This window comes from Panthera pardus, unplaced genomic scaffold, assembly GCF_024362965.1.
Source record: "Panthera pardus isolate Hobbes unplaced genomic scaffold, ASM2436296v1 HiC_scaffold_3, whole genome shotgun sequence".
NCBI classification, from domain to species: domain Eukaryota; kingdom Metazoa; phylum Chordata; class Mammalia; order Carnivora; family Felidae; genus Panthera; species Panthera pardus.
In genome coordinates, this window is record NW_026526876.1 from 2,515,407 (window position 1) to 2,637,302 (window position 121,896).

Consider the following 121,896-nt stretch of genomic DNA (forward strand, 5'->3'; position numbering starts at 1 on the left):
GGCGACTTGGGGGCAGCAAGGCGAAGGGGTTGAGAATTTGGAGGTGTCTGATTTCGCTCAGGGTGAGGGATGGACGGGGAGGGAGGGCCCTCTGGGACGCCAAGCTGGGATGCTCTCTGGTTAGGGGAACCCAGGTGGCCCTGCGTGGGGCTGAGGGCTGGGAGAATGAGGAGACCCGACGTTCGGGGTGTCGTGTCCCCAGGACAGGGCTACAAAGGGGGGGGTCTCACGCTCTGGCGCACCCTGTGGAGGTCCGCTGTCAGCGCGCCCGCGATGTCCTTCTCGTGCTCCTTGATCATGCGCCGCAGCGCCTCCAGCTGCTGGATCCGGAACTGCAGCGGGCGCGTCTTGCCCAAGTTGAAGGCGGCCCTGGCCCGCTGCACGACTTCGCCGATTTTGCTCATGGTGCCTGGGGACAGAGAGCATCTTGGAGCCGGGGAGGAGGACGGCCGCCTCCCTCATCACCAGGACCTGGGGGCTGCAGAGGCAGCATCCTCATTGCCCCTCCGCCGCGTTTCTTTTGTAAGAAGAGAACGATCCCCCAGGAGAGCTGGGGAAACGGCATTCTTTTGCCTTCTCAGCTCCCTAGCCCAGCCGTCTGGGCCCCCTGGCCCCTGAACTGATCACAAAGCATCTGCACGGAGGGCCAGGAAGCAATGGCATGCGGCCCTAACTGCTCACGGTGAGATCCTGGCAGTGTGCGGAGGGAGGCGAGTGCAGAGGTGGGGGAGGCCCTTCCTAGCATCTCTCAAGCCCCGCCCCCACCGCTACCCGCTTGCAGAGCCGGAGACACTCCCCCCCCCTCCCCCCCCCGCCCCGCACACTCCAAGAGGTCCGCACACCCAGCCAGGCCACACTCCGGATTAGATTGGCTGGCCCTGGTTGGGATTCCACGCCCGAGCTGATTAAAGAAAGCCCAGCATCAGCATACCAGCACCACCTTTCTGTTCGCAAAAGCATTAGCTGCTTTGCGGGTGGAACCAGCCTTGGCCTTTAAACCAGTGCGTGCCCGCAACACCTGTGAGACACAGGGCACACGCCAGCAGAAGTCTCCCGTCTCCCAGGGCCTCCGAGTTGCACACGGACGTGTGGAGGGGATCCCTGCTACCAGGGCGAGAAACCGTCCTGGCACACTGGGCTGGTTCTTCTGGGGGCCGTTCGGCTGCATCTAAGCAAAAGCCTTTAAAACGTTATTTCCCTTTGAGAGTGTAGGTCCACATTCAGGAGCCTATGGAAATGACAGCGTTCCTAAGCATGAATGAGAAAGGTCATCAAGTCTTTATATAACGGAGAAATACTGGAAACATCCGAAACGTCCATCAGCGACTGAAACGAGACATACAGCACCTGGGTGATGGCCCCTTGTGCAGGATTTAGGAGGGAGGCAAAATGGATGTTTCTGCACCTTCATAAGGGCACTGGCTGCCTGTGCCGGATGTATCCCAGGCACGAGGCATGACAAAGAAAACCGGGAGCAGGGCAGCAGGAACACTAGGTATGCACGTGTGCGTGTGTGTGCGTGTGTGTGCGTGCTCTTGAACACGCAAGAAAAGACTAGAAGGGTGGCTCCCAACATGGCCACCACAGACGGGGGTGACATCAGCGGTGACCTTCGCTTCCATCTTCCGTGGTGTTTGACTTCTTTGGCAATGAGCTTGCATTTTTTAAAAATGCTTTGTAACTTTTTGACTAGGTAACACATGCTCGTGGTGGAAGAAGTAAAAGATACAAAAAGGGCACAGAGAAAAGCCTCCCTTCTCCCTTCTCCCTCAGCAATTTCTTTCCGTCTTCCCGGAGACACCCCACCTCTTTCAGACACCGCATAACTGCTAATAACAGGAAGAAAACCACGATAAGACTATTTCTACTTTGCAAAAAAAAAAAGTATATATATATGCCGTATATATTATATATGCATATGTTTGACATATATACATATATGCATGTAAATATATGCATATATGGTATATATAATTTTTTTTTTTGGCAAAGTGGAAATAGCTCTGTGTGTGTGCGTGTAATCCTGCTTGAATTCCAGCAGGTGGTTTCTGGGATCTCCCACTGCCTCCCCTCTCCACGGTGCTGAGCCCCACCCCAGGCCTTCTGCACAGAGAGGAGGGGCCCCTGCTGGCATCCAGGGCGCTCCTGCTGACCACGACCCCAGCCACACAGCCTCGCAGGAAGGTCCTGCTTCCCTCCCCAGCCTCAGGTAGTCAAACCAGAGCATCAGCCTCTGGCCAGCGGCCCCCAAGGCCGGGCGGTCCAGGGCGGAGTGGGTGAGTGAGACGGGGTGGGCACTTGGTCCAGCACTCAGAACCATGTGGTCTCTGGGAAGGAGCCCCCTCTGCACAGCGTTAATAATGACGCTGCCTCTCAGTTATTAGCGATTCACGGAGCTGGAGGGCGTCTAACATTGCACCTGGCACAGCCGGAAGCAGCTGGAGCTCCTTTCCCGGGACCAGCTGCCTTCCCACATCTCCGCTTGCCACCGTCTCACCTGTGCCGCCTTTGCCCCCAGACGTCCCCGAGGATGGCTCCCCCTCAGTCCTCCCTTTCGATCCTCACAAAAACTCCACAGCAGCGCCCCGGGGAAGAAGGAACTGTTAGGAGTCCATTTAACAGCCGAGCAAAGTGAGGCCGAAAGACACTAGGTGTTCTCACCTAGGGGGGAAAAAAAAAAAAAAAGCACGGGGTGGGAGGAAGGGAGGGGAGAAGATTACCTTTGACACAGCCTTTCCCAGCGCCTTGAGCTTCTGGAATGAGCAGCCTAGAGGGGACACTTTTAAGGACCCTTCTTCCAGCCCACGTGGTCTGGGAGTCCCTGCCCAGGAAGTTTGTGTAACAAGAACAAAACAGTATTCAAATAGGGGTTGTAGCTAACGGACCTCTCCTTCCTATGAGCCCCAGCTTTGGGGATTAGGCCTTGGGTTGTTTATTTTTTTTCTGTTCTGAAATGCAAGAATGCGTCTGTGAAGGCTTGGGTGGGGCGCACATCCAAGCTTCAAAAGGAGCCTCTGTGTTTGCCCTGGGCAAGGGGGCCCTGATTGATTCAGCCTGGCATGTACCTCTTCCAGATTTCCGAAATTCACTTGCCAGAGGCTATTGTCCCAATTGCCCTGTTATGTAAGGTCAGCAGAGGGTGAGCTACGAGTCATGGTGAGTGTGCGTGCACGCAGCCACCCCCACACGCACCAGTGCATGGGCACGTTCTTGTCCCCCTCACCTCTCCGCCCATGCGCACAGGTGTCAGGGCCCCTTCGAGGTAGAGGTGTCCCACCCGAGGAACCGCAGGCTGGGGACTTTCTCCGTGAGGCCCCACTGATGCGCGCATCTGCCCTCCTGTTGAAGAGCAGAGTTTATGCCAAGAACCCATCATGACCATGTGGTCGCCCAGGAAACCAGAGACGCTTGCGAAGGAAGGAATCTAGAAGCCCCTCCCTCGGCCATTTGCCAGACGTTTGCTGGGCATGTCCTCTGTGCCACCTAAAGGGGCACCTTTATCAGGTGGATGTCACCTACTGTCGCGTCTCTTACCTCTCCCGCTGCTGCAGACTCTTGGTCTCTCCCTACCACACTTCCTGCCAAACTTCCCCACCTGCAGGCCCCTTTCCAGCCAGCATTCGGGTGCCCCGGCTTCCCCTTTCGCTCAGAGGAAAACACGAGGTCTCCACGGTGGCCTGAGGGTGTCCTGCTCCTCTCCCGTCCCTCTCTAGGAGGCCCTTCCCTTGACATCCACACACAGCTCCGCTCAAGTGTCATGGAAAACGGTAACCAGCCCAGCCTATCACTTTCTGTCTTCTTCCTCCATTTCATTTTTCTCCCGGGCGTTTATTGCCCACGGACATGCTACTCATTTGTCGCTTATTTCGTTTGCTACCTGCCGCCCTCCGGCTGGAATTTGGTTTGCTCCCTGCCGTCATCCTCGCACCTTAGAATGATGTCTGGCACCCAGTAGGTGGTCAAGAGATACCTGCCGAATGATGGGGCAAAACAGGAAATTTCAAAACCGTATGGCAACTGTAGCAACTGGATGCACAAGACATTGACCGTGACTCGGACGAAGCTGCCGCAGGAGGGAAATGGCATCTGTGCTGAATGAGGGCTATTCAAGCAAGGAACAGCAAAAGGGCGTGGAACAGCCAAAGCGAAGGCACAGAGGCAGTCAACAAGGTCATGCATCCCCTGCAGCTAATAATAAGCAGTGGTGATGTGTATGGTGCTGCCCCAGGAGGTGAGGGGATGGACGGGGCTCCAGGGGCAGGGGACTCGTGGAGGCCTGTGGGCTGTGGGAAGGCTGTGGGTTCGGTGGGCACGAAGGAGCTCATCACAGCTTATCAAAATCAGACCTTGTTTTCCGAGAATCCGTCTGGATAGGGCACAGTCTCGATGAGGTCCGGACCGAAGGCCGCAGTGTGCGGGAGGGACACAGGCAAGGAATTCCAAGACCCCGAACTAGACTGACAGAATGGGAAACCTTCCAGAATGGCAGGAGGAAACACCAGTCGGATCAGGTGCCTGGGGAGCCTGCATTGGGTGGTGGGCAGAAGTTGGGCGTGCTCCGAGATGGGGAGGGCCGGGGGGGGCACATCAGGCCTCTTGTGCCGACCCGGAACCCTCCCCTTGCTTTTCCAGCGGTGATGCCAGATCATCTTTACAGGTGACACCTTCTCCCTCTGCTGCAGCCTCGCCAGGGGGAGCGTGGGTCCCCCCAGCCTCTCCCGGGAACTGGATACTGAGTGGAGGGCAGGCTTCGAGGCCCAAGACTGCTGGAGGTGATTCATCATGACAGCAGCTCCCCGGAGGGACAGCCCGCTTGTCCACTCGCCAGTTCCCTGACCGCCCTGGCCCCCACCCTGGCGAGCTCTGCTTTTCAGCTCCACTGTTCACCGGATTGCTGACCACCAGCGGCATGTCCTTAGACAAGTGATTCAATGTCTCTGGGCCTCAGTTTCCTCATCTGCAAACGGGTGCGGGGAAAAGAAACAGAGACACCAGTACCCTCCCACCCCCGGGTCGCCCCCTTCCTGGTCCTTGGCTCCACCCGCCTTCCGTGAGGCTCTTCTGCGGCTTTCGTTGCCCCTAAGCCGCCTTCATCCATCTCATTTCCTCCTTCATCTCTTAGCATGAAATTGACCTCCCTGAGGAGAGTCATGGAAGCGACTGGAAAAAGCGAGTGCAGACAACCATGACTGTGTGGCACGACGGGAACGGGGCCTGGCACACGGAAAGTTTCGTGTAAATGCTGGAAGCTGTTGCTTTTGTCGGAAGTAGCAGCTCTTGGGGCGCCTGGGTGGCTCAGACTCTCGATTTCGGCTCAGGTCCTGATCTCATGGTTCATGAGTTCCAGCCCTGCGTCCGGCTCTGTGCTGACAGTGTGGAGCCTGCTTGGGATTCTCTCTCCCTCTCTCTCTGCCCCTCCCCTGCTCGTGCTCTCTCTCTAAATAAATAAATAAATAAGTTATAGATAGATAGATAGATAGATAGATAGATATAAAGCAGCCCTCGTCCTGGAGCCTTGAAACTTGTTTAAATCCATGGAAGACAAAATCTCTAGATTTTTGTTAGTGAAGAGTTTCAGTTCCGGCATAAGCTTGGGTTGTCACAATGTTGCAGATGCATGGTTTTTAGTTTTTAAGGGTTAAAGGTTTTAATCTTTGCCCTGATGGTCCATCCCAATGCCTCATACTTGCCCAGATTGTCACACACACACACACACACACACACACACACTCTCTCTCTCTCTCTCTCTCTCTGTCTCTCTCTCTCAATCTCTCTCTCTCTCTCTCTGGAGCTACTGCCACCTGTTTGTTTTACTGAGTCCCTGATCACCTCTCTGTGGTCCCTTCTCCAAATATCGACAAAAGGGCCCTTGGGCAATGAAGACTTGAGCATATTTTCCCCCCATTGACATCCTTCAATGGCTTTCTACTACTCTTAGGGAAAAAAAAAACCTTCCCTGGCCTTTGAGACCTGCACAGTCTGACTCCTGGATGCCTCACCAGCCTCATTTTGTACCGGTTTCCAACATTTTCACTGAATTCCAGTCCATGGGCAGTTCCTGAATGGGCCACGCAATTTGCTGCCTCAGGGCCTTTGCACATGATAGTCTCTCTCCCTGGAACACTCCCCCTTCCACTCTGCACCAGGGTAACTCTTGTTCCTGTTCAGACCTCAGCTTCTCTGACCCACCCCTACCCCCCAATAATACCTTCCTTACTCCCAGGAACCTGCCACAACTTGCAATCATATATTTGTTCCTGTGATTATTTGCAGATTATTTTTCTTTGTTCCTTGTCCCCCTACAGACTCAAATTTCCATGAAAGCAGTGGTTTCAACTATTTTTCAATATCATATCCACAGTGAATGGCATATAGGAAGACCTAGAAAATAATGGAAACAGGTCAATATACCAAACCATCCCAAATCAGCAGGTGGGGCTGGGCAGGATCTAAGCAAAGATTGAGAGAAATTATCACTCCTTTACAAGGTGATTTTCAACAAACCCTCCTAAAGCTGGCAAAACATTTTTGGATGAATGAGAAAACCAGCTTAAAAGTTACATTGCTTAACTTTCAAGGAGCAATTAGGTTAGAATAGCTTCTGGGAGGGAAAACCCACTTTCTTTTTAAGAACAGGTGGGAAGGGGCGCCTGGGTGGCTCATTCGGTTACGCATCTGACTTTGACTCAGGTCATGACCCCGCTGTTCCCAAGTTCAAGCCCTGTGTCAGGGTCTGTGCTGACAGCTCAGAGCCTGAAGCCTGCTTCGGATTCTGTGTCTCCCTCTCTCTCTGCCCCTCCCCCTCCTCTTTCTCTCTCACAATAAATAAACTAAAAAAAAGGGAAATTGTTCTAAGGGGCAAATAAACTGTTTCAGTGGTAAACATGAAATTATTAGACAATGGCCAGTGTCATGTCAGCCCTGAGGCTGCTTATGATCACCATGGCCACCATTTATTGAGCACTTAGTGTATGCCATGGACTGAGCTCATGATACCTTTAATCATAATTCGACAAGAAAGGTGTTATTATCCCCATTTTATAGAAGGGGGAACAAAGGCTCATAAGAACTCTCCTCCGGGGACACCTGGGTGGCTCAGTGGGTTGAGCATCCAACTTCAGTTCAGGTCATGATCTCACATTCGTGGGTTTGAGCCCGGTGTCGGACTCTGTGCTGACAGCTCAGAGCCCGGAGCCTGCTTTGGATTCTGTGTCTCCCTCTCTCTCTGGCCCTCCCCTGCTCATACTCTGTCTCTCAAAAAATAAAATAAAGTGTTAGAAAAAAAAAGCCAAAAACCTTGTCCAGGCTGTCACAGCTCATAGGGGGCAGAACCAGGGCTTGAACTCATGCTTGGCAGGTACCAAAGTGCATAGACATATAGATCTATGCAATAGAACCAGGAGTCCAGAAATAAACCCTTACAGTTATGGTCAGTTGCTTTTTGACGCAGGTGCCAAGACAATTTGATGAGAAAGAAGGGTCTTTCTAACAAATGGGGCTGGGATGACTGGACATCCCCATGCAAAAGAATGAAATTGAACCCTTACCTCACATCATATACAAAAATGAACTCCGAATGGTTCATTGACCTAAACATGAGGCATAAAAATAGAAAACTTCTACAAGAAAATATAGGAGCAAAGCTTCACGTTCTTGGGTTAGGCCATGATTTCTTAGATACATCACCAAAAGCACAAATGATCAAAGAAAAAATAGATAACCGGATCACATCAAAATTAAAAACTTCTGTGTTATAAGGTATACCATCAAAAAAACTGAAGAGAAAACCCACAGAATAAGAGAATATAATTGAAAATCATATATCTGGTAAAGGGATTTATGTCAGAATATATAAAGAACTATTATAACTCAATAATAAAAAGACAAACCAATTTAAAAAAAAATTTTTTTTCTTAATGTTTTTATTTATTTTGTGACAGAGAGAGACAGAGCATGAGCAGGGAAGGGGCAGAGAGAGAGAGAGAGACACAGAATCGGAAGCAGGCTCCAGGCTCTGAGCCATCAGCACAGAGCCCGATGCAGGGCTTGAACTCACAGACTGTGAAATCATGACCTGAGCCGAAGTCGGACGCTCAACCGACTGAGCCACCCAGGAGCCCCAAACCAATTTTAAAATGGGCAAAGGAGGGGCACCTGGGTGGCTCATTTGGTTAAGCATCCGACTCTTGGTTTTGGCTCAGGTCGTGATTTCGCGGTTTCGTAAGTTTGAGCCCCGCATCGGGCTCTGTGCTGACAGTGTGGAGCCTGCTGGGGATTCTCTCCCTCCCTCTCTCTCTCTGCCCCTCTCCTACTTACGCTGTCTCTCTCAAAATAAACAAATAAACTCAAAAAAATATGGGCAAAAGATTTGAACAAACATTTCTCCAAAAACAGTATACGAAGAACGAGTTAATCCATGAAAAGATGCTTGTCATTATTAGTCATTAAGGAAATACAAATAAAACTACAATGAAATACCACTTTAAACCTGCTAGGATGGCTATCTTTCTTTCTCAAAGACAGAAAATAACAAAGTGATGCAGGGCCACTTGGGAAAACAGTATGGAAATTCCTCAAAAAGTTAAAACTCGAACTACCCTACAACCCAGCACTTCCACTACTAGGTATTTACCCAAAGGATACAAAAATACTATTTCAAAGGGATACGTGCACCCTGATATCTATAGCAGCATTATCCACAGCTGCCAAACTATGGATGTAGCCCAGGTGTCCATCGGCTGATGAATGGATACAGATGTGGTGTATATACAGGATGGAGTATTACCCAACCATCAAAAAGAAGATGGAGTATTACCCAACCATCAAAAAGAATACAATCTTGCCATTTGCAACAACGTGGATGGAGCTAGAGTGCATTAGGCTAAGTGAAGTAAGTCAGTCAGAGAAAGACCAACACCGTGATTTCACTTATATGTGGAATTTAAGAAACAACACAAGTGAGCAAAGGGAGGAAAAAGAGAGAGAGAGAGGTAAACCAAGAAACAGACTCTTAACTATAAAAAACCGATGGTCACCAGAGGGGAGCTGAGCGGGGTGGGGGGCAGGGATGGGTGAAATAGAAGATGGGGGTTAAGGCGCGCACTTGGGATGAGCACTGGGTGTTGTATGGAAGTGTTGACTCACTACAGTCTACACCCTCAACAAAGACAGTAACAAATGTCGATGGGAATACGGAGAAACAGGAACGCTCCTACCTTGCTGGTGGGACTGGAAGGGAGCGTAGCCGCTTGGAAAACGGTCTGGAAGTTGCTCAAAGAGGAAAGCATAGAATTTCCATAGGATCCTGCAATTCTACTCCCAGGTGTATACCCAAGAGAAATGAAAACATACATCCACAGGGGAACTTCTACGAGAATGTTTACAGCGGCATTATTCATAAGAGCGAAAAAAGAGAAACAACCCAAATGCCCATCAGTGATCAGTGATAAACAGACGTGGTCTATCTGTACAATGGAATAATGTTCAGCCATAAGAAGCAATGAAGTTCTGATGCATCTTACGATTGTGGATGTGTCTTGTAAACGATATGCTAATCGTGGATGTGTCTTGTAAACGATATGCTAAGTGAAAAAAGCCAGTCCCACGAGACTACATACTGTAAGATTCCATTCATATGACACATCCAGGAAAGACAAATTTATAGCCAAAAAAGTAGACCAAGGGGCAGCCTAGGGCTGAGGAAGGGGATTGGAGAAGGGGGCGGCAGATGAGAATTTTTTTCAAGGGAACCAAAAATGTTTATGATTAGATAATGATGATGGGTGCACAAAAAAACTGAAAAACATTGAATGGTACAGTTAAATGGGTGAAAAATATGATGTTGAATTATGTCTCAATAAAGCTATTCAAGTATTTGTATTACATTCATTATCTTCACTCTAAGAAATAGGAAGATGAATTGAAAATCCACTCTGGAAAACAGTGTGGAGGTTCCTCAAAAAATTAAAAATAGATCTACCCTATGACCCAGCAACAGCACTGCTAGGAATTTACCCAAGGGATACAGGAATGCTGATGCAAAGGGGCACTTGTACCCCAATGTTTACAGCAGCACTCTCAACAATAGCCAAATTATGGAAAGAGCCTAAATGTCCATCAACTGATGAATGGATAAAGAAATTGTGGTTTATATACACAATGGAGTACTATGTGGCAATGAGAAAGAATGAAATATGGCCCTTTGTAGCAACGTGGATGGAACTGGAGAGTGTGATGCTAAGTGAAATAAGCCATACAGAGAAAGACAGATACCGTATGTTTTCACTCTTATATGGATCCTGAGAAGCTTAACAGAAGACCATGGGGGAGGGGAAGGAAAAAAAAAAGTTAGAGGGGGAGGGAGCCAAACCATAAGAGACTCTTAAAAACTGAGAACAAACTGAGGGTTGATGGGGGGTGGGAGGGAGGGGAGGGTGGATGATGGGTATTGAGGAGGGCACCTGTTGGGATGAGCACTGGGTGTTGTATGGAAACCAATTTGACAATAAATTTCATATTAAAATAAATAAATAAATAAATAAATAAATAAACTAACAAACATAAAAATAAATAAATAAAATAAAGGGCAAAAAAAGAAAAAAGAAAGAAAACCCTTTTGGAATCTCCTTTATAGAAGTATTCAAAATAATGTATATAGGTAATGCCCTCTGAAGCAGGTGGTACATAATCCCCTTTCCCTAAGTGTAGGACGTGTAGTGACTTCCTTCCAAAGAGGACAATGTGGACAGGTCAGGAGAGTTGGCTCTACATGGAGAAACCCAGTGAACACCACCTCACCAGGGGGTCAAGGTCAACATCATCAGCGATGAGTCATGATGGCAGCATGTTGCCTGGATATGGCGTGATGAAAAAGAGCACTTCTTGGGGCGCCTGGATGGCTCAGCCAGTTGAGCATCTGACTTCGGTCAGGTCATGATCTTGCAGTTTGTGAGTTTGAGCCCCACATCAGGCTCTCGGCTGTCAGCCTGTCAGCGCAGGGCCCACTTCGGGTCCTCTGTCCCCGTCTCTCTGCCTCTCCCATGCTTGTGCTCTCCCCAAAATAAATAAATATTAAAAAGAAAGAAAGAATGAATGAAAGAAAGAAAGAAAGAAAGAAGGAAAGAAAGAAAGAAAGAAAGAAAGAAAGAAGGAAGAAGGAAGGAAGGAAGGAAGGAAGAAAGAAAGAGGAAGGAAGGAAGGAAGAAGGAAGGAAGGAAGGAAGGAAGGAGGGAAGGAAGAAATAAAGGAGGAAGGAAGGAAGGAAGGTGAAAGAAAGAAAGAAAGAAAGAAAGAAAGAAAGAAAGAAGAAGAAGAAGGAAGGAAGGAAGGAAGGAAGGAAGAAGGAAGGAAGGAAGGAAGGAGGAAGAAAGAAAGAAAGAAAGAAAGAAAGAAAGAAAGAAAGAAAGAAAAAGAGAGAGAGAAAGAAAGAAAATGGCCCCTTCACCTCTGTGGTCTTCCCCGAAGAAATCCAAATCAAGCATGGAGTTCAGTTAATAGGAATGCACCAACATTGGTTCATTACTTGTGACAATAGAATCCACTAGTGAAACATTAACAACAGGGGGTCCGAGTGCAGACTATACGGGAACTCTCTAGAACTAACATCTTCTGTAAATTGAAAACTCGCGGGGCACCTGTGTGGCTCCGTCGGTTAAGCGTCTCTTAATTTCAGCTCAGGTCATGATCTCACAGTTCCTGAGGTCAAGCCCCACATCGGGCTCTGTGCTGAGTACAGAGCCTACTCGGGATTGTCCCTCTCTCTCTCTGCCCCTTCCCTGCTCGCATAACCTCTCAAAAATAAATAAATAAACATTAAAAAAATTACAGTACTGTGAATGATTTTTTCTCCCTTATGATTTTCTTAATACATTTTCTTTTCTCTGGCTTACTTTATCATAAGAATACAATATGTACTATATATAACATACAATATACGTATTAACTGATCGTTTAGGTTATCGGTAAGGCTTCCGGGCAACAGCAGGCTGTTAGTTAGGTTATTTGTGGAGTCATAAGTTATACAGGGATTTTCCACTGCAGGGGTTGGGGGTGGATGGTGCCCCTCACCACCAACCACCCACGCCTTCCACCACCGATGTCCAAGGATCAACTGTATATCGCTAGGTCTTTGCCTCTGGGCACCTTGGTATAGACCCTTCAGCCTCAGGGCGGGCTCCGTTCCTCTGCCTTGCCACCCATACACAAGCCTTCCCTCTCAATTCCTGCAGTGAGCTCTCCCCACTGCCCTGTGGATACCCTCCTGGTGTCCATGAAGGTCACCCCCCCACCCCCCCGCACTGAGATCCAGCTGTAGCACCCCTCCAGCTGGCAGGGCAGGAGGGTAAACTTGAGGATGAGGCACCAAGAGCGACACTTGCTGACCTAGAGGGCTGACTGCCGGGGCTTGGCTGGAGCCAGGATGATGAGGGATGGGGTGGGCCAGGCTTCCCCCCAGCTGCACATCATTTCTGACCCAGGGGTCCCCTTTCCTGGCTCCCCTCCAATCCCTGCACTCGCCAGGCCCCCTGTTTCTGGCCAACCAGTCTTAAATGCCCGATGGTGAGCCACAAGAGGACACTGGTTTTTCTCAGGCAGCTACTGTTTACAGACTCTCCCCGTTGGGGGGAATGAGAGAAGTGCCCAGCCCAGTGCTCCCCACAGCTGCAGGTGCACCTCCTGGGAATATGTAGGGAAGGTCTCCGGGTCCCTCTTCATGTCTCTATCTGCCGCTCATCCCCGTGCCTTGGGTGGGAGAAGCTGCCGGTTTGCAGGGAGTCGGTGGGAGCAAGAAGGAACCCACGAGGGCACCGTAGGGCCCCCCTCCTGTCACCCTGATCCTCGCCTTCCGGCTGTGAGGGCTCTCAGGGAGCACCCAGGGAGCACCCAGGAAGCCTGGCCGAGCCAGGGCCGCAGAGCAGCCCTGGTGGCGCAGCAGGCAGGGGGCGCGCTGCTGGAGGGGGCGGCTCCCACGGGACCCCCAAGTGCAAAAGTGCCAAGTCATGGAGACCTGGGCACAGCCCGCCTCGGAGCCACCGCCCTCCTCCTGGAAGGGAGACACCTGCACACGCGGGGTGGGGGTGGGGGGCTCTCCAGGGCGCTGGGGCCTCAGAGCTCCTGCCCCTCCGGGCTGGGGAGCCACACCCCGTAATTAGCAAACAGACCGAGTGCATCCCCATCACACACGAAGTGCAATGTTCCCTGGAAAACTGTCAAGAAACTTTCCCTTTTATTTCTGCCCAGGAATCGCACACAGTAATTCCACAAACACGCATAAAGGAGATGAGACTATATTTTTTAGGGTAGTCTTTTTCTTTCACACCTCCTGGGCTTGCGTCCCCCTCGATATCAGCACCCCGTGACCAGCCCTGTGCTTTTCTCAACGCTTATGTAACACAGGATGTCCATGTAAATGGGCATGACTCACGGGGAGTCGCTATTGCTTCAAAAAAAAAAAGGGGGGGTTCTGATCAAACACACATTTCCGCATCTTCCGTTGCCACTCAGTGGTTTGTGGACACATCCCTCCATGGCAGCTGGGACCTCGGGACCCCATTCTGTCCATTCCTGTGGCTGGTTGATAGTCATTTTCATAATGCTTAATATGCATGTGGCCACAATGTTCCCTGTGGATGGGAAACCACTTTGCTTCCAGTTTGTGGACACTGGTGTTTTCGTTTCTTTGTAATAGATGCCCAGGAATATTTGCATTTTTCAAGTCCATAGGTGTTGCCAGATGGCCTCTCACAAAGGCAGCCCCGTTCTGGGCCAGCAAAGCTGTCAGAGCGGGTCAGCCTGATGGGTGCAAAGTGCTTTCTCTATGCTCCCCGGGTCCGTGTTTCCTGCCTGCAGGTGAGCTGGGGCGGTTCCCACACATGCACTGGCAATCCGTGCTCACGCCCCGGGTCCTGCCCTCCCTTGGCCCATTTCTTCTGCCCTGTTTTGTGTTTTCCCTGTCAGTGTTTAAGCGCTCTGCGTATCATAGCCATCTGAGTTACAAGTATTTCCCTCAATCTGTCATTTGTCTGTGGACTGCAGTCAGGGTACCTTTTGCTATCCAAAAGTTTTTATATGGCCAACTAGAACATTTCCATATTAGCCTGGGTGAGGAGGCTCCTCTCCAATCCTAGGTTGTTCATCTAACTCCCTAGATGTTCTTGTAAGAGTTTGATTATTTTATTCTCTACTCCGAGCCCATCAAGGATTTATTCTACATTTGAAGATGGAAATCCGCGTTTATTTTCTTTCAACTGGAGAGCCTGTGTGCCGTCACCATTTAACAAAAACACCACCAGCGGTAACAACAGCACTTACGGAGTCCTTACCAGATGCACTTTCCATGTATTAGCCCATTAATCCTCCCAGCCACCTAGGAAGTAGGAACTATTATAAGGTCCCACAGCTAGTAAGTGACAGATCTAGGTGTCACCCAGGGCATCTGACTTCAGTGCCCCGCCCCCACCAAGGTTCATACCCTTCTTTTTTTTTTTTAATGTTTTATTTATTTTTGAGAGCAAGCAGGGGAGCTGCAGAGAGGGAGGGGACAGAGTGTTCGAGAGAGCGGGGATCGAACTCACAAACTGTGAGATCATGACCCGAGCTGAAGTCTGACGCTCAACCGACTGAGCCACCCAGGCACCCCAAGGGGTTCATACCTTTCTGCACCATCCACTTCCTCCAGGTTTTCAAACCTGTTGCCATCGTGTTGAATATGTTTCCTTAAAATTCTTTTACTCTCTCCTGAATCTGTGCTTATGTCTCCTTTCTCATGCTTAACCTTGTACATTTCTATTTCATTTTTCCTTCACCAAGGAAAATGCAAGTCATGGTGAGCTTGGCTTTTTCTGTGCATTGGGGCTTGCAAAAACCAATTAACACACGCTTACTCTCCCTAATAGAAATATGAATGTCAGTACAGATCTGCTGTTCTAATTCACTAATTTGTCTTTGTGTCTTTACCAATTCCAACTTCCTGATTTCTTTTGGTACTTAGACTGAGCAAGTAGGTCCTTATTTTTGTCTTCCTGTTTTAAGACTAAAGACATTTAAGTTTGATTTTCCACTGAATGTGGTTTTGCTGTGTCCCAGAGGTTTGGGAATGAAGCATCCTTATTTCCAATGCTTTCCAGTAGTTTTTAATTCAATTTCCTTCTTGATGTCCTCTTTAAGTATTATCTAGAAGTGTGTCCTCTTTAAGTATTATCTAGAAGTGTGTTTCCTCATATCAAAGTAGTTAATAGTGTAGTCATCACCTCTTTATTATTTACTGATCTGACTTCACCAGATTAGGATAAAAATGTGGCCTTTTTCTTGGCTTTTCTGCACTGGTTCAGGTTTTCTTTGTGGTCAAATAGATCATTTCTGCAGCAGTTACAGGGACACATGAATAGGAAGTATGTTTTCTCTTCATAGAGGTAAGAATCCTCACCTATTAAATCAGATTTATTGACCACTCCTGCATATCATTCCTTTTTTATTTACTGAGCCTAATTCTGAGAGATGTGTATTGAAATCTCTCACTGTAAACGCACTGCTGTTCAAGGACTGGTACTTTGGCTTTGTGTGTTTAAACACATGTTGCTTAGTTCCTATGGGTTTGTGACACTTTGGTCTTTATAACTTTTGCTTTTCATCTTCATAGGTCTTCACCTTAGTGTCCACCTTATCTGATGTTTATATTACTGGTCCGGCCTTACTTTTATTTGTGTCTCTCTGCACCTCATTATTTCCAGCCTTTATTTATCCTGCTGTTTTGCGTGCATTTCTTATAAATAACGTCTAGCTAGGGTTTGTTTTAGGTACCATTCTGACGTAGTGTAATGACCGAAATCCTTGATATTATTCTTTCCACTTCCTTTACGTTTACTATTTACATTGTTCTCTCCTCTCAGATGGTTACTATTCCTTCCCTTTCTCCTTGTTAATTTATAAGCTTCCCACAGCACTGACGGTCCCCTTCCTTCTTCCCTGCTCTCCTAACAGATGCATATTTTTCTACAATTATTTGAAAGCAAAATTCCAACTGTTCTCCCCTCTAAGCCGCTCTGTCCTTCTCCTGTCCCAAGACAGAATCTCTAGATCCTTTCCCTTCCTACCCCCTCTCCCTGGACCCCCAGGCCTTGGTTGTGACATTTAGGTTGATCTTACTTTCTGCCTCCCCAACATCTGTACCCTTTGGAGAGTTTTGTACTTTTAATTTTAGACTAGTGTTGGGACCAAGTGAGACAGGAATACAAAATGGTTTTTTGAATTTGTTTTCAGTCAGTGCCTCTGACTGTGCTCTGTCAGATCTTTATTATACATCCCTTCAAACATTCCAAGCAGCTCCCTTCGCTTCCTGGTTAATTTCCGGTAGCAGAAGCTCAGTCCAGACTAATTTAACACTTTGATCCCCGTGAATACTCTCCCTCCTGGCTCAGGTCTGGCCCCGAGGAAGGAGTGGGGGTCTCGCTCTCCCTCCCAACCCATGTCTCCTGAGTCCCTTTGCCCCTGGGAGCTGGGGCTGGCAGGGGAAAAATGGACTCGGAGCGAAGTCTTTCTACTCAGCTGGTGTTCCTGACGCCCTCCCTCCGTGGGCAGATAATCCACACTGACTCGCGAGAGCCCCTGTGGCACTTGCCCACTGCATAGTTCCCAGGAAAGGGAGAGATTTTTCCTGCCCCTCATAGCTCCTGCCCCTCCCCACCCTCCACATCGCTTCCCACAGGGGTCCCCTCACCCAGCTAGCAGCTCCCCTGGCACCCGCAAGATGGTTAACCCGGCAAGCAGTTAGCTCAGAGGAAACACACACGTGTTCACGCCACCCCACCTTTGCCCTGACTTCGCTCTGGTCCTTTTTTTCTCGCTCAGCCAGCTCGGATGACACAGAGGGGAGCTCAGCAAGTCTCCTGCATGAGGATATGTCCCAAGGGGCGAGGATTTGCCGGCCCCCTTCTTTCCAGGCACCCCGGTCTCTATCAATGACTCTCTTGAAGCCCCGCTTGGTTGGCCTGGGGATGCGGGGATGGTGGGGAGGAAGGAAAAAGGCCACAGTCCCTTCCCTTTAGGCTCACGACTCCCCGACTCTTACAGATGCTCCAATTTCCAGTTTTCTGTATTACGTGGCAGAGAGATGCTGGAGGAGACATTGGAGCCAGTTCTGCCCCCTCACCCCGGCCGCGAGGTCTCCGTGGGGACACAGGGTCAGAACCCACGGGAATGGGACACTGCAGCCCTGGGGTCTTTGGTGGGGCTTGGAGGGCTGGTGAGTCCCACAGATGACTCCCACCCTGGAGCTCACACCATTTCCACCTGCACCGGGGAGGGCAGGCAGCTGCTCTCGGGACCACGAGACACCTACCCAGCGCGCGGTCCTCGTCGAACCATCTGCACGATGCACAAACAATGGAGTGTTCTCAAGCCTTAAAAAGGAAGGAAATCTGCCACACGCGTGGATACGCACGGACAACGCGGATGAACCTTGAGCACATTGTGCTGGGTGAGATCAGCCAGCCGCGGGACACATACTATGATTCGGCTTCCATGAGGGACCTACAGTGGTCAGATTCACGGAGACAGGGGGTAGCATGGTGTTGCCGGGGGCAGGGGTGGAAGGGGGAGAGTGTTCAATGGGGACAGTTTCCATCTGGGAAGCTAGAAGGGGTGTTGTGGGTAGATGCCGGGTTGGTTACATAACAATGTGAATGCACTTAATACTGTTGAAGTGTATGCTTAAAAATGGTGAGGATGAGGGCCCCTGGGTGGCTCAGTCGGTTAAGCATCCGACTCTTGATTTCGGCTCAGGCCATGATCTCACGGTTCGTGAGTTCGAGCCCCACATTGGGCTCCACGTTGGTGGTGTGGAACCTGCCTGGGATTCTCGTTCTCCCTCTCTCTCTCTGCCCCTCCGCTGCTCTCTCTTTCTCTCCAAAAATAAAATAAAATAAAATAAAATAAAATAAAATAAAATGTTTTTTAACGGTGAAGATGGCAACCTTTGTGTCATGTATATTTAACCGCAATAAAAAAAAATGTTTTTAAACCCACTCATAGGGACCCAGTCATGCAACAAACCACCCACACCATTTAGTGGGCTCCCCCGGGGTGCCAGGTCCAGGAGCCATAGTGGTAAAAAAAATAGTAAGAGGCAGAGAGGGCCCTTGCCGTCACAGAGCTCCCACCCAGCAGGGAAGGCAGACCAAAGTAGCTGGGGTGACAAGGGCGGAGGTTCCCGGGGGCTGAATGGACAACCAGAGCCACAAGAAAACACAGAAAACCCAAGACGGAGAGATGTGCCAAGGTCAGATGAAGTGGTCCCAGCACACATCCGGTGCAAACCAGCCCCAGCCTTGCGTGGCTAACGCTGCACTTGCCCAAAGGCGTGTGTGGAGGATGATAAAGCCAAATCAGGACAGTGAAGACATCTGGGGGGGGGGGAGGGGGAGGGGGAGAAGCATACATAAAGGGCACAGCTGGCTTTCAATGTATTTAATTTCTTTAAAATTTTTTCTTTTCCTACATTTTTTTTTTTTAACGTTTATTCATTTTGGAGAGACAGAGACAGAGACAGAGAGACAGAGCACGAGCAGGGGAGGGGCAAAGAGAGAGAGAGAGAGGGAGAGGGAGAGAGAGGATCTTAAGCAGGCTCCCCACCCAGGGCAGAGCCCAGCCCAGGGCTCGATCTCAAGACCGCGAGATCACCACCTGAGCCAGAATCAAGAGTCGGATGTTCAACCGACTGAGCCACGCAGGTGGCTTACGTTTCATTTGTAAAATTAAGACCGGTTTTTAGAGCCATTTTAGACACAGCAAAATTGAAGGGAAGGTACAGAAGTTTCCCATTTACTCCCAACCCCCACCCCCACGCATAGCCTCCCCAACTATCAATGTCCCCCAGCAGCGTGGGACATTTGCTACAACTGATGAGCCTACATGGGCACATCACCATCACCCAAGGCCCATAGTTTATATTACAGCTCACTCTTGGTGTTGTACATTCTACGGGTTTGGACAAATTACGACAGGGATTCACTACTGTCGTATCATACAGAGTATTTTCACTGCCGTAAAGAAGACAAACGTAGGGGCGCCTGGGTGACTCGGTTAAGCGTGTGACTTCAGCTTAGGTCATGATCTCACAGTCCGTGGGTTCGAGACCCACGTCGGGCTCTGTGCTGACAGCTTGGAGCCTGGAGCCTGCTTTGGACTCTCTGTCTCCCTCTCTCTCTGCCTCTCCCCCACTCATTCTCTCCCTCCCTCTCTCTCCCCCCCCCCCTCTTTCTCAAAAATAAATAAACATTAAAAAATTTTTTTTAAAAGGGTAGATGTTCAGGGGCGCCTGGGTGGCTCAGTCGGTTGAGCATCTGACTTCAGCTCAGGTCATGATCCCACGGTTCGTGAGTTCGAGCCCCACGTCAGGCTCTGTGCTGACAACTCAGAGCCTGGAGCCTGCTTCGGATTCTGTGTCTCCCCCTTTCTCTGCCCCTTCCCCACTCATACTTGGTGTCTCTCTCTCTCCAAAAAAAATTTAAAAAAAATTTTAGAGGGTAGATGTTCATCATGTAGTCATATAGGAGAGAAGCAAATCTTAAAATTGTACATTTTCTGTCATCCCATTTTTGTTAAAGATTTTGGGTACAGGCAGGAAAAATAAACTGGGCAAGACAAACTGAGATGTTACTGTAATCTCTGGGTTTATGGGAGGTTTGTTCTCTCTTCTGCTTATTTGTATTTTAAGAGGTTTTTGCAATGAACACAAAGTACTTATAAAATAAAAAGGGGGAGGGGGTCTTCCTCTGTCCGTTCCTAGGATGTTGAGAGAGAGAAGTGGCCAAGAGCAGAAGGGGGCTGTGCACGTCCATCAAGGCAGCAAGCACTTCCCAGCCTCCCACTGCGGGCCAGGACCTTGGGGATAAACTCGGTTCTCAACAAGCTCTCACAGTAGAGGCAGGAACTGGGGGCCCCAGTCAAGAATCCGAGGCAACCTGGAGAGGAGTCACTGGGGGAGGGCAAGGTGAGGCGCCCCGGGGCAGCGCTGGGGGTGGCAGGAGGGACTCTGTCGGGCAGGAGGCGAGAAGCCTAGCCTCGGTGTGGAGTGGGGTGTCAGGGAAGGGGCTCCGGACAGTGAGGGCACCTCAAGGGACAAAGCTGGGGGCGGGGCACTACAGGCCACATCTTTTCAGGGAGCCCAGAGCGGTTTGGTGAGCTCTGCAGGGCCGGGAGCAATAGGGAGCCATAGAATGTTTAGAAGGACACGTGTTGACCAGGCTGTGCTGCAAAGTACAACCCAAGGCAAACCACCTTCATCCAGGGAGTGGGGGCGGGGGGAGATATAGGGACCAGCTTCAAGCCTGCATCAGGGACCCCGTTCCTCCCTCTCCATCTACCTCTCTCTGTTCTGCTTGTCTACACACTGCCCTCGTCTCTCCTCCTGAAAACCGGAGGAGGAGGAAGAGGAGGGAAGGAAGAGAGAAAATATCCACCAGCCTCCATCACGGCCAGTATCCGCGCCCCTGGCCTGGCCCCTCCACCACCCTGCACCTGCCCAGCCCCCTGCCCCCCATCTGTCCAGACCCCTCCCCGGGACCTTCTGGAAAGCACAGCTCCGCTCCTCCCTGGCTGAACTGGAAATCCGGTTTGCCCCTAAGGACAAGGAATGTGGCCTCTGGGGTCCTCCCCGGGGGCAGTTTTTCCTCCTGAGTCCCTGACCTCAGGCTCCAGGAGTGGGCAGGGCTCCTCTGGACCCCTCATGGGGGGTTCCAGACCACATCAGTCTTCTCTCCCTCACAAATCCACTCCCCCGCTCCTGTGCAGTCCCATTTCCAAAACCCTGGGCCACTGCATGGGGATCTGGCTCCGTCCCCCTCACTGTGGTCACTTACCGCTCAGCCCCAGGGCCTCTCTGTTCTTGGATCTCACTGCACTGGCCTCCCTTCCGCTCCGATGTTGCCTCCCACTATCACGCGCCTCCTTCAGACTTTTACCTATTTACTTTTACTGTGAAAACTAGGACAATAGGAAAAGGTAAGTTTTGTTCTCACAACTGCTGGTGCCTGTCTGGGACCAGCTCAGACAAACAAACACCCTAGTTCTCCAGGTACACGCACCCCCGGCGGGGCGGTGGGGGGGGGGGGTGCAACCGGTAAATACGCCGGACATAAAATTTATCATCTTAACCATTTCAAGGGTACATTCTGTGGCTCTGTTGTGTCACCGTCACCCCCCTCCATCTCCAGAACTCTGCGTCCCGCAGATCTGACACTCCGTCCCCGGTGGAATAATGTAGTATCTGTCCTTTCGTGACTGGGTGATTCCAGCCGGCATGTTGTGCTCAAGGTTTAGCCATGTCTCAGCAGGTGTCAGTTTCCTTCCCCTTTAAGACTGAACACACTCCAACGTACCACTGTACCCATTCATCCGTCGCTGGACGCGTGGGGCACTTCCATGCTTTAGCCATTGTGATTAATGCTGCTGTGAACACCGGCCTAGAAATCATCTTTTCATGTCTCTGCTTTTAATTCGTTGGGGTGCGTACCCAGAAGTGGAATTCCTGGACCGTCCAGCGAGTCTATGTTTCATTTTTTGAGCAGCTGCCATATTGTGTTTCACAGTGGCTGCACCAGTTCACGTCGCCACTGGCAGGGCGCGAGGGGTCCGGGATCCCACATTCCCACCACGTTTCTTCCAGCAGATGGGAGGCCACCCAGCAGGTGGTCCACACAGTGGACCGGGGCGGCGGGGGGGGGGGGGGGGGGCGGTCTCATGCTGTGCTGCTGAAAACCCACTCTTCCTCTTTCCCCACCCATCTGTGGGGCTAGGTCTTTCCGGGGCGAGTTCCACCACATTCCCGTGCCCTCTGATCTTGCCTAACTATCCAAGTCCAGCCGGTCAGGAAAATGTCAGGCCGGAGCGATCCTCACGTCCTCTTCGTTGTTTGTGGTCGATGGTCATTCTGAGCTGGGCACGCCCGCCGCCCCTCAACTACAGACGCCCTGGGGGGAAACGGGTCACTTCTCAGCTGTCCCACCTCGCTCATCCCCTTTCTCCTCCATGTCTTGGTGACCTCCGGCCTCACCAGGGTTGAGGAGTGAAGATGGGGAAGCGGTCAGGGAAAGCTTTCTTGTCTGCACAGTCGGAGGGAGGGTTCCTCTGGCTGTGGCAGATGTCGAAAACTTTCTCTTTCAAGTGGTAGATTTTGGAGAGCCTTCCTGTACTCTATCTACCCCAGGGTCTGCTGTCCTGGCTTCGCCTGACACAGGAGACTCCATCTGTCCAGTGACTAGCTGTACTCTTCCCCCTGGTCTGAGCCTGTGATGGAAAACCTCCAGTTTTTCCACCAGGGTCCCCTTCACATCAACCCACGCAGGCCCCCAGCTCTTCCTATCAGGCCCCCGGCCGACACAGCTCCTTCGAGACACTCCCACACATCCTTGGGCCCTACAAAGTGTTTGACAGCTGATGGCCAGTTATGAACTCTTGGCCATGTGACTTTTCAGGTATCAGACACCCTTCTAGAATGTTCCCCCGGCTTCAGGAGGTATGTATAAACGTTCTCCCACAGGTCGTGCTGGAGGGACTGCTGAGTAGCCCTTGGCCCTCTATCTTTGGGGGACGTTCCAAGCACAGTGTTGGCCTGGGTATTCCAAAAAGCAGAGTCGGAGATAAAGGCTCGTCGTGCATCCAGGGACTTCGCTGGGGTGTGTGGTTCCAGAGGAGCCTGAGTGAGACAGGGAAGGAAGAGAGTCAGTGCAAGGATGTGCTGCTGAGTATGGGACCCCTAGACCCTGGCTGCTGGCTTCTGCAGGACCATCTGAGGACCAGCCTTTATGGAATGTATCGGGACCAGTCTGGCTGGTCTCACGAGAGAGCGGTAGCACAGTGAGGTCGGCATTGGCCTCTGCTGCTGGTAGGTTGCACATTAGCAAATATAGCCTTTGAGGCCGGTGTATGGCCTCCAACTCTGTCACCATGGCCTACTTGTTGTGGGCCATGGACAGGCTGGTAGACCTTCCCAGGACAAGACATCCTGTCTACCTGGTTTGCCTAGTGCCCCCTCTGGTGGCCGTTGGTATGAAATACAACACTGTGTGCCCACTTCCCAGGTCATCCACATGCCTGGTCCCCAGATCTCAACTCCAGTTTCTCAATCTTGCTTCTTCTTGACCCTGACCACTCAGCAAAGCCATTCACCACCACCCACGTGTTCACGTATACCCTTAGCTCAGACCCCTCTTCTCCAGCCATTCAAAGATGGCCAGGCATGTTGCTTAAGGCTCTGTCCACCCCGCAAACAGGGTCTTGCACGGGATAGAGCTCCACCAATGCGACAGAACCACACAAGATCTTAAAGGAGGAGCAAAGTGGGGGCCTCCGGGGTCTTCCTCTCTGACACCAGCAGCAGCGGCTGTCACAAGATCAAACTCCCAGAGCAGCAGTGGATGCAGGATTAAGGCAATGCAATGATGTCCTTCCTATACCAGTTCTGCATGACCTGATTTCTGATTTTGTTCCCGGTTCTGCAGGCCTTCCCCAAATTCTTTTCCCAGTCACTTTTTTTTTTTTTTCCAAATTCCTTTTTGCTTAAATCAGCCAGAGTCGTTTCTGCTTGTGGTAGCTTACAAAAATGGCCACAGGAATTCTTCCCATAGCCGTGTTCACGTGGTTTTGCGATATGTCATTGCAAAGTCTATTTCTCCGCCCTTGAATCTGGACTTGACCAATGCGACATTAACAAATATGGTTCAGGGGCGCCCGGGTGGCTCATTCGGTTAAGGATCCCAGTTCGGCTCAGGTCATGATCTCACGGTTTGTGAGTTCGAGCCCCGCATCGGGCTCTGTGCTGACAGCTCAGAGCCTGGAGCCTGCTTCGGATTCTGTGTCTCCCTCTCTCTCTGTCCCTCCCCACTTGTGCTCTGTCTCTCAAAAATAAATAAATGTAAAACATTTTTTTTAAATAAACAAAAAAACCCCAAATATGGCTGAGTAGGGGCTTGAAGAGTGCAAGAACCCTGCAGCTTGGTGTCTCAGGTCCATGGGATACTGTGACATAAACGGGGCTGAGCTAGCCTTCCAGATGATGACCGACAGATGGCCAAATCATCCTTGCTACCCCAGCTAAAGATCAAGCAAACCTACAAACACAAGTGAGGCCATCCTGAACCACAGAGCAACAGCCATGCTGAACCAGATCAGAAGAACTACCCAACTGGACTGAAGAATTTTGAGAAGTCGTACATGTTCATTGTTTTAAGCCATTAAGTTTTAGGGTGATTTGTGACACAGCAAAAACTAACGCACACACTATTTCTAGCGAAGGAGAACCCTACCTGACACACGCCTCCGTCGTATTCGTCTCTACGTCATGTTGATTTCAATTCTCATTTGAATAAGTTTCAGTTGGTGTCCCTGTATCCATTGGTGCCCCCTCCGATCTTTTTTCCAACCTGCCAATTTAATCAGCCACACCCTCTACTTAAAACCCTTTATAGGCTGGGGGCGCCTGGGTGGCGCAGTCGGTTAAGCGTCCGACTTCAGCCAGGTCACGATCTCGCGGTCTGTGAGTTCGAGCCCCGCGTCAGGCTCTGGGCTGATGGCTCGGAGCCTGGAGCCTGTTTCCGATTCTGTGTCTCCCTCTCTCTCTGGCCCTCCCCCGTTCATGCTCTGTCTCTCTCTGTCCCAAAAATAAATAAAAAACGTTGAAAAAAAATTAAAAAAAAAAAACAAAAAAAACCAAAAAAAAAACCCTTTATAGGCTGTAAGATGACCCACCTCAACATACCGCCCCCCTTCATTTTCCACACATGCTCTGACCTGAGGTCACACAGTGATGGTGCCTGTGAGCCTACGTTCCATCATGGGATGGAGTCCCCTCCTTGCTCACATGTGCACAGACGTGCGTAAAACGGTATGCACACATAAGCAGACTCATCAGGCTCTCTTTGCATTTGGGGACGGGGTGCAAGGGAGGAAGCCTGCCTGAGATAGGTCCTGACTCAGGCACTTACCGACTGGGAGAAATCAGCAAGTTGAGTAACGTCTCTGTAGTGCAGTTTGATCACGGTGCCGGCTCTGAGGTTGACATCAGTTCATGTACGTAAGATTCTTACGACTGTGGCTGGCACATGGAATGCATATAGATCGGCCAGCAGCACGATTATCATCACAAATACTCGCTGGGTGTCTGCTATTGGCCGGGCACTGTCCTAGGGACACAATTAACAAGACAGGAAGATTCCTGGCTTTCGAAAGCTGACATTTTAGAGAGGTGAGTAGAAGAATAAATAAGTAAGAATATAAATACAATAATTTCAGGGGCGCCTGGGTAGCTCAGTCGATTAAGCATCTGACTCTTGGTTTATGCTTAGGTCCTGATCTCTTGTGGAATGCAGCCCCACGTCTGGCTCTGTGCCAACAGCATGGAATCTGCTTGGGATTCTCTCTCTCCCTCTCAAAATAGTTCCTTGAAATGTATCCGTCAGCTTCTGACATAGGAAACATCTCACAGCAGAGGGAACTCCTTCCCTAGACCCTCCATGCCTTACGTCAGACCCTTGTTCCCTAAATTCTAGGCCTTTACCCCTAAATCCGATGATAGAACAATTTGGGCCTTTGTCTTCTATATCCTGGTTGGCTGGGGGCCTGGTCTTTCGTACCTACAAAGGCCCATCCGGGGCTGATCTCACACACGAGCCTCCACTGCCTGGCTGAGATAGAGGTGAGGGGCAGAAGTCAGAGGGAGGAGGGGCACCTGTGTGGTTGTCGGTTGAGCGTCCGACTTTGGCTCAGGTCAGGATCTCACGGTTTGTGGGTTTAAGCCCCGCATCGGGCTCTGTGCTGACAGCTCGGAGCCTGGAGCCTGCTTCAGATTCTCTGTCTCCCTCACTGTTTCTCTCTCTCTCTCAAAAATAAATAAACATGCAAAAAAAAAATTGTTTTAAAGAAAAAAGAAGTCAGAGGGAAAAGTAAGGGCAGCCCCCCACCCCCACACCCCAGGACTCTCTGTCTCTCTTTTGGGGCCAGAACCAGGAAGAGATTGAGAGACTCTTTGGGGCAAGAGTTTCCTGGTCGGGGGAGGGGCAAATATGCTGAGGACTCACCTCACTGCCTCCCCTAGCAAGGGAGCTGGGCTTCTGGAAAGTACCAAGGGAGTTCTCTGAGCTTTGTCCTTGCGAGCTTGTGTACCTTCTCTGAGGTTTTCCTGGGGCTCTCAAAGGGGTCCATGACCCTTGGCAAGGTGTTACCTTACTGTCCACTCTACCAGGACTCCCTTGTCTCTCTCCCTCTCTCTCTCTCTCTCTCTCTAGGTGAAGTGGGGAACCCAGACCCATCCCAGGGCCCCCGTAGGCACCCAGGAAGCCTCATTCCTGTGCATGGGCACCCTCTGTCTGCTGGGGTCGGGACACATGGTGGAGATGGGGGGAACCTCAGCCTGGGCTGAGGGAAGGAGACAGCCATGGAAGGCCTCATGGGGGACCAGTGGGAGAGGGGGAATCTGACTCTGTCACAAGTTCCTTCTCCAAGGCCAGAGAAGGCCTGAGGTGGCCCTGCTGAGCTGTGGGCCATGGAGATTCATAGACTCACGATTTCATATGGAATTATTTGTTTTAATTTACGTGCACACATTTATTTCACATTTTAAACACATCAAGAAAATAGAGCTGAAACCTTTCAGGATCAGCCCTACAACAAGAAACTGGGGCTTGGTTTTGTGAAGTCGGCGTGCCCATGCTCCATGCTGAGAGCTGAGGCCCACAGAGAGGCTCCCTGGCATGGGTCCGGGAATGGATGCTAACTTTAGCATTTAGAACAACTCCAGACAGCTGTTTCTAGGAACAGGACCTCCAGCCCCGCCCAAGAGAGCATAGCATTGCATATTTTTAGTAGTAAAAGCAAAACTACCACCATTTATTAAATGCACACTAAGTGCCATTGCGCAAAGGGCACCTTCCCCACAAAAACTGTTTTAGCAGGTTTCTTTTTTTAATCTTTTTTTGGTAAGGTTTTATTTTTTGAGAGACAGCATGATCAGGGGAGGAGCAGAGAGAGAGGGAGACACAGAATCTGAAGCAGGCTCCAGGCCCTGAGCCGACAGCACAGAGCCTGACGTGGGGCTCGAACTCATGAACTGTGAGATCATGACCTGGGCTGAAGTTGGATGCTTAACTGACTGAGCACCCAGGCGCCCCAAGGGTTTTACATTTTTAAATGGATAGAAAAAGTAAAAAAAAAAAAAAAAAAAAAGGAGTAGGACTTGACACTCAAAAATTGCATATAAAATTTTTACTGGAACATAGCCATGTTCGCCCGTGCGCGGTCTACGGCTGCTTTTCGGCGTCCAATGGCAGGGGGCCGCTAGCTGCAAGAGACTGCTTAGCCCCCGAAGCCAGAAATACCCTTTAGTCCTGTACAGAAAGTGCGTGAACACCTGGTATCTCGGGCCGCCCTGTCCCAGATTTCCTCAGTTAGCATGTTATGGAGGAACGTATGATGTTTCTATGACCACGTGAAAGGAAACGGTGGTCTTTACAATAAGCTGCTTATGTAACAAGCATCCTGTTTCCCTGACATACACCGGTTTTCCTATCCTTTCTGAACCGACATGACTTGGTCAGCTGCCGACTTGTTAGCGAGCTAACGTCGATGTGCGCGCTCCGATCGGCTTGCCTAAGCGATGTGGTTTTTTGTTTTGTTTTTTAAGTTTATTTATGTATTTTGAGAGAGAGAGAGAGAGAGAGTCGGGAGGGGCAGCGAGAGACAGAGGAGAGAGAGAATCCCCAGCAGGCTCCGTGCTGCCAGCACAGAGCCCAACGGGGTGGGGGTGGGGGAAGGCTTGAACTAACCAACCGTGAGATCATGACCTGAGCTGAAAGCAAGAGTTGGATGCTTAACCGACCGAGCCACCCAGGAGCCCCTGTCTAAGCAATGTTGTTCCGGTGCATTCTCCGTGGAAAGAAGAGCTCGGGTCTCCAAAAAAAAAAAACAAAACCCAGATGAGAGAAAGAGTACAGCACACAAGTGGTGGGGGGGGAGGACAGAAGTGAGTCCTGCCCCGTGTCCCAGTGGTCAGTGGGGAAGATACAGCCAGGCCCTCGGGCCTCGGCCCTGGCTCTAATCCTGCTGTGACTGCCACTGATCCCGCCACCTGGTGTTTATTCAGGGCTCACCATGTGTCAGGAAAGGGTGTGAGCACTGCACGTATGATTTTGTTTAATCCTCATGATAAGCTTGAGAGGCAAGTTCTCTCACCATCTCTGCCTCACAGGCGAGGAAAGCGAGGCCTGTGTCATAGTCAGGGCATGTGGGAAGGAGACACAGAAACATGTGTCTGGGGGAGAGGACCCCAAGGCCTCGTGGGTCCATTTCCCTCTCCTGAGCTGGGTGACTCAGAACATCTGTTGGGAGCCTTGGCCTGCTCGGCCTGCGGCTCATCTGTTCTGCTGCTCCCGTCAGGCCTCTGACTGGGGACGGTGGGGAGGGGGGGGGGCGTGGATCAGGAGGAAAGGGAATTTCCTGATTTTCTACTACCCTTTCCCTCACCGTCACCTCCCTTCGTCTGTTGTATTTACGGCAAATACTTTCCCTAGTTGTGATTTGCTTCTTGGAGTTTTCCTAGACTTAAAGAACCTTGTTTAAAAAACAACACAGGGCTGGGGCGCCTGGGTGGCTCAGTGGGTTAAGCGTCCAACTCTTGATTTCAGATCAGGGTGGATTTCACGGTTGGTGAGTTCAAGCCCCGTGTCCGGCTCTGTGCTGACAGTGTGAAGCCTGCTTGAGGTTCTCTCTCTGCCCCTCCCTCCCTCCCTATCAAAAATAAACAAACTTAAAAAAAAAAAAATGACACAGGGCTGTTTTGTCTTCATAGTAAAGGGGATTAAGAAGAAAAACCTCATGCTCAAAATATTCTGGGTTTCCACTAGAAACTGTGTCTACTTTCCATTCTCACCTTAAGGCATTCCATACCAGCTCGGCTGCCCGCACCTTCTGCTCCTCATGCGGGTTCCTAAAGGAACCATCACTGGGCGTATTTCTAGAGCGTGCAATCCATTTACCCGTCATCTTTACAGAAACCCACTAGCTGGAACTGAAAAATAGCCTGTCTTCCTCCCCAGCCTCTCCTTGCGGGGAGGGGAGTGAGGGGAGCCCTGCCCCAGGGGCACAGGACCCTCATCACCGAGATGGGGAGGGCAGGACAGGAAGGTGAGAAAATGGGTTGGGGCCTTGGCGGTTTGAGACAAACAAGAGAAAACCCTGTGGGCTACGCTCCTCCTGGTGGAGGGGCTGGCGTAGTGTGAACTCCACGCTGGACGGGGCCCAGGTGAGGGCGTGGGGCCGCTTGGCCGCAGTGGGGGCAGACCAAGGAGTTCCTGGGGAAAGGGTTTCTGCTTCCATCAACAAAAGAACTGGTCCCAGGACTCGGCCAGGGCTGTGTGCGTGTCGGGGTGGGGGTGGGGTCCCCTGGACAAACCCGGATTGAGGTTTCTCCCACCTGGTGCCGCACCTGCGGTTCGAGCTCACTGGCACAGGTAAGACCAAACAGGGAAACTGCAAAGTGGGTCAATCAAATGCTCAAGTTTATTGATACGTCATAGGCGCCCTTTCACTGGGAGGTTCAAGGGTGGTTTCTGAAACCCACTGTTCTCGGGCTCCAGCCCCAGGCCCAAGAGGGGCTGCACAGAGCTGTTGACTCCACCTGTTCTCGAAATCTGCTGCCTTCTGCTAGGCAGAAGATGGGTCCAAATGGCACAGAACTCTACTTTTCCCCCCTCTTCCTGGACATCACCAGAGAGGTGTTACAAGGACGTGCGGGTGAGCAGGTTTGGGGCGCTAAGCACATCACAGGGGGAGGAGGGCTCCCCCACAGCCAGGCTCCCCAGCCCAGCAGTCCAAACCCCTGCTTCCGTCCGCCACTACCTGGCCTCAGGGCTTTTCTTTCGGAGCGGGGATTACTCTCCAAGTCTGTTTCTCCATCGGTAAAATGAGGCAAGTAAGGGTTGATATGCCGATCACATAAATGTTAGCTCGATACAAACACTTCACCGTAACTGCCAGATTGACCGAAAAGGGTAAATAAAGGATGTCTGAACGCAGCTTGCCGGGCGGGCCAGCCAGGGAAGGAGGCAAGTCCTTTCAGAAGCTGTCCGGCTAGAGCAAACGTGGTTCCAGGGAGCCCTAAATCCAGGCCTTGCCCCAAACAAACACAGGCTGTTCTCCACCCCTCCCCAAAACAACACAGCGGGGAGCCGTGGAGCGCCGCCAGTCCAACAGCGAGCTTCGCTGAGGATACGCACGTCCCCGGAACGGCTCGAACTTCGTGCTCACTAACCTGTTTCATCCGCACCCCACTCTCTGAGCTCTGCGCCCTTGCCCTCTGGACACACAGCTCTGCACGGGGCAGCTGGAGTCTGGGACCCGGGGGACCACCACGCCGAGGAGGCAGAGTGAAGCTTTCAGCAAACAAGTGCTCGGCTGGCCTCTCCTAGTGATGGAAGCAAACTCTGGGAAGGTCAGGACTGTCTCGGAGGAGGGCACGCAGCGTGGGGCGGTCCACGACCGTGCGCCAGGCAGCCTCGCCCAGGAGAGGCCCACCGCCTGTCTCCCGAGTGCAGACATCAAAGGAGCCTCTGTGCCAAGGGAAGGAGCAGGTGCGGGGCTCCAGGAAGCAGCCTCCTCGGCTCAGATCCACTCCCAGGAGGCACCCTGGGAACACACTGAACGACAAAATCCACATGGCCCGTTGAAAACTGGGCTAAGAGACCCTCCGTGAAAAGGGGGAGCCCATAGGTGAGTTCCGCTTGCAGGGGGCAGACATGCGCGCCCAGGGCCCTGGTCTGTGCGGCCTCCGCGGGGTCAGTGTGCCTGCAGCGGCGGGGACAGCAGGCTCCCGGCCCCCGTTCCTGTCTCTACCACAGTCTGGTCCCTGAATTCACACTGACCCTTCCTGTTTGGCTCTGCCCCCTCCGCAAAAGCGGAGATTTTCGGGGCTGATTGTCAGTTTCCCGGAGGGCCACGCTTTTCTAGGTGGATCGGTTCTGAGGCGGTTCCCTCTGACTCTGGTAAGGAAAACACCGTCTTGACACTCTCCCACAGGCAGTCCTCTCACAAGGGCTTTGATAAACAAGGAAGAGACGCGAGCAGGTCCCGAGAGCTTCCGTGGCTGAAGATTCACGGGTCCGGGCCCCAGAGGTGAACCGTCTCAGGGCCGCGTGGAGATGGGCACAGACGCTTCGAAAACGCACCTCTCGGTGGAGGGAGGACATCACGCTCCCCGAGCAGATCCTCGCTGTCGCCGACACCAGCAGGCAACCCTCCTGGAGCCACACACCGCACTTTATCTCAGAAAGGATTTAAGACGGTCTGTAGAGACTCCATGCGTGGGAGGTCGTCCTGCAATCACTTCTGTCACCTCAAGGCCTTCCTAGATACCTGAGTCAATGGCTTCATGTCCACTATGTCCCCGCTCAGCTTCTCCCTTGTGGCCCTGTGGAGACTGAGGAGGACCCAGCCCTGCCAGGAAGCTCCTCTCCAGGGCTCCGGCAGAAACGAGACCATTGCTGCCTCGACTGTTCCTCTGGGCGGGGATAAGGGCGCGTGGACTGTGGGAACCGTTAGGTCCAGGACAGAGGTGCCGTTATAAAGGCAAACTCTTCCAGCGGGAAGAGCTGGTTAGCAGATTCACCGAGCAGGCCTCTGTTTACATGCGTGTGCTCAGTAACTTCCCACGTTATGCCTTCAATACGGGTGTCAACCCATGGGTGTGCAGACTGGCCCATTTCTAGCGTATGAAACAGATGATACGGAATTTAAAAATACTCGTGGAAACATAAAGCATTTATTATTGCTATAATCAAGGCAAGATCTCTGAAAACAACCGGCCTTGAAAATGGAAGTAGAATCAGAACCGTTATTCATGAGTTTACAGTTTGTTCTTTGCTGTTCAGACTTCACGGTTTCACACACAGCATCTATCACAAGACGGACCTTTATTATACAAGAGGAGGAAGAATGAACTTGGAAGTCACAAAGCATGGCTTAACTACCTCACTAGTTACCTGACTTCAGACACATCACTTACTTGCTGAGAACCTGTTTCATCCTGTTTAAAGAAAAAAATAAAAAAAATAAAAAAATAAAGGACAGGGTGGAGGGGCCAGAAGGAACCCAGCCCCTTGGACGATCTACTGAGAGAACGCGGCTGATAACTACGAGAAGGTGAAGGAAACTGCTCGGTATGCTTGAAGAAATTACACAAACTAGAGTGTCCCTAATACCAGTGCTCGTCACCCCCGCAGGGAGGCGCAGGAGTCCTCATCACGTAGTCTACATGCCTGGCAGCCTGCGTTGACAGTCCCCGAGCATCGGAAATCTTGGGGCAGGACAAAGGATATGAGCGACCAAGCCTCCAAACTCACTGAGGAAGGAGCTGGCTTGACAAGCCACGTAATACGGACCCAGCTTGGCCCCAGAAACACTTTGTCACTTTTATTTTACCTCAATATACATCTGTACAGGCAATAATAAAAAGGCTATTACACAACAATTCAGTGAGTTTTACCTAGTTTCAAGAATAATGCATATGCAGTTACAAATGGGAGGTAGAAACACTGTATTAAAGACCTAAAAATACAAACATCATATAAATAAATGTTCAAATTAAGTGCTGGAATTTCATACAGATAAATAAGGTAAAAATTACATTACTTCGTCAAAGTAAAAGAAAAACCATGTTTTTGTTTGTCTTTATCAGTACGCTAAAGTTAGATTAATGCCAAAGAGCTTCTGTGCAATTTGTCAGAGTTCAGATTATATTATCTAAAAGGATAAAGATATAAGGATTAAAAGTGGAGAATGTTTATTCAAGTATTCAAGCAGGTGAGTAAAAGAAATCAAACAATACACGACGTAGGAACGGTTTCTGGAAGGATGTTAACTGCCCGCATTCTCCACGTCTAGCTATCTGGTGACTAGCTATCTGGTGAACTGCCAGGATTAACGTGAAAAATACACATTAGGCTGGAGAGAGAGCTGCCCATTTTCCTAAGAGAAAACAAACCTCATTTGCCACTAACGTCACGTAGAAACTCCACATCACTAACAAGCCTTTAGGTCGCCAACTTTGTTGTGGCCCGGCTAAAATTCTTGAGAGTCTCCCGATTGATACTCTTTCTAATACTGCCCAAATAAACCTAGCCTTTAGTAAACGTAGAGATCACAGGCGTCAATGCACATTCTGCATGCACGGTAAAAAATAAAACCAAAGGCAAACGACCAGCAACTCAAAAATACCACTGAGAAAATCTGTTACGTGTGGATGAACAGGTTAAAAAAATGCAACGGTCCACATGAACACAAGTTTTTACCGTTTAAAAGTCCACTAGACATTACATGTGAATTCTGGAAAGGGTGTGTGTATAGAATATAATCAAGTAAAATATTTTAAACGAGTCCATTGTGCCTCAGTTAGTTTTAAATTGCAAAACCCAATGCACAGTTGTTTTAATAAATTAGTGCAATACGAAAGATTTTGGAAGAGTGACATGTGTCCATATTAGATCAGATGGAAGATTTCACAATTTCTTCCAAGAGCCTTCTTTCAGCTGGTTCTTAAGCTATTTCCTCCTGAGCTGTTTAAGGATGCGTGCTCAGATTTAGACAAACCTACCCCAGATATCAAACTGCCCGGATGAGATGTAGATTTTTTTTTTTCTTTTTACTTTTATACCTCAGTAAATACATGGAATTTCACACATTGCTCTGATGAACGAGTAAAGAGCCACTCATTTTGTTCCCCTCTTAATCGTCTTTAAGAATAACTGCACTGATAGTTCTATTTCTAAGGTACGTTTATTTACCAGGTTCGAACTGAGAGCCAAGTGGAATACTCTTGCTGCTGCTTCTACAAAGAAAAGGGGAAGGGGTGTCGTCTCCGATAAGGCAGATTTCCTACAAGTATGTAGTTTTGGATTGTTCTTCCTTTGTGAAGTCACTCCTTGCTCTTTGGTAGTCACCAGGTGAGAAACTACGGTTTCCTGGAGATGGGGAACCAGAACCCGAGCTGTCATCCCAAACTTCTCTCCTCAATTCCACCACTGGTCCAGGGGCCGGACCGGCTGCCGCTCACAGGGTCGCGGTGCTACAGCAGAGTGCTGACAATCTTCTCTCAATACTAGTTTTATCTAGAAATAAAGTAAATTCAGAGCAAAAGTCATTTCTGTTTTCAAAACCAAGGGCAGAACAAATGAAAAAAAAACAAAAACAAAAACAAAAACAAAACCACTTTCCACCTACATCCTTGTCTCTGTTCTATCTTTGCCCCAAAGTGAACCATTCTGAAGATTTTTTCTTCTTTCTGCCTGATAATTGTTTAGATATAATGTCTAGCTCAGTGATGCACAGGAGCAAAATGTAGGTTAGCACGTCAAATAAAGAAAATTTAGGTTTTAATAGCTAGCTTGCTCACAACTGCACATAATTTTAGAATTGCAGTCCCCTTGAGGCTCTTCAAAATGTGGTGTGACCACATATGCTCCCAAGCCCCTCCTCAAACACCAGGGCTTATACTCCACAAATGGTATCATCATCCTGGCACTCTCTAAATCTCCACTCTGTTGTCTATACCAGATCTGGGGTACGTAGGATCTTCATAAAGTTCTTTTTTTTTTTTTTCTTTCACGATTTTTGAGAGGAGAGAGAGCACTAGTGGGGGAGGGGCAGAGAGGGGGGAGAGACAGGATCCGAAGCAGGCTCTGCGCTGAAGCCCACAGGGCTTAAAATAGTTGCATGTATTATCATTTAACAAAAACAGAGTTCTCTACATACACAAACACACATCTTCCAACACGGTAATGCGGTATAAAAATCAAAAGCCATCAATCATTACATTATAAGCACGATCTCCGTTCCTCAAACAACTCTCTCATCTTTTAGAAGCAGCAGCAGACCGCAGTAAGAATCAATGACTTGCCCAAAGTTGGAAAGCCAAGATTCAAACCCAGGCAGTACGACTCCAAACTCCAAGCTCTTCCTGCTGCACCCGTAGGAGGCAACTCAGCTGCAATCAATAACACACCACTTTCCAAGTCAACTTACATTTATGTACGTTTTCAATATCTGCAGGGTCCTGGAGGATCTTCGTTAGGCCTTCCAAAAGAAGGGCTGCCTTATGATAGCGATAAACAATATCTTCTGTCTGCTGAAACATCTCATCCAGGGCTGCAGACTGAACCTGAAGCCAAGTCAGCAAGAGCAAGGAGATTCTCAACTTTTCCACGAAAATACACATCCATCTGGGCAATGCAGCTTTAAATGATATCTAACACATTTTGACGAGATGATATAATCTACCAAACTATACAAAACTTACTCATAAGACTCATCAGATGAGCAGCGTAAAGGAGCTTCTCGATGAAAGTTACTTCGCCTTCAAACATAATCCCGTACTCAGAGAGATTCATGACTCAACATTTATACTTCTAAATTGGCTCTTCTACGGCTACACTAAAAAGTTTATTGTAAACATATACTCTGACACTAGGGCAACCTGACATTTCATTAAGGTAGATTTTGTTATAATAAGATAATTAAATGGTGGTAAAAGTCATTTAATAGCTTCCTTTAGCCAAAGAACTTTCTGGCGTAGTCGCCCATTCACTCAGGGGTGTTTACAAGTGCCAAGCGCTGCACATACCACGAAGGAGAACTCACAGTCTGGAGGGACACACAGGCCTGACAACATGGCTTGCTCATTCCACGAGACACGTGGCTGTGTAGGAGGAAGCCCCGAGATGGGACGGAACACATACCGGGCACATCTAACCGCCCCGTGGCACGCGGAGATTAGGGAAAGCCTCCAGGAAGTGGTGTGTAGGCTGAGTCATAAAGGAGTAGAGGTGATGAGAAAGGTGGGCAGGGGCTTTCCAGAAAGAGGAGACTGTAGTATTATGCACAGGTCATGACTATTTGAGAAGTCTTCTCAATGGTATTCTGATTTCCTTGTTAAAAAGTAGACGACAGGCCCAAAATGGCACCACTTAGGCCAAGTCAGTAAGCCAGGACATAATACCTCACCTGACTGCAGTTCCAATACCCCAGGTATGTAACCTCGAACCAGTCAACATGGCATTTCCTGGTCAGCACTAGGAAATTTACTGATTGACCCCTTCCTTCCCCACTTCAGTTTCCCTTAGAAGGGCAACTTTGCCTAAACAACGCATTCCTTGCTAATGGATTCCTTTCCTCTTTTTTACTACCCCCTTCTCCCTTCAAACACCTTTGTTTTATTTAGCTCAGTAAAGCTCTCCTCTACTTGCTAGATGAAATGCTGCCTGATGCATGAATCATTTCACAAAAGCCAATGAGATCTTCAATTTTACTTGGCTGAATTTTGTTCTTTAACATTCTCTTCAGTCATTAAAAGCCGGGACTGCCAGTAACCCAGTATCCTGATGTGTACTTGCCGATATCTGTTTCTTTCAAAAAATACTTGAGAGCCACTTACAATAAAACAAATAAAATGGGTACAGAAAATCCATTCTGAAAAGGACGAAGAAATAACTAAACATGGTGCTAATATCACGAAGTTTGCTGTGCAGCCGGGGCAAAAGGAGGGACTTATTCAAGTTACGCTGCTCTTGTTATCAGAAAAGGAAGAACAGCCAAACTCCTCAGGAGAGGACATTTTTCTTGGCCCCAAGTTTTAAAAATAATTTATCATATGAAGTCTCAAACCGGTATAGAGTGATGCAATGCCTATTATTCATATCAATAGTTTAGAGCAAAATAATGTATGTTCTGCTTATCAACAGTTTATACTCCAAAGTCATTTTCATTTGACTTTTGATAATGGCTTGCGGAATAAGGCCAAGGGTAACATAACCGTACAATTCAAAGTAGACATATTCTGGGGGGAGGAGGTAGATTTATTATGTTAATGTGGCAAAAATAAGATTGCTCAATAATTTTTTCCCCCACTAAACTACTTAACTAACAGTCTCTAATTTCATCACTACTTCAGAGCAACTTTTCCCCCATGAGATAGAAACAAATTATTTCCAATAGTAGACCCAAATAATTTGAAAAGCAGATTTTACTTTGTGTCTATACTTCAGTAAGGTCAGTAAGTGGAATCTGGGCACGTGGACTTTTGAGGACTGGTAAACAGAGCGGTATTTTTCCTAATGTTTTATTATGCCAGAATTTCTTAGACAGCACAAAATGCAGAAACAGATCCAGCCAAAGCGTTTAGATGCAAAGTATAAGAAGATTAGATCATGCCTAAGGTTAGCAATTTTTAGGAGGTACAATAACACTTCACCAAATGCGGTAACCAACGTTATTCAATGTGTCACCTGTGCTCATGAAGTCCAAGTCCTCCTTTAGTAAGAGGCTATCACCGTGTTTGGGACTTGGGAGCAGTCAAGGGCACAAACTCTTTTTAAAACGATAAGGTCAAGCAGGTATTCAACTCAAAAGATACTCTTAAATAATGTTAAACCGTAGAAAGGGTTACCATTTCTACAGCACAATTATAGATGAGTTTCTCTGCAGTCACGCTGCTGATTTCATCAATAAATCTCTGTTTGTCAGAGAAGAAGCGAGTCAGCTCTTCCGTAAGTTTCTTGCACATGGTGATGCAGAATTTGTATCGTTCATTCAAATTCTTGACAACTGAAAAGAAGTTGAGATGAGAATTTTATTTTTCCTCCACAAGTAAAGTCACAGTGACGTGCACCTTTCCTGCTGATTTAAGGAAAGTGACATTAAATGATCACTGAAAAAAATGACCGGGGTTGGGGTGGGTGGCTCAGTCGATTAAGCGTCCAACTTCGACCCCGGTCATGATCCCACAGTTCATGCGTTTGAACCCCACGTCGGGCTCTGTGCTGACAGCGCAGACCCTGGAGCCTGCTTCAGATTCTGTGTTTTCCACCCCCTCTCTGCCCCTCCCCCCAGTCTCAAAAATAAACATTAAAAAACAAAAAAGACCAGAAATCAGATTCTTTCATGTGTTCTCTTCCGGTTCAGAAAAGCACTTCCAACTGTCCCTGTATGAATTAAATGGCAAAAACAAAAAACAGAAAAATCAGAATCTTTCCCCAGTTAAGAATATTTAAATGTTTTTTAAAAATTATTATCTATTTATTTTGAGAGAGAGAGAGAGAGAGGGAGGGGTGGGGGGAGGGGGGAGAGAGAGAGAGAGAGAGAGAGGGAGGGAGGGAGAGAGGGAGAGGGGGAGAGAGAGAGAGGGGAGGGGAGAGGGGGAGGGAGAATCCCAAGCAGGCTCTGAGCTGTCAGCACAGAGCCTGACTTGGGGCTCGATCCCATAAACCGTGACATCATGACCTGAGCTGAAATCATGAGTCTGATGCTCAACCGACTGAGCCACCCAGGCACCCCTACGAATATTTACCAACACAGGGATTCCTCATCCCCAACTCTCAGTGCAAAGGGGAAAGGAGCAGCTCGAGGACCGTCACGCCCACCCATACCTTGTTTCACGGCCGTGGATGGGCTCAGTTTCCCGGACTTGACCTGGGCTTTGGCGAGATGCAGCGACGCGGCTAGAAGCTGTGCCGCCTTCATGTACAACACCAGCTGCTCCACCCGCCTGTGCCCAGAAGACAGCAGAGTGTTATCCTGGGACCCACATGCCAGACTCAGCTCTCTACTCGTCAGGTCACCATTAAAACAGCATTTCTAAAGGAGTATCGTTCTCCTGGATATATTTTAATGCACAAGTAACTCTGGGAGGAAGAAGGTTCATGAAAAAGATGTGTGTGTGCTTTGAATACAACAGGTCTCCTCAAAGAAAAATCAGTACGATCCCTTTATCGCCAAATACCTTCGACAGTGTAAGACACAAAGAGAAGGCAACGCTAGGGTTACAGAATCTTCAAGTCTTGGCTCATGTAGTGAGATCTCGCACAACGGAACAACTCGGGGCTCCCTTGAAGCCCTGAGATGGGATGTGATCTCGGCGTGCGACAAGGTCTCCGTCTCAGACGTGAATTTACAGAAAGCATGGAGGATCTGGAAGTGAATGGCTGGGGAGCACCTACCCCCAGTCTTTGCTTAGTTGGCTGATCTGGTCCACGACCACGCTCTCCTGGATCTGGTACAAGGAGACGGCGGATGAGACAGCGGACGCACACAGCTCCGGGTCTCCTCCCCGCGCGGCTGTCAGGTCCAGCACGCACTCGGTGAACATCAGCATCACACTGAGGTGGCGTAAGGCGTCTGTGTGTTCTCGCTGTGGCAAAGCCAATTTGTCTTAGAAACTTTCAGTGAAGAGGAGGCGTGTACTCTTTCCTGTATATAAGCCATGGCCGGCGCTAATGTTTTTCTATACTTATGAATATCAGAATGAGCAAAACAGACGAAGATTTTTAAATTTCAGAAGACTAGTAAGAAAATAAACACAGGTGAAACCAAATGTGGGTATGCGCATGTGTTTGTGTGTATGTATGAGAGCAGCCCCAAAATTAAGTGTCAAAGGAATGAGGTCACTGTGTTTTACCAGAAAAACAAAACAAAGACAAGCACAACCCCAAAACTAAACAACTAAATCAACATACTTGAGACAAAAACATGACCAAATAAGCATCAGGATTTTAAGGATATTCTTTACACTAAACCACCCTTCTTGCTAGTTTAGTAAATTCTACTGACCTAGAGTTCCAGAGATGTTTTATTTTAATTTCTGGTGAGTTTTCAGTTCACAGTCACTCCTAATACCAAAGCTCTAAATTTCTGTGAGCTGTTCACTTAAAGAGGGGAGTACAGACATAATAGCATGCTTTAAAAAATGAGCATTCTAAAAGTAATGTGGGTTTTTGTTTTTTTGTTTTTTTTTTTGAGAGGGCCCAAGTGAACCAGGGGCAGAGAGGGAGGGAGGGAGAGGGAGAGAGAGAGAGAGACAGACAGAGAGAGAGAGAGAGAGAGTCCCATGAGGGGCAGAAAGAGAGAGAAAATGAGAGAGAGAGAGAAGGAAAGGGAGAGAAGTGAGGCTCACCCAAAGCAAGGCTCGTGCTCACCCAATGCAGGGCTTGAACTCACAAACCCTGAGATCATGACTTTAGCCAAGGCTGAGCAACCCAGGCACCCTAAATTAATGTTGTTTTGAGATGTGCTTTTAGCTATAAATGTTTTTTGAAAGCTCAAATAAGACTAAGCTTCTCATTCTCCTTCTATGATGAAAAAAGGAGAATCATTTTCCTAGAAAAAGGAGAATAAACCAATTAACTTTTGAAAGTCTTTCTGCCCTCTGACAGCATATTGGACTGTACATTCCAATACACTGGAAAATGTATTAGAACACAATTTGTGTCTAATTTGATGGAAACTGAAAAAACTCTGAAAACTGCTTTCCCAATCTTAGGACTGCATTGTACATATTTTCAAAATCACGACTAGAACTACTCCAAAATCACTACTAAATTTTGCATGCAACATTTTATAACTTTTATGTGAAATATTTGATTCTCATTCATGCAAAATAAAAACGTTAGTTGGAGGTCCAGCATGGAGAGAGAATTTGTTCTCTGTCGGCCCGGAGAACTGATCATTTTAATTTGAAATGCTAGCTAAGTTAGCATTGTAATCAGGGACTGAGGACACAGTGCAGGCCACTGGGTGCTGTCCTGGAGTCGAGTCTGAGGAACTGAACTGGCACAGTCTTTGGAGTCGCAAAATTAACTTCTGTCGTTCTGAACGTGTGTTCAGCATGCTTCAGATTAGGCTGCGTTTTTCCCTGTGGAACTGGCTCCACCGAGGGAGGGTGCTGGTCTACAAATGTGAGCATTTGCTTGGCAGTGCGACTAATCTGGCATTATGCTTTATTATTTCATAAGCCTAAGTGTATTGCTTTTATCTTACGAAGAAAAGCAAGCGGTGAGAATAAAAAGTTACGGTTTCAGGACAAAGACTGTGCTTTACAAATCCCATAACTAGCAAATAAACTTCAGATTAAAAAAAAAATCTCCATGTGTCACTTCCTCTCAACCAATGCTTGTTCTGGATGAGTGTCACTGTTAACATTACTCTGAAAACACATCAGCAATGTTTTTCAAGGAGAAAAGGACAAGGTGAGTTAAAGAGAAGAAAAAGCTTCAGAGCTTTTGTGTATTCTGCCCTTTCCTCATTGCTAGAACCTTCTTCCGTGCTCTCGACATTACAGCGACACGCCACAGGGGTCTCTTCTCTACCTCCATCAGTGTCTCCTCTGGCAGTTCAGGGGCTTCAAAGGTGATGAGCCCCTCTAGGCTGGGGGGTGAAGCACCATAAGGCATGTATCTCAGGCCGGGAGCCGCCTCCGCTCCCGGAGGGGAGGAGCCCGAGCACGGCCCTGGCGGGGAGCCCACGCACGCGCGGCCGCTGGCGGAGCACAGGGAGCCTCCGGAGCCGCTGGAGCCCGCTGCAAGAGAACAGGACATGCGGCGCAGGGCCCGCAGTGAGCGCCTGCTCCCACCATCCAAGGAACAAAGGAAATGTTAAAAGAAAAGGCACCGACCCCCTGGGTTTTAGTTTTCCAAGTTCCCCTCCGTTCTTCTTTTATACGCACATTCCATAGACATCATCATGGCTCGTTTTAAACTAATCTGTGACATGCACATCTCTCCCTGTTGCTCCGTAGTCTTTACTGCAACATGCGGTCGGTGCAGAGCAGTTCACTAAATTTTTATAGGTAACGATTATCGGAAGATTGATACCATTTCTGATTTTTGTATCACAAATAACACTATAATGGAATCCAAAGCGTTTCCTTCCTCTGAAAGGCTCGTTTGTGATCAATACTCCCAAGTGCTGGTGTAAACAGGAATGGGATTTCCACAGAGCAAATGTGACCCCCGCTTTTACAGCCTTGGGGACAACCGCCTCACGGCCTCCTACGGCAGTAGCTGTGAGGCAGCGCACCGATCCCGCCAACCTTCAGCAACGCTGGGCGTCAGTCTTTTAGTGTTGGCTTAGTTAACAGGTAAAAAACGTTACTTTCTGCAAACTGTATTTTATTATTACTTAATACTTCTAATAATCCGAAGAACAAGATCGTTGGCTCTACCTCCTCTCTCATTATCTGTTTACAATCCTTTGCTTACGGATCTGCTGACATGGTGATCGGTCACTTACTCAGTGTAAGAGAACTCAGAGAACCCACGGTCCAATATAGAAGATGATGTCAAATGAGAACTCATTTCAAGTCCGATCTAAGTGCTTTCTTCATTTAGGGTATTAACGACCTACGTGTAGAGTATGGAGGATGATAAAACCAATCTATTGACCTATCTCAATGCAGACAGGATTCAGTGCAAAGACTGGGGCCCAAGGTACAAAAAAGGTAAGACTCAGGTTTCTAAAAGGACAAAGCAAAGACAAACAACCATCTACCATTTCAAAAAATGTACTAACCGTACTAAATTAAGCCTTTAATATAAGCTAAGAAGCACCATATAGGCATAGCTGCTTCATCATGGAGAAGTCACACTTCGATCGTATCGCTATAATATCACAGTTGTAAATATACAGTACTTTTATTTTATCAAGTCTCCCCCTCCCACAAATAAGGTCCCATTCATACCTTACAACCCTTTAAGGTAAAGACAATGATGATCTCCATGTCATTGGTAAAGAAACTGAAGTCCAGAGAGGTCAAGGGACTTGCTCAGTCACACCATTAAGCCATCAACAGAACACTGTGCTCCCAACACTAGCCAAAATCATAATAAGACGATGCTTCACCTGAGGTTGTTCTCGTTCGAAGGACCATATGGGTACAAGTGGGGGCCGTGGCACTGTGTGGAGGAGATCCTACAGTGAACAGGACAGCCCTGGAACTTGCTGCTGTTCCTATGGGAGGTGCCAGTACCACACCACAAGCTCCTGCGGGGGCTACGGTGAAAAGGTCACAAGATGTTACATCGTTTTGATAGTGTTTCTTTTGGGGGCTGGGATTATAGGGAGACCTGTACTTTTATATCAGGGTTTTTTTTTTCAATAAGCATTTATTACTCTTAAAATCAGAAATGCAACGTAGGTCTCCACTAATAGTGTTTTATAGTAATCTCTTCACAGCTGTGAATCTTCTTTACCCCAAAGCCTTGGATGCAGAGTCACTTCCGTGAACTTCCAGAGTATGTGACCTGCCGTCACGCCTGTTGAGGGTCATTTGAAAAAGTGGAAACCAAGTACTTAGAATAAAAATGTGAGGTAAAGCTGAAGGAAGAACAGGAGTCTCCACAGAGTAAGAGCTTGAAAAGAGGGAGAGAGTGGAGTCGAAGCACACGCCTTGGAACTGCAGCCGTGTGTCTGTCAGGGGGGTGTGAGGTGGGTCCAACGTCGGAGGGGCCTGACGGGCTTAGCGTGGGCTAAAGGAAGATGAGGAGAAAAGTCCCTCTCCACCAAACTAAGGCAAATGAACAGAAGTCATCCAAAGCTTTTTCACATCCAAGCATCTCGAAAACATTACATTTCTGAGGTCACGGGATGGAGGCAAATCACAAATTTAAAAGTAGAAACACTGAACCAGACACAGAAAAAAATTGCCATCAGTGTCCGTGATCCACAACAGAGCATGACAAACTTGAAGCATCTAATTAACAGAACAGAGAGTTCATGAAAATCTTCTAGGGAGTAAGGGAACAGTAAGTGGGAATCGATTAAATAGCACCTATTGTCACAGGAGATGTACGAAACGACACAGATACTCTCTTTCTGTAACATTGTTATGATTTTATTTTATTGGGTATACATGTATTTAAAGATAATCATGGGTATATTTTAAGGGCCAATGATCCTATTGTTTCTTAAGGGCTTATGTTTTTATTTTCAGAAAAGGAAATTTCATGATTAGAGAAATGTGCAATTTCAAATGCTGACAATAAAGTTCATGTGGAAGATGGAAAAGAAAAAGAGAATAAAAATAATCAAATATGCATTTTCTGCCTAAATATTGTTTAAGGAGAAAAACCTGTCTCACATCCACTAACTCGGACCGAAATCAGAACGTATATTCATGTAGAACTTACACAACCTATAAATTTAAATCTATTTGTGAAGGAGAACGAGACATAATATGCTCTTTCAAAAGAGCTATTTCCAAAAACGGTCCCAACAACCAGTGACTGACTTTTGGCAGAGAGCCCACAGAGCAATCACTCCCAGAAGGGGCAGTGTGTGAGGGGCATCGCAGACCTGCTCCTCGGTGACACGACCGTAACTGGTGGAAATTACTTCTCAAAAAACAACCGCTCAAAGCGGCTGCAAAATGTCCTGAGGGCATGCAGGAAATGAAACATTTATTCGAGAATATCTACCACATCTCGGTAAGAACCCGTGTCTCCACCCAGCCCCCACTCCGAGGGTGGAACCGGGGCGCGTAGATGAAATGCTAGAGCTTTACTGCCCTCACCTCGGTTCACTTGTCGAGCAGAGGTCTCGGGCCTGTAGAGAGAGGCAAGCCAAAAAGACCAGAGGCTTCCAGCCCACCCAGCACCCAGGTCACAAAGCAAGGGAGTCACTCTGAAAGAAATGGGCCAGCATCCTCATACCCAGCTCTAGAGAAGGGTGCCCAGGATTTTCCACGGTGGTGGAGACACGGAACGAAGAATTCTGAAATCCTCCCCAAGGAAATGGACTTTATTTGAAACAGATCACGAGAAAGTTCTCTGAGTGCACTGTCAAAAACAATGAAGATTTTGGTGATAAACAAATGAGGAGGCTGCTGGCTCCATGAGAGCAACAAGCTGCCAAACAGACCATCTAGAAGGTTAATAGAGAGAACCAGGGAGGGAGACAGCTAAGAAGAGCCCTCCTGTGGTCAGAACGAGGCTGAAAGAAGACTGGCTTCAAAGACTCCTTCTGCAAAAGGGCCAGGATTTAATCAGACAAGACCGGAACAATTCACATCCACCACAATTTGTCAAAAATAGAGCCCTCGGAGGGCAAGCCGCAGGGCCCACCAGTTGGCTGTGGTACCGACAGAGGGAGAGCCTGAGAGACCAAAGAAAGAGTGGAAGAGAGCCCCGTCAAAGCCACCGTCATCCCAGGGCAAGTGTACACATGGCCAAAGCTTGCTCTCCGAAGACCGACGCCAGAGGGTTCACACTACCAGGCCTACAGATTTCACGGGAAGAGTCCAGACAAGACTAAACACATTAAGCCCAAAACAACAAGCCAAAGGGTAAGGGACTGGAGGAGTCAGAATTCAGAACTGCTACAGAACTATTATATAAAATGTCTGGTTTTCAACAATAAAAATGTGATATGTGCAAATAAACAGTAAAGACTGACCACACATAGGGTGCCTGGGAAGCTCAGTCGGTTGGGCGTCCGACTTTGGCTCAGGTCATGACCTTGCGGTTTGTGGGTTTGAGCCCCACGTTGGACTCTATGCTGACAGCTCGGAGCCTGGAGCCTGCTTTGGGTTCTGTCTCCCTCTCCCTCTTTCTCTCTGTCCCTCCCCCACTCGTACTCTTTCTGTCTCTCAAAAATAAATAAACGTTAAGAAACAATTAAAAAAAAAAAAAGAGTGACCACACACATGAAGAAAAATAAACAGAAACTGCCCTTGAGAGGGCTCAAATGTCAAAATTAGCCGACTTCCGAGGAGCACTTTTAAACATCTTCAAATAACTAAAGGAAACCATACTTTAAAAAGTAAAGGAAAACTTTACACTTGTCAGAATGGCTAAAATAAAAAAAAAAAAAATGCAAGAAATAACAAGTGTTGGTGAGGACGTGGAGAAAAAGGCACCCTCACGCCCTGCTGGTGGAAATGTCAACTGGTGCAGCCACTGTGGAAAACGGTATGAAGATTCCTCAAAAAATTAAAAATACAATTACCCTATGGTCCAATAATTCCACCCCTAGGTATTTTCCCAAGCAAAATGAAAACACTCATTCAAAAAGATTTATGTGGGCCACCTGGGTGGCTTAGTTGAGTGTCCAACTTTGGCTCAGGTCATGACCTCACAGTTCGTGGGATGGAGCCCCACGTGGGGCTTTGTGCTGACAGTGCGGAAACTGCTTCAGATTCCCTGTCTCCCTCTCTCTCTGCCCCTCCCCTGTCCATGCTCACTCTCTCTCAAAGATAAATAAATATTAAAAAAAAATTTTTTTAACCAAAAAGATATATGCACCCCTATGTTTACTGTAGCATTATTTATAATAGCAAAGATATGGAAGCAACATAAGTGTCCATCAACAGATGGCTAGATAAAGACAATGGTGTGTGTGTGTGTTATCTATACAGTGGAATGCTATGCATCCATAAAAAAGGATTGGCATCTTGCCATCTGTGACAACATGGATGTACCTGGAGGGTATTTTGCCTAAATGAAACAAGTCAGACAGAGAAAGACAACACCAAATGATCTTATTCATATGTGGAACCCGAAAAACAAAACGAATAAACAAAAAGGAAGAATCAGACCTACAAATACAAAGAACAAACTGATGGTTGCCAGAGGGGGAGGGTAGGGGGAAAGGCAAAATGGGTGAAGGGGAGTGGGAGATACAGGCTTCCAGTTACGGAATGAGTAAGTCATGGGAATAAAAGGTACAGCATAAGGAAGAGAGTCAATGATATTGTAATAGCATTTATGGTGACCGATGGTAGTTACACTTATGGTGACCAGAGCGTAATGTATAGAGATGTTGAATTGCTATGTTGTATATCCAAAACTAATGTAACATTGTATGTCAACTATACTCAAGAAAAAAAATGTTTTTGAGAGAGAGCATGTGCAAACTGGGGAGGGGCAGAGGATGACAGAGATTGAGAATCTTAAGCAGGCTCCATACCCAGCACAGGGCCCAACGCAGGGCTTGATCTCATGACTGTGAGATCATGACCTGAGCCAAAATCAAGAGTCGGACGCTTAACCAACCGAGCCACACACGCCCCAAGAAAAAAAATTTAAAGTATGACATTAATGTCTCCTCAAATAAATAATATCAATACAAAGAGAAATTATTAAGAAAAACCCCAAATGCAAATTCAGGAGTTAAAAAGAATAAGTGAAATTAAAAATTCACTACAGGGGTTCAACAGCAGATCTGAATTGGCAGAAGAAAAAAATCCATGAGCTTGAAGATAAACCTACAGAGACTGTGCAATCTGAAGCATCAGGAGAAAAGAGAAAAGAATCTCAAAGAGCTATGAGACACCATTATGGGTACCTATGCATAATGTGTATTATATGCATGATGGAAGCACCAGGAGGAGAGGAGAGACAAAAAAAAAAAAAAAAAAAAAAAAAAATCCAAGTAAATAGTGGCTGAAAATTTCTCAGGTTTGAAGAAAAACATGAATCTGTATATCCAAGAAGCTCAACAGACTCAAAGTAAGATAAAGTCAAAGAAATCCACACCCAGATACATCAGAGTAAAACAGCAAAAACTGAAGACGAGGAGACAACTTTGGGAGCAGCAAGAGAAAAATGACCTGTCACATACAGGGGTTTCATTCAATCTATAGATCAATTGGGGAGTAAGTCTTCTGATCTGTAAACATGGGTTTCTTTCCATATTTAGGTCTTCTTTAATTTATTTTATCAGTGCTTTGTAACTTTCAGAATAAAAGTTTTATCCTTTTATTCAATTTATTTCTAAGTATTTAAAAAAAATTTTTTTTTGCATTTATTTATTTTTGAGAAACAGAGTGAGACAAAGCGTGAGCGGGGGAGGGGCAGAGAGAGGAGGAGACACAGAATCCGAAGCAGGCTCCAGGCTCTGAGCAAGCAGTCAGCACAGAGCCTGATGCGGGGCTCGAACCCACCAACTGTGAGATTGTGACCTGAGCTGAAGTCGGACTCTCAACCAACTGAGCCACCCAGGAGCCCCCTAAGTGTTTTATTTCTGATGGTATCTTACATAGAATTGTTTTTTTAATGTCATTTTCAGATTGTTTTTTGCCAGTGTCTAAGAAATACAGTGGATTTTTGGATATTGGTCTTATACCCTGTCATGCTACCGAATTTATTTATTAGTTCAAATAGTTTTTTAGTGGATTACTTGGGATTTTCTATATACAGGATCACGCCATCTGTGAATAGAGGTGATTTTATTTCTTCCTTTCCAAGCTGGGTGTTTTGTTTGTTTGTTGTATTGTTGTAGTCATTTTTGCCAAGTTGCCCTGGCAAAAGCCACTGATGCGATGTAAATGGAAGTGATGACAGCAAATATCTTTGTCTTGTTCTTGATCTTGGGGGAAAAGCATTCAGTCTTTCACCATTAAGTATGATGTTAGTTGTGGGTTTATCAGGTGAGTAAACTCACTTCTATTCCTAGCATATTGAGTGTTATGTATTACCTTAATTGATTTTCATATGTTAAAGCATGTGAATCAAGGGAAAAATTTCATCTTAGCAGGTGATGCTAATACTCATATTGGAAACTCAAGGACCCAGGATAACCAAAACAATCTTGGAAAAGAACAAAGGGGGAGGACTCACATTTCCTTGGTTACTATAAAGCTATAGTAATCAAGGCAGTATGGTACCAGCATAATAACAGACATATAGATTGATATAATAAAGAGTCCAGAAATAAATGCATTTATAGTCAATAGATTTTTTTACAAGGCTGGCAAAACAATTCAATGGAAGAGAGAATAATGTTTTCAATAAATAGTGCAGGAACCACTGAATATCCACACACCAAAGAATGAAGTTGGACTCCTACATCACATCATCCTATTTGACAAGACCTATTTGACAAGAAATAGGTCAAAGCAGATCACAGATCTAAATGTAAGAGCTAAGATATAAAACTCTTAGGAGAAAATATACAGTTAGCCAAGGGTCGGATGTTATTTAAGGAAGGGTATCTAGGGAAACTCAAAAACAGCAGAGAAAAGTTTAGCCTGACACCTACAGGTACAGGAAACACTAAGCATAGCCTAACTCCTAGCCAGAAAAATGAAAAACCTCATACTATTTAACTCAATTCCTTTCATCCAATATATCATGTCAGGCTTTCACACACACAAAAATTAAAAGAGAAGCTAAAAGCTAAAACTAGTTTGATGAGACAGGGTAACCATCAGAACCAGACTCACAAATAGCAGATTGGAATGATCAGATTAGAAGTTTAAAATAACTGTGATTAATATGCTAAGGACTCTAATGGAAAAAGCAAACAACATGTAAGAATAGATGGATAATATAAGCAGAGAGTTTATGGAAACTCTACAAAAGAATCAAAAGGACACATTATACATCAAAATCATCAAAACAGAAATGAATAATGCATTTGATGAGCTCATCAGTAGATGGACATGGCTGAGGAGAGAATCGGTTAGCTTAAAGGTACGTCAATATGAACTTCCAAAATTGGAAAGCAAATACAAAGAAGAATGAACACAAAAACAAAAACAGAATATTCAAGAACTGTAGGACAACCACAAAAGTATAACATACACATGATGGGAATATCAGAGGGGAAGAAAAAGGGAAAGGAATAGAAGAAATATATGAAGCAGTAATGACAGACCAAACCACAGATCCCAGGGAGCTCAGAGAACACCAAGATGAGTACCAAAAAAATGACACCTAGACCTATCATATTCAAACTACAGAGAATCAAGACAAAGCAAAAAATCTTGAAAGAAGCCAAAGAAAAAACACCTCACCTATAGAGGAACAAGGTAAGAATTACATCGGACTTCTCTTCAGAAACCATGCAAGCAAGAAAAGAGTGGAGCATTCTCTTTGGATTAGAAACCATGTTCAATCAGATATCTGATGATCCAGATATTTCCTTCTTTGGAAATATTTCCTTCTCCTAATGGGAGAGTCAATAAAAAAATTCTAGAGAAAACCAGAACAAAGAGATTACAACAGTGATTCTCAAATTTAAGTGTATATAATAATCACGTGGGGAGCTCATTAAAAATACAGAATCCTAGAATCCATTCCCAGAAAATGTAATTAAAAAGTCTGGGTTATGGTCTGCAACCTGCCCTTTGTTTTTATTTTTTTGACAAGCAGTCCAAGTAATCTAGAGGTGAGTCTGTGGACACAACAGTCCCTGAAACAACTATGAAAAGGCCAGGGGATCTCAGTGACCTACGTTTTTTATAGGATCTACTCACAGTAGAAGAAATGCTCAAGAGCATATGTGTATTTAAGCTCACTTTGGCCAGTATTATCCTACCAACATAACCCAATCTTGGGCCAGAATTCCTTCTAACTCCTAGCTGTTGATCATCAAGATACCTAACGAGCCCCTATCTTGTTGTGCTGAGAAAGAAGATGAAATGACAGGAGTGGGTGAAGAAATCTGGGTCAGTAGGTTCATGAAGAGTCAACAGAAGCAGACAGGTGAAATCATTACTTTCTCTTGGCCTCCCACACAGCCAAAGATGGCCAAGTCCTAATGCCTGGAAACCATAAGTAGGCTACGTTAAATGGCAAAGGGTAATTAAAGTTGCAGACAGAACCGAAATTGCTAATCGGCTGGCCTTAGAATAAAGGGATTATCCTGGATTATCCAGTGGGTCCAATGTAATCACAAGCATCCATTAAAGGTAGAATAGGGAGGCAGAAGGTCAGAGTCTAGACTGGTCCCCAATGGGAAGGGATCCAAGCAAGGACTGAGGGCAGTCTCTAGATGCTGGAAAAGGCAAGGACATGCATTCTCCCCTAGAGCCTCCGGAAGAAATGCAGCCTTGTCAACACACTGATTTTAGCCCAGTAAGACCCACTGCAGACCTCTGACCTCCAGAAATGTACGATAACACATTTATGTTGTTTTAAGCTACACGCTTGTGGTAATCTGTGGCAGCAATTACAGGAAACCAACGCATGCACTCACAAATTACCTGCCTAAAAAGAAACCACATTTGTCTTACCTATATCCATTGGTCGTTCTGTATTTAAGCTGTCCGTGCTGCCTTGATGTCCACCTAAAGGCATCTTTACTTGTTGATCTGATAATTTCCCAGTACTGACAGACCTAAAAAGAAGAATGGTGTTAATAACGGAAAAGTATCCTTTAAAAATCCAGACATTTAAATAATGAGGGGGATTTAAGCCAAGCCACAAAAGGGTTAATGGGAAGTCAGAGAAGAAGGAGACAAAAAATAGATACCAAACAATTCAAGGCAGAGATGAACTTCAATAACTGAAATAAACAAAAAGCAGAGATAGAACATTCAGGAAATTCAGTGAGAGCTCTGTATTCACAGTTGCAGGAAGCACCTGTAGGTTTTCAGAGATTCTAAGGGTACACAGTTCATATTATCAACCGTGTGGCATAAACCAGCTACTAACCCAATTTGGTCTGGTTGTCTTTATACCAGAAATATATGTACCATTACAGTTTTCATATCAAAGGCTGGAAGGAAATGCTGTCTTTTACCTGCCAAACACTGCCTTGTTCTGCTGCTCAGACTTCTGCCTCTCACTTCCTTGTACTAAGAGACAATGAGAGCATTCCCGTGGGTCACTCCCATCTTTAGACTGCCCTTCAGAAGGCCCATGACGAGTAACCAAGGCTAGCAGGTTGGAAGACGCTTGTGTTTTAGGTATTTTGAAAGGAGCTGTGGTCTGAGGAAGAAACATGTGGAAGCGAGTTACTACCATGCGGGCAGCATTCAGGGTTGTCAGGCTGCGCGGTGCGGCGCTCAGAAGCACAAGTCAGACCCAGGTTCACACACTGGCTCTTCCACTCCTGGACAGTTGGTTCATACCCTGTAGCCTCAATTTCCTTTCTCTGGGATTAAGTAGGATCATGTGTATAAAGCATTCGGGAAGTAAAGTGGCTTTAGACTGTGCCTAAACTAAGACTGTGCCTGGCACCCAGCAAGTGTTCATTAAATTGCAGTTGTTTTCACCACGAAGCTTTTCCCTGGTGTACAGGAGTCTCCCTATCTGTGGTTTCGTTTTCCGCGGTCAACCTTGGTCTGGAATAGATGATCCTCCTGTTGAGGTATCATCAGAAGGTCAGCAGTAGCCTAACACTGCATCATAGCACTATATCACTGACCTCACTTCATCTCAACACACAGGCATTTTATCATCTCACATCATCACATCTCACTGTAGTGACCACAGTATGGTATTCTGAGAGAGAGAGAGAGAGAGAGAGAGAGAGAGAGAGAGAGAGAGAGATCACATTCATATAACTCTTATTGCAGCATATGTAACTGTTCTCTTTTGTTATTAGCTATTATTAATCTCTTATTGTGCCTAATTTATAAATTTAACTTTATCGTAAGTATGTGTACATAAGAAAAAAATAGTGTATATAGGGTTTAGTACTATCTGTGGTTTCAGCTGTCCACTGAGGGTCTTGGAACATATCCCCTGGGGGTAAGGACTACTGTACTTAACTATACTATACACTAGCTCATGACCTACTGTCAAGAGTTCAACTGGGCTACTCCACAGTATTGCTGCCTCTGCATTCAATTTGTGTGGCCATATGGCCTGCAGGACCTTAAATGACCTTGAGCCCCTCATGTAAGCTTGTGGCCTAGACAGCGGTTTGCACAGTCACAAGGAAATGTAAGTTCTGGATAGGACTCCTCCGACAGCCCTGGTCGTCAAAAGTCTCCCCCAGGCTTTCCCCTTATATGTCCCATAGATAAGACTCCTGTGGAGCTTACCAGAATCTCATTCTTTTGGTTTGAATTGACCAATTTAGCCCAGGAACCCCAAAGAACTCGATCCATGAACCCTAATAAAGGCATGTGCCCCAGGTCCTGTCTCTCTCCGTCTGCACCTGCCTTGACGTCCCCGTGTGGCCTCTCGAGGCATGCCAGGTACGTCTGCCAAGACAGAGGAATGGAATTCTCTATTTCAATTTCTCTTGTGGTCTACTGTTGAACCTTGGCTCAACATCCGGCACTCGATGCTCCATTTAACAAACGCTAATTTAACAAAGTCCTAACACTGACAAAAGAGTTTAACAAACATACCTTAGTAGGAGAGCCAATGATTGTTGGTAAAGGAGTTTTAAAGAGCCAGTCTGAACTCCGAGGAGAGGACCCCATGTGCTTGGTGGGAGAGGTTCCAAGGCCACCAGGCCGACTGGGCTGAGGTGAGTAGCTGTACCCAACCCCAGCGTGGGATGGGCACACAGGGTCCGAGTGCTGCTTTCTGAGTTTCTGCTTGTTCTGGTAGATGTCAGTGAGGGTAGGGGCGCTCTGCAATCTAGCACCCAACAGGAGAGACTGTGGTGACTGGGCCTGTGGCACTGGAGAACCTGCCAAGAACGCAGCCAATGTTCACCCAAAGCGTGGGGCAAAACTTAACGGTTAAGAAGACAATTCTTAAAGTGAGAATTCTAACAAATGTCACATTTTTCAGGAGCTATTTAAAAAACTGTTTATTTGGCAAGAGACTATTTTCAAGCATCTTTTACAAAACAGTAACAAGCCCACAGTCATTGGGATTCTCAGGAGACAGAAGTTGATGATGGGTATGTTAGCTGTTTTTATCAGCAGCCAGCAAATAACTCAGATGAATGTATAGTCTGATTAGCACAAAAGAGAACTATATCATAAATTGTTAAAGTTAATGAAAACTACAAAAACCTATATTGAACAAAATGATTTCTACTCTTTATATGAATATATACTTTGGGGATACCAATGTAATTATTCTCTTTTCTCACGTAGCAGCTAAAAGAAACTTTTCAAAGCAACCCAGAATAACCCTTTAGATATGGGGAAATCTATATATAAAATTAGATAATACAGTTTTCTAGGATTTTATTTTACTTGTCTAAAAATAACAAGCTAATTCATTTTTTTATGGATAATTCATTTTTTATCAGTTTCATTAGTGAAATTCACTTATAACCTAAAGAGTCCATATTCTCTACAAAGAAAACACTTGTCCACAGATTCTTGCCTCTTAAGGGCACACCTTATCAAGAGCACACCATATCAATAGGATCTTTTTGGGGTTTTCTTTGAGAGAGCGAGCACACACATATGAGCATGAGCAGGGGAGGGGCAGGGAGAGAGAAGAGAGAGAATGTCAAGCAGGCTCCAGGCTGTCAGAATAGGGCCTGATGTGGGGCTTGATCCCACGAACCATGAGATCATGACCTGAGCTGAAATCAAGAGTCAGATGCTCAAGCCCCTGAGCCGGCCAGGTGCCCCGAAATAGGGTTTTGATATGGTAAACAGTTGGCAGCAGCAAGAGAATTCCCCACCCAAACCTTGTTGTGGCCAATTTAAGGTCTGCTACGTAAGCCTGGAGCTTCAGTTACAAATTCTTTGGCGCTTCTTGCAAAGCCACACTACCGCCAATAATGCTAAGGATCTATAAATCTCCTTGGTGACCCATAACCATCATCTTCGCAAAAAGAAATTAGAGCTTTTGCTGCTGCTGCCCACTCCTAGCTTACTCTCTTCCTAAATCTGGGATTTTATCTTTCAGAACTGGGCACTGCCGTGTGTATGTGTGTGTGTATATGCACGTATACGTACCCACGTGTACGTATGTACACATATATACACGCAAGTAAATAAAATTAACAGCAAAATGTTATGATTTGGAGAAAGTTACCTAAGACTTATTTTTAGGGAAACACAAAATATGAAAAACTAAGAAAAGAGTGAGATTCTAAGTAACACAGGATTCCTTTAATTGGCCAACTCTTCAAATGCACATACAATAAAACTTGACTTACAAAAGTGTGATTTACACACATCTTTTCGGGCATATACATATTATATAATAAAGCAAATAAACATCTCTATTTCCTGTTTATCTCAGGTAGCTCTTATCAAGAATAGTAGTAATCAAAACAATGAAATTTCATTTTCTAGATTGACTTTCATGATCTTTGTGACAATGACCAAAATTTAGCTCAGTTACTTAGTTTCTAAGACTTACTTTCATAAAAGAATCATCTACCCAAAGAGAAATACTTTGTGGATTGGATGATAACGCTAAAACATATTAGACCAAGATTCTAAACAGTAGGATAACAGATAAAATATTTCACGCCCGTTCTATTCTTTTGATAAGACTAGAGAAACATAACACAAATCCACTTACAACAGGATTAAAATTATTAGTACAGCAAACATATTTCCTACCTGATGAGTTTCTACTCCTGGATTCGTGACCCTGAGGATGCCCACAGCAGCACTGACTAAATTGCTCAGGAATGGTACCAACTATGAACGGGCAAATGGGGAAAAGGAGAAAGGATTCAAAACCAACGAAGGACGGAAACAGGTAACACATGCACAAATTGCACAGTACATCATAGTTCACAAAATTTGATTAGGCAGAGATTTATTTCTGCTGACACTTACTGAGCGACCCATGTGCTGGGTGCTGGGCACGCTACCATATACTCTGCCTTGAAACAAGATCGCCAGGGAAGGAAGCCACGTAAACAAATTAAAGCCTGTAACAGGTAGGTCACTTAAGACAGAGAAGTACCAAGAGCTTGCAGTGTTTGAGGCGGGTGGAGCCGCAGGGGGCGCAGCTGACTCACAGCCCAGCTGCTGTCCCTCTGCACCCACCCCATCCCTGAGGCTCCTGACAAGGCCAGTTCCCCAGGGCTGCTCCCAGACAAGGACCGCATGTGGGCGAGGCACTAATTCAGGCCATTCCAGCAGGTCAGGGAACCTGGACAATGCAGTGTCTGGGGACGCCCCTTGGGCCTGGCTAAAAGGTTCCGAGAGCTCACCCTAGTCAAGACGCCCCCGCCCACGCCTCCTAGCTTCCTCTCCCCCTCCCAGGAGTCAGATCTGCAAGGTGATCTGAAGGGGCTCCCCCAGATTCCTGCTGCCCCCGACCCCCGTTCCATCACAGGTATCTCCCGAGTCACTCTGGCACGTCCCTGCAGCTACCTTCTCTGCATCCACCTCTGAGAACCCAAACTAACAGGAGGAAGCGCTGAGAAGGCCCAGGGAGTTCAAGCAGACAGGAGACATGGGTCTATAAAAACAAAAAGGCACTGACCCGGTAGCTAGGTGGGCAGGCGACACTTAGTTCCCGAGGAAGGGCCTTTTCCTTGAGTGCAAGCATAAGGCTTGGACCTCGTCTCTGGAGACCCTGAAGGGCCCCCAAGCGCTGCCGAGGGGGTGAAGGAGGGCCAGGATTTTGTCCGGGGAAGATTTTTCAGCTAAGAAACAGCTTCAAAACCATTGCAGGTGAGGTGGAGAAATAAATTTTTAAAAACATTATCATTATGGTTTTGTGTTTTTTGGAATCAGGGCTCCTGGGCACCACTTCCATCCTTCTCACTCCGCCTCCTCCTGAAATTTCCTCACGTGCCCTCACTCTCACTCCAGCAGCTTTGCCTGAGGGTGGGGCCCTCTTCTTTTAGAAGTAAAAAAGATATAAATGCATTCGTACACCTTGCGGGGCGGGGGCGGGGGCGGGGGCAAGTTTGGGATCTGCACCATGAGGCCTTAAGACCTGCTGCCGGGCCCTCTGGGCATCCCCTGCCCCTCCCCTCCCCACCACACCGGTGAGGTCTCTCGCGCACTCTGCCATCTCAGCGGCTTTGGCCCCTCTTGCTTATATTCTGAAGTCGGAGCACTTTCTCTCTCGATTCCCCCGAAACCGTGGTTTAAGGTTCGTTTTTTGGTTTGTTGCTGCTGCTGCGTCCCTGCTCGTTCTAGCATTCCCCTTGCCCTGCGTACGGTTTCCACGAGAGGTGGAGAGATCCGTAACGAAGCCGCTACCATCTTCCTCCCAGAGCCGGGAGGCCTCTGGAGAACACGAGCCGGCACGCAAGGTACACTATTGTCTTCTAATCCTGTAAATCGGAGGGCTAAGTGGGCAGGCGTTTCATGTACTTTCCTCTAGGGTTTCCGATGTTGTGTGTTTACAGCCCAAACCCAATGGAGAGACTTTTTACCCTTGAGATTCATTTATTATTACATTTCCAGTAGCGGTCCTAACAAATTTACACAGAGATGCTCAGGCGGGGGCCAGGTGTAGGGTGCAGCTGGGGGAAGGATATGGCTCCCCATCAGCTGAGAGTCACTGTCGTCGCGAGCCACCGTCACGACTGGCGTAAAGAGCGTCCCGTCAGATTTGTCACAGCGAATAAAAAAAGTTGAAAACAACAGCTTTGCTCTCCTTACCCAAAGGGGAAGGTGAATAAGGTCTGGAAGACCCAGTGGAGAGTCTCCGTCCAACTGTCTGCACTGTGTCTGCTGGTGCCGGGGAGCAGGATCCCAGCCGGAGGAAGCCCATAGGGCTGGTGTTAGACCTTCGTACCGCTGCAGATCTGAAAAGAAAAACAAAATTGTGCCCTCTCTGGCAGGTTCTAGGACTCTATTTCTGTCTTGTTTTTTTTTTTTTGTTTTTTTTTGTTTTTTTTTTTTTTTCCCTAAAACTTCCTGACAATCTGCCATGGAATAGAATTTTCTTTTTTAAAAGTTTGTTTTTTTTGAGAGAGACGGAGACAGAGCAAGTGGGGGAGGGGCAGAGAGAGAGTCTCAAGTAGGTTCCACGCCGTCAGCACAGAGCCCGACGTGGGGCTCGGACTCATGAAACTGTGAGATCATGACCTGAGCTGGAACCAAGAGTCAGACGCTTAACCAACCGAGCTACCCAGAATTTTTTAAAATATATGGTGTGGTCACATGGAACAAATGTAAAATGTATAAAATTACATGGCGCGAAGTCTCCCTCCCATCCTGTACCCTGTCTGCCTGATCCTCAACATTTCCTCAATCCTACTCCAAAGGTTACCATTATTTCCAGTTTCTAACATATCCTTCCAGAATTCCTTAATTTACACACAAGCAAACAGACTGAAAATAAAATCTTACTTCCATCTTGATTTAACTATTTTCAATTTTTTTGGTTTGAGGTTCCCTTTATACTCCTAAAAATTACTGAATATCCCAGAGTTTTTGTTCATGCAACTTATACCTATTGATATTTACTGTATGAGAAGTTAAAACTGAAAAAATTTTGTAACTAGTAATTCATTAAAAGTAACAAACTTATGACATGTAACATAAGGTTATGAAAATTAATTATATCTTCCAAATAAAATACATTCATGAGAAGCATGGCATTGTTTTACATTTTTTCAGATCTCTTATGTCTGGCTCAATAGAAGACAGTTGGATTCTCATACTTGTTTTTGCATTCAATCTTTAATGTAACACAGAACATATGAGGGGATGTACATGAAGAAAATACAGCCTTATACAGCCTTCCTCCTCAAAAAAAGGAGGAATATTTTGGTAGCCTTTTCAAATAATTGTGATGCTCATCTTTGATACTATACCAAAACTCAGCAAATGGACATTTAAAAAGATTAGCTGCAATGTAGAATCTGAAACTACTTCAATGAAATCTTGTACTCCATTACATTAGACTCTAATCGTTTGCAAAGTCCCTTGTACTTGGACTGGACCTTGTTTTTTTGAGCCCGACACGGAGCTCGAACTCACGAACCACGAGATCACGACCTGAGCCGAAGTTGGACGCTCAACCAACTAAGCCACCCAGGAGCCCCTGGACTGGATATTTTATCTATGCACGGTTTTTAAACATTCGGTCACTTGAAAAATGTTGGTTGATATTCCAAATGTCGACCACATCACAGGGCATCAAAAAGTCACATTCGTACCAAAATATCACCACAAACCTTAACAGAAGTGGCTGTCAAGGCATAGCAGAAGCTGTCAAGATCACAGCAGTGAATCAAGAGTTTTCAAAAACTCTACTTTTTGCTCAAGAGCTCACATTTCACGATACTTATTTTCCAGGTGGTGGCAGACTTGGCTCACGAGCCGCCAGACGCCCACAGCTGGAGTCTGTCAGTTGCTCTTTCACGAAAACACGGCGCTCCGTGAAAAAGGGGCTATGGTTCAGCTTGCAACTGAATCACGCGAGAGCTTCTCCTTAAGAGAACTCCTCCAATCTGCTGCATCAGTGCTTTATGCCCACATGCCACTCGAGGTGGCGATTGCCAAAGAGAAATAGTAACTTTGGAGGCTTCATTAAAGACATTCCTTGGTACCACAGTGCTGCTGGTAAAATATACAAAAACTCACAGTGTGGTTGGGTGCCACCACCGTGATGCATTTTAAGGCACCAGCAATTTGCACGTCCTTGCTTTTGCACTATCAGTGCATGTCCACACAGTGAGAGAAAGCAAACGATGTCCCAGTATCATTATGAAAACAGGTTTGACCTCATGGACCTTCTGGAAGGAAGCCACACATGAACCACACTTTGAAAACCACTGCTAATCTTGTTATCACTTTGCTTTTTTCATTTTATAAAATACCTTGGAAATGTTTCTACCTTAGTGCACAGAGAGCTTCCTTCCTCTTTTTATGGAAGGTGCTCTGTTGTCACAGGTGGACCTTACAGCAGTCACTTACTGGTGGGAACTTGGCTTACTTCTCATCCTTTGCTATTGTAACAATTAACGACCTGTGTATATGTAATTTCATACACAGGCAAGGACTGTATATCCATAGAATGAATTGCCAGAAGTTAGAGTGCTGGGTTCAAAAGATACATCCGTTAATAATCTTCACAGATACTGCCAAAATGCTCTTTGTAGAAGTTTTCTCAGTTTACATCCTATGAATCTTCTTCCATTCACTGAGCTCTACACTAGGTGGGCCCTTTTAACCTAAAATCTTGTGTTCTCCAATCCTGGAAAACTTTCTCTTGATTATTTCCTGGAATTTTCTTCTTCACCATTTTACTTGTTCTTTCTGGAATGCCTACATTAATTAACACTTGAAGATTTTTTCTTTTTTTTTGTTTTTAAGTAAGCTCCATGCCCAGTGTGGAGCCCAGTGTGCAGCCCAGTGTGGGGCTTGAACTCATGACCCTGAGATCAAGATCTGAACTGAGATCAGGAGACAGACACCTGGGGTGCCTGGGTAGCTCAGCTGGTTGAGCATCCGACTTTGGCTCAGGTCATGATCTGGTGGCTCCTGAGTCCGAGCCCTGCATCAGGCTCACCACTGTCAGCACAGAGCCCACTTCAGATCCTCTGTCTCTCTCTCTCTGCCCCGCCAGGCTCACGCTTGCCCTCTCTCAAAAATAAACAAACATTAAAAAAAAAGAGAGAGAGAAAGAGACATTTAAGCAACTGAGCCACCCAGGCACCCCTGAAGAATATATTTTATTCTTAGTTTCCACCTTCTTTATTTGATTCACCTATTTCAGATACGGCCTCAACTTTGTCTTCCAACATTTATTTTTATCTATTTCAGTTATATTTTATAACATCCAAGAGGTCTTTTTGATTTTGATTATTTTCAAAAACATTTTGTACCAATTTATGGATGCAGTCTCTTTCCTATTTCTAAGGATACAATTTTTTTTTTTTTAAAGATTTTAATTTTAAGTAATCTTCACACCCAGCGTGAGGCTTGAACTTACAACCCCCAGATCAAGAGTCGCATGCTCCACCAGTTGAGCCCGCCAGGCGCCCCGGAAAGTAACAGATCTTTGAATAATAACAACACATTTTTTAAAAGAAAAGGAAGAAAAGAGAACGCTAGCTTACCTTGGAGAACCGTGCAGATTTGTGCCAGAGCTGGCAGTAGATGTAAGATTCTGCTCTATGCGCTGATAATTCCTTATCTGAGTAGGGACCGGAATTGGTGCTGTCTCACTGTGAGGGGACACGGTAGGCTGGCACTGCCTGCAACCGTAATTTATTGAAAAAGGCAAGAGATCCAAGTAAGCCTGTTTTTCTTTCATTTGACACATTGGTGATATTTAGAGAAGATTCTAGAAGGGGCCAAACGATCGCTTCTATGTGAATAAAAAATGATCATCTCAAAAAATAAGGCACAGAAAATCACATTAGTCATTTAAAAGACTCTCCAGACATTCAGATGCTTATTGAGGACGAAGAATTCTAACAAAAACTGGAAAAACATTCCTCTACGACAATAGGAAATGTCCGTAGGTTGGCAAAACTCAGTTTCATCTGCTCACATTCTGCTATTCTTTATTATGTGAGAGAAAAAAAATATTTCTAGGAAAATATGCTGGGTAAAAGAACAGGAAGTTCATGAGCAAAGATGACAGGAATGTTTACAAAAGTTATGAATGCAGTAAGCATTCCCAAAGAACTTCTGACTTTTAAAAAGATTGCAAATAACACTGTACAACTCTCAAAGCACATTATTGATCTGAGGCCCACATGGTGAGGTGTTAGTACTGGGTTTCTGTAACAGCCTCTCCCCTTGATTTTCATAAATTCAGAAACAGGATGTCCTTGGATGACTTTCAATTCAATTTGCAACCTGTCTTGACACATCAGGGACAATGCCGGGCCTTAAAAGGTGATTTATTTCATTTTTCTGTCCTCCTATAAGTCCAAAAAAGCCACATGAATCTAATACTTTTTCTCAAATTACAATATTACAGATATCAAGAGACTGTATACTTATCTAACAAACAATATGATATTCATCTAAAGTGTCACTTTAGAGCTTTTGAAATATTAGAGCATTTCATATTTAAATAAAATCTCATCTCTAATAGAGATGTTAGTTGCTTTCTCCAATATCCATTCACCCACTCTTTCTGACTAGCAGAACTCAAATTTTATGGAAGATGGCAATTTGCTCAGTGAAATTATGACACATCCCAGACTCCTTTGCAGCCATGAGTAGTCATATATCTTTCCTGGTCAATGAGATGTAAGTGGAAGTCTTCGATCCACTCTTCCTCCTTCCTCCTGCCTGGACTGTGGGTATGCTTGCCGGAGCTTCAGCAACTACCTTTGAACTATGAACAACAGGCCAAAAGAATTGGAGACAACTTCCTTGAGCCAAAGAAACGAAGACAACAGCTATTTATTTTGACTTCTCATCTTGCAAGAAAACTAAACCTTTAGTGTGAACCACGCTACAGTCAGGACTGTTGTTTCTAGCTTTTTGTCTATAAGCTCACTCTATTTTTCCATTTAGGTAATTCTCATTGTCGTGTATTCATTTATCCATCCATCCATCCATCCATCTTGAAGTACAGTTGACACATACATTAGTGTCAAGCATAATGTCAAGTATCTTTTAAATACAATAATGTGTGTTTTTAATATCTATATATCTGATTGTGAAGTTTACCTACAACCTGAAAATGAAACAAAACAAAACCAAAAACTTCTACTAGCGGAAACTAAACAGGTTTACAAGACTTCATTAACCAACTGTGGTGCCTGCAACCCAGAGCTCGCACAGGCCTGAGAGCCTAAGTTCCTCAGTAAGACAACAGCCAGCACGGCCATCAGATCAGAATGTGAATGAACAAATGTCGTCTTCCTACTGTCTCAATTCAATGAGTTAGTAAAGACTTAGTGAAGCAAGTACATCTGGGAATTTCTTTTAACATATACATCGTCAAGTTCTAATATCTTTTCACCAAAGGGAAATTAGAAGCTGAGTAAGAGTGCCCTATGATATAAATTGAGCAACTTCATACATAATTCAAAGCACCTCTCTCAGGGAATCCTAAGCAATCCTCTCCCAGCATATGAGGAGATAAGCAGCCATGACAGGTGTTCTGGAAATGTGGTCTCCGACAGTCTCTGGACAGAACCTTCAAGCAGACCTGCTCAGTCTACAAAGTCTTCCCAGGAGAAATCCCCAGAGCACCAGCTAGCTAAGACCACTGAAGCCAAATTTCTGTCTAGCTTTATATTAATATCAATATTTAACCATTACTTGACTCCCTAAGCCCAGGATGAGGAGAGGGAAGGTCTATGCATGCCCTGAGTCTCCAGCACAGCCTCCCCACTCCCACTAAGTAAAGCAGTTCAGAGGACTCTCTATGTGCAAAGTCACGTTTGACCTGCATGGAATACTAGAAAGACTAAGCAGGCTGCCCAAAATACAATACACTTCTATTTTACGGAAATGAGTCATTTTTATCTAGGGGTCAGAAATTTTCCCGGAAAGACTTAGGTTAAATATTTCAAACTACTTTCAACAAAAGTGAGGCTCCGAGGAAGAATGAGACCTACTACTACCAACATTGCATAGACTGGCATATGAGATGACAGTTTGGGATACGGAGGTGCAAAGTTTTAACGACTTCACAAACAATATGTCTTATACCTGCATCAAACCATTTTATTTTTGCATACAGCATAATTTCAATGTATTTTTAGTAATTTCTGTTTTCACCTGCACTTAATATCTTATGGTAGAGTGTTTTTTTTTTGTTTTTTGTTTCCAAAATACTCACTACCTCTCTCTGGACCCATTTCTATATTCCCTGGTGTGGGCACTCCTGCCACAAATCCTGGGAGGTAGGTTGAAAGAACAGCTCCCAGTTAGGACATGCTGTTCTCACACCAGAGGGAAACAGACCGATGACAGAAGAGAAGCTTTCAGAGCCATTATGTAGTCCTGCTATCACTATTTTCCCCTCTCCTTTAAGATCAGCATGCCCCAATTCTTCTATACAATGTAAGAGACAAAAGTACCCCAAAGCCCATAAATCTATGATATTATTAGAAACACATGGGGTGCCTGAGTGGCTCAGTTGACTAAATGTCTGACTTTGGCTCAGCTCATGATCTCACAGATTGTGGGTTTGAGCCCCACATCCGGCTCTGCGCTGACAGCTCAGAGCCTGGAATCTGCTTCATATTCTGTCTTCCTCTCTGCCCCTCCCCTACTCGTGCTCTCTCTCTCTCTCTCAAAAACATTAAAAAAATTTACAAGAAAAAGGAACATATAAAGATGCCATTTGTGACATCAATAACATAAATGGGGGGTAGTGTACTCCCATACTCTCCATTAGGAGGGTTTTTTAAAATATTTTTTTAATGTTTATTTATTTTTGAGAGAGAGAGAGAGTGTGAGAGAGAGAAAGAGAGAGAGAGAGAGAGAGAGAGAGAGCAGGGGAGGGGCAGAGAGAGAGGGAGACACAGAATCCGAAGCAGGCTCCAGGCTCCGAGCTGTCAGCACAGAGCCTGATGCGGGGCTCAAACTCACAGACTGTGGGATCATGACCTGAGCTGAAGTTGGACACTTAACGAACTGAGTCACCCAGGCGCCCCAGGAGTAGAGTTTTTGCAGGCAACTGAAGTTATCAGTTAAATGAGATTGTTGTAACTGTTAGGATATTTCATGTAGTCCCAATAGTAATCACAAAGAATATATCTATAGAATACACACGATAGGAAATGTGAACTGAAGCATGTCACTACAACAAGAACAAAACACAAAGAAAGGTAGCAAGAGAGGAAATGAGGGACCAAAAAGCCTCAAGACATACATAAAAGTAACAAAATGACAGTAATCTATCTTCCCCTATTAGGCTGAAAGTGAAAGAATATCCCATGCAAATGGTAACCAGAAGAGAGCAGGCACAGCTATAATATCAGACAAAAAAGACTTTCAGTCAAACACTGTTACAAGATACAAAAAAGGACATAATGTATAATGATTAAAGAGTCACTTAACCAGAAAAATATAACAATCATAAATATTTATGCACCAAACATCAGCTCTCCCAAATAGATCAAGCAAATACTGACAGAATTGAAGGGAGAAATAGATAATTCCATAATAATAGCTGTACCCCCACTTTCAATAATGGATAGAACAACCAGATAAAAGATCAATAAAGAACCAGGGCTTGAACGACACTCTAGACCAACTGGATCTTGTTGACATACACCAAGCACTCCTCCCACCAACAGAAGAACATCCGTTCTTCTCAGGGATACACGAAACGCTCTCCAGGATAGACCACACATTAGGTCACAAAACAAATCTTAAGAAATTGCAAAATACTTGTCAACAAGCTGGATAACCTGAAGAAATGTATAAATTTCTACACACACACAGGCTACCAAGACTGGATGATAAAGAACGAGAAAATCTGAACAGACCCATAACTAAGGAGACTTGATCAGTAATCAAAAACCTTCCAACACCAAAAAAAGCCTAAGACTTTCACTGGTGAATTCTACCCAACATTTAAAGAACATCAGGGGTGCACGGGTGGCTCAGTTGGTTAAACGTTGGACTTCAGCTCAGGTCATGATCTCATGGTTTGTGAGTTCGAGCCCCCCATGGGGCTCTGTGCTGACAGGTCAGAGCCTGGAGCCTGCTTCCGATTCTGTGTCTCCTTCTCTCTGCCCCTCCCACACTTTCATTCAGTCTCTCTCTCAAAAATTAAATAAATGAAAGAAAGAAAGAAAGAAAGAAAGAAAGAAAGAAAGAAAGAAAGAACATCAACATCTCAAACTCTTCCAAAATATTGAAGAGGAGGAAATACTCCCAAACTCATTCCATGAGTTCAGCATTATCCTAATACCAAACCACACGCAGATACTACAAAAACAAAAACAAAAAAACTACAGCACAACTTCCCCTATGAAATTTGATGCAAAAATCCTTAACAAAATATTAGCAAACCAAATTCAACAACACATTAAAAGGATCATAAATCATGACCAAATGTGATTTATAACACACCTACATCAATAGAAAGGACAGAAACCACAGGACTATCTCAATTTATGCAGAAAAAGCATTTGACAAAATCCCAACATCCTTTCATGACAAAATGCATTCAACAGGGGTGCCTGGGGGGCTCAGCTGGTCGAGTATCTGACTCTTCCAGCTCAGGTCATGATCCCAGGGTCCTAAGATTGAGCCCCTCACTGGGCTCCATGCTAAACGTGGAGCCTGCTTAAGATTCTCTCTCTCTCCGTCCCTCTGCTCCTCTGCCCAGCTCGTGTGCTCTCTCTCTCTAAACAAAAACAATTTTTAAAAAAGCATTACAAACTAGGAATTGAAAAAAATTACCTCAACATAATAAATACCATATATAAAAAGCCCACAATTAACATCATACTCAATGGTTAAAGACTGAAAGCCTTTTCTCTATGATCAGGAACAAGACAAGGATGCCTGCTCTCATCATTTCTATTCAACTCTTAGCCAGAGCAATTAGGCACAAAAAAAGAAATATAAGGCATTCAAATTTGAATGGAAAAAGTAAAATTATTTTTGTTCATGGAAACATGATCTTCAATGTAGAACATCCTAAAGATTTCACACACAAAAAACCTTTAGAACTAATACATTCAGTGGGGCACCTGGGTGGCTCAGTCAGTTGAGCACCTGACTCTTAATTTCGGCGAAGGTCACAATCCCAGGGTTGTGGGATCGAGCCCCATGTTGGGATCCACACTGAGCATGGAGCCTGCTTAAGAGTCTCTCTCTGCCCCCCCGCCCCCCGCCCTACCCTTCTCTCCTGCTTGGTCTCTAAAATACAATACAATAACTCCTAGAAGAAAACATAGGAGAAAAGCTTCATGACATTGGATTAGGCAATGATTTCTTGAATATGACACCAAACACACACACACACACACACACACACACACACACACACACACAAAATAGACAAATGAGACTACATAAAATTCTAAAACTTCTATGCTCAAAGGACTGGAAAAACAATCTTTGGAATGGGAGAAAATATCTGTAAATCATATATCTGATAAAGGGTTAATATCCAAAATATATAAAGAACTCCTACAACTCAACAACCAATGACATACAAATGGCCAACAAGTATATGAAAAGACACTCAAAACCACTAATCATTAACAGAATTGCAAATCAAAACCACAATGAGCTATTACCTCACACCCAAAAAAAGAAGTAACAAGTGCTACTGAAGATGTAGAGAAACCAGAACCCTTGTACACTGTTGGTAGGAATGTAAAATGGTACAACCGCGGAGGAAAATAGTACGGCAGCTCCACAAACACTTCTAATATGATATGAATCCAGCAACCCCACTGTTGCGTATATATCCAACATAACTGAAAGCAGGGTCTCAAACAGGTATCTGCACATTCACATTTATAGCAGAAGTATTCACAATAGCCAAGGGGTAGAAGAAATACAATTGTCCGTTGAGAGAAGAATGGATAAAGAAAATACGGTATGTGTGTAGAATGGAATATGATTCAGCCTTAAAAAGGAAATTCTGACACATGCTTTAACATGGATGAACCTTGAGGATATTATGATGACTGAATGAAGCCAGTCACAAAAAGACACGTGTTGTATATCCTACTTTTTTGAGGTCTATAAAATAGTCACATCCATAGAAACAGAGAGCAGAATGGTAGTTACCAGTGCCTAGGGATGGGAGAAATGGGGAAGGCTATTACATGATGAGTACTGGGTTTGACTTTTGCAAGACGCAAAAGTTCCGGAGAGTGGTTGCACCACATCGTGAATGTACTTAACGCTACTACACTGTAAGCTTAAATACGGCCAAGATGACAGATTTCACGTGTTTTGCCACAATTTAAACTTTGTTTACCAAAAACGACACATTGTGAAACTAAATTTTAAGAATCAGGAACACAGTCAAAGTCCCCTAACTTTCCTCACAAAACTCAAAACGAGAGCAATCTTTTCATTTAATATACGTAAACATACCCTGCACACACCAAGAACTCGTTTGAAGCACGCTTGCCAGCAGCTCCCATTGGCATGTCATCTAAGGGAGAGAGAGGAAAATACAGTCAGTTCTGCTCTACCATCTGCTCACGAGACGTAACTTGTTCCAACATGATCATTAGGAAAAATCTGAGCACGACACAAAATGATCACTTGCTTATGTTGCAGCTTCCTCCATGAGTAAAAGCAGGTAAAAACCTCGAGGAGAAACACCGAAGACGCTGCACCCAGCTGAATTCACAGCCCGCGGCGCTTCAACGCCCGTTTCTAGAAACAATCCGGTCTTTACGAGGTAAAGTGTCATATTTATTTCAGTGTTATGTATTTGTCCACCATCTAACACGCACGGGAAAACTGTGCTAACGTTTCGATCGTGTTCTTTTTAACATGTCACTCACCAATGTCTGGAGTATTATGCCTCCAATTCCAATTTGCCCATAAACTCGGCGGTTTTTACTGAGCAATTTTTTCAGACTGTGGTAATTTTCAGAACACACATGTCACCTTCTAGCACAACGGACTGCAAACAAAGTCTAGTTCACACCAGAGTTGGAGCACCCCCATCCTCCTGCATAACAAACACTCCTGTGTCCTGAATGGTTGTTGAGCGAGACGTGGAAGCTGGGGCCTCTCAGACACGGCAGCACATGCCACAGGCCGTCGTCACCTACTCCTACATCATCTGTATGTGGGAACAGAGCTGGGCTCAGACGCAGGGGCCCCTCACTCCTTGTCACTGGTATGTCCACTCTATCACATTGCCTGTGTGATTTTAAATGGCCGTAAATGTGGGGCGCCTGGGTGGCTCAGCTGGTTAAGCATCCGACTCTTGATTTCAGCTCAGGTCATGATCTCATGGTTTGTGAGTTCAAGCCCTGAGTCAGGCTCTGCACTGACAGTGAGGAGATTCTCTCTCTCTCCTCCTCTCTCTACCCCTCCACCACTCACACATTCTTCCTCTCTCAAAAGAAATAAACTTTAAATAAATAAATAAATAAATAAATAAATAAATAAATAAATGGCTGTAAAGGCATAATTAATGTGTTGATATGACACAGCAAATAATACAATTTTTTAAAAAGTACACAGCTAATCTATACTCAAAAGGGGGGAAAAATCAACACAAATATCCCTTTGAATGGCCCTAAATAAGATTTGAGAAATGTATTTACTTTAGCACATCTCAAGTCCCTGCTCTCTTGAGCTTACATTCTATCAGTGAAAGAAGGTAATAGTGTCAGGCATGATAAGAAATATAAAGGAAAATAAATCACGGTAAGAGAATAAAGAGAAGTGAGGAAGCAAGGTATCTATTTTAAAGAAAATAGCTGCCCACGTGGGAGGGAACAGGGCAGATGGGGTAGAGATAGAAGCTACTTTTCACTAAGTGCACTTCATTTTGTAGCTTTGAGTTTGGAACCATACATAATTATGAAACAAAATAAAATCAAAAGAAAAAATATCCCTAGAAATCAAAAGCAAACCACGATAATGTTTTGCCATTCATAACCATATATCAACATATCTGTATTGTCACCAGAAGGGAATTCTTTCAAGTGACTTTAAAGCTCAGTAATTTGATTGGACATCCCTAATGAGATTATCCTAAGGACAAAAAGACCCACAGAAAGAGTTTTTGTTTTGTTCTGTTTTCTTTTGTTAAGTAGTCTTCATGCCCCATGTGGGGCTTGAACTCTTGACCCTGAGATTAAGAGTCACAATCTCTACCCATGGAGCCAGCCAGGCACCTCCCATAAAAAGATTTTAGTAATTATATCGTTATCTTGATACCACATTGGGGAGGGAGAGAAAAGAGAAGAGCCTAAACTCACAAGGGCAAAAAGAAAAGTCAACAGCCACAAAAACTTAGAAGCTATAAAGTTGATATAAGCCTCATTTGATTTAGGAGACCCAAGAAGACAGAATCCTTAGCCAGCAGAGGTTCCCCCATATTGTATCAGGGAGTCTTCTCTGGGAGATGTGAATGGCCCTCCAAAAGGGAAGCATTCCAAGGCAAGTCAAGGACTCAGCCATATCGTGTCCCTAAGACCCACCACTTACAAAGCTTTCAAACAATGTTCTAATTTTCCACTCTTAATTATGAGTACACAACAACCACCAAACATCCAAGGAGGGAAATCCAATCTGAAAAACAGATTCCCAAACAACCTGGGGGAGATAAAAAAAAAAAAGAAATATTTTCCAGGGAAAGGTTAAAAGATGTATACATAATTAATGTCCTCGGATAAAACAAAATATTGCACCCTGAAATAAGAACAATTCTCAAAGGGAGGAGGGAAGCTTCTGAAAATTAAAACATGAGAACATAAATGAAAAACTCAGTGAAAGAAAACATCAAGGAAATTTCCATAAAATTAGAGCAATAAGACAAAAAAATGTAAAATCTAACAAGAGATAGGAAAATCAGAGGACTGTACTCAGGTATTTGTCTTGTGTTATTACTTTTAAATCGTATACATGTTATTTATTTATTTATTTATTTATTTATTTATTTAAATCACATAGATGTTTTAAAAATCTTATATGAGGACTTCCGCTTCCCAGTCTCACATGTAAGAAGCCTGGAAGTTGCCATTCCAACCCAACAAGTAAAAAGTTGAACAGACTGAACAATCAACAATTCTTCTTGGTGGGCGCCTGGGTGGGGTGGTTCAATCAGTTAAGCGTCCAACTTCAGCTCAGGTCATGATCTCACCGTTTATATGTTCGAGCCACCCCCCCACCCTTGGGCTCTGGGCTGACAGCTCAGAGCCTGGAGCCTGCTTTGGATTCTGTGTCTCCCTCTCTCTCTGCCCCTCCCCCACTCTCACTCTGTCTCTGTCTCTGTCTCTCTCTCTCAAAAATAAATAAACATTAAAAAAAAATTCTTCTTGGATCCAAAAGAGAGAGAAGGACAAAGGGCAAACCGATGCCCTAGGATTAGAGAGACAGACAGGCAAACACAGGGACTTGTGGCTTATCTGAGAGAAGATTCACCAGCAGAATTCTTGAGGAAATAGAGCTGGGGTGGCAAAACATGAACCATGACTGATAATTTGCTAGAGGATCACTGTGGACAACTCTCAAGAGTTAAAAACTCCAGGAGGATCTAGTCATAGGGAGGCTCACAATATTGCCAGATTTACCTCCAGGAAGTCAGAAGCTCACAGCAAATACCAGAGAAAAATCCCCTCCTGCTTCTGCTGAGATAATGGAAGAGAGACCATTTTTAAATAGGTCTGAGCATTCTGTTCGGAACAAGGCCTGCCCTCAGGGGAAACCACTTAAGCAGAGCCTAGCGGACCTGGGGGCAGGGAAATGCCCAACTCCAGGCCCCTACGGCCATCCGGTCCCACCTAAGGCAGGAAGAAAAAGAAACTGGGAAACACTTATGCCCACAGAGCAGAGACCTAGGCTCACTGAAAGACTGAGACCTAATCACAGGGCTACAGAACACCTCTACATACAGGCCTACTACTTACTTCCCCTCCTACTTACTGAAAGGCCTACTTACAGCAGTTCCTTTTACCCAGTACATCATGTAGGACTATCAAGAAAAAGTCACAAGGCATACCAACCAAAAGGCAAAAAAACCCAAACCAAACAAAACACAGTTTGAAGAGACAGAGCAAGCATCAGAACCAGACTTGGCAGGGATGTTAGAAGTATCAGGCTGGAGGGGCACCTGGGTGACTCAGTTGATTAAGTGTCTGACTCTTGATTTCCGCTCAGGTCATGATCTCACCGTTGGTGGCATCGAGCCCCACATCGGGCTCTGCGCTGACAGCATGAAGCCTGATTGGGATTCTCTCTCTCTGCCCCTCCACCCTCTTTATCTCTCTCTCTCTCTCTCTCAAACTAAATAAAAAACATTTTAAAATATCTTTAAAAAGAAAAGAACTATCAGACTGGAAATTTAAAACTATGATTAATATGCTAAAGGCCCTAATGGAAAAGGTAGACAGCATGCGAAAACACATAAGCAACATAAAAAAAAGATGGACATACTAACAAAGAACCAAAAAGAAACACTAGAGATTAAAAAGCACTGTAATGGAAATGAAGATTGCCTGTGATAGGCTTATTAGTGCACTGGACACAGCTGAGGAAAGAACAACATATGGACAGAATCCTCAAAAACTGAAAAACAAACAGAATAGAACAAAGACTTTTAAAAAAATCAACAGAATATCCAAAGTCTGTGGGACAACTACAACAGGTGTAACATGTGTAATGGGATTACCAGAAAGAGAAGAAAGAACAAAAGAAACAGAGAGAAATATCTCAAACGATAATGATTCAGAATTTCCCTAAATGAATGTCAGATTCAGGAAGCTCAAAGAACTCCAAGCAGGATAAATGCCCAAAACAACTACACCTAGGCATATCATTTTCAAATTACAGAAAATCAAAAGTAAAGAAAAAAGAATTCTGCAAGAAGCCAAAGAAAAAGCCATACTTACAAACAAAGATAAGAATCACATTGATGGGAATGCAAGCTGGTGCAGCCACTCTGGAAGACAGTCTGGAGGTTCCTCAAAAAACTAAAAATAGAACTACCCTACATCCCAGCAATTGCACTACTAGGCATTTATCCACGGGATACAGGTGTGCTGTTTCGAAGGGACACATGCACCCCCATGTTTCTAGCAGCACTATTGACAATAGGCAAAGTATGGAAAGAGCCCAAATGTCCATCGATGGATGAAAGGATAAAGAAGCTGTGGTGTGTGTGTGTATACACATATACATATACATATACACACACATATACACACACACAATGGAGTACACACACACATATACATATACACACACACGCGCGCGCGCACACACACACACACACACACACACACACACACACAATGGAGTATTATTCAGCAATCAAAAAGGATGAAATCTTGCCATTTGCAACTACGTGGATGGAACCGGAGGGTATTATGCTAGGTGAAATTGGTCAGACAAAGACAAAAATCATAGGACTTCACTCATATGAGGACTTTAAGACACAGAACAGGTGAACATAAGGGAAGGGAAAGAAAAATAATATAAAAACATGGAGGGGGACAAAACAGAAGAAACTCATAAATATGGAGAACAAATTGAGGGTTACTGGAGGGATCATGGGTGGGAGGATGGGTTCAATGGGTAAGGGACACTAAGGAATCTACTCCTGAAATCATTGTTGCACTATATGCTAACTAATTTGGATGTAAATTTAAAAAAATAAAAAACAAATAAAAATAAAAAGAATCACATTGACTTCTCAGTAATCATGCAAGAAGAGAGTCAAGTGACTTAAAGTGTTGAGAGAAGTAAACCACCAACTTAGAATTCTGTACCCTGCAAAATTATTCTTCAAAAGTGAAGGAAAGGGGTTCCTGGGTGGCTCACTCTTGATTCTGACTCAGGTCATGATCTCATGGTTCGTGGGATCAAGCCCCAAGTCAGGCTCCATGCTGTCAGCATGGAGCCTGCTTGGGATTCTCTATCTCCTCTCTCTTTGCTCCTCCCTAGTTCACGCTTGCTCTCTTTCTCTCTCAAAATAAATAAATAAACTTTTTAAAAAAGTGAAAGAAAAATAAAGACTTTCCCAAATAAAAATTGAGGGGATTTGCTGACAAAATAATAGCATCAGCATATTCAGTTATGTATGCTAAATGTTTATGTCTTATGTATATATGTATATGCTTACATATGCTTATATTTAACTGGAATGAATGACAGCAATGATACAAGGGATGGCAGGAAGGAATGAGGATTTTATTATTATAAGGTACTTCACATTACCCATGAAGTGATACAGTTTATTTGAAAGTGGGCCTGGATTAGTTACAAACGTATATTGCAAACTCTAGGACAACCACTAAAAAAAAGTAAAAAGTATAATTGATATGCTAAGGAAAGAAAAATAGAGTAATAAATGCTCAATTAAACCCACAAAAGGCAGGGGCGCCTGGGTGGCTCAGTCGGTTGAGCGTCCGACTTCAGCTCAGGTCATGATCTCACAGCTCGTGAGTTCGAGCCCCGCGTCGGGCTCTGTGCTGACAGCTCAGAGCCTGGAGCCTGCTTCTGCTTCTGTGTCTCCCTCTCTCTCTGCCCCTAGCCCACTCACATTCTGTCTCTGTCTCTCTCAAAAATAAATAAACATTAAAAAAAAAAAAATTAAACCCATGAAAGGCAGAAAGAGTGGAAGACAAAAATAGAACAAAGAACAAGGATGATGAATAGAAAACAGTTAACAAATATGTTAGATATTAATCTATATCAATAACCCTTTTAATGTCAATGGGCTAAATACACCTATTAAAAGACAGATTTCAGACTGGATTAAAATACACAACCCCATTATATGTTGTCTACAAGAAACTCACTTTAAATATAAACACACATAGATTAAAAAAGTAGATGGGTAGACAAAAATAGACCATGCTAACGCTAATCAAAAGAAAGCAGGAATAGCTTTAATCTCCAACACAGCAGACTTCAAAGTTATCAGGAATAAAAGAGGGCATTACACAGTGATACATTTATGTTTACATAAACATAGATCCTCCAAGAAGACATAATAATTCTTACTCAACAGGTACGCATGCCCATAACAACAGAGCATCAAACTATGTAAGGCAAAAACTTACAAGGAGAAATAGGTGAAACCACTATCATAGTTGGGAGACTTCAACACCCCTCCCTCAAAAATGGACAGATCCAGGGGCACCTGGGTGGCTCAGCTGGTTAAGCACCTGACCTTTTTTTTTTTTTTAATGTTTATTTTTGAGAGAGAGACAGACAGACAGACAGGGCATGAGTAGGGGAGGGGCAGAGAGAGAGGGAGACTCAGAATCCGAAGCAGGCTCCAGGCTCTGAGCTGTCAGCACAGAGCCTGACGCAGGGCTCGAGCCCACAAACCGTGAGATCATGACCTGAGCCGAAGCTGGACGCTTAACTGACTGAGCCACCCAGGCGCCCCAAGCATCAGACTCTTGATTCCAGCTCAGGTCATGATCTCATAGTTTCGTGAGTTTGAGTCCTGCATCAGGCTCTGCACTGACAGCGTCAGAGCCTGCTTGAGATTCTCTCTCTTTCTCTGCTCTTTCCTTGCTCATGCTCTCTCTCAAAATAAACAAATAAACTTAAAAAAAATGTTTTTTAAAGGACAGCTCCAGCAGGCAGAAAATCAATAAGGACATAGTTGAACTCAATAACGCCGTCAATCACCTAGATATAATTGGCATCTACAGACAACTTCATCCGACAACAGCAGAGTACATATTGTTTTTAAACTCACATGGAACATTCAGCAAGATAGACTACATTCTGGGCCATAAAACATACCTTAACAAATTTAAAAAAACAGAAATCAGGCAATGTCTATTCTCAGACCATAAGAGAAATAAACTAACAATCAGTAACAGAAAGATAATTGGAAAATCCCAAAAAACAGGGGGATTAAAAACACACTTCTAAAAACAAATTGGTCAAAGAAGAAATCTCGAGAGAAATTTAAAAATATTTTGAACTAAATGAATTTGAAAACACAACAATCAATAAGCTTCTAGGATAACTAAGAAACAGAGAGAGGATACAAATGACTAATATCACTAATGAAAGAAGGGACACCACTAGAGATCCCACTGAAATTAAAAGGATAATAAAGGGATACTATGCACAACTCTATGTCCACAAACTTGACAGCCTAGACGAAATGGACCAATTCTGTGAAAGACACGATCTGCCAAAACTCACTCAGAAGAAACACGCAATTTGAATAAAGGCCTATTTCTATTAAAGAAATTGAGTCAGTAATTAATAACCTTCCAAACCAGAAAGCATCAGGCCCACATGAGTTCTCTGGTGAACTCTTACCAAATATTTAAGGAAGAAATTATACCAAATCTTTATCTTCAATCTCCTTTCAGAGGATAGAAGCAGAGACAGTATTTCCTAATTCATTCTATAAGGCCATCAGTACCCAGAAAAATCTCCAACAAAACATTAGCAAATTGAATCCAACAATGTATAAAAAGAAATATACACCATAACCAAATGGAATTTATCCCAGGTATGCAAGGCTGGCTCAACATTCTAAAATTAATGTAATCACATTAATAGACTAAAAAGGAAAATCACAGAAAAAGCATTTGACAAAATCCAATAACCATTCATGATAAAAACTCTTGGTAAACTAGGAATGGAGGAGAACTGTTTCAACTTGATAAAAAAAAATCTACAAAAAGCTACTGCTAACATCATACTACATGGTGAGAAATTCCAAGCTTTCCCACTAAGATCAGGTAAGAAGATAAGGACATCCTTTTTCTTTCTTTTTCCGCCCACTGATTTTTTGTGGACTGTGGTTATTACAGTTTCATATAATCTGTGAAAGATGTCCTTTTTTACCACTCCTTCAACACTGCACTGGAAGTCCCTGTTAATGCAATAAGTCAAGAAAAGGAAATGAAATGTATACAGCTGGGTAAGGTAGACATAAAACTATTGCTTGCAGGTGACATGATTATTTATGTAAAAAAAAACAAACTCAAAGAATTGACAACACACACACACTCTCCCAAACTAATAAGTGATTAAAGCAAAGCTGCAGGATACAAGGTTAATATTAAAAAAAATAAATTGCTTTCCTCTATCTCGGTAATAAACAACTAAAATTTGAAATTGAAAGCACACCACCATTTAAAAAAAATGTTTTTTAATGTTTATTTATTTTTGAAACAGAAAGAGACAGAGCATGAGCAGGGGAGGGGCAGAGAGAGAGAGAGAGGAAGACACAGAATCGGAAGCAGGCTCCAGGCTCCGAGCTGTCAGCACAGAGCCCGACGTGGGGCTCGAACAAGTCAACCACGAGATGATGACCTGAGCCAAAGTTGGACGCTCAACCAACTGCGCCACCCAGGCACCCCAGCACACCACCATTTCCATCGGCCCCCCATAAAATGAAAATATTTAGTATAAATCTAATAAAATACATACAAGATCTGTATGAGGAAAACTACAAAACTCTGATGAATGAATAAAATCAAAGAAGAACTAAATAGATGGAGAGATACTCTATGTTAGGAAGACTTAATATTGTCCACATGTCAGTTCTTCCCAACTTGATCTATAGATTCAATACAATCCCAGTCAAAATCCCAGCAAGTTGTTTTGTGGACATTGACGAACTAATTCTAAAGTTTAAATGACCCGTAATAGCCAACACAATACTGAATGAGAAGAACAAAGTTGGAGGACTGACGCTACCCAACTTCAAGACTTACTATAAAACTACACTAATCAAGACGCTGTTGTATTAGTAAAAGAACAAACAGATCAACGGAACAGAATAGGGAGACCAGAAATAGACCCCATAAATATAATCAACTGATCTTTGACAGAAGAGAAAAGACAATACAATGGAGCAGAAACAGTCTTCAACAAATGGTGCTAGAACAATCAGACATCCACAGAACAAAAAAAAGAATCTAGATATAGACCTTACATCTTTCAAACAAAATTAACTCAAAATGGGCCACAGACCTAAATGTAAAACAAAAAACTACAAATATTGTAGAAGATAACATAGGAGAAAACCTAGAGGACCTTGGGTGTCATGATACCAACATGAAACACAATCCATGAAAGAAATAAATTGATTTAAATAATTTAACTAATCATTAAATTTAATGATTAATTTTAACTTATCGAAATTGAAAACAACCACTGTGAAAGACAACATCAAGAAAATGAAAGATACCCATAGACTGGACAAAAATATTTGCAAAAGACACATCTGATAAAGGACTGTTATCCCAAACATACAAAGAGCTCTTAAAGCTCAATAGAAATGGGAATGCAAACTGGTGCAGCCAGTCTGGAAAACAGAATGGAGGTTCCTCAAAAAATTAAAACTAGAACTACCCTACGATCCAGCAATTGCACTACTAGGTATTTATCGAAGGGATACAGGTGTGTTGTCTCAAAGGGGCACATGTACCCCCTTTCACAGCAACACTATCGACAATAGCCAAAGTATGGAAAGAGCCCAAATGTCCACTGACGGATGAATGCATAAAGAAGATGTGGTATATATATATACAATGGAGTATCACTTGGCAATCAAAAAGAATGAAATCTTGCCATTTGCAACTACGTGGATGGAACTAGAGGGTATTGTGCTAAGCGAAATTAGTCAGAGAAAGACAAATATCATAGCACTTCACTCATATGAGGAATTTAAGATACAAAACAGATGAACATAAGGGAAGGGAAGCAAAACTAATACAAAAACAAGGAAGGAGAGAAAATAAGAGACTCTTAAATACACAGAACAAACTAAGGGTTGCAGAAGGGGTTGTGGGTGGGGGGATGGGCTAAATGGGGAAGGGGCATTAAGGAAGACACTTGTTGGGATGAGCACTGGGTGTCACACATAGGGGACGAATCACTGCAATCTACTCCTGAAATCATTATTACACTATATGCTAATGAACTTGGGTGTAAATTTGAAAATTAAATAAATAAATAAATAAATTCCATCAGTAAAATGAAAAACAAAAACAAAACAAAAAACCAAACCAAACCAAAGTTCAACAAAAAGATAACAAAAAGGGACCAAAGATCTTAAGAGACACCTCACCAAAGAAGATATATGGATAGTGAATAAGCATACGAAAAGATGCTGCACACCACGTCATCAGAGAAGTGCAAATTAAAACAAGACACCACTGCACACCTATCAGAACAGCACAATCCTGGAACACTGACAGCACTAAATGGTAGTGGGGGTAATGAGGCAACAGGAACTCCCATTTACTGCTGATAGGAATGCAAAATGGCGCAGCCACTTTGGAAGACAGTTTGGTGTTTTCTGACAAAACGGAACGTGATCTTCCCATACCAGCCAGGAGTCATGCTCTTTGGTATTTATCCAAAGGAGTTGCACACTTATGTTCACACAAAAACATGCACACGGATGTTTATAGTAGTTTTATTCTTCATTGTCAAAGCTTGGAAGCAACTAAAATATCCTTCAAAAGGTAAATGGATAAACTGTGATATAAAACTATACAGACAAAGGGATTAATGGTTTCCAAGGAGTACGTGGGGAGCATGGAAGATTTTTAGGGCAGTAGAAATGCTCTGTATATTATAATGATGGAAACGTGCCATTACACCTTTCTCCAAATCCACAGGATGTACAACAAGAATGAATTCTAAGTAGACTGTGGACTTTGGGTGATTGCGATATGTCAACGTAGGCTCATCCTCAGTGACAAATGTACTGTTCTGGTGAGGTAGGCAGGAGGTGTGGGGGAAACCTGCATCTTCCTCTCAATTTTCTTGTAAACCTAAAACTACTCTAAAAAAAATGAAATCTTTGAAAAAAATATATGTACGTTTCAAAATAAATTTTTAGCAATTAAGAAGAAGGGTGTGGCCAACTATAACACACGCTGTAAGTACATCAAAAAGATGAAGACCAAGAAATGACCTCTGAGGTTTAGAGGCACAAAGACTTCAACAGAAGCAGTTTTGAAAAAAAAGGTTTTCATATATTTACACAAGCACAAAAAACAAAGGTAACTAGAATAAAACAAAAGATGTGAAGGTCCTTTATGTAGGAAAATATAAATATGTATCAAAACATGTTAAGGAGAAACACATACTCTTGATTTGACAATTCAATATTGTAAAGATCATTTACTGCTTCTCAATAGGTCTTATAAAATCAACACAATTCCCATAAAAATCCCCAAATGGTTTTTTGTAGGATTTGTCAAGCCAAATTTAAACTACATGGGCATAAAGGGGGCCAAGAATAGCCAAAGTGATTCCAAAGAATACAAGAATTCTATCATCACCCCTCCCCACAATCTCTCCCCCCTACCTCACACACACACACACACACACGCATGAATTTAAAAATGATTTAAAAATTAAATAAATGTGGGGCGCCTGGGTGGCTCAGTCGGTTAAGCGTCCGACTTCGGCTCAGGTCATGATCTCACGGTTCGTGAGTTCAAGCCCCGTGTTGGGCTCTGTGCTGACACCTCAGAGTCTGAAGCCTGTTTCAGATTCTGTGTCTCCCTCTCTCTCTCTGACCCTCCCCCGTTCATGCTCTGTCTCTCTCTGTCTCAAAAATAAATAAACGTTAAAAAAAAAAATTTTTTTTTAATTAAATAAATGAAATTTAAAAATGATTTATAATATAGATAAATAGACCAATGGGACAGAAAACCTTAAAAAAAACAAAACCCTTAATCCTTTATATAAACCTGATTATGACAAATCTGGAATTGCCTATCAGTAGAGAAAGGACAGAATATTCAATAATGGGATCCCTACTTTATTCCATCTACAAAAATGAATTCCAGGTAAAGACTTTTCTTTAGAAGGTACCATTATACCATTAGGGGCAGCATGGCAGAGGCTACTGACTGGCTACAACTTGTGTGAACCAGTATTTTGTAGATTTGAGGTTGAAAATTTCTGAAGTATCCATGTGGAAGGAACTCTGATCCAAGGACATCTGTTATAATACATTCTGAATAGTGAAAAGACAGAAATAATCCAGGTAACCATCAGCACAGAAATAGACAAATGGTGGTTTAGTTGTACCGTGAGATTCAGATATTAAAATGAACTAGACACACACCTAGATATATATATATATATATATATATATATATATATATATATATATATCTAGCTTTGTAGCAAAACCATGCATAAAAAAACCAACTATAGAAAACTTCTTTATACTATTTACTTAAAAACTGTATAAACACAAGAATACCGTATGTTATTTACAGATCCTGGCATATGTGGAAGTATAAAAAAAAATCGACACAAAGAATTTACCTCTGGCAAGACTAGAATAAGGACAAGGACTTTAGCTGTACCTACAGCATTTTTATCTTTAAAAAAGGACATCTAAAACAAAACGGCAAAATGTTGACATAAATAAAATTAGCATGGTGGTGATTGGAGTATCTGCTGTGTTACTTCCTGTTTGAAATATTTCATCATGTTTAAGGTTTATTTACTTTAAAAAAATAAAATAAAACAAAACCCCCAATGTATGCTGGACGATCTTTGAAAGGGAACTCTGAGGTGGGAGAGCACTGATCGTAAATTGTCATCTACTCCTGCTGCGGTGTCCATAAAATAAATGCTAAAGTGCGCTTGCTCTGGCGGTCTTCACAGCAGCTAGCATGGTGCCTGACACAGCAGCTGTTAAATCAGTATTTGACAAATGATTAAAGAGACCTCTGGATACCAACTTCTCCAACCACCTGTTCCCACACACAGTCAACCTGAGACTATTTAAGTAGCAAAGTAATCCAATTTCTAGTTTTTCTGATCCAGGTCCTTCACAACCAGACTATTGTTCCCTTTTTGTTTTGTCTAAGTCTCTTTTTTGTAGGTTTTCTGGTGCCTTTAATTATTCCATTAGAGCCCTGACTATATTTAGCCAACTTGGATTCTGCTTCCTTTATAAAAATTCTTCCTATACATTTACAAAACTCATCCCCGACCTTACGCCAGGATCTTCCGAAGGGCATCCAGATTGACTTTAGACTCCCTTGACTCTCAGGCTGTCTTGCAAAAGAGGCGTTCCTTTCGTTCGTTTCCTTAGATTTACTTTCCCTTGGTCTGCTGGCTTTTCTATTTGTTTCTACCGTCTCCTGTAAACTTTCCATCTACCTTCAGAATCCAAAGTTACTGCTTTATGGGAGGTGCCTGAGCAGATTTTAGGAAGGCGGGTACATAACTCTGGGAATTCCAGCCACTAAATAACGTGACCGTTTGAAAGGGCCCCCTACACAAGAGAGCGTGATATAAAGGTTGAAAATAAATGTGAGTCTAGCCAAGTAAGAAGTATGTAACGTGTACAAGCAGAAAAGGTTCTCACATGAGTGGTCTGACGAGATGCTGTGTGGAACCAAAACAAAGTCATCCGTATCACAGGAAGAGTTCTTGCTACTAGTGCTGGCAGAATCTTTGGACACTTGCAGACAGTTGGGAGGACCCAACGGTGGGGAGGATAAGTTCTCTTCCTGAATATGCTGCATATCTGGAAGGGACTAAAATGAACAACAGAAAATTAAAACTGGCCTAATAATACAATGCACGTCAGAACAGCCACAAGACTAAGGAATACTGTCTTCATAAAAGTGGGCCTAAAGTTCAATTCCAGCCTAAAATTGCAAAAAAACCTCTCTTTGGAAAATCTCTCCCTTAGAAAAGCACAGTTTTAAAGTGTCTTTGCATAAAGACTTCTCAAATGTTCTCCAAAAATGATACTTAAAAATATATCATACCACTTATCATGTACATGTCTGCTTCTCCTGCAATTTCCGAGGTGCGTTTTTATCATCTCAACATCCCCAGTTTCGGCTCTTGGCCTAGCAAAGCAGACACTTAATAACTGTTCACTTAATGACTAAAACGCAGAGACTCTAGGTTAATGACATCCTGCACGACTTGAAAAAGTTTTAAACCTATGATGAAGAAAACATTATAAACAGGAAAGCAAGAGAGCATGTTACGTCAAAAAGTAAAGAAATCAATAAGGATAACTGCATTCAAGCCTAGAGGTTCACTTACACTCACAGAAAGATTTGGAAAGCCTTACAGGTGGTGGCTACATTCCTTTGGTTTCTCTTTTGTTGGGGGTAGGAAAAGAAAGGAAGAAAAGCCTATCAGATACATTTAAGCAAAGACTTAGATGTAAGCAGCTATATACCTTTTAGCAGTTGCCTAGTTCAAGGACTCTAGTGATACCTCTAATTAAATGTCTTGATGATACAATGGTTTCCTAAAACAATGAACTTCCTAACTTATTGTGTTAAGTCCCCTATTACCCTGTTTAACCTCTGTTTCTATGTAAGAAAAGGAAAAATACCACAATGTCCTTTAAACTTAAACCCATGTCTTAAACCAATTCACTGCAAGGGCTCTTTGAATGTCACTGTGCAATGAAAGCTGTCTCAAATCTCCTACTGTGTGCATGTGTGTGTGTGAGAGAGAGAGAGACAGAGAGACAGAGAGAGAGAGACAAACACATGACATACAATCGCATCACTTTTTAGAGAGACCTTATGTGTCAAGGTAATAAAGAGAAGGGACAACGTAGAGACTTACACTACTGATCGTCACTGTGGGCTAGACACTGTTAAGAGCTTTCCATGCGTTACTTAACTCCAATCATGTTCTGAAACCCATTTATATATAATATAGAGATATAGAGATATACATGTACACACACACACACACACACACACACACACACACACACAACTCAGAAGTTTAGGAAATTTGCCCAAGATCATACAACTAAAAAGCGGTCAAGTTGAGATGTGATTCTAAGTATTTAACTCCATAATTTCTTTCCAATGGTTTAGGCGGGAACTTTCTCACTTTCTTCCCTGCATTTGTAATATCATCTGCACCCACAACATCTGAGTGGAAGAGATCTCCTCGCTTCTCCACCTGTGCTCTAATTCTATTCCCCTCCACCTCCTCACCTCCTCAGAGACCAAGACCAACTCCCCTCTGCCCGACACTCACCCTCTCCCTTTTCCTCTCTGCACATGAACACGTTTCATTTTGTCACGTCTCAAATCCCTGCAGCCTGCTTAATTACCATCTTCTCTGACTACTTTTTAACAGTATCTCTTGAAATTATTAATCTTCATGGACTCATTCCTCACCTCGTATGTATCCCTCAACCCACCATAATCCACTTTCTACCTTCAACTGTCCAATAAAATGGTCTTTATTAGGCTCATCATGACCTCCCCATTGCCAAGTCATGTGAACTCTCGCTCTCTTCCTTAATTTATCCGAGCTACGTTACACTTGCCCTGCAGACCATTCTTGACACTCTACCCCTTCATTTTTTTTTTATTTAAAAAAAATTTTTTTTTTCATTTATTTATTTTTGAGAGACAGAGAGAGACACAGCATAGGTGGGGGAGGGGCAGAGAGAGAGGGAGACACAGAATCCGAAGCAGGCTCCAGGCTCTGAGCTGTCAGCGAAGAGCCCGACGTGGGGCTTGAACTCACAAACTGTGAGATCGTGACCTGAGCCGAAGTCGGTCGCTCAACCGACTGAGCCACCCAGGCGCCCCTCTACCCCTTCATTCAGTGACCCTGCTTTTCCCCCTACTTCTCCATCTGTTTTGTGGACACCCGCTTCTCATCTGTCCCTTAAAGGAGACGAGTAGAGTCTGGAGTTCCCCAAGGTGCCAGTCTGGACCCTCTACTCCTCACATGCTTAGCCTCACCCCAGTGACCACTCTCACCCTCCTGCCTTCAAGTACCACCTCACCTCTGCAGCCTGGATATCTCCAGTGAGCGATGGACCAACTCACCACCTTTACTCTCCAGAGCACCCCCCCCCACACACACGCTCCCACACCCAGCGACTTCATCATCCATCCGTTCAGTCCCCAGTTCAAGCAATTCCAAGCTCTGCAGACTACCTTTCTCTTACCTGGTCCCACCTTCCCCTTAGCTCAGGCCCTCATTCTCAGGAAAAAAAACAAAAAACAAAAAACAAAAAAACCAAGAAAGGTGCAACAGTCTGCGGTTGTTCTCCTTCCTCTACCAGAGAGACCACTCTACTCTCTACCAGTCTCAAAGCCAGTCCTCCACCCTGCTTTTAGGAGAATCTGGCTAAAGCACACAGCGGGTCGCATCACACCTCCGTTCAGAAGGCTCACCGCAGCCACACCCTGTCAAGACGCAGCATCTCCCTGCCTCTCTAGCACTACGTCCACCTCCCCTCGCCACCACCGCTCTCGGCATCCACCAGTCTGGACTGCTCAGGGAAGCCTTGTCCACAGCACTTCCGGCGATGAGGGAGACGGTCTACATCTGAGCTGTCCAGCATGTTACAGACCTACTAGCTATCGATGGCTACTGAACGTGACTAAGGAACAAAGTTTTAAGTTTCACTTCGTTCTAACAAATTTAAATTAAAGTGGGTACGGGGGGGAGGGGGGCCTACAGAGTTCCTTCAGTGGGCCGTGCTTCCGTGACTTCACGAACAGGGACTCCTCTACCTACGAAACCATTCTTTCACTACTGCACCTTGCTACGTCTTTCTCCAAAACGCAGCCGCTCCCTGCCCTCCCCAGCAGCCCTTCTCAGTTGCTGCTCTGACGTGACGCTCCTCATTCGTGTTCCCACACGCAGTAAAGAGACACACACACACGCTTCTAACAGTGACCCATTTCCCGGCCTCCTCTCCACACAACTAAACTAAAAGCTCCTTAATGTAAGGGACCTGACTGTCTCCTCCATTAGTATCAACCAGAACCTTACACAAAGTAGACATTTAATAAATATTATGAAACCAATAAACACTCAAGAAATATCACCTAAATAACACTTAACCCATAGTCAGCATTGTAACTGAAAGACCAATTATTCATTTTGTTTTTTGTTTTTCTGCCTTTCTGAGGTTTCCCTGGGGGGCGCCTGGGGGGCTCAGTCAGTCAAGCATCCGACTCCTTATATCGGCTTGGGTCGTGATCTCGCTGTAATGAGATTGAGCCCCATGTCGGGCTCTGCGCTGACAGCTTGGGACTCTCTCTTTCCCTCTCTCTCTCTGCCCCTCCCCCACTCGCACGCAAGCACTCTCTCTCAAATAAACATTAAAAAAAAAGATTTCTCTAGAGTAAAGCAGCAGCTGGATATTTGTGTGAGAAGGTGAAAAAGAGAATGTTGTGTGTACATGTCTGTGTGTATCAACCCTGAGTATTAGAATCAACTCCAGCCGTAGGAAGGATGCACGTAGGAAATAATCTTACTTTTGTCAGATTACATTCAAAGCAAGGCTTGTTAAACCATCCCATTTTCTTTCTTTCTTTTTTCTCTTTTTCTAAGCAGGCTCCACACCCAAAGGAGGCCTTGAACTCACAACTCAGAGATTAAGACTCGCATGCTCCACCAACCGAGCCGTCCAGGTTCCCTAAACCATCCCATTTTCTGATCTCGCTATCTGGAAATTATACAGAAACACTCTTGATTTCCTTTTATTCCCCAGCTTTCCTTTTTACTTTCACTTCAAGCATTAGCTTCTAATAAAGGCCTTCTAAAATGTTTTTTCCACCACAGTTTGTAGGATCTAAATATGCCTCTTCTCTCCCTCCTGTGTGTCCTCACTGCTGTTAACACTCCATCTCTTCCCTAACAGCCAAGCTAGCTCTGTAGGCTCTCCCTTTCAATGCCACCCCCCTAAAAAAAAAAAAAAAAACAAAAAAAAAAAAACAAAAAACAAAAAACCCAACTTGCTCTCTCCAGTCAAAGCAATTTCCAATTCAATGTCCCTCCTACTGGAACCCCTCTCTCTCATTCCCTGGTCGTTCCACAAACAGGCTCCTTTATTCTTACTCTCCCACATCTCTCCCATAATCAGATTCTTCCTTGCGGTTCCTTTCTCAAGCCTAAACTTTGCTTTTCACATTATGTATCACACTGTATCAAATGCAGACTTCATAATAATAGCTACAGTTTATCAACTACTCACTACGCCTGCTCTTGAGGCAAAGCGCAATGAAGCCTGCGCTACAGATGAGGGAGCCACGGCTCAGCCCTGGAACTGACCTGCCCAAAGTGAAGGGTGAGCAAGCAGCAGCTGTGACCAGCTCCAAATAACGCCAGCTGTCTTTCCATGTCAGTACTTCCTCCACACTTCTCCCCAGTCACTCCAAAGCAGTGTTTTCTTATACTCGCGACTGAAGTAGGAAATACACAACAGTCTTCTTTTTTTCCTCTTGGGTTCCCCCCACCCACTCGAGGTTTTTTCAATTCATGGAAATATAATGTAAGTCTTATTAGCCCATCTGCTTTTTCTACTTGGCTTATGTCTGCAGGGTTATGCAGAAAGGTTTTTTTGTCAGTTTTAGGACTCATCTTTTTGCGATCGGCTGCTTGGCATCTGCTCTAGCTAAGGGGCTATTAGGTTTTCCTTGAAAAGAATAATAACATTAGTTGCCACAGAGTATTTACTATGTACCAGACAGTGTAGTAAAAGTGTGTTTGCTCATTTATCCTTAAAAAACTCTACGAAATAGGTAAATTACACTCACTTTACATATGAGAAACGTGGCTAAGAGAGTTTAAGTCATTTGTCCTGGTTAACTGTGGCAAGTAAGGAGTATAGAAGTCCCAAGCCCCATGCTCTTAAACCTCTGAGTGGAACCCACTAATTACACAATCATCTCCTTTTACAACTGCCCCACGCTCTGCCAGCAGAATTCAAGAAATTCATGTCTGCCAGGCTAATCTGGAAAATATTCACAATAGCTGACACAAGAGCCCTTGGACCTTCAGCTTATGGAAAAGCCTCAAGGTCACAACCCACACTGCAACAGAGATTTGGGGCAAGGGTCAGAAAAGGGCAAAGTAAAACCCTGGGAGAGTTGAGTAGGAAGATGTAGTGAGCAGAAGCTCTCAGGGTCTAGAAGAAGCACTTAGGTTGGAGGAAAGACAACCGTGGGAGAAATGGCCAGGGGGCCCAGGAGGAAGAGGAGGCCAGTGGGGAGCAGGTCTTGAAGGGCTGGCAGCCGCCACTGTGGGGGTCCGGGTCCGCGGAAAGTGCACTCACCGCCACTGGAAATCCTAGATACCGTAACTCCCCAGCTGGTGTCATGACACTCAGATAAAATAAACATTACCTATCTACCTATAATAGGTACCCTTTGCAATGATCATTTTTTCCAACCCCCTAAGGCACGAGGTGAGAGTACTGTACCCGCTGTTCAGAGGCAAGTGGCCCAGAGAGCTGACATTCCTTGCTGCAGCTTACATAGCTACATAAGGGCAGAGATCCACATCTAGCTCTATTTGACTCAACAATAATGCTCTTTCCCCAAACCTCAGTTGCCCCAGTAAACACGACACATAAAAAGGTCATCCACAGCGTACCTGTAGACTTAGGTGTGGACAGATGCAACAGCACTAACTGAAAATTACCGTTAATGAAAGCAAAGCTTACCGGGGGAGAGGCAAAACGACAAGACGGGGAGCTGCCACAGGAGCTGCCGGACACAGAGCCAGCATACACGGGCACCGGGACCGGGCAGGCTGGGGGAAGAGACACGGATGAAGACAGACGTCACTCTGTACGGCAGTTACACGGCTTGTCTAACAGAAAACCTGTCAAAACCACTACAGCTTCGGGGCGTCTGGGTGGCTCGGTCGGCTGAGCGTCCAACTTCAGCTCACGTCATGACCTCACAGTTTGCAGGTTCGAGCCCCGCATCGGGCTCTGTGCTGACAGCTTGCTCAGAGCCCAGAGCCTGCTCCAGATTCTGTGTCTCCTTCTCTCTCTCTCTGCCCCTCCCCCGCTCACGCTTTATCTCTCTGTTTCTCAAAAATAAATAAATGTAGGGGCGCCTGGGTGGCTCAGTCGGTTAAGCGTCCGACTTCGGCTCAGGTCATGATCTCATGGTCTGTGAGTTCGAGCCCCGCGTCGGGCTCTGTGCTGACAGCTCAGAGCCTGGAGCCTGTTTCAGATTCTGTGTCTCCTCTCTGAACCAACCCCATTCATGCTCTGTCTTTCTCTGTCTCAAAAATAAATAAACGTTAAAATTTTTTTTTAATAAATAAATAATTAAAAAACAAAAAACACAAAAAAACCCTACTACACCTTCATGTTGACCCCAAATTCACACTCACCAACTTATTACACCTCCCATGGATAAAACTGAAAATGCAGCAACTACTAAAACTGTTTCCACCCAGATTTGGGACAAACAACCGTGATTAAATAAATACAGCTATGGGTATTTAAGAAAAGCTCAATGAAATCTTGAGAAGCACAATGAAATTAATTTTGTAACACAAAACACTAATTTTTCCTTAAGTCTGCATTTACTCTTCAAGTAAAAATGCAAAAAAATGGGTACTCACATTTTTTCACCGGAACTTGCTCAAGAAAAGGATGGTTGAAAAATGCTTCTGTAGGGAAATAGGAGAATACAGCCTTTAAACTGATGCTGACTAGCAGACAGTTTAAACCTTTGTCAAAGAATTTAACAGAGTGTCTCTTCGATCATAATTATCATTAACTTCTTCATGTAGCCTCTATCTCTTTCAGTGTAAAAGCATATTATTTTTATAACTCGTCTATAAAAATGATCAGATTATAAGTAACTCTTAATCAGTGAAAAATTAAGAAGAGTAATTTGAATTCTCAAAACACCCACTACCAACACGGGAAGCCCTGAGCTACCGAAGCAGACACGTTTCCTGACACATGCTGTCCTCAAGCAGCATCCCCACGGACGGCTGTGAGCAGGCCTTTCCTTCCTAAGCATGTGTACGAAGCACGGCTGTTGTAAACTGTCCCAAGAGGCAATCCAGGCAGCTGATTTATGCAACAAATCCTATCCTTCTATCCCAGAAGAGAGATTCCTGCAGCTGGCTTCATATTTTGTTAAAAACTCTAGGTTTGATTTAATTTCTCTGGCTATCCGCCAAGGACAAAACCGACACAAGCCTGCTAATTAGATAAAGATAAATAAGCAGGTGAGTACACGGCAGTTTGTTATTTCAGTTTAGTTATTTTATTTTCGTACGTGTTTAGAGTGTTTCATTATTTCTTTAAAAACCCACAAAGAAAATCTCATCTGTCATGAAGTCCCAGACCTGTGTGCTATTACATCTCACAGAGCAGAGAAGGAGAGCAGCACGGTACCAGCATGGAGGTCGAAAAGAGGCAATACAAGACCAGGAGAAGCTTAACTCAGGATCTAACGTATCTTCCTTCTACTCTGACGGGTCCCATGAGTCCTGCTGCAAAGCATCGCCAAAAGCCACTCAGAGTAAATTATCAGTTACGAGACTTGCCAAGCAAATGTGGAAGCTTTTGAAGGAAAACGTGAGTTTTCTGAGTTCGTTTTTAAGATTTTTAAAAAATGTTTATTTATTTTTGAGAGAGACAGAGTGTGAGTGGCGCAGGGGCAGAAAGAGAGGGAGACCCAGAATCCGAAGCAGGCTCCAGGCTCCGAGCTGTCAGCACAGAGCCCGACGCGGGGCTGGAACCCACGAAATGCGAGATCATGACCTGAGCCAAAGTCAGGCGCATAACCAACTGAGCCACCCAGATGCCCCTACCTGAGATCACTTTTAGAACAATCATTAATATACATATATATAAATTATAGTTTGCCACATAAGATTTTTTATGCTGATTTTTACAATGGACATAATAGGGATGAAATAGAAAAGATTAAAAAAAAAACTGAATGCAAACACTCCGAAACCGCATTCCACATCAATTGCCATGGTATGGAAAGTATATAAATATTAATATAATCTATCGTTTTTTTTAAGTTGATTTATTTATTTTGAGAGACTGAGAGAGCACAAGCAGGGGAGGAGCAGAGAGAGGAGAGAGAGAATCCCAAGCAGGCTCCAAGCTGTCAGCTGTCAGCACGGAGCCTGACACGGGGCTTGATCTCACTGTGAGATCATGACCTGGGCTGAAATCACGAGTTGGACGCTTAACTGAATGAGCCACCAGGCGCCCCTATAATCTATAATTTTAAAACTATTATCCATGAACATATTGTTTCACTATTGACCCACATTTCTCATGGTTATAGAGCAACTCTCAATTTCACTTCTCCATCTGAAAGATTAAAATATCTACCAAGTAGATTGCTGATATTTAACTCCAACTTTACAAAACTTTAATACATATTCAAGCTATTTCTTCTCTTCCCCTATATGGAAACTATTAGAGCCACTGTCTACTAAGAACATATGCTAGGACAATGTTTCACATAGCAGGTCATTGAATCCACACAAACTTAATGCAAGGCATTACCTTCCTGTATGGATAAGGAAATTAAAGCACATAAAGGCCATGTATCTTCTCTAATGTCAAAGAGCTAGTAAGTTTAGAGACTAGATTTCAAACCCTGGTCTGTCTTATCAAGAAGACTTTGTAGACTTCCACAATACACATTAACAGACCAAAATTCTGGAATAAGTTTTTGCAAATCGCTATTACTATTACGACTAATTATTACAGGAAAAATCAAACACTTTTTTTTCCCTAAAAACATCAAGGTCAAGGTTAATTTAATAAGCATTTTCACTGAACTTGTTTTATGGCTTTTCTGGTCTGACATTTAAATTTGAGTCATGCTGTTTTTACACATGACTGCTAAGAACAAGATTGAAAAGACAATCTTTTACATGTTTACATTGATAAGAACAAGTTAACAAACTGTGCCCCAAAGAGAACCTGAGACCCAAACAATTTCAGGGAAAAATTTCCTTTCAAAAGCTTCAAGAACTGGATAATGCCTACAGTGTTAAGCTTTCCAAGTTCTTTCATCACACAAGAGGTGGTAAAATATTATTTGAAAATAGACTGTGTTAACTTAAAATACTTAAAGTTTTAGCTTCAGTGATTAGATTATAAAAGAAGAAAGGCTCAAAATCAATGGTAGAAGCTTTGCCTTAAGAGTCTAAAAAGCTAGGGGCTCAGTCGGTTGAGCGTCCAACTTTAGCTCAGGTCATGATCTCGCGGTCTGTGCGTTCAAGCCCCAGGTCAGGCTCTGTGCTGACAGCTCAGAGCCTGGGGCCTGCTTTGGATTCTGCGTCTCCCTCTCTTTCTGCCCCTCCCCCACTCATTCTCTCTTCTCTCTCTCTCTCTCTCTCTGTCAAAAATAAACGTTAAAAAAAAATTTTTTTTTTTAAAAGTCTAAAAATCTAAAATCATAGCCTCCATGGAGCACCCACAGCTGCTCTCCTAAGACCACGGTGAGAACCAAGCGGCCACAGAGCACATGTTCACAAGGGTCACTAACACGGAGCTGCCCCTCCCTGTCTCCCTAAACTCCATCTTTGAGGCCAGCGACTTTTCGACCAGGATTATGGAGTGTTTCTCTTCTCCTTCCTCCCAGACCTTCTCCCAAGTATACCCTCAGCCTAGACCTGTCCTCTGAACGCCAAGTGCCTTCTGACGTCTACAGTTACACAAATGCGTATCTTCACTTTAACACGGTCAACCCCAAGTCCTGATTTGCCCCATATCCTGCTCCAGCCTTTCCTGTGTCTGTAACCAACAACTCCATTCCTTCACGTGCTCAGGCCAGAAACCCTGGAGTCCTCTTGGAGTCCTCTCTCTCTCTCACACCGCACACCCAATTCATCTGTAAACACTGCTGCTTCTACCTCCAAAAAGATCCAGTAGTCAACGGACTCCTCACCACTTCTGCTGTTATTATCCCAGCCTAAGTGAGCAACTGCCATCTCCAGACTGGCCTCCCTCGTCGGTCCTCGGGCTACCTCCACACCCTTCACCAGAGTTCAAAACAAGCAACCAGAACGAGCCACTTGAAAACATCGGTCAGATCCCATTACTCCTCTGCTCAAACCCTCCCCAGCACACTGAGCGAAAGCCCCAGTCTTTAACTGGCCTTCTGACTGTTCCTCCAGTCTACAAGCCACACTCCCAGCTCCAGGCATTTGTACTGGCTGTTCACTCCGCCTGGAAAGCTCTTCCCACAGATATGCACACCGCCCACGGCCCACTAGCTCACTATCCTGCCATCCATCAATCAAGTCTTTATTCAAAGGCCACTTTCTCAGAAAGGGCTTCATTGGCTGCCTTATTTCAAATCTCCATCCCTTCCCCAACACCGTTCTCTTCCTTCTTTTTCTCCACAGCACTTATCACCTTCTATATGGTTTATAATTATGGTTTATCATCTGTCTGCCTCCCCCCAAGAGAATATATGCTACATGAGGACAGGGATTTTCTTTATTACTCTATTTCCTGTACCTAGAACATAGCAAGCGCTCAAAAAATATTTATAAAATAAGTGAAAGAAAAAAGACAAAGAGAAAGAAAGAAATTGACTTTAATTTTCTTCTGAAAATTCCATAGCATCTTCTCAAAATCTTTTTAGGATACACAGAAATACAAAATTTGAAAATATTACTTACCAAAGTCCATTCTGTCTTTTTGGTTTCTCTGAAGCAAACCCAAGAGGAGATTAGCCAAATAAGGTGATGTTTCTCTGGGAATACTGGGAAAAAGGAAAAAAAAAAAGGATCTAAGTGATGAGTTTATACATACTCGCTATATGACCTTGGCCTTCATTATGATAAAGGAAAAGGCAAATGCACTTTCACAAATACTACATTTCATATGAAGATGATTGCCGTAAAACCACATTTCTTACAGGAGAAAAACAGAAACAAAAACCAAAGCACTAAGCAACTGTCTTTGAGAAAAAGCATCCGTCTGGGAAGATCCCTGCACTGTGCTTCTCAATATTATTTGTTTGAATGTGGGCAGCGATAAAGCACTTCACAAGGGCAGCCTGGAGTTTAACACCACTTTAGCTTGGCTCTAATATCTGCTAGAGTTCTCTGTTAGAAAAGGAGCCACCTCCAATTCTGTCTGGAAGAGGGCATGGCTTAAACAAATGCAAGTGAGAAATAATCCAGCCTCCCAAAATCCAATAAGAAAAAGATAAAGCACACACGCGCACGGAAACACATAAAGCACAGAGTTCACTTGACATTGTATTCACAGACAATAAAACCCAGTGTAACCGAAACACATACCTAGGCATTAAGCTCCTATTTTTTTCATAAAACATCCTTAAGTCTTGAGGACTATTGGCCTGTTTAAAAAAAAAAAAAAAAAAAGGTTTTATTTCCTAAATAATGGGGGCAAAAATTTCAGATCATGTGATCCATACTCATATTCTTGCCAAAGAACATAGACTCTGAACCTGAAAGTCATGGATCGCTAAAGGAACCACAGATGGGCACTAGGAACCTAAAAACCTCTAAAATTGGGTGCAAATTCTGCATATCCAGGCATAATGTCTCTTTTCTGAGTTCAGCCCCCTAGAGGAGCCTGAAACTTAGAAAAAGTTAAGAGTCACTATTCTGGAGGTTACATTATCAAACAGGTACAGTTTTGTTGTGTAAAAATCAAGGTATATTTTACCTTAGGACTGTCAGGGGTTCAAGGGAGAGAACAAAGTATACCTACCTCTAACTTTTAGTCCCTCCACAGCAACAGGAAGGACCCTCAGAACAAGAGCTGCTGGCTTAGTGAAGCTGCCCGTACGTGACAAACCAGACCGAGAAAGTTAAGTGTCTAAACTGGCTGTGTCACTATTCAACACCATTTTGGACACATAATTTTACTTTGCTGCAGTTTTCAGATTCAAAAAACCTCTTTGAAACTGGGCAATTATGAACTCAGGAGGGGTCGTCATGATGAGTTCTAGAGGGCCTCTTTTTTTTTTTTTTTAATTTTTTTTTCTACGTTTTTTATTTATTTTTGGGACAGAGAGAGACAGAGCATGAACAGGGGAGGGGCAGAGAGAGAGGGAGACACAGAATCGGAAACAGGCTCCAGGCTCCGAGCCATCAGCCCAGAGCCTGACGCGGGGCTTGAACTCACAGACCGCGAGATCGTGACCTGGCTGAAGTCGGGCGCTTAACCGACTGCGCCACCCAGGCGCCCTAGAGGGCCTCTTTTTGACAGGATATGGGGGTGGGATGGGAAGAAAAACCCAAAATAATTTCCATAAAGGCTGAACAACTAACTCTCTCTCACCCAGCAGTGGTGGCAATAGAGAGCTGAAGACAGTTTCCAGTTACCTTCCCAGACCAGGCCCAGCCCTCACCTGGGAGTGCAGGACCCCCAAACCAAGCCAAACAGGAAGCGCTGACATCACTGTTCACCCCCATTTCCCACCAGGCTGTTAGTCCGGACCCTGGCTAGTTTTCATCAGCTTGTAAACATACAACAGGCTTTATGCTCAGGCCAGGTACAAAGGGAAGGCAGGTAAAAAAAAAAAAAAAAAAAAAAATGAAAAGCAAAAGACATTCTAGCTCACTGTAGCAGTTTCTGCCTGTAAGAAAATCAAACTAAGTCACAAGGGAACCCAAAACACTGCTTTCAAAGTATTCCCCGTTTTAGAAGTCAGAGGCAACTGCAAAATGAGAAGATCCCCAAATTAAGCACATAAGTAAGAAGTCAGGCTACCTGAAAAGGTGGCTTTCCAACTAGGCATTGATATATCACCGTTCCTATGCTCCACAGGTCTGCCTTAGCATCATAATGTTGAGACATAATAACCTCAGGAGCCTGGGGATAGAAACATTCCACACACATGCATTATGTTATTTATATAATTAATATGCATAAATTAATTAACTGGTAAAGGTCATGCTCCTAACAGAACTACTGAAATAGGATCACATTGTGACATTTCCCTGATCAGACGATCCTGCAGTGAACTTAAACCACATTCATACATTGGGATTTCCTGGTAAATCGCAAAAACAATGTGGCATGAAAAGAAGCAATTTATAGAAACAAACACTTCTATATATTACCATGGACAGCAATACAGTAAGAGCATTAAGTTTATAATAAAGAAAAACACACACCAACTACAAGACAGAGGCTACTTCTGGGGTAGGAGAGTGGAAAATGGAAAGAGGGAAAGATATAAAGGACTTGGACTGTTTCTGAACTATTTTCCTTCTTTCTAGGAAAAAAAAAAAAAAGATCAAGACAAACATGGCCAAATGTTAACTTTGTTAAATGTGGACAATAGGGACACAAGTTTTCTCCTGTCATTTGAAAGCTTTTAAAACAATATACAAACTATCATGAAAACACGGTTAAAGGACTGTCTAAAAAGCAAAGACATTTTCTCTTTTGCTTTGCACAGCTCTGTTCCCACCTCTCACTAGATGTTGCTTTTTAAAAATACCATCAATCTGGACAAATGTTAAATAGAAATGTCAAATATACCTAAAGCAGTGAAACTTCCTTTTCCACGTGTACCGTTTTTATTTGTCGTGCCTAGTATGCTTCTCACTGAGTCGACTGACTCCCTTCAAGAACTGGCCCAAGCACTCTCTCCATCCTCAAGGCTATGGTTCAAGCCTGAACGCATTTCATACTCAAGAAGTACAAACTCACTTTTAAGTGACATTAAATGATAAAGTTTATTGGATACGCAGTAAAATTATGATCAAGAAAGTCAATCTAATTTAAAAAAGATTTTAACTTTGATTACTAGTTCCTTAATCTCAGAGTTGATTTAGATTAGAGGAAATCCTCATTGAACACAAACCCATTTTAAATTTTGAATTAAGATAGGCACACTGATGTACTTTGCAAAATTCTGAAGGCCCAGAATTAAGCTATTTCCAGGCCTGATGCTTCACATTAGTTCAGAAGTTTCATAGCCTTCCCCTATCAGACCTGACAACATCCATATGAAAGGATAAAGGGGAGAACTAAGAATTTTCAGCTTTAAGTGTAACACTAATTGAAATACCGTTTGTTTGTTTGTTTGTTTGTTTATTTATTTATTTATTTATTTATTTATTTATTTTGAGGAGAGGGGAGGGGCGAGAGGAAGAGAGAGAGAATCCCAAGCAGACTCTTCACTGGGGCTCAAACCCATGAACCGTGAGATCATGACCTGAGCTGAAATCAAGAATCAGATGCTTAACTGACTGAGCCACGCAGCGCCCTGAAAAACCTTCTGACACAGGGATCTTGTCAAGAGAAATAACATGCAAAAGATGAGCATGTTAATCCTATAAATGAAGAAATGCCCCCAAAAGGTTGTGTTTTTTTTTTCAAGTTTTCCCAAATATTACACATCAAGTGTAACATGACCATGCTTAATCAATTTTTATTTTCAGTGTAATCTAATAGGAAATTCTTACCATAATAACTAATTTCTTTTTTAATTTAAACTAGTGGGTAAAAGTGACTTTTATGGTCCACTATGTTAATAATTTTTTTTAATGTTTATTTTTGAGAGAGAGCGAGCGAGCGAGAGAGAGAGTGTGAGCATGAACAGGGGAGGGGCAGAGAGGGAGACACAGAATCCAAAGCAGGCTCCAGGCTCTGAGCTGTCAGCACAGAGCCCGACGCGGGGCTCAAACTACAAGATAACGACCCAAGCCCAAGTCGGATGCTTAACTGACTGGCCCACCCGGGCACCCCCGGTCCACTGTGCTAAAGCAAAAGATGACTTATAGCATTATCAGTAACATAATCAATGTTAGTATTTATTAGCAATTACAAACAACAAGTCAGACCATACATAAAATCCCATCTTACTTGGAAACTACCATTATACTTAAATCCCAGGGCTAATGGCGCCATGTCAGGACAAAAAAAACCCTCACTCACCATGTACATTGGGGACCCGCACAGGGTTGCGGCCATCATGTTACTATGCAGGTAACGAGCAAACCCAAAATCCGCTGTGTCACAAAATAAAAAGGAGAAAAACAAACGATACTTTTACTCATGCTTGACACAGATCGTATCTTCAAGATACAAGAGGGCACAAGGAATTGTGAGAGATTTGCAGCTTATTGAATAAACCTGTCTGCCAAAGAGAAAAGTTGCTACCTCAATTTCCACAGGCTAAAAAACAGTGTTGGCCACCAGCCGAATAAGTCACTGCCCTGCCAGTCCTGAAACAAGGAGGGAACACCAAGCTTTGCAAGACAAAGTGCTAATTGTAACAGATGATTCATTAAGGCAGCTCTCACTAAATATGACACCAGGTATAGAATTTGAACTGGGGTTTTTTTTTTTTTTTTTTTTTTGCCTTCTCCAGATCCATATGTAACACATGTGAAATCAGAAATTTCTTTAAACACTGGTAAGAAAAAAAAATTATATATATATATATATATATATATATATATATTTGTAGTTTTTTGTACAAAAAGAAAAGCTTGAAAAATACCTACTATTACAAAAAAAAAGAAAAAAAATGCCTATTATTACAAACTGCTTGAAATAATTGTGACATACAAGAGCCAAAAAGGAAAGGCTGAGTTAAACGGTCTCTTCGATCCCTTGCGTTAAAATCCCATGAGTTGTAAAGAACCAGTGCCATTCCATTGCTGCCAGGACTGTAACACATCAGCTTCCCTCTGATGAGAAGCAGGATAGGGTTTGCTGCTGGGAATCCATGGGCCCCTGGGTCCTAAGATTCAGCATATGCTACCAGTAATGTAAAGTTTCCCATATCCAAATGCACCTCACTGAACCCAATAAAAATGCCCAAAGTGCATCAACAAAACCCGTCATTCTGCCAAGTTGAACTGAAATCATCCAAAACTACGAAGTCTCAAAAACGTCCTTTTGTATAAAACGCTATGTGGCCATTTACCTATTTTGATGCGAATACCACTGACGTTGGACTTTCTGCGATTGGCGTATGACAGCAAGATGTTCTGTGGTTTGAGATCCCTGTGGATTATTCCTTTGCTGTGCAGAATTCGCATGGCAGCTGCAATCTGATGCAGAAACACTCTAATAGTATCTTCACTGAGAGTTCCCTTAGCTGGTAGAAAAGGAATTGCATAAATATTTAAGCACAAACTCAAATACCATCTGCACCTTCTATCAACAGAATCGAGTTAAGAATGTAGAGGGAATAAGGAACCAGGGTTTTTTTCTTCCTTTTACTCTAACAATTTAAGTCTATGAAAAGACATCAGACACGTCAAACATTTTACACGATCTGTAGTAAAGAGAACTGATTTACATTTGGGTTTCATTTCACTGGTGTTTTTCCTTTCCCATTTTTACTGTGAAGGTGTCCACATTACTGCACACACAACAGGTACTTCCCCTTAAGAAGACAAAAAGTCAAGTTCCCCTTCTTACTAGCCAAATATCTGGGATAAAGGTCCATATGTACTCCCAACAATGAACAAGAACACAAATTAAAGACAGGTGAAATCCTTGAATAAGACCCGGACCTCACCACCACTTGCAGGTATCAGGCAGGGATCCGTGTTCCCACATCTCCCTCCCCTCCTCACCCCTGCCCTGCAACACTCCTGACCTACCACAGTATCTTTCACTACTGTAAAGAGACAGAATGAACACTATTGGAGGGCGGTCATCATTCAGGAAATCCTGAAGTGTGTCTGTGTGTATGCTGGAGCATGGAATGGTTAACAGCTGGGTTTGGACTCAGGCTGCCTTTGCTCAAATCCCAGCTCCTCCTCCTACTTGCTGTGTGACCCTGGAAGACGAACCTTCTGTGCCTACTTCCTCATCTATAGAAAGCCCAAATCAGACTAACCACCTGGGGCTGTTGTGACCATCAAACAAGACAGCACCTTTAATAATGAAGACTTTAGAAAAAGCCTGGCACAGAGTAAGTACTCAAACATAGTCAGTACACAAATACAGACTTTTTATTCCTGTGGATCTCTAAAAGTCCCAAGTGTGATTCCTGGAATCTACATTAGGATTTAACATCCACGACCCTGTCTACTAAATCCTCTGTGAACATACTTCTGCCTTACATCTCTAGAATATGTTCCACATGACCTTTCCATATGCAATTAAGAAGATAAAAATAACATTACATTTGGAAATGAAATATTATAGTTTTAAAATCATTTCAATGACGTTATAATGACATTTTATGCCCTTAACACCCTCAAATAAAATATATCCTCTTGGTTTAAAAAATTATCAAATACTTTTTTCTGTGAGGGCTGTTCTTAACCTATCCCCCATTTTTATTCTTTGATGCTGTCAAAAAAGAAAGAAATCTAAATACACTAAAACATATAAAAAGTGATATCTCCCATATGCCATCCCTTAGAGATAAACACTGCTAAAAATATGGAGGGTATTCTTCCGGATCTCAATGGGTGGGTCAAACCAATGATGGGAGCGTGGAGCTTTATTTTTGTAATGCCTACTTAAGTTACGTTGCAAAAATTAAAATGGGCAGTATTTGTTTTCTGTTTCATTCATTTACATTTTCATTTTAGGGATTAGAAACATTTTGTTACTTCAAATGATTGCAGATGCTTAGAACTTGTATTTTTGCCCCATGACATACAATTGAATACACTTAAAATTTATTTGCTTCAGAGTCCAAATTCTAACGCTGTTCTTGTGTGTGGGTGGGTGGGGGAAGGGGATTAATGATCTAACATAAGCTGTTTCTGAACACACGCTGTAGTAAATATTCATATTTTTACAAACGTGGAATGCATATTTCTCATCACGATCCTATAAACTGTATTTCCCATGTTAAAAACTTACTATTTTAAAGGCATGGCCAACATCGACACTCTTCCAAAAAAATAAATGCTTGAGCAAGTCAGCCCGGAGGGAGCAGGCTCAGCCACTCCTGCCACACTCAATATTCTGCTGGAATTCACGTTGAAGTACAACTTGATAATTAACTTAAAATTTGTTTTAAACTTGCGATCAGTAGAATCCGTGTTCTAGCTTTTGAAAACGTTAATAGCATTTTCCTTAACAAAGCAAATAGAAGGATTAAATGATCATGATCGTGTCGTGAAGTAATGGCATTAGATCTTCTAGACCAGCGCTCTCCCAACAGAAACAGTAGGTGAGCCACATACATAATTTCTACATTTTCTAGTAGCCACATTTTAAAAAGTAAAAAGAAACAGGTGAAAGTAAACATCCAAAATATGATTTCAACTTATAATCAACATACTTAATGAGATACAGTCATTTTCTTCCTTGACGCGTTCGAAAATCAATATATTCACATTTACAGCACATCTTCAGGCTGGCTCAATAGTCCCACGTGATTGGTGGCTACCATACTGGACAGTTTAACTCTCGAAAATTCCTTGAGGTCCAGATTTCTCTTATATGCCTTTACAAGTGTTTTCAAATGACAAGGGACTCCCGTAAGAACTACAGCAGAGAGGCACCAGAAGGAGGCTAAGTGACTCGACCAAAATCACAGTGATTAAGGGATGTGAGGAGCGGCTTGCCTGTCTGACTCCGACATTCAGGCTCATACACCCCTCACTCTGGGGCCTCCTGTTCTAACACTGCTGCTCCGGAATATCAAATATGGAGTTCAACACAAGGGACAAAACTGCTGTCAAGGCGACCTACCCCAGTAACAGTGCCTGTATCAGCGAGTAGGACTTCTGTCGGTGAGGGAAACCGATACTCCAATGAGGGCACTAAACTGATAGGGTGCCACTCAATCTGACCCCAGGGGAAAGGTGCGTTTATCTGGATCACTGAGAACATCAAGGAACTAGACAGTCATTGACTGAGAAGGATGTAGAAGCAGGGTGTTTTCTAGCTTGAACTTTCCACCAGTGGTGACCCAAAGTGCCTGTCTCATGTGTCCTATTAGTAAGTGACATTTGACATATACATATATAACCAAATGAGGATATTTACATAAAACACCAAATGAGGATTAAGAAAAAAAGAATCTCGGTTGGCAAAAACACAAACTGCACGTGGAATAAACTACCAAATTCCAGATAACCATTGTCTTCAAGGGGGAAAGCCAGGAGAGGACTACAGAAGGGCTCACACTGGATCTTCAACTATAATCTTTTTAATGGGGGGGGGGGGGGGGGCATTTATACCAGTTTCTTCCCTCCCTCCTCCCCCTGACCCTTCCCAGCAATCACCTAGCCCTAAAAGGAACTTCCAAATCCAGTCTCTCTCGGGGCCTTCCCTAAGGTGTGCTGGCTTTAGAAGAGGCACAGCCCTCTCCCTAGGCTGATGGGAAGGGCCCACAGCACTGGAGGGCAGGGTAGGCCCCCCCCCCTCCCCGCCCCCGGAGACCACCCCCATCCCCACCCCACCCCCGGGTAGCACCTCTGTGCGAGGGAAGCCAGAGAAGCAGCAGCCTCGGAGCCCCGGTGGTCTCCTCTTGGGGCAGGAACACAACACGCGGGACTAACAGGGCGGGGAGGGGGGGGGCGTGGCGCAGAGACAAGGAGGGTCTCGGCTCCTCTCCCGCCCCCATCTTCCGGGTCAGGTTGAAGCTTTGCTGTCGTTCGCCCGCTGTGCCCGGCGGAAGAGCCCATGTGACATCCGCAGTGTCACCCGGCCCCGGGGTCGTCGCTGTCCCCTGCACACCCGGTCCAGGCCAGGAAGGAGATGCTCCGGAGCCTCAGGCCCAGGGCCACTTCACCCCGCACCAACCAACCGGTCGTGGCCTGTGGCAACACTCCCAGTGTTGTTTCTAGTAATCTCCACGCAGCTTTTGAAAGTGAGCAATGTTTTATACTTTAAAGACTTTTAAATTTGCCATTGCACTCCTTGATTACTAGGTGAAATGGAACATTTTTAGTATGCTCTTGTAAACTGTCTATACCCTTTGCAAGTGTATCTACTGATGTCGGTGACTTCGCCATCAACTCCCCTGATCTATTTAGAGGTTGGGGTATTATCAACCTTTCACTGTTTTTTTTTTTTTTTTGGTTTTTTTTTGTTTGTTTTTTTCATATTTCCCTTGCATTTTAAGGAGTGAACAAGTAGATGCCGGCCTCATCTAACACCATTTAGGAATTACTTGTGAGAGACACAATTGATCTGAACACCTTTTATCCTATGTACATACATTCTGGACGCAGAATTTCTAGCACCATCTAGTACTAAAATCTCACCTCTGTGCCACGAAATAATTTCAGTGTTACCTTTAATCCTTTGTAACTTTTTAATTTACAAGAAAGATTCTCATTAACAAACACATTCTTAGATACATGTTTTCATCATTTTTTTTTTTTAAAGAAACAGAAGGAACTAAAGGCCCACTGATGGCAACTCAGCAGAGTCTTTTGAAGAAAGGAACCTACATATTTGTTTTTTTCTCTCTCGGGGAGAGGACTCGTCTCTCAAACACTGTCAGGAAGAGGCACACATAAAGTAAGTACCTAGAAGCAAATAAAGTTTAGGAATAAGACCACAACAAATGACAACCGGTTGGCAAAGTGACCACACTTAAACAAGTACACAAACATTTATTGACTGTTTCTATACAAGTGCAGAGAACAGGGTCAGCATTACTTCAGAAGTAACTCTCAGGATCCAACAGACCACACACAGTACTATCTTCACTGAACACTGACAGACAGACAAAAATTACCTTGCAAATAATCTGCCAGGTCTCCACCATTGCAGTACTGATACATAGAAGAAAAAATAATTAAAATAAGGGAACCGATTCAAGATTAATTCAATCTGCAACCAGTTAATTTCAATTAAAAATACTTTGTGTACAGTGTAAATCTAGTCTGAAAAACATAAGCACTATGGAATCAAAAAATTTTATATTCCTTATAAAGTAGAATATAAATCACTAAATGGAGTTTAATTCAAAATTTCAAGTAAAAATAATCTACTGTCAATTTTAAAGTACATATTAATCAAAAGGAATCTGAAGTAAATTAAACAGCACATATTACTACCTACCTCCATCACCAGAAAGACAGAGTTGGGTAATTCCTAAAAAGTAAACATTAAATATAATTTAGAGTAGGGAAAGAATGAAGCCCAAATTCACAAAATCTAAATCTATCAGTAAGTGAAATTTTAAATCCCCAGCACAGTAATTTAAGCATCCCAGCCTCAAAGTCAAGTCAAGTTTTGATAACACTAACGTAGTCATGAAGTTCAATTCTGCTTATGGAAAGAACTAAAGAAAGATTCATCCTTTGGTCAAAGCTATGGTAAATTTGTGAGAAAAAAAAAGAAAAGGTAAGATTCTCTGGTCCTCAGGGAAGTGCTTCTACTTTGAAAAGTTTATGATTTAAGCAGTGACTCAAAAATCCTATCTAGCAACACTAACTGCACAATCTGATTTCTGGAATACATGACCCAGGATGGTTAGTCTTTTTATTTTATTTTATTTCTTTTTTTTTTTTTTAATGTTTATTTATTTTTGAGACTGAGAGAGACAGAGCACGAATGGGGAAGGTCAGAGAGAGAGGGGGACACAGAATCCGGAGCAGGCTCCAGGCTCCAGGCTCCGAGCTGTCAGCACAGAGCCCAATGCGGGGCTGGAACTCACAGACCGTGAGATTATGACCTGAGCCAAAGTCAGACACTCAACCGACTGAGCCACCCAGGTGCCCCTGGTTAGTCTTTTTATGGAGGGAATCACATTATCTGGGAATTGGTGGCAAAGAAAAGACAATTATTTCTCCTCACATATCTTAGTAACAGATTGATTTTTAAGGAATTAAGAAATTTTACTAAGTTTCTCAAATTTCACATAGCTCCAGATCTGTTGCTTGGGTAATTCAAACACTGACGTCCTGATTCTTCAATAACAATATTTCAAAGTTAATGAAAAATGTTTATTTATTTTGAGAGAAAGAGAAAGCATGAGTCAGGGAGGGGCAGAGAGAGGGGACAGAGAATCCCAAGCAGGCTCTGTGGTGTCAGCACAGATGTGGGGCTCGAACTCATGAACCATGAGATCATGACCAGAGCCTAAGTCGGATGCTAAACTGACATCCGTTTAGTGCCCCATTAATGAAATTTTAAATTGTGCTTCCTATACCCTAACTTGAGACAGTGCTCAAGTGTGATTTAAGATACAACCTTTCCCAACAGCACTTGGCTTCACTAAGCTCCTAAATTCAAGAATGAGGAGTTCTATGTGAAAAAAGAAAAAAAGAAAAAGAATAAGGGGTTCTATCAGAGAACAAAGGGAGATGTAAGGCAGTGTCCCTCAGAGCATTGTTCAAGGACCAGTGCCAAGCAGTGAATTATTTGGTATGAGCCCGCAATGAGATAATTATAGAAATTAAAAGAAATTTTAAAAGTCTTAAAGCTATAAAATAATTTTATGTCTGCTAATCCTAATAATAAAAACTTTGGACATCTGTTCATAGGTCCTTTTTTATTTCATTTTGACAAAAATTCATTTTTATTGGCTTTTATAAATAAAGGATCAGTTCACACAGATTAGAAATACAAACTGGTGTTGCAGCACTTCTGGTCTACAGCACTTCTGTGCAACAAGGAACAGAAGGGGCTGCCACAAGGTGGTTCCACCGTGTTCACCAAGGGTCTGGATGCCCCAGGCAAGATCTGAATTAAATTATTTTCTGCAAAAAACTCAGGGACTTGGGATGATTTACTTCACTTAATTCTCAGGACTAGACAAAAAATTCAAACCCCTAGTGCCCAATTCTTTGAGCAACCCCCTCGCCCCCAAACACACACACATAGAGGCACATGGGAGTTCAGAAAAACAGCAGTGCTTTCTGCTCTCTGCTGGGGAACCAGGAACCACAGTCCTGCCCGAGCAGGGTGGCGGGCGTGGAGAGCCAGGCTGCAAGCCTAGAACAGACACTTGGTTTCCCAGAACAGCAGCACTCCCATGATCAGGAAGGAAGTAGAGACCAGTCAGCCTCCAGCAGGGTAGAAAAGCAAATCTGTAAGAAATACTTATTTCCTTTTATCATAAGTAAAAACAAAAATCCACTCTACGAGTGAAATCATCTCTATGGTGAATCAGCCTTAGGTTTAGCCATCTCACCTGATCAAATCCAGACCAAAATACCCTATCATCCCCCAAAATACTGAGATATAATTAAACCAGTAACTTTCAACACAGTTTTCTTCTTCTTGAGTAGGAGTTACAAAAATATTATCTCAAATCAGTATTGCTTAATCAGATAATGGCACCATATCCTAACTACTGAAGACAAAAGAGAACTAGTAATTCCTTAGGGGAGACTAAACTGCTAACTCAATGTAAAGATATCAAAAGAAATATTTTAACATCCTTGATTTCTCAGGCAAACCTTCTTTTGCCCACCTTTAAAGCAGTGAGAATCTCCACTGGTTCTATCATTCTCTCCTGAACACTCCCCTCCTTAAGGGCCTCCAGTACAAAACAGTGCACACCTTTCAAGTGAAGCACTTAGCTCTAAGAGCCAGGAAAGAGCAAAAGGAAAAGAGAACTGAAAAAACAATCAAGTCTTCAACAGACAAACTGAAACTCTAATGGTACTGGGGCACCAGGGAAGAACTTGAAGAGATACTTAAAGGGACAGAAAGGCTGAGAAGTGAGGCCAACAGACCTGTGAGCCAGACCACAGAGGGTTTCCCAAAGTTGAATACACATCTGTCCTCCTTTTCTAAAATCAGGAAACTAATCACCCTCAACTCCTCCCCAGAACTTCCATCCACAAAATTAAGTATAATGAATTTCATTTTATCATTCCCCTACTCAAACTCTTTAATAAGATAGAAAATCCCTAAAGGGGAGCGGGGGTGGGGGGGGGGGGAAGGTATTCTTAAGAAGAACTCTATGCCAGTATACAGAAATGTAGATGAAATAAACAATTTGGGAAGCAATTTGTTCGAGTAAAAACACAATCCTCAGAATTATTTCTCCTTGGGGTTACATGGGACCAGACAGCCTCACTGCATCCTGTAAGTAAGAAGAGTTGGATTATCATCCCTCCTTTACCAAAGGGGTGATGTTAACAAATAAAAAATAAAGTCTTTTGAAGGATGCACAACAGTGGAGGTTTTTTTTTCTGGAAAAAGAAATAAGGGGAGGTATCAGAAGAGGGCATCTCTTCATTACTTAATACAGAACTAGACTATTTAAATTGTTTTTCCACCCAGGACCTATTACTTTTGTAATTTAGAAAACAATAAAGAGAATTTAAAAATCAGACAGCATGACTAGGTGTTTTCTCCAGCAGAATTCAGATGCTCGGGATCAGAAGGGGAGAAACAGAAAGTAACAAAAGAATTAAGTAAATAGCAAGAGAAAGATTCAATAAAAATCCTTGGCTCCTAAAACCCATCCCTCACCACTTCTCTGCTACTTTTCCTGATTTATTCTCCATGCCTCAGGTGACTCCTATGGGTTATCTCATAAAGAAAAGAAAATCCTTGTGATCTGCTAAGGGATCAGATATGGAAGGATCTTTTGTTAGTTCTTGAGGTGACCTTTGGAAAGTCCCCTAAGGATAGGGCCTGGTTTGCCAGAGAAGCCAACAGTTGGATCAGAGAGTTGGAAATTTCAGCCCAACCCCTCCTCACCCCATCCCACCTCCAGGGAAGGGAGAGGAGGGGCTAGAGACGGAGTTAAATCGCCAGCGGCCACTGATTTAATCAAGTGCAGCTACGTAACACAGCCTCCGTAAAACTCCAAAAGGATGGAGCTCAGAGGCATGTGGGGAGTGAAAGCTCTCCCCACATACCTCACCCTATGCTTCCGTCTGGCTGTTTCTGAGTTATGTTCTTTTACATCCTTTTATAATAAACCAATACCCTAGTAAGTCAAATGCTTTTCTGAGTCCTGTGAGCCACTCTAGCAATTAATCAAATCCAAGGAGGAGGTTGCTGGTACTACCTCCATTCAGACCTCAGTGGGTACTTTCTAATTGATAAAGTTCTTCTTAACTCAGGCAAAAGCCCTGGAGGGCAAAGCAAGAGGGTCGGGGTCCCAACCCCACCAAGACCCCCTGTGATTGACCCTAAGACAAGGATTGACCTGACCTTTACTGCCCACCTGCAGGTACCCAGTGACCTTTGCCCCATATTTTCCTTAGGTAAACCTAGACGTATTTTCAGCACTTTGGAGACAGTCTTTGAGACCCTGGTCCGCCGTCTTCCCGGTAGTGGCCTCACTGAAAATCAAAATCCCTTTCTTGTTTCACCTACGCTCCTCTCTCTGCCTTCGGACTTTGTCCAAACCTGGTCTGTTTGGGACCCCGGGAGCCAGGTGCTCTTGTACCCTTGGGCCCCGGGTTACAAACTCAGGAAGTGATAACAAAGTACCCACCTAATCTAAACCTGATTTGCCCATAAGTCTCCAAACTGCGTAAGTCCTCACTGTTTGTAACAGTAGGGCGGGGAGACAGTGTTGGGGAGGGGATTGTTCATTTTACTGAGGGTGGCTAAAGAAAGCTTTTGAAAACATAGTGTTTGGGTAAAGACCTAAAGAAGGTTGGGAATATACCTATATATACTACAGACATGTAGAAATATCTGCACATACAGTGTATCTGGGAAGAAAGGTCCTGGGGAGAAGGAAAAAAGGGGCAAGGGCCCCGAGAATGGTCTGCAACAGGAGCCATCAGAAGCGGCAGCAAGCACAGAGAAGCACAAGACAGACGGGGTGAGAGAGAACGCGGTTATGCTGTGCAAATAAGGACTTCGGCTTCCACTCTGATAAAAACAGGGAGCCGCTGCAGAATCCCCGTCTGAGCAGAGGACTAACAAGCCCTGACTTACATCACCAGGATTATTCTGATTGCAACGTCGAGAATATTCTTACAGGGTGACAAAATATTGTCAGATAGCATGCCAAAAAATGTTCTTACGATTCACGTTTCTACCAGTGATCTATGAGCATATTTTACACCTCCTCCCCAATTCCACCAGGAAGAATTAATGCACTTTTTAATTTTGCCAAAGGGGTGAGTGAGAAGTGGCACCTCACTGTTACTTTAATTTACGTTTCCCTGACTGCTTGTCCGTGAGTATCATTTCATACATTAGCCATTTTTATTTCTCTTATGAGAACCAACAATTTATATCCTTTGCTTACTGTCTCTTTGGCTTATCTTTTCCTTACCAGTTTGTGAGAGGATTTATATGTTTCAGATATTAGCCTCTTATCTGTTGTGTTGTAAATACTTTCTCAAACTGGTATCTGTCAATTGCCTTTTCTTGAATTATGTTATGGTCTAATGTACACACATTAATACACAGAGATTTCAGTTACAGTTCAATGTGCTGTGACAAATGGATACATTCACGTAACTGCACTTCCAGACGAGCTACAGATCATTTCCGTCGCCCCAGAAAGTTCCTTCATCCTCCTTGCGGTCAACCCCCACCTCCCCAGAGGCACCCTCTGCTGTATTATCCCCGATTTCTACCACCCTAGTCTCCTCTTGGAACTCACAAAACAGAATCAAACAGTAGCTGTGTGTGGCTGGCTTCTTTTTCTCAACATGGTAGAGGCCACTTTTGGGCAACAGCTTGAGCAATGGAAACTTGAGCAAGGCAGTGACCACGGTGACCACCGAGCTGAACGCAAACAGGCTCATCAAGCGACCCACCTCAAAATGGCCACAGGCCCTAAGTGGCCAATGAGCTACTCACGACTGGGCACGGTTACCAAAAAAGGGAAAACTTCCTCTGTCCCCGTACTCCCTCACTATAACTAACTACAGCCCCCCACCACTGCATCCTCGAAGACAGCGAGAGACAGCGTCTCTCCTTCGCCGTCCTGCCCACTGCTCCCTTGCGCTGTATTCGATAAACTTCTATCACCGTAGTTCTGCCTTGGGTGAATTCTTTCACCGCCTGCACCACCGGCCCCCACCCAATCGGGACACCCCACAAGCATGTTTAATATACCATATGCTGTGGCATGTATCAAGTTTGTTCCTTTTTATGGCTATCAATTTGTTCATGGTATTATTGGCCATAAAAAGAAGTTTTTAAAGATTTTATGTGCCTACTTCCCTATTTATTTATTTATTTATTTATTTATTTATTTATTTATTTACTGAGAGAGAGAGAGAAAGAGAGACGGTGACAGTGTGAGCAGGGGAGGAACAGAGACAGAGGGAGAGAGAATCCCAAGCAGGCTCCGTGCTGCCAGCACAGAAGCGGAGTGTGACTCAAACGCCCAAAACCGTTGAGGTCATGACCTGAGCCGAAACCAGGTCAGAGGGTGAACCGACTGAGTCACCCAGGCACCCCTATATCCCTATTTCTACAGCTTCAGAGTTTCTTATCTCGATTTAAAAAATCTTTCTAACTCTTGGGTTATATACGGTCATCTATGTATTATGCTAAGGTCCTTATTGGGTATTTTATATATTGAAGCCTTTCATTCATTTGGAAATTGTTATGGAACATGATGAGAACAGGGATCCAACGTTACTCTTTCTCAGATACTCGGTTTTGCCAGCACCATTTATTAAATGAATCCTCTTTTCCCACTACGCTAAAAATTACCTAGTGGTGGATCTTTATCCAGTCAATTGACCATCATACAGGTAAAGTACTCCTAACTGACAATACTTACCTCTTGCCCAGAAGGTTCAAAGATCTGTATCTTTTGAAAAACAGACATATCACTCTCCTGCTCTTAAAACTCTTCAATGGCCCTGCGCTGCCCTCAGAACAGAGGTGGCCCCTGCCAACCTCGCCAGCATCGCCTGCCGCCGCCCTCCCCTCACTCCCGCACTCCCCTCGCCCAGCCTTCCCCTGGCTCCTCAAGCTCTCACCCTCCTGCCTGCTCTCCACGGAAGGCTTCATCTGCTTGGGACACTTCCCTGCTCTTCTCCCACCTGCCCCAGCCTGGCTGGCTCCCACTCTTCTGTCAAGTCAGCTTAAACATCATCTCTTCACCAAGTCTTCCCCAGCCCATAAAGTGGGTAGCCCCCATGTGGTGTCCTCTCAAAGGTCTTCAACGGTTCTCTCTCACTGCACTGGGCACGCTTAGAGTAAGTGGCTATTAGCTTCACGTCCTCTTCCCCACTATACTGTGAGCTCTACAAGGACGAGGGCCATTGCTGTTTTGTTCACCACTAACTCCCGCATACCTCATTAACTGACTCAAGAAATACCAATTACAAAGAAATCAGTAAGAAAGATGAACACAACAGAAGCATCACAGAACAGCAACAGGAAAGCCACAGAAGAAATATAAAAAGGCAAATAAAACATTAAGATGGTTGGGGCGCCTGGGTGGCTCGGTCGGTTAAGCATCCGACTTCGGCTCAGGTCATGATCTCACGGTCCGTGAGTTCGAGCCCCGCGTCGGGCTCTGTGTTGACAGCTCAGAGCCTGGAGCCTGTTTCGGATTCTGTGTCTCCCTCTCTCTCTGCTCCTCCCCTGTTCATGCTCTGTCTCTCTCTGTCTCAAAAATAAATAAACGTTAAAAAAAAAATTAAAAAAAAAAAAAAAAAAAGATGGTCAATGCACTGGGGCGCCTGGGTGGCTCAGTCAGTGAAGCGTCCTACTTCGGCTCAGGTCATGATCTCACGGTTCATGAGGTCAAGCCTGGCATAGGGCTCTGTGCTGACAGCTCAGAGCCTGGAGCCTGCTTTGGATTCTGGGTCTCCCTCGTTCTCTGCCCCTCCCCCGCTCATGCTCCATCTCTCTCTCTCAAAAATAAATAAGCATTAAAAAAAATTTTAAAGAAAAAAAAAGATGGTCAATGCACTAATGATTTAAGAAATAAAAAGTAAAACTTAAGCTACTGTCTTCCCATGAGATTGTCAAAAAAGGAAAAAAACAGGCCATTGGTATAACCTTTTGGAAGGCAATGCAGTAATATCTTTGGCCAAACAATTCCATGACAAGGAATTTATTCTACAAGAACACTCATACAAATGAGCAAAGATATGCACACAGCTTTCTCTCCAGCACTGTTTCTAACAGGGAAAAATACCAAACAACCCAAATGGCCACAACTGGGTTTTAGGTAAATTATCATTTAGCCTATAATACTGTAGTGACATGAAACTGTATCCAAAATACATTAAGTCCAATGAAACAAGCTGCATTCATGTGCAAATGCTCTTCTATTAGTAAATCTCTCACAATTAAAAGGCTAAAAATCTAATTATAAATGGTTAAAGAGGAATAAATGTATTCTGAAGACTCTAAAGAAATGTAACAGTGGTGTCTCTGAGAACTGCCATTTCTTTTAGAACTTACTCATGTTCATAATGATTATTTTAACTAGGGGGATATATTAATTTTATAATGGGAAAATATGTTGCTTTTTAAATGTCATCTAAACTGAAACCAGATTTGTCAGAAACAATGTCAAAGTTTCAATTTATAAAAATGTATCCATAAATTTTACATCTCCAAACCTGATGGCCAGGAAAAATAATGTTCAAGTTGGTAAAATTACTGTTCTACTGTCTCCATAAACATACAGTAAACAACTAAATTTATAAGGGGGCAAACCTAAAATAGTAGATCAAGACTCTGTTCGCTCATTAGCCAAATGCTCAAGAATATACTTACTTGACTGAGAGGTCTTAACTTTATGTATTTCCAGTAATATACAGTGGATAAAATATAAACATTTTTAATGCAGTCACCTTCATATTCCTGATTGTTTGATAATTCAGGTTTTTGAGTACATGTTCCCCTTAAGTATCTCATTCTACAACCAAAGCTAGTACTTAAAAATATTTTTCTAATGGAATGAAGTTTAAGTACACTCTCTCTTCTGAAAAGAAATTCTACTCTGCAATTGACAGGGTCTTCTGTGCTTCTCAAAAAATGGGATATTAAGAGTTAATATTATTTAACAATTTTTGTACCAGGCACTGACTTGTACCACTTGGTGCCCTCTGTCTCCAAAGACCAAGACAGGCTACACAAACAGCTCCGAGGAGAATCGACATTTCAACTAGGGATTGTGAGAGAAGTTGAGTTTTGACTCAAGTTTTTTCTCCTTTCTATGCTGCTCTATCTCGGCTGAAGGAATGAGTCACACCTATTTCAATAGGTAATAAAATACACCCCACAGTCACTCACAACAGTCTGTATGTGAAATTTAAATTGCAATTTTTTTGGAGAGTAATCACACTCTAACACCAAGAACTTTAAAATTACCCTGGTAATTCCAATTCTAGAAACTGAACATAAATAATCTAAGATATGTCCAGAACTTCACTATTATCCCCATAGCACTTTCCTGTAATGGAAAAAAAATGACACATCTTGTAACATGGGTTTAAATACTTCGTAGTATTTCATGGCTGCATGAAAAATGACTATACACAAAAAAAGAAGTACGTTGAAGAACGGTCCATTTCGCTCCACCCCACTAAAATTAAGCACACTGAAAGCAAGGACTTTGTTTTACTCACTGCTTTGTTCCTACACTTAGAATGATGCCTGGTGCATAGCAGCCACTCAAAACCTTATAAAACTAATGAATTTGAGTAATGCGAGTGTATACAGAAAAAATTTTAGCTAGAAACACATACAGCAGAATCACATAACATGTCCATCTACTTTACTGGAATTCAACTGTCCAGACTAAGAAAAACAAAAGAAGGAAATAACGTAAATCATGCACCCTAGTCTGCTTTGAAGTGAGAATCCAGGGGGAAGCTGAGTCGGCTGGCTGCCCTCCCTGCCCCCTCGGTAGATCTCAAATCCCTGGGGCTGTCACACAAGCCGACTGCCATGCTAGAGAAGAGTGGTTTTAGTATTTAAAACCCAATACGCCCCTAAATATAAGCCAACTGCTTACCCTGGTGCCCCACCCCCCCAAAATAGTAATTTTCTCCAAATTGGGGCTTTTCAAAAGGATTTCCAAGGGTAATTTTGTCTGTATAGAAATGTTGCCTTAGATGATAACTTGAGAACCCAGCCTTCCCACCTCCAAATAAAGTGTAACTCTACTGTGATAATCAGATATATCAGGGTGATGAGTATGCAGTTTCCTTGGTTTTACTTATTTTCTAATACCTCTCCAATTAGCAAATGTTGCTTTTGCAATAAGAAAAAAGCTCTAATTTTTTAATAACCCACAACAGTCCTTTCTACATTTATCACAGAAATGCTAGATCTGGGATCAATATTCCTCTACCTGACCTAAAACACTACTCCTATAGTACAACCATACTCACGCAGCACATTATTTTAACCTATCGCTCTATGCTACTTTAAACAATTTATTAACAAACATATAACTCAAACTATATACCTTTCTAACAAGAATAAGGCAGTTTTCTATTTCTATTATGATTCACTTACATTTGTATGAAACAGAAAAGTTCTTTATTGACATGCAAATTTTAAAATAATAATAAGGTACCTGAACATCATAGAGGGCTACAATATTTTCGTGCTGAAGTTCCTGTTAAGGAAATTGAGAATTTAAAATATTCGTTCTAACACATTTCAATATGCAAATAGATATTAAGTATACACACACATACACATACATACATACAATTTCTATATACTACACTTCTGATGACTGGATTAGAACAATTCAATTTACGAAAAAATAAGACGAAATGTGCCTGATCAAACTTTACTCGGGCCCTAAATGTTTCTTCACCACGATCATTTGTTAGACTCTTAACACAGGGAGTACTCTTGTCTACAAAATAAATATCACAGGTAGTATGACTGCAGACTTTCTGGGAGTCTTTTAAATTCAGTATACAACTCTAACAGCACTAAAGGCATAAGTTCCAAAATGCTTTTAAAGAGCAGATAATTTGTCTGAAAAAAAACGAAGCATAATTCTTAGCTCAAAGAGCTAAGAGGGTAGTAGTTTTGATGAAAGCTAGTGTTAGGTGAGGGGTCTATGTTCTTATCAGCTTGGGGAACACTGAGTTACATACATCTAAACTAGTTTCTTCATTGAGCAATTTTTCAGACTTTCTTTACTGAGCAAAGTGCTTTGTGAGTGACTCTCCAAGAAGTATGTAGTGGACAGGATTTTCCACACTCATTTGACTAGGAGACCATTTTTTTCCTCAAAGCATCTCATTGCGATAACACTGCTTGTGAGTGATCTAAAAAGGCCACTTGCAAGGTAGGTAATTCTTTTCAATTTACAAGGAAAAAAGATTCCAACTGTCCCCAGTCCCCTTCTCCCCCAAATACTTAAATGTAGCACGAAAGGGATCAACAGAAGAGCTAAATGATGGATAAGAAGGGCCTGCCTCTTCTCAAACAGTAACACAGTAACTAAGGAAAAGAAATTAGGAGAAGCTAAAATCAGCCTTCCCAGAACCCCTTCTAAGCACTGGCCAAGAACACAAACATCTATTCTTAAAAACAGTTTCCAAGTACCCAAACGCTTCAAAAAATGACAGCAACAGGTGAAAATTCTCAAATTTGGCTCCAACCACCAAAATGACAAAGGATGTCATCACGCACTAATTTAAAATAGGTTTTAACCTACTATGAAATATCACATAAAGAAGCATACCTTCAAGATTTTAATTTCCTTCCCAAGCAGGATTTGTGATTTTGACAAGTTCTTTTTATTAATACTTTTAATAGCCACCTCCCAGTCAGTTTTCTGAAAAGGAAAAATAGTGTTACTCCTGGAAATTATTTCACAGAAGTATAATCTATAAGCACAAAGATGTTTTTAGCCCACTCATATACAGACAATGGAAAGGGTAAATGGGAAGGACCCTGAACCTCCAGCAACAGGAAGATGATTTCATAAATTACAAACTAGTACCTTATAAGACAGCCACTAAAAATAATAGATAGGAGGACCACAAGTGAAACAAAGAACACAGTTTACAACCACTTTAAAGTTATGGAGAAATGCGGACAATAAGCTGGAAGGTGGCATTTGATAGCTTGGCAGGATTCAGCTTCCTGCTGAAATTATTTTTTGAGTTTTAAGCTTTTTCTCTTAAGAAAGGAACGCAGTTTTTATTACTCTATCTGATAAGTAACAAAATCAGCCCACTTAAACATGCCTCTTGCCAACAGTCAGAACTACCAAGCCCCTTTGATTATTTCCACTCTCTAGGTGCTCTTCCAAATTCTTTAGATTCTAAAACCTCGTGTGACCCTATTTACGAAACAGCAAAAGCTTTAAAAAAAAAAATTTTTTTTTTTTTTTGGAACCTGCTTTCATGTTTACTTGGATTGAAACAAGAAGCGTCCGCCCATCTTTTCCAGCCGCCCATCTAACCCCAAGAAGGGAAGGTGGTACGGGGCTCGAATGGGGTGTAGACGAACCAATGCTGGGAAATGCGATACCCCCGGGTTTGAGAAAGTCTCGAGCTAACGGGAAACAAGCCCGTTTTCCGCTGGGTCTGCAATTATCGACCTCAAAGGCGACAAGCCTTGGCAGCCCAAGGCGCGGAAAAACCTAAGGTGCGTGCTTCCACGCCCGAGCCCGGCGCTGGGGAGGGGACCGAGCACTCCTTTAGGACTCAGATTCGGGTCACGTTCAGGTGGAAAGGCGTGTGTCCCGCCGGGCCCCGGCGGTGAGCCCCTAAGAGCATTCTGGTTACCAGGCTCTCTGCAAACAGGGGAAATCAGAGGCCGAGCGGCCCGTCGGTAGGTGGAGCGCTGCCTAGCGGCTTCGGCCTCAAAACAATCCCCGCCCGACCAAAACAAACCCAGCGACACTGACAGCGCGCACAATGGCAGGCCTCGGGGCGACGAGCCAAACCGGGGGGTGGGGGTGGGGGTGGGGGTGGGGGGGCCGCGCCCGCGGCGTCGCCAAGTTTCGGGACCACCCGGCCTGGCCGCAGCCAGGCAGAGGTGCCGCGGCCCACACACCCCGGCCTCGCCCCGGCGGACGGGGCTCACCTGGCGGTGCCGCCCCCGGAAGACCACCGCGAAGGCCCCGTGTCCCACGAGGTCCCTCTTGCTGTACTCGAAGTCGCCCACTACCTCCATGGCCGCGCCCCCGGGGGCATACAGCGGGCGGGCGGGCAGCGCAGCGCGGCGGGCCGGGATCAGCACCGCGGGCCCGCCGGCCCTGAGCGCGCCCGCGGGCCGCCGGACCGGGGCAGCCGCGGCCCCCGGCCCGGGCGGACGCTCATGCCGAGAGGCCGGAGCGGAAACGGGGTGGAGGCCTCCGCGCGGGGCCGGGGTCAGCGAGGCCTGGCCCGGCCCCGGCCGCTCCTCATGGCCCGGCCCGCCGCCGGCCGAAGGTTCCCTTGGCGAAGCGGCCTCGGCGCTTGCCGGGCCAGCGGCGCCGCAGCCGTCACTGTGCGCCCCCGGAGCCGCGCACGCGCCCGGGAGAGGTGCGGGACCCGGTCCTCCCCATCCCCAGCTCGTCCGGCCGCGTCGGCCCCCTCCGCTCGGGGGGCTGCTGCGGTGGCAGCCGCCGCCCTAGGACCGGCACAACCACCGTCCCTGCGCGCCTCCCTGCCTCGCTGCGGCGCCTAACGCACACGCGCGCGCGCCGGCCGCTCCCGAGCCGACTGCCGGCCCTCCGCGACGTCAGCACGTCTTGTAGGACGCAGCTCCCGCCGAAGCCCGCTCCCTCCGCCAGGAAAATGAGTGCGCGCGCGCCCGGGGGAGTGGCGCCGCCCCGAGGGCGCGTCCCCAGTCGCTCGCCCAGGCGGGAAAGGAGGGTGCGAGCCGCTGGGACCGCAGCTAGTTAACCCGCCGCAGCCTTTGCAGCCTTCGCGCTGGGCCTGGGAGCAGATTCCAGCCTGCCACGCCCCAGCCTGGAGCCCGCTGGGAGGCGGGCGTCGGGGAAGCGGGTCTTGAACTCTGACTGCAGGAGGGACGGGGCGTCCCTGGTGCAGTGTAGACCCCAGGGAACCGGTCGGGGCAAAGGAACATCTCCTAGAGCTCGGCCTTCCCCGCCCCCTCTAAAACCCGAGGAGGTCGTACCGCCAAGCTGCAGGTCTCCCCCAACCCTTCTGCCTTTACTCCTCAGGGTCCCTGAAGAGATGGTGTCAGGCAGGGGTTCTGCACCTTTTGGGGTCCCTTGACTTCGGTGAGAAGCTGATGACGGCTCAGGACCCTCTTCCCGGAGAAATGTTTATGCACGTAGACTCAGTATTGAACACAGTTTCAAGGGCTGTAATGAGAAGCCCTGCTCCCCAGCCACCACTGTATCCTGCCCGTTTGACCTCAGGCTTACCTTTGAATGGCTTTAAGGGAGTTTTCTTTTCCTCCTGATTATTGAAGGTCAAGTGTCAAGAACTGATTTGTCCACTTTTCCTCAAGGAAATGCCATACGAGACCATTTTATAAACAGTAAGCTTGAACATGTCGTAGAGAGGCGCCTGGGTGGCTCAGTCGGTTGGGCGTCTGACTCAGGTCATGAGCTGACTGTTTCATGGGTTCCAGCCCCCTGTCGGGCTCTGTGCACTGGCTGCATGGAGCCTGCTTGGGTTTCTCGCTCTCTTTCTGCCCCTCCCCCACTCATTCTCTCTCTCTCTCTCTCTCTCTCTCTCTCAAAATAAATTAAAAAACATTTTTTTAAAGAAAATGTCATAGAAAACTCAGACCCCACACCATACCCTTTGGTTTGGGTATTTGCTCTCAGGTCATCCCTTACCACCAGAATTACATTTCCCACCCCGGCCCATCCCAGAAAACTGACCTGAAGGCTGCCCAGAAACCCTAAGAACCTCCAGGTGGAATTCTGAGAGGAATCCCCTCCCTTCCTCAAACCTTGAACATGTAGGGTCTTGGATCTCTGCTCTCACTACTGTGCACACCTACATCATTCTATCCCTACTTCAAAATCTGGCCCAGGTGAATGTTAGACACTGTGGAAGTCTGGAGCCTTCAAAAACTAAAAGCAAATGAAGTAAGTTTGCACAGAGACACAAAAATTCATCTGGAGATGACTCTTTACCTGTTGGAAAGCTTCTCTGTTGCAAATCTTTAAATATGGATATTTAAATTGGATATGGGATTTAACATGCCAAGTCCCTAAAAAAAAAAAAAAAATAGCTCTTCAGGAGGCACCTGGGTAGCTCAGTCTGTTGAGGGTCTGACTCTTGATTTCAGCTCAGGTCATGATCTCACAGTTGGTGGGTTTGAGCCCTGCATCGGGCTCTGCACTGACAGCACAGAGCCTGCTTGGGATTCTCTCTCTCTCTCTCTCTCTCTCCCTCTCTCTCTCTCTCTCTGTGTCTGCCCCTTCCCCACCCGTGCTCTCTGTCTCTCTCAAACTAAATAAAGTTAAAAAAAAAAATAGCTCTTCGGGAATATGTATCTTAGGAGCTGAAAAAAGATTTTTAATGTTTGTTTATTTTGAGAGAGAGCATGAGTGGGGGAGGGGCAGAGAGAGAGGGAAAGAGAATCCTCAGGAGGCTCCATGATGCTTGACCCAGGGCTCCATCTCTCGAACTGCAAGGTCATGACCCGAGCTGAAATCAAGAGTCCCACACTCAACGACCGAGCCACGAGCCACGCAGGTGCCCCATTGGTTCTATTGTTTCTACTTTGCTGCTGCTGCTGCTTTGAAATTCTTGTGTATAGTTCACGTGCAGAGCTTTGATATCTACATATGCGTGAATTTATAATAAATTATGGAAATAATCCCATAAAATGAAGAGATGAAGAGATGGCAAGATTTGGATATATTTCTTAAAGCTTTTAGAAATAGCATAACCACAATTCTTCTGAATCATAAACACAAATCTTCTGAAATTATACCAAAAATAGACTTCAGCCCAGGAATTTTATGATATTCTGATAATATCACAACGTCAAGGAGCATCTTTCCATGTCATGCAAGAATCAGTATAAAATTTGCATTTCTCTTAAAAAAATTTTTTTTAATGTTTATTTATTCATGACAGAGAGAGAGAGAGACAGAGAATGAGCGGGCGGGGCAGAGTGAGAGAGGAACACAGAATCAGAAGCAGGCTCCAGGCTCTGAGCTGTCAGCACAGAGCCCGATGCAGGGCTGGAACTCACAAACCGAGAGATCATGACCTGAGCCGAAGTCGGATGCTTAACTGACGGAGCCACCCAGGTACCCCATAAAATTTGCCTTTCTAAAATGAAAAACAGGGTGCCTAGGTGACTCATTCGGTTCAGCATCCAACTCTTGATTTCGGCTCAGGTCATGATCCCAGGGTTGTGGGATCGAGCCCTGCGTCCAGCTCCAGGCTGAGTGTGGAGCCTGCTTTGGATTCTCTCTCTCTCTCTCTCTCTCTCTCTCTCTCTCTCTCTCTCTCAAAAGTAGATAGATGATAGATAGATAGACAGACAGATAGAATGGAAAACAGTTTCATTATTTCAACCAAGATATCAAGTAGCTTATTTTTGCTGTTGCCATAACTGTTATACCCAGACAATCCTCACAATTTGAATCATTGGAAGTTAAAACAGCTAACCACATATTTCATAGGAATGGCCATAATATCCTGTTAATGCCAACGGGCAAAATAAAGAATATTTGCAAATGTCACTGAGATAAAATGCAAGGAACATCATGAGTCAGTTTTCCAAATAAAGCATCTGAAATAGTAAAACTCCTAAAAGAAATACGTTATTGATGTGATGATAAAGAAAATGAAAAATGTTTAATTTCAAAAGAATTTTAATCAAACACTTACACAGCTTTTAGACCTGTGAGGTCTAAAACAGAATGCAACATCTTCAGCCATGAAGCATTTACTAGAACTTCAAAAAAGAACAGAAACGTATCATTGTGATCTAGATCTTTGCTCCCTCTTATGGACCACGTACCTACTGACCTGAGAAAACAGTGTGCCAGGTGGGTTCTCCAGAAATAGGCGCTGAGTTGGGGTGCAAGATGATTATTAGAAATTAACACAGGTGGTGGGAGGGGCTGTAAACAACACTGGCGAAGAGGGAACTGGGATGCAGGCAGGGCCACCCCAGCAGAAAGCTCTGGAACAAAACGTCACACTCGACCTGCATTGAGCCAAAATGCCCCAGCTCGCCCGTCACCTGATGGGGCTGCCCCGGGAGCTGTGAGCTCAGGGGATCTAGGCTGCTGTCAGGCTGAGACCCTGAAGGAGCAGAGAGCTGGAGGCAGACCGTAGTTCCCCAACTAAACAGCACATCCTTCCTCCCGCAGAGGTCTGGACGGCACATCTCCAAGTCGACAACAATGTTTTGGAAAATTTCTGTGTCAGGCTGTAAAATTTCTATCCGTGTCAATGACGTGTCTATTGTTTCCCAGAGAAGTATGTTTGTTTTGCCTTGGCTTTTTTTTTTTATTATTATTAAGAAAAAGAGTTTATTTTGGAAACTTTCAGAGTGCTGCTGTGCTCCATTCGTCCATCTGTTTATTTGTCCAGAAGTACCAGGCTGCGGGGCGCCTGGCTGCCTCAGTCAGAAGAGTATGTGGCTCTTGATCTCGGGGTCGTGAGTTCGAGCAGAGATTACTAAAACAATTAAATAAACTTAAAAAAAAAAAAAGTACCAGGCTGCTAGGGTGGGCCCAGAAACTACACCCTGGCTGGGCTCTGAAGCTCAGCTCCCGGAAGGCTGATTCCAAGATCAAGCCACAGGTGGAATAGTAAGGTATTACATAGTGATGTACTCATCCCTGGACTTGGGTGGGATAAAGAGTTTGGAAGGAGGCTGGAGGAGGCAGAACCCAAGCTTAGTGCCTAGCAAAGGGGTTAGACTTCCTGAAAAATTCCAGGGCTGGAGGCTGAGGGGCAGGAAGGTTCCAAGAGGTTCCAAATTCTGGGCTGGGGTCCAGAGCTATTCAGGTGGGGCCGGGGGGCGGGGAGAAGAGGAAGATGCTACAGTTACTTTCGTTCACATCTCCAAGCGATCTCGCTTCCCTTTGCAGGGTCACCTCACGTTCCTGACTCAGCAGGAGTGTCAACTCTCTAAGGCTGAGTGTTGGTTCCCTGGCTGTTCCTTCTTCGCAAATCCACCTGCCCGCCGGCAACCAGCGTGAAGATACTCCAGCCACACCCACACCCACTCGTCCTTCCTCTTACCCAAGAGGCGCCGTGTGGGGAACCTGGCCTCATCACTCAGATAGTCGATGAAGGCCCGAGGGGGTGTGGTGAGCCAGTTCCCGTCACCGCAAGACCAAGCATCCTAAAGCTCTTCCTCCTCTGGCGGGAGCTGGACAGGGGAATGGGGGAGAGGGAAGGAATGAGACAAGCAAGTCTCAAAACAACTAGCAAACAAAGGCACAAACCATTTGCAGCCCCACTCATTTCCTTCTCCCAGCAATGGGCCAACCATCCTGCACCAGATGGTCTGGGAGTCTGGACCAGAGGGTGCAGGCTGGGGGGCCGACCCCATGTGTCCCGGCTGCACCATTCCCGGCTGTGACCTCCGTCCCCTCCACGCCGTCTGCCTCGACCTCGAGCTCATCCCGCTCTCTGGCTGTCCTAAGTGTGGTGGCTCTGGTCCTGCACTTTCTCTGGGTGATGTGGGAGGCCGCCCCTCTCAGAGCAGCCCCATCTGTGCTCTGGAGGTGATGGAACATGTCTGCAGCTCACCTGGACCAGACTCCCATCCTCCTGAACACATCAAACCCCTTGGTCGCCAGCTGCCCAAGGAAGCCTTCCTCCTCATCCAACTCCTGGGCCGCATCTGCTTGGTGGGTAAAGGTCCAGACAGGGAGCCCTTTATTCGCGGAGGTGTGCACTGCTGAAGGACTGCTCCGGTGTCCCCCGAAGCCGCTTGGCTTTCTCCTGGCTCTACGTTCCCTGAAGTCATCCTCCACAGCCATCTGCAAGGCCGGCCGGCCGGGGACCCCAGCACGCATGCGCATTGCGCATTGCGCATTTCCCCCCAGGCCTGCCGTCATGCGGCTGCGGACCCCACATATGGGTATTTTAATAGTGTAGTCAGAGTGCAAAATTGAAGACTCAGAAGATTGTTTAACGGTTCTTAGGAATGATGGAGCACTAACAGGAGTAGCATCTTTTTTTTATTAGTTTTTTTTTTTTTTTAATGTTTATTTATTTTGAGAGACAGAGAATGAGCAGGGGAAGAACAGAGAGAAAGACACAGAATCCGAAACAGGCTCCAGGCTCCGAGCTGTCAGTACAGAGCCCGACGCGGGGCTTGAACTCACAAACCGTGAGATCATGACCTGAGCCGAAGCCGGACGCTCAGCCAACTGAGCCACCCAGGCGCCCCGCATCTTTTTTTAAAAGAACTTGTTTAATGTTTATTTATGTATTTTGAGAGGGCGAGAGAGAGCAAGTGGGGAGGGGCAGAGAGAGAGAGAGGGTCAGACAGAATC

General features: G+C 44.5%; 2 protein-coding genes across 5 annotated transcripts in view; both read right to left on the minus strand.

Moving 5' to 3' along the window:
• ALDH3A1 (aldehyde dehydrogenase 3 family member A1) overlaps nucleotides 1–2,827 on the minus strand; it is an 8,828-nt gene extending 6,001 nt beyond the window's left edge. Inside the window, exons 1-2 of the mRNA XM_019413332.2 lie at nucleotides 2,721–2,827; nucleotides 243–409 (exon numbers count right to left, since the gene is read on the minus strand). Of these exons, the coding sequence (XP_019268877.2) occupies nucleotides 243–404 (162 nt within the window). The 5' untranslated portion in view covers nucleotides 405–409; nucleotides 2,721–2,827. The remainder of the gene's footprint in view (nucleotides 1–242; nucleotides 410–2,720) is intronic.
• A 28,955-nt stretch (nucleotides 2,828–31,782) lies between these two features.
• On the minus strand, nucleotides 31,783–116,169 carry ULK2 (unc-51 like autophagy activating kinase 2). Of its 4 annotated transcripts, XM_053893312.1 has the most exons (27): nucleotides 115,536–116,169; nucleotides 114,184–114,276; nucleotides 113,053–113,094; nucleotides 102,678–102,710; nucleotides 102,352–102,388; nucleotides 97,612–97,785; nucleotides 96,615–96,688; nucleotides 94,437–94,538; nucleotides 92,996–93,054; nucleotides 92,369–92,451; nucleotides 88,316–88,363; nucleotides 87,399–87,487; nucleotides 81,303–81,474; nucleotides 67,370–67,430; nucleotides 60,442–60,579; nucleotides 57,032–57,177; nucleotides 55,022–55,102; nucleotides 52,886–53,172; nucleotides 51,325–51,512; nucleotides 50,816–50,919; nucleotides 42,703–42,852; nucleotides 41,172–41,380; nucleotides 39,027–39,217; nucleotides 38,457–38,575; nucleotides 37,478–37,635; nucleotides 35,059–35,194; nucleotides 31,783–34,145 (listed from the first exon to the last, which is right to left on the minus strand). In XM_053893312.1, the coding sequence occupies exons 1-27, from the start codon at nucleotides 115,623–115,625 to the stop codon at nucleotides 34,087–34,089; spliced, it is 3,123 nt and encodes a 1,040-aa protein (XP_053749287.1). In that variant the 5' UTR covers nucleotides 115,626–116,169; the 3' UTR covers nucleotides 31,783–34,086. The 4 variants fall into 4 exon arrangements, with proteins under 4 accessions (XP_053749287.1, XP_053749289.1, XP_053749288.1 ...); XM_053893314.1 differs by lacking the exon at nucleotides 60,442–60,579; XM_053893313.1 differs by lacking the exon at nucleotides 55,022–55,102.
• Nucleotides 116,170–121,896: the final 5,727 nt, after the last annotated feature.

Excerpts from the sequence above, each read along its gene's own strand:
- ULK2 (XM_053893312.1), bottom strand. The coding sequence starts at position 115,625 with ATGGAGGTAGTGGGCGACTTCGAGTACAGCAAGAGGGACCTCGTGGGA. Across the intron at positions 113,095-114,183 it reads AGGAAATTAAAATCTTGAAG|GAACTTCAGCACGAAAATAT; the intron begins GTATGCTTCTTT and ends TTTCCTTAACAG. Across the intron at positions 53,173-55,021 it reads CAGGAGTAGAAACTCATCAG|GTTCTCCAGTGCCACAGGCC; the intron begins GTAGGAAATATG and ends CGTTCTTGGCAG.